Raw genomic sequence first — 123,243 nt, 5'->3', positions numbered from 1 at the left:
TCTCAGTTCCAGTCCATTGAGCTCGGTAGCTGCTGTCTTATATAGAACCACAGTCTTGAATAATGTAGCTTTGTAGCAGATTTTGAAGTTGAGAAGTGTGAGCTCTTCAGCTTCGTTCTCCGTTTTCAAGATTGTTTTGGCTATCCTGGGTCATTTGTATTCCCCTATGAGTTTTAGGATCAGCTTGTCAGTTTCTGTCTCTCCCACACAGCCCCTTCCTCCCAAAAAATCAACTGGGATTTTGATAGACTGCACTGTACCTGCAGAACAGCATGGCAAGTATTGTTACCGTAACAATATTAAGTTTCTCCATTTATGATACAGGATATCTGTTTATTTGGAACTTTAATTTCTCTCAGCAGGACTTTGTAATTTTCAGTGTACAATTCTTGAACTTAAGTTTATTTCTGAATATTTTACTTTTCATGCTGTCGTAGATTAAAGTATTTTCTTAGTTTCATTTCAGATTGTTATTGCTCGTATCTGTCAGTACAGTTGGTTTTTGTACATTGATCTTTTATTCACTGGACGTGTTTAATAGCTGTAGTAGTTGCTTTGTAGATTCCATAGAATTCTCTGCATATAAAATCATGTCCCCAAAGGTAAAGACAGTGTTTCTTCCTCCTTTATAATCTGGATGCCTTATATTTCTTTTTCTTGCCTGATTGCACTGGCTAGATCCTCCATCCAGGATGGTGCTGAATAAGCACTGGTGAGAATAACGTTCTTACGGTTTTGACCTGAAGTGGCAACATTCATTATTTCACTGTCAGGTTATGACACGTGTTAATTGTAGGGTTTTTTGTAAAGGCCCTTTATCTGGTTGAAGATGTTTCCTTCTATTCCTGGTTTATTGAGAGTTCTAATCATGATTAGTTGTTCAATTTTGTCAAATGTTCTTTCTGCACCTCTTGAGGTGATCGTACGGTTTTTGTCCTTTGTAAGTATATAGTGTATTATATCAGTTGATTTTTGGATATTAAACCAATCTTACATGGCTGAGGTAAGTTCTAGGTGATCATTGTTCATAATACTTTCTAAGTATTGCTGTTGCTGTATTTAGTTGTAATGTTTTGTTGAGGACTTTTGCTTCTATATCCATGAGGGATATTTCTGTGGAGTTTTCATTTTTTGTGATGTCTGTCTTTGGTATCAGGGTAATGCTGGCCTCACATAATGAGTCATGAAGTTTTCTTCCTCTTCTCTCAGAGACTATGAAGATTTGGTATTATTTACCAGACTTCCTCTCCTCAGCATATACTCAGCAACGTTTGGTAGAATTCACTAGTGAAACCAGCTGTGCCTGGGTTTCTCTTTGTGGGAATTAATTACTAATTCAACCTCTTTACTTGTTATAGGTTTATTCAGGTTTTCTAGTCTCCTTTAGTCAGTTTTAGTAATTTTTGTCTTTCTAGGAAGCTGTCCATTTTAGCTGAGTGGTCTGATTTGTTGACATGCAGCTGTTGATAGTATCTCTTTATAATACTTTTAAGTTCTGTAAGGTCAGTAGTGATGTCTACTCTTTTATTCCTGATTTTAGTATTTATGTTTTCTTACTCTTTTTCTTGGCTAAAAGTTTATCCCGTTTTGTTGATCTTTTCAAAGAATCAATTCTGATTTCATTAATATTCTCTATTGTTTTTCTGGTGTCCATTTCTTTTTTTTCCCCTCACACTAATCTTTATTATTTCCTTCCTTCACATGCTTTGGGTTTAATTTGCTTTTTTTTTTTTTTTAAGTTTCTTAAGAGAGAAGATGGTGAAGGCAAGAATTATTGTAAAAATAATCTACTAGGCCATATAGTTACAAATAGAGCATATATCTTGAACATATTGTAAAAATAGTTTCTCAATAATGTAAAAGCAGAGGGTAGATTTTCTTTTTTCTTCTAAAATAGCAGCCTCAACAACTGACACTATGTTCTTTAGAATGAAGGCAGCAAACCTTTTGTGTGAAGGACCAGAGACTGACTATTCTTGGCTTTGCAGGCACTAGGACCTTGGCTGCAGCTGTTTAATCTGCTGTTGTGGCATGAAAGCAGCCGTGGGAGCACGTGCGGGAGTGGGTGTGGCTCTGTTCCAATAAAATTTTGTTAACAGAACAAGCAGCAGGTGGGTCTTAGTTTGCTAAACCCTACCCTGGAGCATTAAGCAAAATTAAGAAATGGCATTTTCTTAGGCCAGTAGAACTTACACAAAAGAGTATTATCTCTCAAAGGTAATGTGTAATGCTGCCGTATTCATACGTTTGCATGCTGCTATGAAAAGGTGAGTTATACTCTTACCAGGTCAAAACTGAGGGCCGGTGGCTGTGAGATAACAGGGCTGGCTCTCGTGGGCTCGTTTACACAGAGGTGCTGACAGCAGCTCCAGGAGGGGTTTGAGCTGGCTGCTCCGGAATGCATTTCTTACACATACGGGAGTGTGGGTCTGGCCCTTGAAGCATGCCCTTTTTCCCCTAATAAGCGGGGGATCGCACATTTTCCCAAAATCAGTGACCTTGTTCCTGCTGTCGTGTTGAAGCAGGTAACTCCCTTCTTAGTTGCTGTGTCTAAAGTCACTGCCTTGCAAATCACTGATTTAATGGTGCGATGGAGACCGCCATGCGGCTTGGGACGCCTGTCAGCTTCACCCTCCCCGCAGCCCAGCAGCCCCACATCCCCAGCCGCATCCTGATTGAACATCAGAAGGGTCCCCTGTCTCCCACCCTGGGGTGGGTCCTCTAGGCACATGCTCCAGCGGTCTGCCATTTCGTCACATCACTTTTTCTTTTCTTGAGTCAACTAATATAAGTTCTAGAAGCACAGTTCTTTTCACATATCGTGAGGTGACTTTTTTCTCAGTCCATTCAAATCATTCCTGCTTGAGAGTGACTTCTTCCAAACACGTGTGCAGCTTCCGTGGTTTCCTGCCACCATCCAGAGGAAGTAATATTATCCAGCAACCCTAACTTCATATTCGTATCACTTACCTCCTTAAAATTCAAAAGCACCCAGATGCCAGAAATTTCAGAACTCTCTAGTCAGTCCAGTGTGTGAAATAAGGTTGTGTTTAAAAAAATATTAAAGGTAAAAACTGAGTCTTGCTCAATGAAAGGCTTCACTAACACAGCCCTAAGAGAGGTTTCCTAGATACTCAAAAAGATCTGAGTGGGCGCTTACTACTTTTTAATGAATTCACCGCCTTAATATCAGAATATCAGAATATCAGAATAGGACAGCCTGTGGGCACCGAGGAACGCCGAGCTTGGGTCCGCTCATCCTTTACTAGAGGAAAACTTGGCTTTTTTCACTGGTAACTCTGAAATTCAAAGTTTTGACTGATTTTATTATGGACTCATTGGGCTTGAGAAAGGTTTGTATTTTCACTTTAATCAAAAGACAACTGAAATTCAGCTATTAAAACCTCTAAACTGGGGTCCCTTCATTCAGTCTGTCCCGGCTGCGTGTGCACCATGACAGTGCCAGAGGTGGTCCAGGTGCCCATCCCTGCCCCCCAAGAGGGAACACTCTTAAGGAGACACACACTAGCTGTTGAGGTGAAGTTCTGAATTCTGCTGTTCCTGACCAGAATAATGGTAATTTCAAACAGTTGAATCTCATAAACAGATACCAGTTGGTGTCAAATGTGAATGGTCTGGAACGTCACAGATCAAGAGAACAGGAGGAGGATGTGCTTAGTCCTCTCCCCTCCTCCCGAGTTTATGCCCCGTTCTCTGCGATGCCACTGCCGCAGGACAGGAAGCCTCAGGGCATCTGAGGTGCTTGGTTCTCTTTTACATTCTTGGAAGCTCTGGAAACACTCAAACTCAGGCCAGGGATGCAGGAATGTGATTTGCTGTAGGCGAGCCTCAGAGCTTGCCTTTAGTGGATGGTCCGTGCTCGGGTAACTTGGCGAGGACTGAGCCCCCAGGCCTTCTGTGCCCGGTGGTTTCAGGAGGCGGAAGGACTGGCCCTGGGAAGACTGCTTCCTTTACCCTTTTGCCCAGTGTGTTCATCAAGGTTATTTCAGCCTCATTCATTCTGGTGAAAAAAAAATTTTTTTTTTAAACGCTTTTCGATGAAATCTCTGAAGATCATTTTAGGAAATCACCCTGCCAGGACGCACCCAGTTCCTTATTGACCCACCGTATCTTTATAGAGATGGGGAAGCATACAGAAAAGGGAGTGTTAGCAGCTGAACTGAGGTCCCTGATGATTCCTTGGCAAAGGCAGACAGACTCCCAGTGAGGGGCTGCATAACATCCAGTGTGTCCAACCCAGACTCTGTCTCAGAGTCACTGACTAGCTTCCCGTCTCACGAAGGCAGCAGTTAACCGTCAACGGGGCGGCCGAGTGGAAGGACACGGTCGTGTCGCAGCGCTGAATGTAGAGGCCAGCCAGCTCCCCCCACAGCTAGAGAGATGTTCCCAGCGGAGGTGGTCCTTGTCTCATTCCAGTGGTGGCTTCAGGACTCTCTGAGGAGGACCAGCTGCCGCTGCGGACCTGGCAGCCCAGCTCCCTTCCGCGCTCTGTAGGAGGAGGCGGTGCCGGCACATCGGTGAGCCCGTGTCTTCAGCTGCTTCACTTTGTGATCCAGAAACCGCGCATGGGAACCGCTGCAGTTAAGGCGTCGGAAACAGTTGCTGAAGGAGGTCGCACCAGCGGGGCCCTTCCTGGAAGCGCTGGGGAAGGCGGGACGGTGCCGCCCACCGCGGGCCGGGGCAGGGGAACTGCGGCGCATCCAGCCTCCCTGGTCTGGGCAGGGCACGTGGCAGGAGCGCAGGCGACAGCCCTCCTGCAGGCACTCAGACCAGCTGCGCGCAGGTTTGTTCCTCCCACTCCAGCCCGGCAGCTGTATGCTGTCTGGCACTTCAGGGAAAGCTGGGTGCAACCTCTTGTTTTGAGCAGGAAACAGGTCCCCTGGAGAATTTCTGCTAACACCTTCCCACTTCTGTCTGTATTTGTGGAAAGTTCTTAAAGCCTCAAAAGCCTCATCTGTTTGGCTGGCGTTCCCACTTCCCCCAGAGAGAAACCAGAAGCTCCCGGGGCCCCTTTCTGGCTCCGTCACATCAGCTGTTTCTATGTTTTGGCTGAGTGGTTTTTGGATTTTATATCTAAATCGCTGTCTTTCAGATCCAATTATGGATATATTAGAAAAACACTAACTTTTTTAATCTTTAAACATCAGTAGCCACTTTTACAAGGTCTTATTTAGAGACTACAGCAGTCAAGAGAGATTCCAGTACCCTCTGTGATCCTGTGGAAAAGGCTGTGTTCTCTCTACAGAAGATAAAACAGGTGGCCGACTAAGTCCAAAAGCACAGTAGTTCTTCCTCCGCAATTAGTCATGTTCCTCGTCACAGAATCCGTCCACTTTCCTTAAACTTGTTTCAGACGGTTGCCTTTTTTAGTAAAGAAAGTCACTTTGTGGGCTTGGTTTCCTAGAAATGTGTTAAACTCCCTGCCTCAGAGTTAGGATATGGCCCTTAATATCTGGGAGGACCCTGCACTGATCTCCAGTTTGCAGGAAACTTTGCATTTTTCTCTTCCAAGTTGGATCCCAGAGCAGGCTCTGAGCAGGGCTGACCTGAGCTGCCATGAGTTGGAGATGTCAGACAGACAGACAGACAGGGCGTGACGCTCGTACTCCATCACGCACTGTGCAGGGCCAGAGAGGTGGCCTCAGCCCTGTGGGTTTTTAATTCTTAGAAAAATAACCTGGAGCCAGAACCACTGTCTGCTGAAGAGATGGTGGTGTTTGTGAGGCCTGAACACGGGTAAAGGGGCTCGGGGAGGAGTGATGAGTCTTTCTGGGAGCCGTGCTCATCTCTGCCGTTACGGTAACGGGGCAGGAGGACAACCAGGTCCCCGTCCCGCGAAACTGTTCCCACGGAAGCTGCCAGGACCTCCCCCCAGCACCCCGCATTCCCTTGTTTCCTGCGGCAATTTTAATAAGAGGACCTGTAAGTTCTTTCCCAGGAGAGTATTGGCCTGCCTTCCTCTGGCCTGGACCCTTGTCTGCACGTGTGAGCAGCCTTGTCTGTCTGCTCGTTATGTTTCATGTTTGGTCCCAGAGCCGATTCAGGAGAAAACCAAGTGTGTCTGGGTCCCTTTTACGTTCCAGGCAGAAGGAGTGGGTGTATGTTATTAGATTACTACTATTGAAAGGGTAAGACACTGAGAAAAATGACATTTTTAGACACTCCCAGGGAAGTTCTGAGCATTTTTGACTTAACCACATGGAGGCACCTTTCTTCCACCCCTTACCTGTGTAGTGCTTAAAAGACCCTTACAGTGTGTTCATATATACTGCCTCATCTCACCCTGGAAACAACCCCATTTTACAGGTGGGAAAACGGAAGTAAAATGGCTCTCCCAAGGCCTTACAGCGAATTAGCTGCAGTTACGTGAGGGTGGCCTGTGCAGCTCGGAGCACAGCCAACACGTCTGACTCTCTGCTCTGTTTCCCACGGAGCTAGGAAACCCCAAGTGTAGAACAGCCCGATCCAGGTGTGGGCCGACCCCCAGGAACAGTGTGCGCCCCTGAGGTGCTCGGCCCTGGGCTAATGCCTACAATCTCTGCTCTGGTCGAGAGGCTGCATTTGGAACCTGCATGTGGCAATTTTGCAGGGCAGGAGAGGCACGGGGCCTTCAACCCTGTCCTCAGGGACACCAGCCAGAGTCAACTCAGGCCCCGGCCTCACTAACACTCTCTTCCCACAACTAAGCCAGAAAGTTCCCCTTTTCACTTCTGCAGATTTGCATCAATGATCCGTTGTTGTCCCTTAAGCAGAGAGCTTCTCTTAAACTCTGATAACTAAACTGGTGCTTGGTAAACACTTAGTGACCAAGAGCAAGCATGACATGATTCTTAATGGAATAAGCCTTTAAATAACACGGCCAACTTTTCTATGAAACAGTTCATCCCTTCTTCTGTAACCACAGCAAAACAGGAGGTAAGCACTGGGCGACAGGGAGCCGTGCAGGGAGAAAGGCTTCGCCTGTCCGGCGCGCGCATACCCGTCAGGCCAAGCACCGTGGCACCTCGGCCTGAGATCACGTGGCATCCAGGATCTAATTGTTCTCCAGAAATATAACTGGTTTTCTCTGTTCTTGTTTTGCACCTGGCGTCTGTTGACAGGCAGAAGTTTGCCAAAGTCCTGCACGTGAACTGTTACCTTAAAAGCTGCCCTAGGTGCCAAAGAGCACAACTCTTCCGCGTCGTGGGAGTCTGGGCTTCCAGAAGGAAAGCGGAAGCCCAGGGGATCCTCAGACCCCAGGGTGTGCTCAGTCTGACCCTGCTCAGAGGAGAACCTTGGCTCCTGTGTGGTCCTCTTTTAAAGTGAGCCTGCATTTGTTTTAGGGACCCAATTTCTGCTTGCCACTGAGATGAAGAGAGGATGTAAAGTCATCTCTCAAATCTCTGCAGAACGTCAAATGGCTGTGATGTTCAAGATCAGTTTCTTTGGGGAGTTGGAAGGAGACTCCATTGCAGGGGACTGGGAAACCAAAGCTGCCTGACAGAAGGCCCTGTCACTGTGTCAGAGGTGCTCAGCTAGTCGCCTGCATCTGCCATCTTTCATAATGAACACTCACAGGCTCCGGCACCTGCGTCTGCTGCTGGCGGCGGTGGTCGGGTGGCACACCCACCCTCTAGCCAGCCAGCACCTGGGCCCTCCTCCCTCGTAGCGCCCTCCAGATCACTGTGGGCCAGGACTCCAAAATGTAAGGCAGGGGCCAAATGGAAGGAGGGAGCGGTCTGTGTGAACACACCAGAGGAGCCAAACACTTTAATATTTTTTTTTGGTTGGGGGGAGGCAAAATTTAGTCATTTTACCTAAAGTGCCTTTTACTCTGCCTCTGGCAATCCAGGGTTACAGAAAACTCAGCACCAAAGGATCAAAGTGAACACTCCACCGTGTTCCCCATTTCTACTCTCCCCCTGCACCTCACATACCCTCTGAATGGTCACACTCACCCACACATCATTCTCACTCGTATGTGTTCTTTCTCTTACGCACACGCACACACACACACAAACTCGCGGGGAAAGAAAGGACCGAAGCCCACTGAAGCACGTGGGGGAAAAGGTTTAAGCTCATCTTCCCATCTGGCGCTGAGACCGAACCCCCTGCCTCCCCAGCAGGGGCTCACCCAGCTTTCGCTGGGTCCCACCAAGGACGATGGCAGCATCTGCCAGTCCCCCAAGGTCCCCTTTGGATGGTGACGCGTCCTGGGTCAGTCGCTGTGTTTCTGCTTGTTGTCCATGTTGCCGTAGGCGGAGCCCTTGTCAATTTCTGTGACGCCGATCATCCATCGGACCCCCATGGAAGCTGCAGGGACAGGAAGGGCAGCGAGTTAGGAGAAACTTGTAGGAACTCTGGTGAGATTTCCAAAGAAGGCAGCTGTCTGCATCTCCAGCATCAGCTACAAGCCGGCTGACCTGGGGCACATTTCATACTTCCTGCCTCACAGCTACCCTTGAGCTTGGGCATCAGGGCCTAATTGCACCAAGTGACAGACAAGAGCAGGTCTTCTGATGGCGGGTTTTAATCCTTCGACGGTGGACACCCTACCCTGCAAGTGAACAGAATTTAGTAAGCCGTACCCCGCTTTGCCTGGGGGCTTACAGAATTCCTCTGCTTCCTGTGCCGATCCCTAAGGCAAAGAGGATTCTGTGGTGAATTCAGTGCAGTCACAGGCATCCTTCAGCAAAGCTCAGGGAAGGACACACCAGGACCTGGAGAATGCAGCGCCCCACGTCCCAACACTGCTTTTGGTGTGAATATTAGAGCAGCAGACGAGCAAAGTCCTTGCCTCCACGGAAAGCCTCTTCTCCAACAGCGGGGTTTGGCCCAAATAGAGAAAGTGCAGGACGCACCTGAGAGCCTGGTTTAACCACTAGGAAGCTGGCAGACCGGGTCTAGAACTCAGAGGCAGCAGTCAAAGCGCTCCCTCTGGAGAGGACAAACTCGGTGAGCTCCCTGGGTGTGGGGACCACGTCTTAATCGCCTTGACGAGCTGAGCACTGAACACAGGGCCCGGCAGCACAGTCCGTTTACGGTGTGTGTAAGTGTGGACAGATGGTAGTGGTTGAACCCCTCCCCCGGTCGTGACGTGCACATCTGCAGTGTGAGCATCGAGTCTGTGAAACATCAGACACGAAGCCAGCGAGTCCACCCAGGGTACAAGACACACACAGACCCTGGGTCAGTTACAAACGGGTCACTTGCAGCCTGGGGCCAACTCCAAACAGGCCGGGGCATGAGCCCTCGTCCCCGCGTTAGAACTTCTGTGCAGCGAGGCTGATGATACTGTGGAGAGTGAACCACAGACGCCAGTGCCGGAAGGCTTTGTGGGAGGAACAAGACAGAGCAATCCAGGGCAAAGTGTAGCAAGGCTGGGCTCACGGTGGCAAAGCCCTGGGGAGACAGAGCAGTGGGCTCCTCCAAAGCTGGAGACACCCCATGTCTCTTGGTGACAGTGCTGGGCCCTCTGCTCACCACACATCCGGGCAGCCCTTTCTCAGCCTTTATCTGAAGGAGCCCAGCTTCCTCCAGAGCCTGAGTGTTTACTTTTCTGTTACTCCTACAAGCAGAAAGGCTGGGTCCATCCCCATCCCACCTGGGGTCTGGCAAGCGCAGGTCCCCGCACACCTGGCCAGCGCTGCCGCAGGCCGGCTGTGTGCAGTGGCACCCGGTGGCCCCACTTCAAGAACAAGTGCAGGCAAGCTTGGGGCTAGGAAGAAATGGCAGTCACCTGAAACCACATATTGGTCAAATAAAGCCCATGTGGATGAGTGAAAACACTGAGTTACCCAGCACCTCCATTCGATGTCCCTACACGTGGCAACCAAGGAGAGGCACCTACGCTGCCCCCAAAGGGGCGCTTTGAATGGCAGAGCCTTTGTCAGTTCCTTTTGGACCCCAGGAAGTGGTCTTCCCCGAGCCCAGGGAAGCGGGAGCCTGTCCCGGGAGGGGCGCCCGCAGCACCGCTGGGCCCCGGGGGCGAGGAGCCCCGCCCGGGCAGAGGATTCCCGGCGGACCTGGCTTCTCCCCGCCTGTCGAGCTGCAGGATCTGCGCAGGCGCAGGCCCCCTCCCTCCCACCCCCCCCACCGGCCTCGGGGCTCCCGCGCGGCCCGGCCGGACTCACCCACGAAGAAGAGCAGGATGACGCCGGCCAGCGTCAGCGAGGAGCCGCTGCTGACCATGTTGACCAGGAAGCGGAAGAACGGGTAGAGCAGCAGCGAGGCCCAGAAGAGCCAGTTGACGAGCGTCCAGGGCCTGCGCGGGGGCACCATGGGCGTCTCGGGGAAGGTGCCGGTGCGGGCGTACTCCTCCTGGAAGGCGTCCTGCGGGCAGAGAGGCCGCCTGACGCCCGGCCGTCCCCTCCCCGCCGAGCCCGCGCCCGGCCCGCTCTGACCGCGTCCCCGACCGCGTCCCCGGGGACCCGCGGCTGTGACCGGGGGCGGCCCCGCGGGACCGGGAGCTTCTGAGACCGGTCAGACCAGGGCGGCCTCCCCGCCTTTTCCCCGTCCTGGGCCAGCGCCGCGCACGCCCAGCAAAGCGGGCCCGTCCTCCCCGCTGTGGCCCAGCGCTCCCACATACCAGAAACTTCTAGCTCAGGTGCTTCATTTCCCCTTTCAACAACTTGACATAGACATGTATCAAGTAGATCATACTTTTCTTCTCTCCCAATCAGGATGTACTGAATAATAACAATCAGGATGTGCTGAATAAAAAACGCTTTTTTGACCCTCGGGGTCGTGATTGTAAGTCCGCAAATGGGCCATTTTGGGAGGAGAACCTCTGGCCCTTCCCGGGGTTCAGGGGCTCTCCCCTGCGGCGCCCCCAGTCCAGCTCCACTTCTCTCCTTCCACTCTGCCTCCAGTCTGGGGGCACCGGGTGAAGCTCTGCCCCGCCTTCCATTGCATGAGACACAGCAGCCTGGACGAGGCGGACCAGAACCTGAAAGGGCTGGCACCCGCATCTCGGACTCCTGACCATCAGGCTCCAGAACCACAAGAAACACATTTGTTGTTTGTAAGCCACCCAGCCTGTGGCATTTGTTGTAGAACCCTGCTTGGACTGAGACAGGAGATGATACTTAAGTGCCTTAAAAAAAAAAAAAAGTGCCTTATTGGGGTGTCATTTACATATCATAAAATTCGCCCGTTTAAAATATGGGCAAGTTTTCTTCTTCTGAATTCTTTTCCTCAGTAGCCTTGATGGTGGTTCTCTATTGTCAGGTTACAGTGGGGCGCTGATGGTGCTGCTTCTGTCTCGTTTCCCAGGAAGACACAGACTAAGGCAAGATCTTTAATCTGTACCTCTCACAAGGGGAAAAGCACTCGCTTTTCTAAGAGTCAGCAGGATTCAGAATTTTGTATTCACTCCAGTCTTCTTTTTCTCTGGTTTGTTTAGAAAACTAAACCTCACCAAGACCTCCACCGCTCCGCAGTGACAGGGCGGCCACCGGGGCTCTTGCTGGCCTCCCGGGCTTCGTCCCTGGGACTCCGTGACTTGGCTGGGTGGGACACAGATGCCTGGCTCAGGGCCAGATGTCAGCTCCCGCTGCAGAATGTTTGTGGACTCTCTGGGCTGTGTTATTTCTTAATAAAGTCCACCCCTACTGGGAGGACCTGTTAATGGTGCTTCCATTTTTGGTCTCCACGTGTTGTCATCCTGTGGCACTGGAACCAGGCACTGTATTTCATGAAAAGAGACTTGATTTGTTCCTAGAATGAAACATCAACCCAAAGTCTACAGGAGCAGGAGATCTTGTTGACAGAGACAAGAGTCCAGAGCCCACATTATGTGCAGGAGGACACCCAGGCTGGGTGACCCATGTACAGCTGGATTGGCTGGGCTTGCCCAGCGTTCGACCCAGCAAAATAAAATTTCTCTTATGGGTAGAAAGGGAAGAAAAGGAGAGGAAAGAGAAAGGGGGGTAGACAGAGAGAAAGAGCTGGTGCCTCTTTGTAAGCAAGTGCAGGCGGGGAGAGATGGCCTCTGGGAATAGCGCTCCAAGGGCTCAGCCTGACACACAGGCAGTATGCTTGGGGCTGTGTCCTTCACAAAGGACTATGCCTCGGGGCCAAGCCCACCACCCTTCCAAAGAGTGATGTCCTCAGTATAAGCAAAAAAACCATCACCAGCTTGAAAACCCCTTCATTCTGATCCCTGAAGGCCAATGCTTGGACGGGTAGCACTTCCTGCCGGCGTCCGGGCACACCCCCAACTCTGCATCCCACGCAGAGTGACTCTGGCCTCGGGGACCCTGGGTACACCCACAGGACAGCTCAGAAGATTGCTTCTTTCACTCACATCTTAATTTACACCACGAATGGCTAATTGTTAATCCCTTCAGCAACTTCAAACGATAACCCAGGGAAGTACTTGAAGTTAGAATTTGTCCAGACCACACAGTTGAGAAAACTTGATGGCTCTGGGGGGAGGAGGGTCTGGGATCATACGTCATCCTGAGATGGAGGTCATCTGGGAGCTGTGCGTCCAGACAGAGCACAAGGGGCTGACGCCACACCCGAGAGCCGGCGGGGTCCCAAATGCTGGCATATAATATACACTGTGTGTTTCCTAAGTGCTAGATTTGTCCCACTGAAAGGATGGCCCTGTTCTCACGGCGAAAAAGATGCAGTGTCCGCCAGTCTGTCTTTGTGGAACTGGGTGGAAGGACACCCAAAGCCTACGTATGGGATGTGTTTGCTTCCAGGTGGCGAGCTGGTTTGGGTTTAAAATGTACGATGGATCAGAATCAGGAGGTTCTTCCTGGTCAGTGAGACCTGCTCCTAAACGTGCCTTCGTCACCAGGGAGAAGCTCAACTTTTCTCCTTCGTAAGATCAAGCAGTTTGAGCTATGATTAGGCTCCCTCTGCCCTGCACGTCTTTGAGGAGAGAAGCCACTGAAAGACGGGGCCCTCAGAAGAAGGAGAGAGAGTGTGGGGGGTGGGGGCTGGGGTGGGGGCTGGACGGCGGACAGGGGTCGGCGGGGCGGGACAGGTGGGCGACACTGCAGAGCTGACCAGCCAAGGTGAGGCGCACCCCTGTGCGCCTTCGTCCTGCTTATGCTGGTGACGTTTGACGACCAGACAGGCAACCGAATTGTGGACCCGGAAGCCACCACTGGTAAAGACACCCCCACACCACAGGAATGTCTTGCCTTCAGACCAGCGGCGGGAAGACAGATCAGGGCCTTTTTTTCATCTTTGGCCCACTCACCCATACGCTACTCCATTCTTTCTGTGAGGCCCCCTTTAAAAATATTTTGCGACATTCTTTTCCCTCTTGCCCAGCAGAGCATCGGCTCTGGGTTGTACCCTCCGGTTGGAGCTGTCACCCAGTGGGAAGGGTCTTGCCTCCGCTATCAACCCCCGAGGCCCCAGGGCACCCACGGCTGCGGCCGGGAGCGGGGCCGGGGGTGCCGCCCGCCGCCCACTGCACTGACCTTCTCCTGGTAGAGTTTGTGCAGCCAGGCTGAGCACTCGGCCTCATCCTCCGGGACTTCTTCTAAAGGGATGCGCCTGCAAAGCAGAGGGCAGCTGGCAAGGAGGAGCCCCCACCAGGTGCCCCAAACACGCCTCCCAGCACAACACTTGCCGTCCTAGGTCGCCCAGATGGCGGGGGAGTGAAGAGGGTGCTCTAACTGATGAAGAGGGCAGGTGGGGGGATCCTCATCTGTATCAGGGGAACGCAGGCCCGACTGCAGTCACGGCCCACGAGGGAGCGTTACCATCACCCGAGGAACAGCCTCGCGGAGGTAAAATGATCTTACACACACAGCTCAGGGCCTCCCCAGGCCCCTCGGGCCCAGCTGGCTGCTGCGTGGAGCCCCTGTCGGGTGTCACAGGAGCTGAGGGGACAGAACCTCCCTTTACTTCTAGGAGAGGGCTTCTGGGAAGGCGGGTGGTCTCCGGCCTTCTGAGTGAGGACCAAGGCCGCTGTCGACCGCACGGTAAGAGAAGAAAACAGGAATGGAGATGGTTCTTTCCTATTCTCAGGGGGAGCCAGCTTTGTTTCCAGGTCATAAGCTATTTAATTGAGGCTGTCAGTCCCCCAGTACATCTCTCCGAGAGGTTCAAGCTTTAATCTTCATTGTGCTGCGTGGTAATTTAACATCTGTGACGTCTTTTAAAAAATACAGGCAGACGCAGAGATATTGTGGGTTCGGCTGCAGACCACCACAGTAAAGCGAGTCACACTGTTTTGGGTTTCCCATAAAATTTATGTTGATGCTACACTGTGGTCTAGTAAGTGTACAAATAGCATTATGTCTAAAAAACAATGTACATACCTCAGCTAGAAACACTTTATTGCTAAAAAATGCTGACCATCATCTGCACTTCAGTGAGTCATAATCTTTTTTGCAATAGTGACATCAAAGATCACAGATATAATAATAATGAAAAAGGTTAAAATAGGGTGAGAATTACCAAAACGTGTCACAGAGACATGAAGTGAGCAAATGCTGTTGGAAAAATGGTGTGGACAGATCTGCCCAAGGCAGGGTTGCCACAGACATTCAATTGGTGAAAAAAAAAAATGCGGTATCTGCAGAGTGCAATAAAATGAGGTCTGCCTGGAGTCAGAACATTCTAGAATCTCAGCTCGTCTCCAGTAAGGGGCACTTCAGGTCATCCTGGTCAGGCTTCAGGGAGACAGTCTGCCCCGTGGGAAGCCAGCGCCTTCCCCAAGCTTCCAGGTCGGGTTTCAGTGCGTGAATGACCATTGTTCCCCCCTCTGCAGGGCCTCCCAGCTGTTTCTCCCTGACCTCGATGACCTTGCAGAAGACTAGGGTCAGACCCATTGATAAGTTGATCAAGTTTGCCTAATAGCTTGTGAAATGTTTTCAGTAAAATAACAGCTTGGAATATAACACGTGAAATGCTAAAATGTTCTCCACTGGCTTCCAGGCCTCTCTATAAACTGTAAACACAGGCTTTTCTCTGTGTATATTTCTGGGGAGTAAACACGTCCTCCAAGAAAAGGGGTCGATAAAATCAATTCTCACACTCAATTCAAAAATGACTATAAAATACTGTCTTTTTGTTTGTCGGACCTGAGCTCTTTGATGAGAATGAGTCTGTGGGAGACTCAGGAAGTGGCCGGGCAGACCAGAGGCTTCACCGAATGAGTTACAACGGCGCACGGGTCTCTCTTAACATAAAACACGACTGTGGACACGTTTGAGTTGGCACAGACTGCCGACTGGAACATATTCATAGCTTTCCCCACAAGAAGGGCTGCGGGTCGTTTGTGACGTATTTGGGACGGGCACGCTATTTTCTGGAAAGGAGATGGAGCCAACTTACCTAACGTATAAATCTGCGTGGTATTTCTTTCCATTGAGGACTCCCAGCAGTGTTGGATTTTCATTATTTCTGAAATTGAGTGTACAGTCATATACAGCTGAAACTATAAAAAATAAAACAAATACAAGGCAGTATAGAGGGTGCGAACCCAGTTTCATTTTGCAGATACACACACTGGAAAACAATCATCACATTGCTAGCTGATTATCCTGGGATGAAGGGGCTACTGGTTTACTCTTCATGCTTTTTCTACACCGTCGAAATGTTCTGCATTGAGCACACACCACATCCTGTCACCAGAAAAGCGCACTGTAACTTAGTAACGGAAAACAGAATTATCACGGAGGTCAGATCAGTTTAAAGTGATACTGCAGTGTCCCATCCAGAAGCCTACAACAGGTGCCAATATTTAAACAAGGATCACTGGTAAGATAAATCAACACAAAGAATACTATCTAAGGATGTGTCTGAGTTAGGGCAACATAACCATCCCATGCACTTTCTTTCCCTAAAAACTAAGATAGTTATCAAAACTTGAATAAGATAACTGGAAAACTCCCGAGGAACTGAACGATAGTCAGTTGAAACATGGAGGAGAAATAAGCAAGAATCTGTGACTTTAATCCATCCATCAAATGGTGAGCGACCCTGTCAGCGTATGGAAAGTACGTCAAACTTCACTGCTGTAGCCCCAGGACCTGGCCAGGCTTGATGAATGCTTCCTGGACGGCAGGACAGGAGGATGCGTGAAGGAATGAGGACGGAGGAGCAGGGCAGACATGGGAGTGGGACAGCGTCAGGAAGACGGGGCTGGACAGAAAGAACCGGAGTTTGGGAGTCAGTCCGGGTGCGGATCCCAAGGCCACTGTTTCCCAGCTGTGGGATCTCCTCTCGGACAACCCACCAGCCTCCTGGAGCCTGGTTCTTCCGGAGAAGGGGACTCCTGGTGACATCAGCACTGCCCAAAGGACCTGGCACAGGGCTTGTGCTCCTGAGACTTTACCGAGAGCTTCGCAGACCTGCTGTTGCTGCCCACAGCGCGAGCGCGGTGGCGGAGGATGGAGAGCCATCTGGTCTGGCTGGGAAGAGGGGGAAGACTCACGATTCAGGATTCAAAAGCCACCATCCATTTTCTTCTACCTGCTGCCTGACCACCACGTGGGCTCTCCAGAGGCTGTTCTAGCAGCTCAAGCGTCTCAGCCAAGGGGAGAGGGTCCCATTGATGGGCAGGAGAGCCAGCCCGTAGCTCCCACCCCGTCGCCCCAGGGACCCGAGCCCGCTTTCCTGTCTTCCAGCTGGTGGAGAATAACCTTCAAGGTGATACACCGTCCAGCCTTGTGGAGCATAAGGTGACACAAAGTGAAAGGTGTCCAGGCCGTGTGGGGTTCGGCTGTGGGGTCGCAGGTTTGGGAGCAGGAGGGGGCAGAGCTCGAGTCTTCAGCGGGTCTCACTGGCCATTCTTACATGGGAGCCTAACGCTTGCAACAGCGGCGGGGGTGACTTCAATGAATCAAGGATGAGGGACAGCCCCAGGGGCACCCGGGCAAACAGCCTGAATTTGCACAGTTGCCTCCTTTTCCAGAAAAACCCCAAGGTCTTGAAGTGATAGGAGTGGGCCAGGCACCGGAGCCATGTTCCTGCAGAGCCCGAGAGGGACAGAAGCCCCCCACCAGCCCGCAGCCCGGATGGGACCCCAGCCTGCCGCGTGCTAGCGGAGTCCCCGGGAAGAGGTTCCTCATCGCCCAGCCCCAACTTCCTCATCTCTAAATTGGAAGTAAAAAGAAAAGTTTCCTTCGGTGCTTCTGGTGGGCACGCGCTCAGGCTGGGCTATCTGTGAGGTGCATTCACCGCCGGGCGCGTCAGAAGTGCCCTGCTGTTATAACTATGATTATGATTATGATTCGGGGGGCTGGGACAGTCTGCAGAGCTGGGCAGCCTTGCCCCTTCGGCCCGTAGGCAAAGCTCAGTCAGGGAGTCTCACTGGTCAAACCCAGACGGGGAAACCAGAACTGGACGCTGGCCACCCTCACCTGGAAGAGAAGGTGAGGGGCACAGGGTCAGGAGGCGACCCCTGACCACAGCCCACCGTGTGATCAGGTGTTCACTGTGTGCCGCGCCTGGCGCTGAGTCTGTCCCGGAGTTCTCACTGAAGCCTGCTTGCGACCCTAAGAGGTTTTACAGAAAAGCAGACTTAGGATCCATCCGAGAGGGGAGGTGACTTGCCCCGGGTAGCGCAGCTGGTGAGCGGAGGAGCCAGGCCCGCCACCAGGCCTCCTGAGCACCTGGCTCCGCTGGGGGGTGCGGCCGCTCACAGCTTGTGTCTCGGAGGTTGGAGGAGCAGCAGGTGGGCATCCTTGTCCTGGTTGTTGGGGTCAGGTGTGGGGCGGCAGGGAGCTCACTGACAGGCGGGTTCTAGTCTTTGGGGTGGATCCAGAGACAGACAGGCCTGCAGACAGACAGCTGGTGGCCCTCTGTGGCCGGTTCCTTTGGGAGGCCTGGGCAGGGCAGACGGAGCATGGAGGCGGCCACGCCTGGCAGGACCTTGGTTCTGCAGGCTCCTGGGTCTCCGGGACCCTCTGACCCTTCCTCTCCCCCAGGTGCTGTGAGGATTAGAGGTGGTGATGCAGGCAGCACGATGACAGTAAGGAGCAGCCCGGGGACGGAGGGGCAGGAAGGAAGCAGAGGAAGAATCTGCATGGAGAGAAATCAGAGTCGCCTGGAGCAGTCACGGGCCTGCAGGGTCTGCACCTGTTAAAGTCAGACTCCATCCGCAGGATCCGGGGTGGCCAGGTCTGCGTGTTCACAAAGCTCCCGTTGGTCCTTCCGCCCCCAGGCGTGCTGACAGCACCGCAGACAGGGTGCCGTCCACGCCCGCATCACCCCACCCAAATCCCCAACACAGGCAGGCAGAGGGTGGAGCTGGGGGCCCAGAGACCACGTTTGGCAGCCTGGACTCTCCCTGCAGGATGTCAGCCTCGGCTGGCGCACAGCCAGCACCGGGGACATGTATGAGGCCCGTGGGCCCTGAGCTCCACCCACCCCACCGCCCTGGAGACGAGGGACAAGGGCAGTGGGCTTCAGGCCGCTGCAGGGCCGGAGAGTGAAGAGCACAGCGTTTCCAAACTGAAGAGACGAAGACAAAATACTGGAAGCAAGTTGTTTTTGTTGCTACTTGCTTCTCATTCTCACCTATGGTAACTTAGGGCTTCAGATTCAGGGCCAGCCGGACAGACAACAAGGTCACAGAGCTCATCGGCTGGAGGCAGCTTGGGCCAAGAGATGGGCAAGAAGTGTCAAACAAAGCAAAACAACAGAAACCTGGGCTAACCACAGCCCTGCAGTACCTGCGCCGAGCAGCAGAGGGCAGTGTTGGCTCAGCATGCATGTCAGCGTGTGTTTGTGGTGTCTGCGTGTACATGGTGTGTGTGCGCTCGTGCAGGCAGGGGCCACTCCTCCGATGCCGGGCGCCCAGACCCTGGCCAACTGGGTGTGACGTGCCAGCCTGTGTCCCTGGCTTCCCTCCAGCCTACTCGCCATGGTCAGCTGGGGGACCTGCCAGGGGAAAGGCTATTCCTGTGGGTCCTGGGGCTTGGCTTCCCTCCCCGCAGGGAGGGGGACACGGGGTCGTCCTTACCTACATTTCTCAAACTCCTCACGGTGACGGCGAAGCCCTTGGTGCGAGGCAGCAGGTGGTGCTTCAGGCTGGGCAGCCCCTTGGCCTGGGCCACCTGCATGCTGATCTGGTGCTTCTTCTCTGTGAACCGGGTGCCCTCACAGTGGATCAGGAACTGGAAGGGACAAGTGGCCGTCACACACGTCCCCATGGTCACTCAACACACCGAGGTCACTCACACATCCCTGAGATCACACACACAGCCCTGAGGTCACTCACACATCCCAAGGCCACACACACATCCCGAGCTCACACACGCTGTCTCCTGTCATACACCGCAGTCACACACGGTCCCACAGAAGCCTTAGGAACTGAAAAAGAGCAGGATGTCCTGACAGTTGCATCCGCCCCTGGCTCTGGGCAGGACCTCCGGCTGCCCCACATCTACTGTGTTTAAGAGTCTATGAGCTCCGGAGAGAAAGGGTTCACATCTGAGGAGGCTTGGGAAGCAGAGGGGTGTGTGTGTGTGTGTGTGTGAGAGAGAGAGACAGGGACCTCTGCACCCATGGCTGGGAGGGAAGGCTGGGGCAGGGGCGCCCGGGGGCACCGGGCTGTGCAGGTGGGAGGCCAGGCCCGGATGGGGCCACACTTACGAAGTACTTCTCAGGGTAATCCCGCAGGTGCAGCAGGCTCTTGGAGACAGTCTTGCGGTCTTGCTCCCACTTGCGCGTGCAGAAGACCATCTCGGTGAAGTACCACATCCAGCCGATGATGGGGACGTAGGCCAGCTCCTTCTTGGCCAGGACTTTGGAGCCCTGAAACAGAGGGGGACCCGGGGCATCCGTGAGCGGGGCAGGGGCCTTTCCCCGTGGCTGCCGGAGATCTCACTAGAAGGAGTGAACACACTCTCTAGGCCCAAGCAGGCAGTCCCCGGACTCAGGGGTCAGGGAGCCACTGACCTGGAGCTGCCACACTGGTCAGGTTGTGCCAACTCTGCTCCACAGGAGGGGGAGCCAGGGGGCTGGCTCTCCATGGGGAAGGCGGGTGTCCAGGCAGGCACCGGGAGCAGGTGGGACAGCCGAGGGTGGCGGGGAGGCTGTGTCATCCCCTATCAGCTCACACGGGCGCCCAGTGCATTTGCTCAGCCCATCATGCTATCACTGACCTCACTCAGCCCTCAGCCAACCTGCTGGCTCTGCAGGCGGGTGGACCAGACGCTACCCTCCTTAAAGACTGTAAGTGTGGCCCAGAGGATGGCCGGGAAGTGGCAAAGCGGAGAGGTAAACTCAGATCAGCAGATGTGCTGGGACCGCTCCACCCATCCCCTGGCCAGCTCGTCCCCACGGCTGCAAGCGGCTCAGGGCCCTGCCGGGCTGGGGAAGACCGGGAACCCAGGGGGCACAGGGGGCAGGGGACACACAGGAACAGCTTTTGATCTCCTGGATTGAGTCCTATTTTTCACCCCTAATTTTGGAACTGGCCAAGATGCTCCTTGAAATAGCTGTCATCCATCAATGGCACAGAGGACGGTGGCAGTGACGTGGACAGGCGGGGGCCTTAGCTGTGTTCCTGGTGACAAGTGTCTGGTTACGCCTTTGCACCCACAAGGCCCGGAAGCGAGAAGAGAGACACTTCAGCCAGGCCCTGACTCGTCTCTCCCCTGTCACTCCCGCGACACCCAAGAAGCCACACCCCCCACCCACCCACAAAGACCAGAGGAAGGCGTGAACAGCCGCTGGCTCCCTTTACCCGAAGATCACAACAAGCATCTTCCCCATGGGGAGAAGAAAAAGCATAGACAACCATTCAGGTGCAGCCTCTCCACGTTTTGATGGGTTTGGGTTTTGTTTCTCCCACGTGCAAATTCCCTCAAAGAAAACCAAGCCATCAGTCTGGGGACCTGCCCTAGAGGACCCAGAGGCGAGACCCTGGAGGTCAGGGCGAGGTGAGCCCAGACCCCTGGGTGAGGGATGAGGCAGTCCCCAGACTCAGGGAGCCACTGACCTGGAGCTGCCACACTGGTCAGCAAGCGGTCAAGGTTGTGCCAGCTCTGCTCCGCAGGAGGGGGAGCCGTGTGCCAGGCACAGGGACACTACACAAATTCTATTGAATTTTCAACCAGTAAGAATAGGTACACCCATTTTACAGACGATCAAACCGAGGCTCAGAGATGTTAAGGAACTCACCCAGAATCACAGACCAACCGCTAGGGAAACTGAGAATTCAGGCCGGGTTGTTTGTTCAGAGGCTGAAGTCCAGGGTAAATGTTGGTGGACATATAAATGTTCATGAGCGTGTGGCCTGGGCTGGACATGGAGGGTCACCTGACCCATCAGCCATTGGCTCCTCTTCTTTCATTTACAGACTCGCTGTTTAGTTCCAAAGGCAACGTGTCCAGGCTCCGGGAGTGACCATGAGTGATGCTGGCCCAGCCCGGCTGCCCGCTGGACGCCTTAGCTGAGTGTGGACACATGACCCAGCTCTGGCCAAGGTGACTCAGAGGTCTGCTGTGGGCTGCTTATGTTCTGAGGATCCTGGGGAGATTTTGCTCCCTGAGGAAAAGGGAGACAGGCCGGAGGCCCCACTGGTTTCTGCCATCAGCACGGTTGCTGGGTGTGTCACGGTTTTGACTATTATGTTGCCACCGAGACCCCAGCCTAGAAATACTGAGGCCACCAGGGCTACTGTGCCACCTGGAGGAAGGCGTGTAGCCTGTGGAATCAGGGTTTCTGTTTTTTTTTTTTTAATTTACTTATTATTATTTTTTAATGGAAGTACTGGGGTTTAAAACAAGCACGCGCTCTACCACTGAGCTCTGCCCTCCCCCGCTGGAACCAGGGTTTCTGCACATCTCGAGCTCACGGGGGCCTCAAGAAATGCTGTGACAGTCAGTCATGTGACTGTGAATGCCTTTCCTATGCTCAGCTTTTCTTTTTCAACGTAGGGTTCAAGTCCTTAAAGGGTGGACTGATTCTTCTGACTCCTGCTTCTCATGCCATAAATGAGAAGGAAATGCCTGTCACTCAAAAGCACAAAAACAAACTGCCTTCGGATCACCACTCCCCCCAACAGGAGCCATTTAAAAGCCCACCCACTGTGCCCACGGGTGGCTTTCAGTCCGCGAGAGGCCCCTTGACCTCTCCTCGGCCCTCCTCCTCCATCAGCAGGGATGTTCTCATGTTCCCTCATGCCTGCGTCTCAGCCGCCTCCGTTCTCGCAGCCTTTAAGATGAAAATAAAACAGAAAATCTTCACCAAGGAACTGAACTTACTTTCTCGTTAGGCTAGGACTATTAAAAAAATTACATACTCCTGAACTCATTCCAAAAATAATTGGTGGCAATTTGAAGGAGTTATAAACGATCTGCTCGATAGACAAGAGTAGGCGCACACACTCCGAAGTCGGGCCCTTGGGTCCGGAAGGTGAGTGGTCCCGTGCAGGCGGCGTGGCTGTCTGCTGGGGAGAAGCCCTCTCGGGGGTATTTCCTATTCATGGGTCCATCCCATGGGACCCAAGCGGGTCTCAGTGGTTGGCCTTTGATGACCTGCTGTTAAAAAGAAATGGCAGTTTGGACAGTGCTGTGGGATGTAGGAGCAGGCGAAGGAGGTGACCCTAAGAGTCTATTGTCCATCACTGTCTCCTGGTCTTAGAGCACTGAAAGCCATTTCAGTGTCCCCCAGTGGAAGAGTTCTATGATTTACAGTGTATCCCATACATTGTACAAAGTATAGCCTGGGGCCAAATCTGCTTTGCCACCTGTTTTTATAAATAAAGCTTTATTGGAACACAGCAACTCTCTTTCGCATACACATTGCCCCCAGCTGCTTTCATGCTCCAACAGCTGCGCTGAAAAGCTGTCACCGAGGTTATATGGTCCATGAAGCCAAAAATATTTACTACCTGGACAATCACATCCAAAGTCTGTCAGCCTTTGATTTGGAGCCAGTAAAATTTGTTTTCTATGAATAGTTAATGGCTGGGGAAATGCTTTATATAATATTAATTTTTTTTTAAATGTGGTATCAAAGCTGAGTTTATAGTCTAATTCTGACTACACGGAAAACGGTAAAACAGAGGAAAGTAATGGTAGCTACAGCTGCGCAGTGAGAGTAGAAGTGCTTTTCAAGTTTTATTAGATTTTCCTATTTTTCTTTTGTTTTGCTTTTTTGAAATTTCCACCTCTGGGGAGTGATGGAAGTGTGAGCTATCTTGATTGTGGTGGTGGTTTCATTGGTGTGCACATCTGTCAGAATTCACCCCACTGTACATCTGAAGTGTGTGTAGTTTGCTGTGCAGGAATTGTGCCACAATAAAGGCGTTAAAAACCACGGAAATATTTTGCAGTGTCCTCTAACAGTGCCATCTTTAAGAAGCAATTGACATCAGCACATTTTCAACCATTTGCTTCTGGAACATGAGGTTCTGTATCAAAAACAGCCAATTTGTTTTTGATGAGCAAGAGGAGCACAGGGGGCATTTCTGCTTTGATGCTGAATTCACACGTCGTTCAGCCTTCAAATTCTGGATGTCACTGTCAGGCCTAGGCCTTCAGGTCGGCTGTGTTTCCCCGACGAGCCTCAGCAATCGTGGCTGTATGTGAGGAACGGTGTACTTACCTGCAAGTGTTGCTGTAAAGCTCTAGTAACAGATGGAAACAGATACAAGAGCTCCCAGAGGAGGACAGGGCACACAGGTGTACGATGACGTGGAGCCGCTGTTTTCACCACAGAGCAGGCACAGTGGCTGAACGTGCCGTTTAATTCACCCCGTGCTGCAGGATGCAGTAGTGACAAGAGCTGTGCTCCTGACAGCGTCCCCTGACAGGCACTGTGCTGGATTTACAGGAGTCACACATTTATGGCCACGAGACCAGAAACTTACTACTCAAATATGCTTACAGGAAGCTTAATATGCTGTCAACGTCATGACTCCCCCAGGCCAGGCAACGCGCTCCATGGTGGATGGTTATGCCTTTAAGAGACAATGTATGAGAAAACATACCAGTTTCATTGATTCTAGATTTATTTTGAAGGTACCTCTGAGGGGATTTACTGATGAGTTAGATTTATCAGCAGAGCCATCTAGGTACAAGCGTATCTAGAAAATAAAAAATGTTCCCAGGCAGCGCGGAGTGATCAATCCGCAACTGCAAGGGGCTGAAATGTGCTACCCGGCCACCTCCTAGTGGCCGCAGGGAGTCACTGTCAGCACATCACACCCTGCAGTTACAGCTTATGCGTGTGCGTGTGTGTGTATGTGCGTGTGAGAGAGGGAGGGAGGCACACTGAGAATTCTTACCATAGCTGCCCAGTCAATCTAATTAAGCAGCCCATAATCACAGTCAGCACCACCCAGTTGCTCAGGGAAGCAGACAGCCCCACTGAATCCCAAAGTCAGCGCCTCCAGCAACTGGTCAGCCCCGCCTGGGCAGAGACAACATGGTGCTAGAAAGACCTGCTTTAGGGACGCGCTAAGACCCAGTGCCTTCCAACCTGAGATTATGTGGCTTTTGCCTCATTTCTCTTAGCTCCACAGCCTCTGTGGTTAAAAAAAAAAAAAAAAAGAGCCAAATGAGCAGTATCAAGACTTTCTAATTCAGGTTTTTCTCCAACCTGGCCACCTGCCAATCGGTAAGATGAAAATGTTAAGTGTTGATGCTGGCTTCGTGGGATGATTGGAACCAGGGGGGCATCCTGTTCAGTCACTTTTCCATGATGCCCCTCCTCCTCTAACCACTCCATGGAGACCAGCGGAGAACACAGTTAGGGGCTGGGACGAGTCAGCAGGATGGTCCCCGGTCAAGGTGTCGTTTGCTTCTCTTCCTGGCTTCCTTCCTGCAGGTCTGCTGTCCTGATTACCAGCTAGTCACCTGTGTTTACTCAAGGTCATTTATTTCTACTAAATGCATAAAACACTTGAACGGGATATCTCAAGTGGAGCTCTGAAACAGGTAAGGAGGCTTCAATAGTAAACAGGCGAGCACATCCACACTCTAACCCTCTGAACTTTTCCCTGAATCTGAGCTAAAGACACGGTCCTAAATGTTCAAGATTTGTGGAGAGCAGCCAAGCTGTCCTGCCCATCACCACGCAGGAGCCAGTCAACCAACAGCTCAGCCTCTATCACGATGGTGACATGGGAGCTTTAACCTCAAAAACGGTCTGGCCGTCCAAAACCTCCTGGGTGCCAGGACTCTGCGGGTGCTGGGAACACAAAGACAGCTGTCATTGCCTGTGGCCTTAAGGTGCTCAGAGCCTAGTGGGGAGAGAGGAACAGAAGTCTAGCAATTTCAGTGTTATTTCTCTGCAAATAAGTTGTTGAACAGACATGCTCCCCGGGAAAAGAAATGGGTGCAGGAAAGGAGATGAGACTAGAATATGTCTCTGAAATATAAGCCCCAGATCATAGTAAAATGCAGAGGATAAGACGAGCTCAAAGCAGTGACTTGTGTATGTGTGTGTGTGAGAGAGAGAGAGAGAGAAAAGATGAGAGACTCATCTGTGCAAACGAGGGTAACACTTATGTGGCCTAATTCAGCTTACACTGTATTCCTTTCCCCTGACTTCTCCCTTCTCTGATGCTAAGGAGGAAAACGCTGGGGACGCTAGACTACCAGAAAAATCTCAAAAGAGTCCTGTAGTGAAATGAACACTGTCCCACAATTAGTCACAGTTACAGGGGAAACGCATAAAACAAACGGGAACAAAAGCAGCCTGGGAGTTCACCTCCTGGAGACGGAAACAAACGTGTGTCTTTGGCCAAAGTCGAGCTCACAGCTCTTTGACTCTTCATAACATCTATCCCCCACTGACCCCAGGCCACGTGTCGCCTCTTACCAAGTCCCAAACTGCTCTTGGTTTGACGGGAGTGCAGACGTGGAGTGGGGAAGGAGAGATGTCCAGGGACAAACTAAGGGTTCTTAGGTGTAGACTAAGTCACACCGGACTCTGGTCCATGGGATCATTGTTCCAGGTAAAAGTGATGAGAGAGGAATTCCTGGCAGGATGCCCTGTCCCCCTTCCTGGGCACAGATCCTCACGGCCCTGCCTGGCCTCTGTTCTGAATAGCCAGCCTGAGAGTCCTTCCGGGTGGCCCTGGGACTGGGAGACAGAGCAGAAGGCCTTCCAGGAGTGGGCAGAAGATGACGGGGCTATTTCCTCATGCCCAGTACCTTCTAGCCAGTGGGTGGTGAGGGAACAGCAGAAGAATGTGCAGGAACACGGGGGCACGGAGGGCCCTGAGCAGGTAGCAGAGGGCGTGACAGAGGCAGCAGTTAATGGGCGGGGCGATGGATGCCAGCTGGTTCCCGAGGGTTGTCTGAAGGGGAGGGAGGAAGCCAGCAGCGTCACTGTCCTGAGCACTCCTGACTGACAGCCCGTTAGTGTGATCCCACGCTGGCTTGTTAAAGACAAGCCAGAGGGTCTGTTCAGTAAAAAAGAGGACCTTGGGGCGTCTAACTTGGGCTACACTCTGAAAAGTGAAGTGCTCCTAACATGCCCGGGAATACACTCAGTTATGAACTCAAGGAGCATTTGCACTTCAGTGAGCCACCGACTCCTTTCCTTGCCAGTGGTTCTCCCAGCTACTGGGCCTCTAAGGGAGTCACCTTGTCCCCACCCTCCCGGGGTCCTTATCTGGGTCAGGCCAGATCCCAGCCCGCTTGGCCCAACTGGCGGACACTCAGAGGCAAACAGCTGCGGCCCCGCCCGCTCCCAGTGCCCCGCCGGTGCCTGGAGAGGAAGGTGGACAAGGCTGTGGATTAACTGTTAGCCGATGAATGCGGGGAGCATGGGGAGGGGCAGACGAGTCTCCCCCAGACCTAGGGTGCTGGAACCCACCCACGCAGGGCTGACAAGACCCCGGCTGCAGGTGCAGCTGCTGGGAAGGAAAGCAACACAGCTCCACATGTAGAAACGTCTAATCTCTCTGGAGCCAAAGAGAGCCTGGCAGGTGCGTGTGAAGAAACCAGGATGAAGGCGGAGGCCACCCTACCTGTATTTCATAAAGGAGGTGGGAGATTTCAGCTGCATGGGATCTGACACCAGAAAAGGTGGGTAAATCCCACTCAGAGAACATTCCATCTCACCTCCACTCTCCACACCTTACCCTACTTTTCACAAGAAAACGTTCAATGAAGGGAAACGAATGAGGGTCAAGGAACTGGTATTATCGCACGCCTACTTTGTCTTGGGCACTTGACGGAGTATTTTACTTAAATTCATTAAACCCTCAAACAGCATGAAATGAGAAAGGTTAACCCAGGTTCAGAAAAGTCGGATAAGATCACAGAGCTGGGAAATACAGGAGCCGGGAGGCTGCAGGTCCACATGTGGTGGTTTTTGTCTCCACATCTCTCTGTCTCCTGCCACCTTCGTCAGAGAACCATTCTGGGGTACGTTGAGGGAAAACGAATACCTGTTCCGGACACCTGAGCACAAACGGCACAGATTCATCTTCCAGGACACCCGCTTTTTTGCTTAGTTTTACATGTCTGAAGACAAAGCACAGGAAAGCTACAGTTTTGGGGAACGTGACAACTGACGGAGGTTTATAGTAAATAACGTTCGTGTAGCTTTTCTCAACAAATCGGCACTGGCGTTCTTCCTTCAGAAGACTGAGTTAGAAAGGTGCTTCTTTTGTAAGCAAACTTTAAGAAATGTTGGTTTTGGGGTCTTGCACAGAAAGAACCATGTGTAGTGTTACTGACCAGCAGTGTCCTGGAGAAATTAAATCGGAACATTGACAGTTTGAGTTTAGTTCTTGTTTCAGCTCCAAATGATTTTCTTGGGTTTTATGACATCTTCTTTCTGATTTGGGTTAGTAAGTAAGTCCAAAATCACCCCAGTGAAATTGAGGGGGCAGCTGGTGAGAGAGGCTGTGTGGACCGGCTGATGATTGGCCGAGGCCAAACGGGAAAGAATTGGTCTGCAGAGCCCAGGGCCACGGAACTGGCTGCATCTTCACTGAGTGATCACCTCACTCACAATCTCCCTTCAGGCACCTCTGTCTTTCACCTCATAATGATCCCTTCCCCTGTATCTCTCATCTCCTAAATCCATCTCCGCTCTTCAAAGGCCTCAGCCCAGTGTCATTCATCAGCTTCTGGGGAATTTCTGTCCCTGGGGCAGCAGTCAGTGTGCTGGCAGCATCAAAATGTTACCATACCAGCTGTTAAAATACCAAAATCCTGCCCCACAGGGTTGCAAACAGAGCTGCCCCAAATGCTCAGAGTCGCCTCTGTACCTCTCACCTTCATCGGGGCCCCAGCTCCTCCCCTGGACCTCCGGGGATTCTCCAGGGGCCCCCTGACAGAGGAGCCTCAAAGACCATCACCAGAGCCCTTGGCACCTGGCCCGGGCCAGGCAGCGCCAGCTCCAAGGAAACCAGGGCCTTGAGAACAGGCCCCCGACGACCACATGAGGCAAAAGCTTATAAAAGATTGAAATCCCCTCCTTTTTTCCTTTTTAAATGAATCCCATCACTTTCTCCTCAAATGCGATTTCACATTTAATAATCCTATCCTCAAGAATTTCTCGGGGGGGAGGGTATACGCAGCTCAGTGGTAGGGCACGTGCTTAGCAAGCATGAGGTGCTGGGCTCAGCTCCCCAGCACCTCCGTTAAGAAACAAGTACATTAGATAAATGAATCTAATTACCCCCCTCCAAAAAGTTGAAATAAAATGTCAAAAAAAAAAAAAAGAATTTCTGCAAATTTCACTTGCTTCAATTTTAACTCGCTTTCTCTTGGGCTGTTACGAGCAAAGACGAAAAAAATGCCCGGAAAAGAACCTTCCTTGTATCCTTTCTCTAAAAGTAACCTCCTCAGACTCCAGAAGGCTCTCAACACCAATGTGTTACTTAAAGAAAGACATAAATCATGTGAGTTTTTTTTTGAAGGTCAATGAAGACAAAAGGTACTGCTGAACATTTCATGTAACAAGAGGCTGTTTTGTCCCTTTCAAGGGTGGCAGGAATGAATGGGCCACTTTGGAAAGGGGCCAGGCATCTCATCCAGCGTCACGCCCTCCAGGCGGACCCCAGCTGCTCCAGGAGACACACGTGGATGGTAAGCTGCTCCTGCTGTGTAGGGAGAACACCGCTCCCCACCCCGGAGGACACAGTCTGGTGCTCCCACCTGAGCTGGGCCCCAGGCTCCTGCCAGGTCACACGTGCTTCCACATTCTGAGCACGAGCACGCCCGAGCCACCCGCGAGGCCCGGAAAATCAGCGGCCGCCCCCACGCTACAGCTGAAGAGCCGGTGATCCAGGAAGCCGAGCCCGAAGGCAGCAGCGTGCGCTCTGGTCAGCACGCAAGGACCCCGCGTACCCTTTCTCCTGCAGCAGAGGGAGGATCGGATCACCCACCATCCGTGCCCACCATGGGGATCGGATGATGAGACTTTTCTCGCCTCTCAGAGGGAACAAAGCCCCAGAAGTGAGGCTAAGATCGCTGCCCAAGGCCTCTACAACACAGAAAGGTAGACCCTAGAATTTTTGGTTTTGTTCCTTAAAATATATTTGAACACACACACAGGTGCTCGCACAGGCATCATGTCAGTACTGGAAGAGGAGGTAGGAAGACAGAGGAGAAAACTGTTGGCAGGAGGGCCTGTCCATTCCTAGAAACCTTGTCAGCATGTCCGCCCCCAGACAATCCAGTTTTCTAGACGTCTTACGGTAGCAACAGTGATTTAACACAGTTCCCATCTCTGGAAAAGCTGCTAAAGACCTTAGTTGCCTTTTGGCAGTTTAACTGCGTAACAACGATCATTTGTCCTAAAGACATTATTGGAATGTGTTTCTAAGCATGCTTCCTTCTCTCTCCTTTTGCTCCAAGTTAAAAAAAAAAAAAAGTTTAAAAAAGGCAAATACAAAATGCACCCCAAGGCTACGTAGTCCCTCTTGGCCGAGGGTCCTCCCCAGGCGGTGACCAACAGGACCCACAGTTCAGCTGCGACTCCCAGACCTCATAGGTACACCTGGGACTGGACACACTGAGTCACCCCCTGCACAGGGCGTCTGCCCCCACACTCTTGTCCAAGCTGCTCTCCACGGTCTGCAAACTTATACCTTCTACACACTATGACTTTTGTCTACATGGGCCACCAAAAATAAGTGTGATGCACACACAGGGGGCTGTTCCGAGTGCAAAGCAGGATCCCCAAGTTGAGGTGGGGGTGGTCTCCGCCTTCCCCAGCCCGGGCCAGCGCAGTGTGACTCCCGTTGGGATACCTGCGCCCAAGTGTCCGGGCACTTGCTACTGGCTCAACCATCAGCCCCCTCAACATGGTAAACTTGACAAAAGCCCACTGGGGAGACTCGGTCACAATGGGGCACGAGAGGTCACACTAACTGGGGCTTCATATTTATTCTGAATTCTGCACGTCTGTCTCTCTCACTAAGGCATTTGGACCTATGAAGGTGAACACTCAGAGGCTAATTCTGCCCGTGAGCCCGCGAAGCAGCAGAGCACAGAGATTTAAGACTACAAAGAGGCAGCAGGCTGGACGAGTTCAAATCCAAATCTACTTAAAAGCTGTGTGATTCTGAGCAGGGCATGGAAACATAGCTTTTAAAAGAGGGCAGGTGTATATTCCTGGCTCCCAAATGTTTCTGTAAGGATTAAATAAACCAATTGTACATAAAATGCCCAGCACATCGTAATGGCTGAATAAATATTATCCTGGCTTTAAGCAGATGTTCATCTTGAGTCCGAGCAAGAAGGAAAAGCAGTTGGTTAAGAACATTTCAACAAGTCTGCAAATGCTTCTAGAAATTCTGAAGGTCCGAGAGCGAAAAGGCAACTTATGGTGTTGAACCAGAGAGATGCATGAGGCAGTCCACGCGCGTCCGACTTACCCCTAAGACCCCGAAGCGTTCGGCCAGGCTCCAACCACAGAGAAAGTCGATCTCAAACTTGTGGTTCAGAACAACGATGGCGTTCTCCTTCCCGTACTTAGGGTAAGCCTGGGGGTCCGTGTAGATGACGCACTCCGTGCCCGACCACCACTCCAGCAGCAACACCAGCTCTGCAAACAACCACAGCGACAGACACAAGTTCATTCCACGGACCCTCGGTGGCCAGGGTCTGGTCCGCCAGGCCGGGCGGCCACAAGGCTCAGCCCTCCTGGCTGGGGCAAAAAGCAACTTCTAGGCATCAAGTTCCGGGTCACTTTTGGCCCAGACCCCAGTCCTTGAAAGGATTTCAAAGCAGAAGGAAAATGGAAAAGCTTGAAGAAGGCAAATGATTTGCATTCCTTGATTAAGTACTTCAGGGAGAAATAAATCAGAAGGCCTGAATCCTTCGAGCATTCAAGCCCGTGTGTTTACAGAGCGCTGAGAGGCAGCGCGTGGCTCTGTATAGAATTCTCAGCCTCCGGGGACATGACTCATTGGGGCACTTATAAACTCCATCAAAGGACACTAAGCACCCCATTTTTCTCTCCCTTTCACACACGTGGATGCACCAGGAATGAGGGAGCCCTGGGGCGAAACACCAGCACTTGGAGGAGGGGAAAATGTGGGCCCACCCTGCGGGCCTCCGGGAAACTTAAAACGTTCTTGTAGGAGCCTGGAAAAATAGAAAAGTCCTTTTCAGGCAATAATGACCAACTCGTCTTTAGTCTTCCGTGATGCCAGTAATCCGGGTCACCAATTCCCAAACTGGTGGCTTCGGGACAAGCCTGTACAGTAGAAATTGTCCAGGAAAACAGCTGATTAGATTAGAACTCCAGCCGGAGAGAAGCACTGAAATGGAATTTTAAAGCTAAGCATGTTCAGCTGGTGGATGGGTGAGCCCTCTGCCAAGGCCAGACCCCCTTTTTTTATCACCACTTAGTGGGGTGCACACGAGGCAGAGGACACATGCATCACCTGCCCCCTGCACGCACACAGACACACACACGCACACACACACACACACACACACAGCCCAGTAGGCGTGGTCCCAAGTGTTCGTGTTGGAAGGGCCTGAGTGGCTGCCCTTGGTAAGCTCTCTCCTCGAGGCTGGAGACTGTGCTCATGAACTGGGGTGCCAGAACTTTCTAGGAGGCATTACAGTCACGTTTCTAAACACTGTAGGACTTCGGACGGGTGAACGGCAAGGCACCTCAGGGTCCTAATCTCTGAAGGGGCTGCCTCGTCGGGGTTTGTGAGAAGTGAAGGGCACACCACACAGCAAGGGCTCCGGGCAGAGCACGTGCTGAACTCCCCACAAATCCAGCCTTCCGCATCCACCAGCATCGCTGGAAACAAACCAAAACACACCCCTTACTTGACAATGAAAGAGTCTGCTTATTCGTAGGAGTCGAGAAAATGCCGAGCCCCCAGGCAGCTGTCCCCCAGGCAGCAATGCTGGTGGGACCTAGAAGTGGTGGCCAGGGAGCAAAGGTAACTGTTTAGGGAGGGGAGTGGCACCTCCTGGGCCCTGGCAGGGCAGCCCTGTCCGTGGGAGAAAGTTATCATTGGAAAGAAAAATGCTTCTTTGCTGCGCTGATTTCTCCTAAGAGGTAGGTGGGCAGGACCAGCCTAGTTGATTCTGGCTGCGGAGCCCGAGAAGCCCAAAGCAGAGCTGCGTAGAGTCAGGAGGTAAAGCTGAGCAGTTCCCTGCGCTCGCCGCTGTCATTCACAAACACCTACTACATGGCTCTCGGTGCACTTCCGCCCACCATGTGGTGACCTGACATGTGCACACGTGATGGGAGGGACTGGAGGTGTAGTGGCAAACACACGGCTGCTCCTGGGTCCCCTCCTGGAGCCTGCTGCTCCGAGGAACAGATGGTCGCCCACTCACGAGGTGGCGTGACCAGGAGAGCAGAGGCTGTTCACAGGATGGACCCTGCTGAATACGGTGCTCATGGATTTGGGGGCCAGACACAGCCACACTCCAGTCCTGGGGTGCCACTCACTGGTCATGAGACTTTTTGCCTGTTTCTCAATGTCCCTTAAGTTTCAGCACCCTTGTCTGTAAATAAAGACAGGGATAAAGAGTCTAGGGATATTGTGGGCACCACATCAGGCTACGCAGGGATGTTGCACGTAGCAGGGGGTCAGCGAACTCTCATTACTGCTTCTCATTACTGCTGTATGCACGGGAATTTGATAGCACGCAAGGCTCTGTGGTGAGGGAAGGGACGGAGAGAGAGACGAGGCAGACAGAGTGTGACAGTGTCTTCTGCACCAGATTAGTAAGCAGCTAAGATTTATGATTTCATAACAGAGGCAGTGAGAAGTCACTGGGGCATTTTTAAAGAGGCACACAGCAGCACCTGATCTGCATTTTGAAAAGATCACTGGGCTGAAGTGGGAACAGGTCAGAAGCAGGGAGGCCAGCCTGGGGGTGGGGACGGACCTGCAGCGGCGCAGTGAGAGGTGGTGGTGGCAGGACTAGGCGCTGACAGTGGGGAGCGGCTGGGTTTCTCACCCGTCTCCACAGGCTGTCAGCTACACAACTGAAGACGAAATCTCACTGGGTAGAAGAGTTTTCTTTCCTTTTTTTTTTTTCCACCAAAGGGTTTCAGGGCTTTTTTGTTTTTTAATTCACAAGAAGTACATTTGTAGAGTCACAATGTAAAAGGATTCAAACAATCCAGAAGTCTATAGAAGAAAATGTGTCAATCCCCTCGATGGCTTTGCAGCATGTCCATCAGAATCCCCCTTCTTGTTTGCTTGCAGGCAAGGGGCCACAAGGAGGAGGTCCGGCAGGTGGAGGGGAGGCAGTACCACTCCGGTTACGGGCCCTGTGGCTGATGTGCTGATTCACCTCCTCCGTGCGAAGCAGCAGCCGGGCCTGCAACTGCTCCTCCGTCTCCGCCCCCTCCAGCTCCTCTGGTGCTTGGTCTGGCTATGCCTGCTCCTGGGGGGCCCAGCTTCTGCAGGCCCCCACACCATCCAGGTGCATTAGGAACCCACATGGGTTTCAGTCTGTCCTCCGGGGAGCTGCAGATCGGGCTTGTGGGTCCTGACTGCCTACATCCATCACCCCTTCCTGACTGCTGGCTCTGGGACTTCAACTCTGGCATGGGCCGCAGAGACAACAGCCCCCCTGAGCTGGCTGGACCAGCTCACATGGAGGATGAGGGGCTGCTCCCTTTATAGGTGTGTGTCTGCCTGCCAGCAACTCTGCTTGACCCCGAGGGGCACCCCCTACCTCCCCACCCCCAATCCCACTCCTTCCTCCAGGATTCACCACTAGGAACAGCTCAGAGGGTGACATTCTAGTCCTGTGTGTTTACACAGACTCTCACACACAACCACATGCACACACATGCACACTCACACGTTTTCCCCCCACAAATGAGTTCATACTTTATGAACCCTTGTAAACACATACATATAGTTATTTTCTCCAATTGGTGTATTTTGGGCTCTTTCCACGTTAATACAGATACATAGAGGTATCAGCAAATATTTACCAGGCTCTGGCCGTGTGCTGGGCACTGGTCCAAGGCCACGCGGCATTGCACCAAATCCTCACGTTAACCCTGTGAGACTGGGAGACATGATTATTGTCCCCATTTTAGAGACAACAAAACAAAAGCCCAGGGATGTCTCTCATTCTTGGTTCGATATATGGAATTGCCATATTTTTGGTTAAAAAGAGGCAGAATGACGATTTCATGAAGGGTAACCAGCTGCACGGCAGCTCCTGCCCCGGATATACCGTGACTTACTCAGCCATTCTGCCAACAATTAGCATTTTTCCCGTTTTTTTTTTGTTTGTTCGGCTGGTTTTATTATTTATTTATTTATTTTTAATTGAAGTACACTCAGTTTACTATGCTGCACCAGTTTCCGGTGTACAGCACCATGCTTCAGGTCATTTAGGAACATACACGTATTTGTTTTCATATTCTTTTTCATCGTAAGTTACTACAAGATATTGAATATACTTCCCTGTGCTACACAGGATGAACCTGTTTATCTATTTTATGTATATTGGTATCTGCAAATCTTGAACTCCCAATTTTTTTTTTACTGTTACAAATACTGTAGTAAACATCCTTGAAAACACATGTTTTAAAAAAAAATTGTGACACTATTTCTCCAACATTGGTAAACCAAAAAGCGAATTATGGATTGAAGAGTATGCATACTTTAAATTCTATGTATGTTTCCAAATCATCTTCCAAAAGGATCCTACCGATCCATGCTTGAATCAACAGGGTGGGAGATGGTCTCTTTGCTGCTGCCTGGACTAACACTGCAAGCTCCTTGAAGGCTAGGACAGAGTGTGTCCTTCAACACCAGCTCCTAGAGGCTGGAGTAATTCATCAATTACTTTGTGACCAGGCAGCACCCACGTCTCATTCATCTTTGTGTCTCCCATATCCTTGCCCCAATATCCAACACATGGAAGGTACTCGGAAAGTTTTAGTTGAGTGACTTACTGGCTGATGTTCTACTGGACGCTCCTGTATAAATATTGGCACGTAGCTTACAACTATCTCCATGACCTGAGGCTTCATTTACCCTCCTGTGTGGTTGTGTCAATGCTGTGGGTCAGGACCTGGGTCAGGACCTGTCTCAGGCCTTCTCTCAACAGCTTCCCAGAGATGGCCAGACAGCCCCACCTTTCCTACTGACCAGCATCTGCCTTACGGGGCTGGGGTGGGGGGCATCTGTTATTCAGATGAGATGCACTCTGGACCATCACATGTCGAAAGCCAGGGCATCCGTGAGGTCTGTCACACCGACACGTTTCCGTCTGTCCTGCCCACTCCCACCATCTGCTCAGGGTGATGACAGATGATGGAATTGCTCAGCCCCTCTCCCTCCATGGAAATGGTACTGCTCTTTCCTTCCAAAGGACACAGTCCCTGGAAGCTCCAGTTTAACTGAGATGTTACCCAGGGCGGCTGAGCCAGTGATCCAGGCCAGAAACCCTGGGCAGGTGAGGGGACAAAGGGGGCCTGCGAGAAGGCTGTTTATTCAGGGGACATCACTTGTCGAGAGTTTCAGATCCCGGTCCCATCAGCCGGCACCATGATGCCAGCAGCCAATGGTGAACACCGCCAGGGCGAGCACACGGGGTGGAGGCGAGGTCTGGGCCCCCAGAGCATTTCCTTCTTGTTGTGTGTCTAAAGCAACGCACATTCTGCAACCAGAAAAACTCAGGCTTTTTATCTAATGAGCACTGGAGCCCAGAGCTGAGTAGTTAATTGAAAAGTAAAACCTAGCCATTAAAACAATGCGTCAAATCAAAATGGAAGGCGGAAGAGGCAGGGGCTCCTGATACCCCCAGAGCAGGGCCCTGAGGCTGCTGTTCTGTGGGCCCCCCACCCCCATCCGCAGAATAAATCTAACTGGGAACATCAGCATTTGTTCGAAGCAGAAGCTGGAGGAGATGCAGGGACACAGGAGACAAGGGAGGGGCTGCCCCGTCCCGGATGTGAAATCCTGTTTCAAGAGGGAGGACGTTGGGTCCCACAGGTTCCACCTGGGTCCCCAGGACCTCACCACCTCATCACCGAAACTGACTCCTCTCATCACCCCCCCCCCCCCGCTCCCCAGGAGAACTGGTACCTAATACCATTTTCCCTCTGCCCCCTGCAGCTGCAACCCACACATTAACTCCAGGGCCTCAAAGGAGCCAGGGACACCCTATTCACCCCATTCTCATCACAGGGGTGGACGGAGCCAGCAGGGCCCTGGGGGGCTGTCAGGCAGGGGCGGGGGCACAGGAAGTGACCTTTGCTGTAAACTTCCAACTGCTGCCTCAGATTTCAGGGGCTGACTGGTGGGAGGCCCAAACCCAGTGGGCTGTGAGGGCACGTGACCTGAAGGGCAGGCTTGTTTCTGTTCTATCGCTGTCGTGCTCGACCCCAGACAGGGAAAAAGAGTAGATGGACAAAAGGGAAGTTAGAGGCACTGGTTCATGTTTGCAGAGGAGGAAAATGATAACAACTAACATTCAGTAAGTCAGCTCCCACGTCATTGTCCCCATTTTACAGCCAAGGACCTGGAAACACTGAGGCCAGGCAGCTGGTCCAGCTCCCAGTGCTAGGAAGCAGGTGTGCTGGGCCCTGAACCCAGGGAGATTTAGAGAGGCCACGACGACACTAGAAGCCAAGATTACACAGGGGAGGGGAGAGAAAGAGCATTTAGGCGGGAAGGGGCTCAGAGGAAGGTCGGAGTCGAAGGATCACAACTTTGACCTCGGGCAGCCCTTCCCTGTAGGATGAAGAAGATGCCCAGCTCAAAGGCTGCTGGGAAGTTTAAATGTAAAAGTGATTAAAGCCTTTAGCGCTCACTGCCACAGCCAGCGCCCTCCTTCTCCTGCGTACCACCACCAGCAAGGGTAGGACGGCAGTGAGGACAGGGGACCATGAAGGGACTGAGACAAGAGCCAGGAGAGGACTGAGCACAGCGGCGAGTGTCCAGGCAGCCCCTGCCGGCACCCCCAAACCTCCCTGGCCTCAGCCCTGACGTTTCTCTGGTCATCTCAGTCCAGATGCTGAGCAGCTGTAAGACTGGGCTCCTTCTGGGCTGGACCCCCTGCGTCCACATGGGCCCTAGAACCCCAACGATCCTCCGAACCCCCCACTGAATCCTTCCGCAGCCCTGGCGGATGGAGGTGTTAGGCCCTCTCCTTCCCCAAAACCTCCAGGGTCCTGCTTGTACCTGCCATGAATGACATTTCTCTCCTCTCTGCTGCCCTTTCTGGAGACATGCCGAGAATTCTAATAAGACAGGGAGGCAAGGTTCCTGCAGAAAAGACCTTGAAATCCAGACTGTTGATCAGGGTTCATTGTTCAAACATATGTCAAAGGCCAGAATCTCCTGCATCAGAGAGATGGGGGAGATGGCATAGCAAATGGTAGTTTTATAATTAACTTTATCTAATTTTAATAATTATATAATCACATGTGTAATTACATGTAATCTATAAACCACATATATATAATAATGTACTTATAATAGTTTTTATAATTTAACTGATAATAATTTAGGTCAAAAATGAAACCTCCCATCCTCAACAGCTTCCAAAATGTAAAAAAACAAAGCTGAGAAGTTTCTGGGCTTGGACGAGGGACCACCCCCTCCCGCACCCCCTGCGGTGGAATGTGCCCCACGCTGGCCTTCGTTTCCTGCTCTTGGGGTCTGGCCGTGGTCAAAAGTTGGAATAAAAACAAGAGCTTGAACAGTTAGTGGGAGCGGAATAGTCAGGAAGGTTTGGGGCCAGCCTCACTCCCGCTGGCCTCCCGGCCCCAGGCCCCAGCGAGCTCATGGAGGTGCTTAAAAAGGGATGGAGTGTAATAAACAAACACACTTCCACGTGACAGCACCTGATGCAGAACCGGGGATTTCTGATCCAAGACCAGCCACTGACTGTTCTGCATCCACCTCTAGGGTCCACAGTGGGGCCGCCCCGTGCTGCCCTCCCACTCACAGCCCCATCACCAGCCCCAAACTCAGTTGAAGTCAGGGTCCTCCTGACCCAGCTACGCCCCTCAGACCCTGCTCACCACTTCTATCCCTTGGCTGACCTCTGTCTTCCCCATCACGCCCTCCCCATCCTTCCAGGCTTAATGCACATCCTATTTCCATGAAACCTCAGGTCTGAGGCCACCTGGACACGGATCTTCCTAACTTCCGGCCACTGCCTGTGCTCCGTGCATTTGGGCACGTGTTTGTTTGTTTGCTTTATTTATTTCTAGTTAATTCACCAGCATGTGCCTTTTTGCCATAACCAGATTTCAGTACTTTCTTTCCATGACACCAAACTAGGAGCCCAGCTGTACCCGCAGCATTTCAGCCCACCTCCCAGTCGTCCAAGCACCTGCTTTCCCCACTTAGGTGCCTGGGTCACTGAATGATGCTGAGGCAAGAAGCCCATAAATAGACGCAGGTACATGTGTGCTACCAGCACGTCATGGGACGATCAGAAAAACAACGTCCGCCAAGGCTCCGCAGAGTGAAGGGAAGTCCGGGAAGCCCTGCGGGACACCTCTGATGCACTGATCTGCCACGAGCTGGCAACACGCAAAGCCGACTGCCCTGGACCACGCAGCACCTCCATCACGTCCTCCCCGCTCTGGGGAGGTGCCGGCTCTATGCTGTGCCCTTCACGGGGCACGGAAGGAACGGTCTTGACCTGCTATATTCTTGGAGCTCAAATCTTAAAGTGCTAACACTGCCACACTATGACCTTCCTCCTGCAGCCATGGGACAGCAGGTCAGGGCGGTGAGGCCGTGACAGCACCTGCCTGAAAGGCGTGACGCGCTGCGCCTCCCCCACGCGCATCCTGCAGCGGCGGGGAGGGGACTGGCACCCGGTGCTGAGGCCCGCTGGACTGAGAGCAGGCGGTGCGAACGCTGCAGGCGTTCACAGGCTGAGCGTGGAGCGAGCGGTGTTAGGCACGGAAAAGCAGCTTTCCACCGAGTGCACTCACCGCTCTGCTTCAAGTATGGGGCAGACTTTCATGAACAGGCAAAACATCAAGAAGTAGACTGTCTTTTGCATGTTGACGTTCCGTGCTTCCCGGCCTCAGTCAAAACCTTCAGGTGGGAGCAGAGAGGAAGGAAGGGCGTTGAATCTGCCCCCCACCCCCGACTCAGGTGCCCCGACACTGTGGCTTCTCGAAACTCCCTTCCAAGAAAGCAGCACAGAAACCACTGAGCCCTGAGGCCCGTGCCACCTGCCCACCCAGTCCTGAGCAGGTCAGTGCCCTCGTTCACCCAGTGAGCGAATACTGGCACAAGGACCACGCGATGCCCAGCCCTGGTGCCGGCGCCTGGACACGGCAGGGCGCGAACAAACGCTAGCCGGGGAGACAGGCAGCAAAGAAGCAAACAGCACGTCGACGCAGAACGCGGTGGATGGGCGGCTGTGAGTGCCGTGAGAGCGAAAGGAAGGGGAAGGGCTGCGGACAGGGTCGGGGAGGATGGGGGTTGCCCGGCCGCAGTCGGCCCCGAGAAGGCCTTCCAGAAGTCTCGGAAGTGTAGCGCGAAGCTGCTGTGTTAACCGAGACATGACCTGCTAGCAGGGAACTTTCTCAGACACGAGGCTCACCTTGCTCACGGGTGTACTTCCCGTGCCGTGCCATCGAGGACTGGGGGCTCACTGGGAGCGGCATGGCTGCTGTGGAGGGAACCAAGTCAGCAGGCCAGGCGGAGGCCAGCTACAGGGAGTGGGCGACCGCGATCAGCCACGGGAGGGGCCCATGAGCTGGGAGGCATCCCGTGGAAGAGGGGTCGGGCTCGGGGTGATGGCAGGACTGGCTGCTGGGCTGAACGTGGTAGGAGAGAAGGCTGAGGTAGGGTTCTAAGATGTTGCCCTGAAAGGCTGGGGGTGGGCGTGCTGCAGGCGAGCGGGGAAGCCCTGGGAGGGAGGGGCAGGTGGTGGAGGAACCAGGCTTGGGTTGGGCCACGCGAGCCTAGCGTGGGGACCCACATCCAGGCTCAGGAGTCGTAACGGTGGTGGTTCTATCTGCCCTGGCCTCGCTCTGCCCCGGCCTCTGACCGCCCCCCCGTCACTGCTCACCTCGACTCTCTCCCCACTCCCCGTCTCTGCAGCCACCTCTACTTCTCTCCCAAAGCCTGCCCATCATTCTCCTCAAAACTCTTTCCCACTCACTCATCACCAGTGAGAGCTGCTGGGCAGGGGACTTGGCAGGATGAGAAACCGGACGTCACTGGGCCTGGAGGCAGTCATAGCTCGGGAGTAGCAAGCACTGTTGGCACCCACAGTTTCTTCCCTAAAATCCACTTCCCCATGTTTCTTGTCAGAGGCACACCACCCACTGTGAGGCTAAGCAGCAGCAGCACCATGAATCATTCTTGTGGACCAGTCCGAACCTGGATCCACCCAGCACTGATGTCTGAGTTCTAGCGTAGGGTCCAGGAGGGAGAAGCAGGTTAAACTCCGCTCCAGTGAGCACTCACACCTGCCCAGAGGTGGGACACTCTATGGGGTGGGGGGGCAATAGGTGCAGGGGAGGTGCTGTTCTAAGTTAACACAGACTTAAAAGACATAACAACCAAATGCAATGTCTGGACCCTATTTTAATCTGAATTTAAACACCCAAATGTGTTTAAAAAAAGGTTTGGAAACAATTGGAGAAATCTGAATATAGACAGTAATAAATGATGCTGAAAAAAAGGTCTAACTTTGACAGTTGTAATAACAATCCTGTGGTTGTGTTTTTAAGGTACGCTTATTCTCTATAAAACACACTTCGTGGTAATTTGGGGCATACAAGTGTCCGGGATTCACTTTATAAATTTTCAGCAATCGATCAATTAATGGTAACTCAATAACTGCCAGTAGGACCAAATACTTCAGGTATTTAAATCCAGATGCTGTGAATACGGAGAATCCTTGTGCTGTTCTCCTTACTCTTACACGTGTTTAAATGCCTCATAACAAAAAAGTGGAAGGAAGCAAGTTCCCTGTTACGCAGAAGAGTTAGGTCCCGGGTCGTGGGCGGTGCCCAGATGCCCAGTCCTGCCCCCGGCCCTCGCTGCCAGTTCTCTGCATGGGAGAGACAAGGACAGAACCTTGACAACACATCCATGTGTCAAACGTGGACCAAGTCCGCACGGGGATTTCTGGGTTTGTTAATTTCTGAGAAAAGGAAGATTACGGTATCAATTTAAGAGTGCTTTACATTTCAGTGCCACTCTGTTAAGCAGTTAAAAGGTCTCAAGTCCCGGAGTGTGAAAGTGTTCATTCTCTGCTCTCCTCTGCTCACTGTGTGGAGTGGCAAGATATTCTCAAAAGCCTGCACTGTTCCACTGTCCCCACTGTCACCAGGCAAAGCTCCCGGGCCTTGGTCCAGGCCACAGACGACTCAGGCTGCCGGGCTGGACCCTGAGCCCAGCCCTTCTCCCACAGTGACCTTGGGGACAGCATCTCCGCCGGCCTCAGCGTCCTGACATCTGAGGGGGCCACAGTGCCCACCACGCAGGCTGTGGTGAGGCTCAGATGTCAGTGCCCGACTGCGGTGAAGAAAAGCCAGGTGACCTCTCCTTAACAGTCACTGCCTTTGGGCGATGTCTCTGACCTTAATCAAAGGAGCAAGGACTTGCTAAGCACGTTCTCTGCCAGGTCTGGGCATCGTCCGGGAGAGACGGCGGAGGTGTAAGCTGCCAGATTCTGAGATCAGTAACATCCACGTGACGTGGGAATTTATCAACACATCGCAAAGGGTGACAGCAGACCCTCCATAGCAAGGGACCCCCACCCCTCTCCTCCCTCCAACCTTCCACACATCAACACTGCTCCTGTTTATCTGGTCCAAATCCCAGTGCCCCTCAAGACACAGGTCCAATGCCCCTCCTTTGGAAAGTGACCCCGGGCCCCAGATTCTGCCATGCTCCCGCCTTCTGAGCTGGTCTTGCCTGAGCCTTGTACCCCGAGGGGGCAGGGAGATGCCTCCGGACTCATTTGCACTCTTCGGCGGTGACTGAAATGTGGTGGTATTCCAACTCCCGGAAGTTCCTGGAAGCTTAGATGTCTGCTACCCCCCTTCCCCATAAGGTCCCAGGCAGAATGGTCCTCCCAGGATTACTTGCGAAGTTGTTTTAAGGAAAGAAGGATTTCTTGAAGCCCAGAAGTACAAAGGCCATGGGCGTATCCAGTGGTGCTTCCCTTCTCACGTGTGCAAGGATGTCACGCCCTTGTTAAGCTCAGGTCTGAATGTCCCACTTGAAGAGGGAAGGCCTTTCCCTACATCTTTGAGTGGAAGTTACCCCTCTGAGGCCAGGGGTGCGTATCTTGTGTTGGGGGCACAAGCTCAACCCTGAGTTTCCAGTAAAGAAAGCTGGGAATAGGGAACAAGACGGTTTTCTTAAAGTAAAATGGTAAAAACAAGCCCCAAGGCAAGGACCACCTGAGAGACAACACGGGGTCTCCAGGCCAGGCTCAGACACAGGCTCCAGTTAGAGAAACGGGCACGTTGTACAGAGAACGAATCAGCCAGAAGGCGCGCCGGTCCTTCGGGAGGAAAGGCCATGCTCATCTCCGGGGGCGAAGCCCGTCCGACACGCCTCCCTCGCCGAGAGCTCTGGCCCTGGGCAGGCCAAGCCCCGCATCTGCCCAACGCAGAAGTACGCGTCCACCTCCACAAGGTGATCTGAACTCACGTGTAGATCAGCCTTCGGGGCGAAAATGTGTTGATCAGCAAATATGAGCATTCACTCCATCTTATTTTCTCCCCTGAGAAATAGGCTATTAATTACATTCTAATTTTTAGACAGAAGTGTTTCATAAGATTGCTGAACATGAGTTCATCAGAACCTGATTTAAAAAATTATGGAGCAAATGTCCTAGGCTCAAACACAGGGGTCAGACTCTGGAATGTGGTAACTCTTCAAGGTACAACCGGCCTCTGGGACTCCGTCCACCTCCCAGGTACGGCTGAGAGCCCCCTGCAAACAGCCGTGTCACACGTTGCCAAGAATTTTCATTTACAGCAAACTCCCGGGTCTCCCACCCACACCACTAGCCCCCTCTGCCAGGCACTGCCCGTTACCCCGGTCCTGTCCTGCCTCCTCCGCGTCTCGCGCCATCACCCCTTTCCATCTTCAGGGTTGCCCTCGTCATCCCTTGATGACCTTCTCTCTGGTTTCTCTGCCTCCAGTGTCACCTGCTCCTCTCATCCAGTCTGTGCCCGACACCAGCTTCACCTCGTCACCACCCTCACGGGTCCTCACCATCCACTGAGGAGGTGAGACGCCTCATCTGGCCCTCCTGTGGGGCCCACCCTCTCTCTTCCACGTACCTTGAGTCAAGGTCAAGTTGAACTACATGCTATTTCTGCAACTACCTAGAACTCCCTGTACCTGCCCTCGGCCGGAGAGGCCCTTCCTGTCCATAGGCTGTCCAGATCTTATCCGTCTTCCAAGTTTCAGCTCCAGTGAGCTCGTGTCCGGGACGCTTCTCCCCCACAACCTCCGTTAGAAGTAACATGTCTCTCTTCTAAGTCCCCCTGCGGGGACACTGTGTCCTCAGCACTCTGCTGGCAGACAGACCTGATCTGAGTTCCCGCTCCGTCATTAGCCTGCTCTGTGACATGGGCATGCCACTTAACCTCCCTGGCCTGCAGTTTTGTCTGTGCAAAAGGAAAATGCCACTCACAAAACTGTCACGCACACTGAATAATAAGACTAATGTTTGACTGCTGTTTGCAAAAGAACTGCAGGCAGCAGCCGTGACCGGCAGTCCCTTTCCTCCCCTCAGTCTCCTGCTTTCTCACTCTCCGGTTAGAGGCATGTTCAGCTCGGCTTGGGGCAGTTCGGTTTGGGACCACACAGTCTCTCGGGGAGGGTTTCATCCTGTCCTCTATCTAAGAAGAACAGGGCTTGCACAGATATCAACCAGTACTTGTCATTTCACAACCTGGTGATGGCATGAACTGCAGCCAAGAGAACATTTTTTGAAGATCCAGGTCATGTCAAAAACCCGATGGCAGAGTCCCTGGGGCCACTGAAACACTTTTTTTTTTTTTTTTAATTTTTAAAAATAACGTCAAGAAATCACTGATTTACTAAATTACTAATCTCTTTAGTGACATTTAAAGCAAAGTTTAAAATCTACCTTTAAGATCAATACTCTAAATTTTCATCCATTTAATGTCTTCTCTCACCTTCCCCTCATCAAAATGCAATGAGGCTTATGCTCAACATTCAGATTCATGACTCAGAGAAATGCATACACTGTGATTTTGTAAAGGATGAAAAAATTAAGATGCTGGAACGTACACGATTCCCAAGATAATTTTTAGGGCCGGAAATGGGAAGGAGAAACTAGGCTGGAACTGTTTTTTAAAAAAACTTTTCTCCACATGGGACATGGTTTCCTTCTCATGGAGGCCATGGATGCTCCCGTCTGCCTTCCCTAATGCAGGACAAACTTCTTTACCAGAGCGACTCTTAACTGTTGAGGATAATGTTCAAACTGCTTCCTCTTATCTGACTTGTGATAAAGGACGTCACGAGAGGGTTCTGAATCTCTCCAGACATCAGTTACTTCACAGGAACCTTCTTATTTGTATTTTCATCGAGGTGCTATTCTGTCCCTGTGAAGGTTGCCAGATGGAATTCAAAGCGCCCAGTGAAATCTGAATATCAGATGAACGTCAAATTATTTTTTAGCACAAGTATGTCTCACACTACACTAAACTAAGAGCCGGGCAAAGCTGGAACATCCTCATAATAAAAATTATCCACTGTTTATCAGAAATTCACATTTAACCGGGAGTCCTGAATTTTCATTTGCTAAATCTGGCAGCCTGAGTCCTCGTCAGCCCAGCAGTAGCCATGGCAACAGGCACTGCTGTGGCTCTAGGAACGAGCTGGAAACCACCGGTCAGGGTTGAACGGCCAGCCACAGTCCCACAGGGCTGTCACCACCATCACCTTGGGTCCCCAGATAGGGCAAGATGGGCCTTTACCCCCCCCCCCATTTTGCAGATGACAAAACAGAAGTCACCTGGCTTCCCCAAGGTCACTCAGATTTGGGGAGCAGGACCACTCAGCTCTGCGGCTGCCACCTGGAATTCCTGGCAGCTGATGGCCCCGTGCTCTCACCCTGCTGGCCTCAAGAGTATGCGGAACACGCGGTTCTTAGAATCTTAGCAATCCGTAAGTAATAAACCTGTGCGTCAATCATATCCCAATCTCTCAAAGGTCCCTGAGAAATAATTTTACTGGGGTCTGTCTGCACTTTATCTCATCAAGTTGGGAAGCCAGAGAGTGGGCACAAAAACCCCTAATTGCTTGGCAGCCCTGGGGCCACCAAGGCCAAGAATTCCGAGGCTCTGTCATCTGTGAGCTGCTCTAGGACCTCCCCACCAGCTCTCGTCGTGAAGGCTCTCGAATGCAGCTGAGCCACGGCTGATGCAGAGCCCAGAGCCCAGAGTGCTTGGGAGGCGGTGAGGATGAGGATGAGGTCAGCCAGCCCAGGCTGACTGCAGGGGGAGGACAGTGCGGGACAGAAATGGGATGGAGGGGGAAGGAAGGGGACGGGGGAGCCAAAGATGAGGGAGGCAGGGAGCCACCAGTATTTACTGGGCACGTGCTGTGCGCAGGCAGTGACATCACACACAACTCATCTCCCCAGCCCCAGGGTCTCCTGGCAGGATTAGCGTCACTCCACACAGGTGCAGAGATGCAGGCTCGGAGAGTCAGTAACTTGCCCAGGGTCACACAGAGAGTAAAGATTTCCCTCTGGTCTGTGCACCCCCAGGATCCAGGCCGCCAGGGGCTGGACAGCCGGCAAAGCCTTGCAGTCTGTCCCTCAACTTCATTCTGCTTTACTGTCTCCATCACCTCCCTCCTCACCGACCCCCCCATCTTCTCACTGTCACCCCAGAAGAGGCCAAACAGTTGGTGCAGTTCTAATATTTGTTTTCATCTTAATAAGCACTGCACAGGTGCAGGCCCTGTGCTCCGGGGAACACTTCATCAGTTCTGAGAAGTGCAGTGCTCTGATTTGAAGACGTCTGAAGTCCAGCGCATCTCACTATCCATCGTGTGCCTAGTTTAATTTCCTTTTCTTAGAGACATATGAAATGAGGGTGCATCTTCCAATCAGTGATGTCTTAGAGTCTATGAGATACAGAAATTGAAAAAACAGAGTGACCTTAGCAAACTGATGTCACTTTGATGGGCTGTATCTTGTCTGTATCCATGTGTCTGAAAAGTGCCAGGAGTTGGGGGCTGGAGGGGAAGGATGAACAGGCAGAGCACAGGAGCTTTTTAGGGCAGGAAACTATTCTGTATGACGCTGTCATGGTAGATACTTGATATTCCACATTTATCAAGACCCACAGAATGTAAAGGGGGAGGGTATATATAGCCCAGTGGTAGAGTGCATACCTAGCATGCACAAGGTCCTGGGTTCAAGTCCCAGTACCTCTGTTTAAAAAAAATTAACGGATAAATAAACCTAAAATTACCTTCCCCCCATTAAAAATTTTTTTAAAGAAAAAGAAAGGAAAAAAAATTTTTTAAACCCATAGAATGTATAATACAAAGAGAGAACCTTTTTGTAAACCACGGACTTCAGGAACATCAGTGCATCAACACTGGTTCATTAAATGTAACAAAGCACACTAATGCAAGATGCTAAACCAGGGGGACGCTCTGTGGGGGGGAGGGGCAGGGGCGGGCAGTGTCTGGAAATATCTGTACTTTCCGCACCGATAAAACTGCTTTAAAAAAAAATGAAGTCTATTAATTGTAAGAAAAGGAGTTGATATGAACCAGTGCCTCTCTTCCCCCACCTCCCTAATTTCCCCTTTGTCCATCTACTTTTATATTTCTTCCATAAAAATTGTTACAGAAAAAACACAAAATTTTGCTTTATGTTTCTATCTTTGGCAGATTTTCAGCTGGTTGCAGTTACTTATGACCTCTCAATAGAGAAGTGACAGGAGTTCTGCCCAGAACAAAGCAAATGAAGTGCTATCAGATCCTTGGACCTTAAGAGAGCGATCAAGGGAACAGAATGATTCCGGCCCCACCTCAACCTCTGAACACCCCGACCTCACTCTCCAATCGCGCGGATGGCAAAGGAAGATGGGCAACGCGCCAAGTCCCAAGAGGTCGGAAGGGGAGCGGAACAATTTAAACAAGACCTGTAATACCCATCTCTAGAGCAAAGACAAGCAGAAAGGAATCGACTATTAGAAAAGCCAATGGCTGTGGCTCTTGGGTCACAATTAGGTCCACTTGGCCAAGAGACTATAACCTAAGGTTATAATGACAGTCAAGGTTTGTTCTTTGTTCTAGACAAATATACCCTGAGAACAGTTTCCCAGTGCCGATTTCCCATGAATAGAGGTCGGTTAGACTCACTGTCACCTGGGTGTTCAAATCTCCCCAGCATCACTACATTGGTTTCTGAATCCTTTAAGAATCTAATATTAAGACGGCGAACAAACAGATTCCACACAGAATGACATATTTACTAAGTGCTTACTGCAGGCTCTGCATAGTGACAACGTTAAGATGCCAAGTGGCTGAAAGTAGACCAAACAGCTTAGATAAGAGTGGAGAGATTTTCCACTCCCAGCAGTGCTGATGGGTGGTAAAGCTAGAGCCAGACAAGAATAAAGATGTACACATTTTTTCCCACCTGTCATCGTCCTGGAGACATTGAATAATTAGGGTTAAGAATATAATCAAGGTTAAATTGCAGCCGTTTGACTTTTATGGAATGACATTTAAAATATCAATAACAAAGATTTTTGTCAGAGATTACATGAGGTGAACGATGGCATTTACATCAGTCCAGCTGGTCAAGGCGCAGGTGCAGAAGAGACAGCTAACGTGGATAAACTTAAAACTGCGGGGAGGTTAGTTGCAACTCTGAGGTCAAGACAGACTGGGTTTGATTAATGACTCCACTTTTTCTAGGTGATGACCTTTGACAAGTTGTTTAATTGTTCTGCTTTCAATCTTGAAGACAGAAATGGTGCTCAACTCTGAATTCATGCCCACCCTGCTCCCACCCCAAGCTTTGGACCAGAATGATACAGTGCGTCGGGACAAGACTTGTTGAATTTGTAGTCACTATCTTATTCTGTGCTATTTGTCCCACACTTTCTCTCTTCTCTCTCCCTTCTTGCCCTTTTTTGGAATAAGTACTTTCAATCACTCTCCCCCCTGCTAGTTTAGAATCTATATAGTCTTACTATTCTAACGTGGTTACCCTGAAACTTACAGCTTAAACAAATCAGATTCATCAACCCTTTCATCCTCATCCCAGAAAATACAAGGACCTTAAAATATTATCTCAATTTATCCTCCCTCATGGTTTTTAATGTTATTCTGGTCTGATGTGTTCACTTTATCCTTTTAATTTAAACCCACAAGACTATGATGGTTTTATACTATCAGTGTTCACTTATATTAATTCATATATGTATCACCTTTTTGGTTCTTTTATTCTTGTATCTCATATCATCTATCCAAAATCACTTTTATTTTCCTAAAATTTCATCTTTCTCATTTTCTTTAGCGAAGATCTGATGTGACTAATTCAGGTATTGTTTATCGGAAAATGTATTTATTTTGCCATTACTCTTGGAAACTACTTTTGCTGGGCATAGAATCGTAGACTAGAGCTTGTTTTCCATTTAGCACACATTGAAGGTCTGATTGCATTATCTTCTGGCTTCTGCTCTTGCTAGTGAGAAGCTAGACTCTGCTCCTCTTCAGAAGGTGGCTTCCTTTTTCCCTCTGGCTATCTTCAATAGCTTTTGTAGTCCGGTGATCTGCACCTTTACTATGACATGTCTAAGTGCGACTTTTTTCCTTTCAGATCTTCCACAGCTTCCACGGGGCTTTGGACTTCACAGTCTTTGGATTGGCATCATTCGTCAGTTCTGGAAAATTCGCAGCTAGCGTTCTCTTCAAATCCTGTCTCTTTTCCCCTCTCTTCTTCGGGAAAGACGTCTTTAATCTCTTTGTCATGTTTCTTTGATATTTTCCATCTCTGTATCTCTGCTGCATTCTGGGTATTTCCATCTGATGTCTTTTCCAGTTCACTAATATTCAGTTCAGCTGTGTTAAAGCTGACATTAACACTATATACAGACAGAAAGAGAAACTTTTTTAATTCAGTAGATTTTTATTTCTACAGATTTTTATTTCTTTAATTTGTTTCAAAACTTCCTTGGTTACTTTTTATAAGCTTCTTGTTCCTCATAGGGGCCACATGTCTAGTCTGAGACTATTTTAAACTGACTGAATGGTTGCAGGTATTCTAGAGCAGCCAGATGATGTGAACACGGACGGCAAATCTTCAAGCAGGCTGCTCTGTGGGTACAACTTTTCAGGAATTTTTATCACCTTCGGCTTAACTCAGAACCAAAACAAACGTCCTTGTTGGCCGCTGGGCATGTGGGTCGGGTTTACTTTTGGTTGATCCTTATGTCGAGGGAATAGCCTTCTGGGGTTCCAGTTTTATGGGGGAAGAATCTTCTAGACGGGCTCCAGGTTTTGATTTTGTGTTACGCGCTGCTGTGAAACCTGATGCTCAGATTTCCTGGTTCAGAAAACATCCTCAAGGGCACTTTTGGTGCCTCTGATGAACTGTCTAGGCTCCTACCTCCCCTTCTGTTTTGCCTGTATGTCCTTACTATCTTGATCACTCTTTGATACTCTCAAGAAGACGTGAAGGAACGTTCTATCCAGTGGTTTTAGTTGCTTACAGAAGAAGAGTTGGGCCAAGTAACCTAAGCTTCCATGTTATGGGAAAGGGGTCAGTTCTGCTTCAAGGTAGTTAATTTTTCTAAGTCTCCATTTCCCATACGTTACATGGGGTTAGTAATCAGTGTCGGGGCTGTCTGCTATGGTGGCTTCTAGCCACATGTGTATATAGAGCATTTAAAATGCAGCTGGAGCAAACTGAGATCCACTGTAGGTGTGAAATAAAAGTAGGCTTCAAAGACAGCAAAAAAGGGAATGCAATATACCTCCTTAATAGTTTTTTATAATGGTTACATTTTGAATGATCATTTGAATGTATTTTGTTAATAAGATATATTATTAAAGTTAGTTTCACTGGTTTCTTTTATTTTTGCAATGTGACTACCAGAAAATTAAAAATCACATACATGGCTCTCATTATATTTCTAACAGACGGCGCTGATCTAAAAGATTAGGTCTAAAAGTTACAGCTTCTTAGCATATTGTAAAGACCTTTGATGAGCTCTTTTCATGTCCTTTAACAGCCTCATTGTCAAACTTGGTTACCATTCCTCTGTGTTTGTGTGTGTGTGTGTGTATGTATGTGTATAGGGGTGTGTGTGTGTGTATGTGTGTCTATAGGGGTGTTTGTGTGTGTATGTGTGTACGTATGTGTGTGTATGGGTGTGTGTGTGTGTGTATAGGGGTGTTTGTGTGTGTGTGTGTGTGTGTGTGTGTGTGTACAGGGGTGTTTGTGTGTGTGTAACTTCCATAAGACTATTCCTCGAGGGAAGAAACATTTTGTTCACCTTAACGTTATCAGACTTGGTGCCTATTACACAGTAGAAACTCTGGACATTTCAGTAGCAGAATGAATGAAATACTTTCCACGGATGGTCTGATACTCTGACCTTTCAGCTGGGAGCCTCTCTCTGCACTTCCGGTTTCATGAGGAGGGATCTTTCTCTTGGGAGATGCCCGCCCTCCCAGCACCCCGCTACTCACGCGCCCCTGGAGGTGGAGGGGTTGATGTGACTGGTGAGTCTGGGAAGGTTAAGCGGACATTCTCAGCTTGGCTCTGCATCTCCCCCCTGGGTGTGTGTTCTGCCCTCTCCCCGGGATGTGCCCTCCTTGACATCAGGAGGCTGCCCTGGGCCAGAAGTGTCTGGGCTGCTTCAGTCCATCTGCCCAGTTCTGGGGTCCGGTCAGCAGGCCCACTTGGCTCTCACACAAAGCTGTAACTTCCAGATAGGCACCATCAGTGATAAAGAAAATACTTTGGTCACCATCTTCCACGCTTTTGCTTCATTTCTCAAATTATTCAGAAAAATAACTGAGACGAGTACTATTTATTGGAGCCCTCTTAGAGAGCTCAATATTGCCTATGTCCAAAATCACTCTCCAAAATTCCACATACTGTTTTCTCAAAAGCAAAATATACAATTGAATTTAACCACTTCAGAAACATAACCTAGCCCCTGAAGCTGACGTCCCATTTAACTCAAAATCAAGTTGAAGGGTAACTCAAGACACGAAATTGGCTACGAGTATCAGGGTGAGAACCAGTTTTCTCTTTCCAGCGACAGTCTTCCCAAATAAAGGGAAGAAAGCAATTATTCAGAGAAAGTAAGCACTGTTGGATAACACTGCCCTGGAATACAAAGTGGACTCTAAACATTTCTAAAGCAAAAGTTGATTGTGTGGCATGTCCTGCAACGAATAGAGTCACTTGAAGCTTAAAGCCATTGGGAGATTCTATGATCCTTAGAATTAGCAACTTATGCAGTAGCCAGTCATCTTTAAAAGCCCAAAGAAGTTTCCTAGAGTGCACTTAATGGAACAGTTCACTCAGCATGTCCACGGGGTCTGCAGTAAAAGCATACTTGTAGAACTTCATTGAGTAGTCAACTGCACAGGCGGAGAAAAGAAAGCTTGAGTACCGATCCTGGAAAGCTGCCCCCACTCTTGCCCAGTGACCCTGGCATCTCCCTCTTAGAGGGTTCATGATGCAAATGTTGCTACATGTCTTGATATTCAAGAACTCTTAAAGATGTCAGAATTTTAGAAGTAACATTACTTGATGGACCGTAAGGATGCCACAATCACAAAACAGAGATAATGCTGACCTTTCTTGAATGATTGGGTTCCTCATCTTAGAGCGCCCTCTTGCTGGGTGACTAGGAAATGCAGCATATGGGAAGATGGTAAGTTTCACATCACACACTGAATGTTGAACTTTTATCAACATTTAAAGCAAAGGGAAGAAAAATCCAGGAGCTGGAGAGTCTGGGAGGCTGAAGGGAAATCAGGAGAAAGGGTCTTGGAACTAGGCAAAGAGAATGTTTCAGAAAGAAGGAGGTGGTCAGTGCCAAATGCAACAGAGAAATCGCATCAAGCAACGTGGTGATAAGGCTAACATAACACAGTGAGAGTCAGACTGGGTGCGGGTCTGAAGCAACAGAGTTAGGGTGAAGGCTCGACTTAAAGGTCATAGTTCAATTTACTGTGTTTAATCCTAGAAGCAAGGAGAAGACGACGTGGAAGAATGAGCAGCAATACGAAGGCTGGGAGAGTTATGTCAGGGCAGAGTCACTGAGCAAACACTCAGGGAGCACGTGCTGGGTGGCCGGCACTGTTCCAGGCACTGGAAATTCAGTGAACAAGGGAAACGAATGGAGGAAACCAGGACAGGAAAGCCGGGAGCGGTGTGCTCTTTATGGGAAGGGGGAATGGCAAATGAGTCTGCGCAGATCTTTAAATGGGAGAGGAACACGCCAGAGCCAGGAGGGGCGGTCTGCAGGAGCAACGGTTTCCCGCAATCCAGGCACCCACAGGCCCATTTCACCAGCCTCCTCCAAGAAAGTTAATCAGCGCTGGTTAAACACACGCAGCCTTCACCTCCATCCACAAAACCACCTTCCCAAACTCTGTCCCATGGAACCCCGATTCAGTAACAAACTCTTAAGTGATGTTCACAAGTGTTTTGGGAGATTGGTCATTTGGAAAAAATGAGACAAAACCATCTTCCCCTCTGGACTTCTCAGACCACAGACTGTGCTGAGACTTTTCAGAGGGGCCCCAGCACGGAGCTCCCGACCCGACACCCAGGGAGGTTAAGGGACTATTGCTCCATGAAACAGTCAGACTCCCGAGGGGGTCAGTTCACCTGCTTCTCTTTATTCTTAACATTTTATTCCATGTAATCTTGGTAAAAATCCTCCAAGTCTAAGGCTAGTCGGTCCTGCCACTGGAAACAAACTCTCAGGGCACCTAGGCTCTGAGCCGGGCACCCAGCACCAGGCTGGCTCCCCCACCCCAGCCTCAGGGACTGACTGACTCTCCAATTATTTCGTGTACATATGTTTTTATCTCCCAAACCAAGTCTGAAACTTCCCCACTGCTCCTAACCCAGAGTGGACATCTTCTGGAAGCTCCTGGAAGGATGGGGAGGCTGGAAGGAGAGGGAAGGAGACCTGGAGATCCCGCCCCCTCCTCGCAGTTGAGGTCACCGCAGCCAGGACGGTTAAGTACCTGCGGGCATTCGAGTTTTGAGAATAAAATTACCTACCTGGGCTTTAGAGGAAAAGTCACAATAAATATTCACTGTTGACTGACTGAAGCATGGTCTCGGCCTCACCACCCACAGAGATGAAAAACCACGCAGAGCTTACCCAGACTTGTCAGGGCCAGCAGCTTGTTCGTTCGATCTTCATGTGTCCTGGTTTTGGTGTGTACCTAATGCTCACTTCTGTTTTTACTTCCCCTCTTCCTCAATCTCCCACCTACCTTTCTTCCCCAACTCTTCCTTTACTTTATATCTTAAAATCTTTCCCTCAACTCTTCTATAATAAAGAACGAGAGTATACTTTCATTGTACTTACTGATACACTTAGGGGAAAGTTCTGTGTTCCTTATTCTTAATTTTTAAAGTGGAAAAGTACAATAATTATATATATTCATTCCAAAATATAATACAAACCTCTAACTCTCACAGCTCACCTTGTACCTAAATGTAGTCTTCAAGTAATTTTTCCCTCCGTGGCCACGGTTCTCAGCTGAGCGCAGTTCTGCGCCTCCCTCTCCCCCACCCCTGGGACACCTGTCTATGTCCTGAGACATCTGTGGTCGTTACAACTTGGGGGAGGGCTGCCTCTCACCAGGGGGTCGGGGCCAGGGATGTGACTAAACATCCTATAACGCACAGAACAGTCTCCGAGACAAAGAACCACCCAGCCCCAAATGTCACTGCCGCGGAGGTCGAGAACCTTGCTTTGTGGCCACCATCACTGGGAAAGATAAAGGCAAACCAGGTCTGCACGGGTGTAGGGCTGGATTTAGATGCAGACCCGCTCGGTCTGGGTTGTCTCCTGGCTCTGTCCTTCCTGGCTGTGAGACTTTGGCCCAGTTACTTGGCTTCACCGTGCCTGGTTTTCCTCATCTGTGCTGGCTGTTGTGAGTTTTAAATAAGCGAACACAGGACTAGCGCCTAGGGTGGGGCTGGGAACGTCTGGCGCGTCATCGCTCCTCCTCCCTTTCCTCTGGCTGAGTGTGAGTGTCGTTAGCAGAGGAACTGACCCAGATCTTGTGTTTTCAAATGAGTGCAACAGCACGTAGCCCGCTGAGGGAAAAATCCCTGGTCCGTGTTTTCCAAGGTTCTGTATTTTAAACTCTAGAAAATCCTCAAACCAATATACACCAGAATTACTGCTAATCCTGCTTCATTCTCAGAAGTCGCAGGGCTTGGTTTCGAAATCCATGATGCGATAAGCCTTTGTAACAGACTGTCTACATCCTAAACATTTTCACTGGTCTGGTACAGAACATCTGGATCTGACACGCCCAACAATGCAGAGTTAAAGGATTCTAGCTGGGTAATTATAGAGAAAGTACAAAAACCATTCATTGGCCTCTGGACCTCTTTTGCATAAAAAAAAAAAGGCGCTACAATACTGTGCGTCAGACTGGCAGAAACTGATAAAACCTTTCTACAGGACTGAAGGCATTTTAGGCGGGCATCGGGGCACCATTCTCTCCATGCTCCTTCTGGTCATTCCTGCCTCTCCTACATCTCTTTCACTATTCAAAGCTCGGGGCTAATGAGGCCAAAGTTAAGGGCTCCAACCACAGGTGGGCACCTTGGCTTCGTTCTAGCCATGGTTGGGGGATGTCTAATTTTATGTATGAACTTGGTCAGGTGACAGCACCCAGTTATTTCATCAAATACTAACCGAGGGGCTGCCATGAAGGTGCTTTGAAGATGAGGCTACAGGTATCAATACAGATCCATATACTGCTCCTCTGGAGAACCCGATGGACTCAGCTGGCCTGCTGGCCCCTTGATGACATTGACTGGCCAAGAGCAGAGAACTGGTGGCCACATGCACCACCATAGCCGGGGACATCTCCTGGGGTTATGCCCCACTGGACAATGTGAGTTCTCACATCAAGAATATATACCTTTTGGCCTCCAAGAACACCAGCTGGCCCTTCACAATCGCTCCGAGCCACAGATGCTTTTGAGCACTACCAGGGTGACATGGAGATGGAAATGGAAAGGAAAAGGTACTAGAGAGTGTTTCTGGGGAACCTAACTTTGAACTGCGATGAATCAGAGCAGAAAGGGGAAGAAAGGAAAGAAGAAAACACTTAAATTCTGAACTAGTCCTTCCACTGGAATCCAGTGAGGGAAATGCAAAATTATGCATCACTTCTAAGGAAAACAGTCACAATAGCATAATGCTTGTGATAGTGAACATTTGAATATTTACTACTCACCCAGAAGGCGTTCAGTATTAATATTTTAAATTAAGGTCTATGTGCCAAGCACTATAGTAAAGGATTTACAGGCCAGTGCATAACAGTGGGGGCTGTCTGAGTTCAGAGAGCTTGGTCTTAAAAACATCCACCATCTGATCCCCTAAGAACTGGAGTAGAATCCTCCAGGTGGGGACACTTGGGCTCCCGTCCTCTCTGTCTGTCTCTGCCCAGTGTCCCATCACAGCTGGGCTGGACAAGGAGCAGAACAACGTGTTACGGTGTCGCATTTTTGATTGCTTTTAAAAAATTTTTCTGAGCCCTTTTTTTGATTGCTTGGGAACACTTTGGAGGGAATTATCTGTGCCTCTTGTCCCCTTTGATAATCACATCCATTATGCTGACTGGGTACATCAAGGGTCCCTCCTTCCCCTCCATAAAGAATCTAGTGGCACCTTTGCATTCAATTGCAGCTCCATCTGTCCCTGGGCCATTCTGCGTGTCGCCATCACATGGCTCTAGTCTGAGAAGCCTATTCTAGGTGGCCCCACTTTCTCATCTACCCACACTGGTGAACAGAGAGGTCCTCTGCCACCTGGTTTCAGGATAACTGGTCCCTGTCACAGTTTGGGTTACTGCTGTAATTGAAATGACACGTTTCAGTCTTGGGGGCTGATCCGAGCGAGGCTGAGCCAGCCAGTCGCCCCTTCCTAGGAGCAGGAGCAGAGCTGCAGCCTCCTGCAGACGCATCCTGCCCTGGAGCCTGCTGCCCAGGTAACCGCTGAGCCCAGGAAGTCATCATCCACCCAGCGGTGTTACAAAGAAACTCTGTTCCCATTGATCAACTCAGCTTCCTCTGCAATATTGATCTTCCAGGTCCTTCCTGGAGAAAATGAGCTGGCAGGGAAGTGGGGACTGGAGGCTTTTCAGGGAAGACTTAATTTTGCACATAGTCAGATAAGGCGAAGGTTAAGAAGTCATTAATGAAAAAGGACAATTTTCCTTGGGATGAGATTAATGAGTGCCACGGTCCCAAGGGAGACGTCAAAGTACCAGAAGAAATTATAGGAACTAATTTACTTTTTTTTTAAGTCTTATTTTTATTCAAAGAGTACTTTAGGTTAAAAATAGAACCCAGCAGTAAGAAAGTCATTTGTAATGACCAGGGGAGATAGACCTCTGTTTCTTGTATTAGTCACTCTGGTTTTCAAGGCTGTCATCTAAATTCCTCACCACGACCTCTGTCTACCTATGAGGTGCAGGGAATTGCACAGCAGACACCCAGCCGCTGGCCTCCGGGGCAGAGCTCCTCAAACTCCAACAGGCATTGGCCCTGTGTAGCGATGACGGTGTTACCATGCAGACTCTCAGGCGTGAGGGGCCTGGATCTGCCTGTCTACCTGCTCCAGGCCGATGCTGAGGCTGACTAGGGGGGTGGGGGGGTGAATTACGGTGCCCCAACTAAACTGGTCCTGTTCTCAGCTCTGTAAATACATTTGCTTTATTCAGTCTCTGAACAGTCTAAGGGAAGTCCCCATTTTACAGATAATCAGTTAGACTCTGGTCACTATTCACCCATAATTCTTTCCTATTTCCAATGTTCTTATATGGCATATCTAAGTTCACGTGCCTCAGTCTGTCATTCCCTGTCTGAAGGAGACAGGTGTCTCCTCCTCCAGGAAGCCTTCCTGGCCTGACAAGCCTGGACAAGGTGGCTTTCTTATATATGCCCAACACACACCCCTATATACCTACACTAGGTGCACGGTTATCTATCTCTTGTAACAAGTACCGCAAAACTGAATGCCTCAGAGCAGCAATCAACATGCGTTATCTCTGATGGTTTCTGGGGTCAGGAATCCAGGGCTGATATAACTGAGTGGTTCTGGCTTGGAGTCTCCTGGGAGTTGTGGCCAAGATGTCAGCTGGGGTGTGACTGGGGTGGAGGGTCTGCCCCCAAGGTGGCCACTCACAAGGCTGGTCAGCTGGTACCGCTGCTGGCTGCAGACCACCATTCCTCCTCTCAGGACAGCTCAAATGTCCTCACGATTTTGTGGCTGGCTGCCCCCAGCACAGGATGGGACAGGGGCGGGTGGAGGGAGGCGGAGCGGGGGAGGGGGAGAGTGAGCAATAGCACACTGCCAGGCAGGTGCTGTCCTTTCCATGGTCTTGCCTCCGAAGTCACACAGAATCCTCTCTGTGCTCAGTTTACGAGGAGAGCCACTAAGTCCAGTCCACGTCCAAGAGTTAGAGGTGTGAGGTTCTGTTTTTCGCAGGGAGGACTGTTAAAGACGCATTTAAAAATGACCATCCTGCAGCAGATTGTGTTTTCCAAAAACAGCTGTACCCGCCCCGACCCCATCTTCCTGTAGAATGAAACCACTGCCCCCTCACGCAGCAGAACTGAATTCCCCTCCTCTTGATTCTGGGAGGGCCACTAACTCACTTGTAACCAACCAGATGTGGTGGGAGTAACGTTTGGCTTTTGAGGCCAGGGGGTCACAGGCAGGGCACCATTCGCCCACTTTGGGAGCCCAGAGTTACCAGCTAAGAACTCCTGCTACCCTGAGGCTGCCACACCGTGAGGAAGCCCAGGCCCCGAGGAGAGAGTGTTTAGTGAGCAACCTCAGCTGCCATCCCAGCCAACAGCCAACCAGACGTGTGAGTCACGACGCCCTGTGGCTCCCCACAGTGGATCCCAGTCCCCAGCTCTGGAATCCTCCCACTGAGGACCAGACACCCTGGAGCAGAGTCTAGCCATTCCCACTGGGCTCCGTTCAGATTCCTGACTTACAGAATCCACAGGCATAATGAAATGGTGGTTACAAGCCACTACATTTTGGGGTAATTTGTTACATGGCAATTAATAACTGGAACACATGTTGCATTGTAAGTGTCTAATTTATTCTCTCTCCCCTTAGATTGTTAGACTGTCAGCTCTTCTAGGGCACAGGGCTGTGTCTCACTCCTTCTTATAAAGCCAGCACCCAGTATAGAGCCTGGCATGTAATATGTGTTTTACAAACGTTTGTCAGGTGAACAGGAATGAAGACGAGCTCGTGGACTTTTGCCGGGCCAGCTCTCTCTGGCTGGAATTCGTGAGAACCACGGCTGGGGGTTCTAGGGTCGAGTCTCTGCCCGTCCAGCTGGGATACCCAGCTCCCTGCCCCTTGTAGAGCTGTCTGCTGCATTTTTATCCTGCTCTTCCTGTGACTTTCGAAATTCACCCTGAAAGCATTTAATCAGAGACTCTCTCTGCTGCTCTGCAAAGATGCATACCATTAACATAAATAAACAGAAATGATTATAAAAGTGGTTGTAACCGCACAGCCAAAAGATATTTGTTTGATTTTGATTCGAGGTTCTTAAATGTTTGGAAAACAATTTCAAATTCTTGAGCTGATTTTACCTTCTCAGTTTTAGATATCCAGATTTTACAGGCTAGAAGTGTTTAAAAAACTAGAATTTTTCTCAGTTGCTTTCAGGAGCCGAATGCATTTACTCTTCGTTAATAAAGTGTATATAAAGGAGAGTGTGTGTTTATTAACATCTTGTGTATCTTTCTATGTAAGTACAGAATATATTTTAGACATGTCTGAAATTTGAGAAAATGGTCTCTCAGTTTCTTTGGATGGAAGTTTCACTTTCAAGATGTGAAAGACATTGGTTGGTCCAGTGCCTTTTTCATTATTTTATTGGATTTATTGACAGTGAATACTTCCAACTTCACATTTATATAACCGATTTTTACAACCAGCTCCAGCCCTGAAGGTAAACACCCCAGTTACTGCTAATCCCCCACCAAGCCTCCTTTTCCTTCCGTATTTGCCCTGCAGGCGCAACCACCTAGAAGCAGCACTCAGCCCTCATTACCTCATTACCTCATGATGAAATTTAACTCCCACAAATTTTATAAATGCTAATTCAATCTAAAAAGCAAACAAAATGTCAATCAAAACTGATCTACAGTTGTTTGTCATCAGCAGCTGTTTAAAAAAAATGTTTTCTCAAATTCAAAAAACGTACTTGCTTTGGTGTCAAGCATGGTAGACAGAGGCTTGTAATGTGGCTGACAAAAGGGGCAGGGAGGCTTCTTCCCCAGAATTAAATGCATATTTGCAGTGGAGTGAACCTTTGAGTGATTTTTCATTCCTTCCCCTGTGTTGTGCTGCCTTGTAACTATTACAGAGTCGGCTACAGGAATAATTTCAGTTGTAGTTAAAAAAAAAAGAAAAGAAAACAGGATCACCCCCAAATATGAAAGATTGTCACGTTTAAAAATGCACCCGGTGTGAACGCCCATACGACCCCGTTGATGAAAAAGCACTGAGGAGAAAGCAAAGATGGTGCGGGTCTCAGCCTCACTCCACCTGTAAAACAGTGCTGACTTGCCCAGGGTCAGGCAGATAAACGACTCACTGGCATGACTGATCCTAAATCACACACCTTCCACGCCTAGTCCACCCCACCTCCCTCCGGAGGGCTGTGTACGTCCCACTGAGCTTGGCATCCTTTGCAGGCTGCTCCCCAGGGATGGCCAGGGAAACTGAGGCTGTGGAGCCCAAAGGCCAGAACCAGCCCAGAGTGTCTTCACCTCTATCTCCCGATGCTGAGGCTCGAGCATTCTTTTCCTCCATCAACTATGGGCAATAACTCAGGCAATATCAAGGATGACCCAGAGGGACGCTTAAAGGAAAGAGCATCACTCCCCAGCCAGAGAGGGCAGAGGCACTGAAGTGCGCCTCAATTAAAACTGAATCCAGTTTATTGCTACTCAAGACGTCCCCTACTTGCATGGAAGTTCAACTAAATAAATAAAATACCTGGTTTTTAAAGCAAGAAGCAAAAGTTGTTTCAGAGCTGGAAAAAAAAAAAAGAAAAGAAAAAGAAAGAAGAAGAAGAAAGAAAAAGAAGAAAAAAGACAGCATGAAACTTGCTGTTGGGAGATCACACACAAAAAACCCAAAACATCAAGTTGAAGGTAAACCAATTCTGACTTATATAGATTATAGGAAAAAAGCCTTTGTAAGAGTTGAAATTACAATAACAACAAACACGCTAACAGAAAATCTTCTCTTCTTTTTTGGTCTCCTTTTCAAAGTTGTTGCTTCTAACATAGGACATTAAATAGTCCTCCAGTCTTTCAGTTTTGGGGCGAGATGGAGAAGATACGCTTCTTATTCTGCTAACTACAGGGCATTATATGCAGAAAGAACATACGAAAACTCTAAAAGGTGGGGAGAAGGCAGGACCGACTCAGGATCTGAGGAAAGACATGGTGGTGATTTCCCTGGTGCTCACATGTATTTCTTCATATATCTCATGCCGGGTGCTGTTGATGCTGGCAACCTGGAAATGCCAATGGGGTGGCGGGGTGGGGGGCAGACAAAAAAAGCTCCAAGAAAAGCCTGCTCTCAATGGAAGAGCATAGCTCAGTGGTAAAGCATGTGTTAGCATGTACGAGCATGTACGTGCTTAGCATGTTCAATCCCCAGTACCTCCATTAAAAATAAAATTTAAAGAGTGGGGTTTGCTCAGTGGCAGAGTGCATGCTTGTTGTGCATGAGGTCCTGGGTTCAATCCCCAGTGCCTCTATTAAGGGAAGAAGACAGAAATTTTTTAAAGAAAAACACCTGTCCAAAAAATAGTTAACTGTATTAAGTCAATTCAAACACAGTAATTAATTTGCCCAAACAACCAGCCAACTCAATAAAATCTGTTTTTAAAAAAATAAAAAATAAAAATTTAAAAATAAATAAATAAACCTAATATCCCCCCATTTTTTTTTTCCATATTAAAAAAAAAAGAAAAGCTGCTCTCTCTACCTAAAGGATGAGGGACAAGGCAGGAGAGAGAACTGTTAGCCGTTCTCTACCCTACTACTACAAAACACCATGTGAAGCAACTGTAGCCCCACCCTGATCCCCGGCAGCAAAGGCCCAAGTTGGGGAACCATCTTCAGGCTTTCATGAGGCAACCCCCCAACTCCTCTGCCTGCTGGGTGGTGTCAGAGAAGACCCACTGGGCAGCTGGCACTTCCACCATCCTCCAGTGGCAACAAGCTCCCCCGGCCTCAGACATGACAGAGCATCTCCCCACCCCCTCAGGGTGCTGTCAGCGGAGGCCCGGGGGGGAGTCCAGACGCCCACTGTGCCCAGCAGCGACGAGGTGTGTTGCTTCCCCCATTCAGGGCGTCCGCGGAGGCTCAGTGGGGAGCCTGGGCTTCCATCCCTGCCAGGCTGCCCCCCTTCTCCCCACTGATGCGCTGTCAGAGGACGCCTCCTAAAACAGATTTAAGTAAGATCCAGAGTCTCAAAGCATCGTGTTCAAAACAGCCAGGATACAAGTGACCAAGAACCAGAAGGCTCAACTCTGATAAGAAAAGACAGTTGACACCTCCCGGCACTGTGACAACCCAGACGGTGGCAGTATCTCACAAGAACCCTAGAGGGGCCACCGTAAAAATGATTCAGCAGCAATTATGAACACACTCGACATAAATGAAGCGTAGAAAGTCTTGCCAAATAAAGAGAAGCTACAGAGAAGAACCCAATGGAAATTTAGGAACTGAGAAAGCAATGACCAAAACGGGAAACACAAGGGATGGGCTCCACAGAGGAAGGGAGCATCCAGAGGAGGGAACCGGTGAGCTCCAAGACGGAACGGTAGGAATCAGCCAATAAATCTAAACAGAGAGGAAAGGGGCTGAAAGATAGGCTAAGCCAGTCCTTCCAACCCTGCAATGGAATACGCCAAGGAGCCTGAGGATTCCAAGAAAGTATAAAGCTATTACCCAGGCATTATGTCTAAAGCGAATGTGAATATAAGAGTCGTATGTTTCCTAAAATCTTTATAGGAAGAGCTGAACTCTCCTGCAGAATACAGTGGACAAACATCAGTGATTCTAGAAATCCTCTAGAAGTAAAATTGCTGTGACGTCTTTGGCTTCTTTACGAGTAGCAATGGAGTCAGTCACTGAAGAGGTAGGAGCCCCTCTGGCCCCCACGGCACTGCTTTGTGCCCACCTGGGGTTTGCTGAGTGCCAGGACCCCCTCTCCCCACAACACTGAGGCAGGTCAGAGGGAAAACAGAGCTCCCAGGTCACGTGATTAGTGTCTCGGCCTTTTTTGCTACTAACTGTCATCCAGGGCACCGGGCTATGCTAAGACGATGCTATAAAGCTGAGTAAACATTAGATAAGACAAGTATATTGCAGTGAATTCATTCTTTCAACAAACATTTATCAGTGCTACTGGGTGCACAGCACTGCTGTACACAGTTGGGATGCAGATATGACCGTGGGACAGAGGTCTCTGAAATAAGCTCGAATTGCAGTGAAGTGGGGGCCAGCGAGGGGTGGAGAGAGATGATGATAAACAACTAATATGAGAAAATGAGTGAGTATATTAGAAAGTGACAGTCCTCTGGTGAAAAAAAAAAAAAAGAAATGGTAGAATAGGGGAAGGAGGCTGGGGATGGAGTGGAGGTTAGCTATGGGGCAAGGGAGAGGGAAAGTCACTGGGAGCAAAAAGTGGTGACCCACTGGCAGAGCAGGGAAAGTCTGAGAAGCAGTTCAGGGGGCCGGGGTGACTGTGGGCACCACGTTGAATATGTAGTGTCCCCGCCAGGAGTGGAGAAACGCAGCCCAGCCCGTGGCTCCCGTGGGCCCGTGGCTCCCGTGGGTGCTCACGACTAAGGCAGACGGATTTAGAAACACCCCCAGGATGCCCTGAGGACTCACGTTCTTGAAGAGCACTGCATTCTTAGAAGAGGTAGGATCATGAGAAGGGAAGGCGAGATCGTGCCCCCAGTCTCATATCCTGCTAGTCTTATTCAAAACAAGGCTGGCTTGAGTTCCAATTCCGATGAGAAAGAAACTGTCAGTTTAAAAATCAGAGTTTTCTGAAAACCAAGTATACATTTTACATTTCAGTGTTTTTTTAAAATATGCAATGAGCTACCAAGAAAAACCCTGCAGTACTAAAAAGTAAGCTACCCGCTATTCAGCAAGTCTCTCAAGGTGCTTCTCTGAGCAGCTGCCCTCCCAGCTTTTGTAGGGCCATCAGCTGCGGTTCCGGCACGCTGCCTTTCTATTCCCACCTTAAAGTCCTTTGTACTTAACAGCTCAGCACACCACGCACATACACACTCCTGTGTACAAGTGCGCGCACACACACACACACACACACAAGCCAGACAGTACTAGTATCTACAGATCTGAGTGTTATTTCCTCCCTACAAGACTCAAAATTTAAGACAAAATCCAATAAGGAATATAACATCTCCTCTGCCTAGAGGTCAAACCTGAGTTCACTCAAAACAACACTAACAAAAAAATGCCTGCAATGGGCAACTTGATTGAAAAAATGAGTATCAGTCATCAGACTGATTTCAAGATTCATAGCTACAGGGAAAAAAATTAGAAGTCACAGAAAATAATGAGATGTGCTCAAAAGAAAACTACTGAGAGCCGAGGGATTGAAATAAAGAATTCTTTCCTGAGTTTTTCCAAAAGGCACAAAAATACTTGATTTGAATTCCATCAATGTATAATTTGTAACAATTCAAACAGAAGCCTGGAGGCAATGCTGAGCTGCCTAACAGGGAAGTATTGTTAATAATCAGATGACGCAGTATAATCAGAACCACCACCGGGAGCACTAGCAAAGCCGGCGACCACATGCTGGAAGGAATCCCTGCAAATATCACCACGACCTTGGGTGTCAATTCTTGGGAAAACGCATCACATCCAGCAAGAGGAGGCTGGCTTTGTCAAGGAAACAGAAATGCAAACCCAATGGGAAAAGCTGGGTTGCCCCATAAATCAGCTTGAGACCTGGTGATACGGGGTCAGCGTGGTGACCACATCACAGCGGAAACCTGATTTGTGCAATGGAGATGCCTCCCTCCGGGGGACAGCTGAGCACAACGGCGCCGTCAGAAATCCCAGAGCCTGGCTCAGAGGCGACCGGCTGCTTCTCCCTCTACTGCTAGAATTAATCTGTGAGCTCACACCAATTTCTCCAACAGCCTGAGACACAGGATGAGATGTGGGCTGGATAAAAGGGTTTAACTACCACTCACTTATGGGGAAAGTGTTGCCAAGCCACTGGAAAAAAGTTTTCGTAAATTTAAATTTAGGTTTTGCCTAAATGTAGGTTTCTGAGCACACGTCCTGTGGAGGCAGAAACCAGTCCCCGCCCGGCCAGCCTGCAGCTGCCTGAGCTGAGCTGAATGTGGGGGAAATCTCTCTTTCTGTTTCCCTATTCACGCACTGGAAGAAGTCCGTCAGCAACGTTTCTGGCTGACGGTGCCTTCGAGGAGCTGCCAACGGCTCATCTAATCCCCAGGCCAGCAGTGATGTGCCTGGTGCCCGCACTCAGCCGTCAGAATCCCTCCTGGGACAGTGCCTGCGAAAGGGCAGCGTTTCAAACTGTATTGTATTATGTTCCAAGTCGGAGTCTCAAAAGTATGCCTCTGTCGGCTCCCAAACCTCCTCTGCTGACTTCCTCACAGAGGACCGCAGTATCGGCTATGGGCCACTGCTGTTTTGAGAAACAGCTCACATCCAGCTTGATGCTAGTAAGTGTTTCTTTGCTGTGGCTGTAATTGTGCTCTTTATATTAAATACTGATTTAAATCCCCCAACGGGAAAGTATTCTCATTTCTGCAGACCTGAGTAACAGCTGTAACGCTCACCCTTAACTGAGTCCTGTCCTTAAATCCAGTCTCAGTCTAGTGGGAGAGAGATGTGCCACAGCGGACATGAGCCGCGCGGTGGGAGCACGGGTCACGCAGGTGTGGGCGGCGCTGACTGGGCCCTGATGGCGGGGGCTGGTCCAAGTGGGCCAGCGCAGCCCCTGGCCAGACAGCAGCCTAGAGGGGCTGGAAGGGAGGTTTCTGGCTGGACTCTCACCCTGTCCCAGGGCTGTGAGTCATTTCTCACTAGAGCGCTTCCTTCAGGTGCTGACTGAGTAGCTGGCCCTCCCAGTCAGGCACTTTCCCAGGATGATAAGGATGCTCGTAAACACGTGATTATTCACGTACAGTTTATCTCCCACAACCAACTCCTTCAAGCAGAAAGGAACAGATTATATTCCCATTTCTCCAGCTAGAGGCAGTATTAGTGTGAGACAAGGCAGGGAGGAAATCCGGCCCCTTCACACTGGGCCAGCATATGCATGGCTGGACCCTCGTGTAGATGCAGGGAAAGGCTCCTGTCCTGGGCTTGGATGTGGTTTGGAATGTGGCAATGAGCTTTTCATAGGTCTCCACCTCGGCTCCTCCCCAGTGCATCCTGCACCCGACACCCATTACATTTTTAAAAACACACTCAAATGATGAAATGCCCTTTAATTCAATTCAGCAAACATTTATTGAGCACTTCCTAGGCATTGTGATCTCGGGGCTGGGCACACAGGGATGATGGGGCCCAGCTTCTGACCTCAGGTACCTCGCGATCTCCCCCCACCCTGTATCTCTCCTCAGCGGCACATCCCACCCTCATCGCTGTGCCTTGGCTTCTGGGTGGAAGGACCACGTTCCCCTCGGGGACTCACTCCTGGGCTCTCACATCGCCTGACTTGTGCCTACACTGCTCTCTCTCCCTGTCCTCTCTGCTCACCCTTCTTCCTTCCTTTCTTTTTTTATTTTCCTGTTTTATACTCTGCCCATTTTTCGTGGCAGACATGCTATGAGTCGGGCCACAGCCATGAGATCCTCAGAAGGAAACTAACCAAGACCTTACGACAGGAAAGCCTGCAGGTGAAGGACAGCACAGCTTGAGAACAGCGTGTTTGGCAGCTGGTGGGGAGGATCCCAACCCCGTGCAGCAGGAAAGCCCCCACTGGACAGTCAGGGAGGACGTGAAGGCTCAGGGAGGACCCATTGAGGAGCATGACCTTCAAAGAGAGTTGAGGCACCAGGCGGTGCATTTTTGGGGCATTCACAAGTGCAGCACAGGGAGCGGAGGAGCCCGTGAAAACCACTTCGCTGGACCGATGAGACTGGGCCTGAGGATCCAGGAAGACCCTGCCGAGCTGTCTGCGCGAGCTGTCTGCCTCAGGGCAGAAGAGGCTGGGGACGCCTGGCCTCTCCTCCAGGAGCCCCGACAGCATTGCCCCCAGCTCCCAGCCCCCGATCATTTATTCCCAGCCCAGCCCGCCCACCAACATGCGGACAGAACCCTGTCTCAGACAGGCAGCACCAGTGTGTCTCTGGGTCCAAGCACGTCCCAGTCTCCTCTGTCGGCTACAAAGGAGCCCTGTCACAGCTGGGGGGCAGCGAGCCCTCAGCAGCCTCAAGAATTTGACTTCTGATAATGTCATTTTTTGCAAGTTTTCTGTAATCCCTGTCAACAGGCCATGGAGCAAGTGTGTCTGAACCAGAACACAGAACAGCCTTCCTTCTCTGGGGGCAAAGAAAGGTGGACAGCCCTCCAGGGAAGATGCACGTAGAAAAGTCTCACCTGCAGACGTAGATTAACTCGCTTTGTCTACTCCATCCAATTTGAGGTGCATATTGAGTGGCGATGCTGTATTAATAATAAAGGAGTGAGCACAGACATCTAGACAGGAGATGTGACAGTGGACTGGTGACTGGATTGGGACTTTTCCAGTTTGAGCCACCAGTAAGAACCTTGGGAACATACGCCTGCTGAAGAAATGAGTGCAGTGATGGAAAATGTTTAACAGCCTGCTCCCTGGGGGGACGCCTGGTCCTGATTTACAGCTTTGCCTATTTCCATGGTGTAAATATTCCCACCAGGTCGACGTCAAGCTGCCGATTTGCAACAACCAGCTGTGAGGCCACGTAGCATTTCCACTGCGCACAAACAGCTAGGTGACCTCAAGAGCAGAGAGAACTGTGAAATGCAGTAAGCTAACTAGTGGGAGGGAAACACCAGTGCTGAGTATCTACCGTCTTTGTTTTACAAGGTAATTGATTCTAAGTTTATGACGGTGTTTCGTAACTGACCCGGAGAATTCCAGACATTCTAGCAGCTGGTTCTGGTGACACTACTGTCACAGTGATGGCATCGTGACTCCGATGATGGAAACTGGAGCTGCGGGGAGCCCCCGTCCTGCTTGCTGGCAGCCGTGCTTTGCGCAGAAAACCCGCCAGCACAGAGAGGCTCAGTGGTGGCCAGAGTGTCCACAGCACGGAGTGGACACTGGAGCTCGTCAGCCTCCCCGTGGCCAGAGCTGTGAGCTAGTTAAGTTCTGATCTGTGAACACGTGAGTCCTGGACAACATCTTCCCCACCTGCTCTCCACATGCAAGGGCTGCCTGTGCTCTGAGGTCGGGCTGACGACAGTCCCTTCCTGAAGCCCCCCTGGCTAGTCCAGTCTCTGTAAACTCTTCTTTCCCTTGGAAACCCTGCTGTCGGTGGGTCTCTACTGTATTACTGAGGGATGAGCCAGTCTTATGTTTCCTTTCCAAGTGATACACGTGGCCTCATGGCTGAATCTAGGCAAGTGCTCAGTAAACAGATTTAGGCTCGTGACTTAATTATGAAGCAGAAAAATGCAGTAAGTCCATCTGGGATTTCCAATAACCCCATCCTGCGGGGCCCATAGACTTATCTTCAGGGTCAAGATGGAGAGTCCTCGTGGTACGGGGCTCACGCCAGGCCCTGAGCATCACTCACTTGTCACAGATGGGGCCCCTGTTCTGTGTGTGGGCAGTGTGGGCAGCTGGTTCCCTGGGGCTGACCTCTATTCCTGCCTCACTCCTTCCAGCAAGGAGAGAGGAGCCTGGGAGCACAGGGAGGGAGGATTCACCTTCCCTGGGTTGTGGTGGGGAGGAGCAGGCAGGGGCTCTGTGATGGTGAAGGCCGTCTTGTGATGGGATTGGATGGGGAGTCACCACCTCAGACCTCAGGTCCTTCAGCAAAGTACCAACTGGTGGTCTGGACGATGCACCTGCCGGGAGCCCTCTGTGGAAGACATCGCTTTGTTCCCTCAATATGGTACCCCCCTCCTTTAATTCCAAGAAAGTAATCAGAAGCATCACACACATAATTTTGATGCAAACGACATGAAAGAGGCCCTCCCCTCACGGGTCCAGTCCGGTCAGGACTTGGCCGGAACAAGAGTGGGAACCACAGAACGCGACCTCCAAATGCGTGGTCAGCAGACATGCGAGCCCTCTAGACAAAACCTCACTTCTTTCTTATCGTTGCTGTTGAACTGACACAGCTCCTTCCTCCCTTGAGAAAGGATACAAGCTGAAGCAACGCACACGAGGGCCGTCTTTACAAAACCCAGGACGAACGGCTGTGGTGTTTGTTCGCTGAGAACATTCCAACTAAATGTCCCATTAGAATGTCTGTCAAAAAAACGCTCCTTTGGAAACAAGAAGTGGTGAATTCTTAGGATAAAAGGAAGGTTAAGTACAAAACTAATGCCTGGGAGCGGACATCACTATAATCCGCGTTGCCCACAAGGAGAAGGACACGAACATTAGCTGCTTTCCTAGTTCTGGGGATGACTTAGGCCGGGGCACCTGCCCCACTCGGACCACTAAGGTGCCCCACCTGTCAGTCTGCCTGGGGCAGTCCCGATTTTAAGGCTGGAAATCCCATATCCTGGGAACCCCATCAGCTGGAGGCAAACTGGGAAGACTGGTCACCCCAAGACCCTCTGGGGCCAACAGGAGCCACACAGGAGGAAGAGGCAGCGGGGGGAGGGCTCCACCAGTGTGCTGAGCCCCCCAACTCCCGAGCCCCTCCCCCCACCCTAAGAACCAGTGTCAGGTTACGTGGTCGCCAAAGCGGGCCTCCTTTCTAACTCGTGCTCCCAACCTTCTGGGCAGTGCAAAACATCCACGCGGAACATAACCTGGAAGCTCTGAGGTGTCCTCTCTGCACCCTAGTGGCTCGCCCTGCTTCCTTCCTGGGTAACACCCAGCCCACTCTGCACAGCACGCACAATCATCTTACAAAGTTACAAGACACCCAAGTCAAACTTGTAACCTAATTTGAAAGCTGTAACTTAAGTCACAAGTGAAATTCAATGCTGGCAAAAACAAATGGGTACCTTAGCTGAGAATTAATTTATTTATAAACCATGTCAACAGCTCAGACGCCTTGCTCTAAGGCAAGCATCTGTTCCTACAACTCAGCATCACATCTGTATTCCTAAATTTGCTGTGTCTTTAATGCATCTATTTGAAATTGTGAGCGGTTAAGCTCTCTAAAATATAAGGTCACTTTTTACAGAAAGGATCAGACACATATCCTCTACTATGAGTATGTATTTATATGTATACACACACTTAGATTTAAGATACAAAGATGGATTGTTACTCAAGATAAACGAGGCATGCATAGTTCTAGCCCACTTTTTTTAAACTTAAAAAAAATCCGCTGTCCTCACCTACCACTCTCCTTTCACTGAATCAGCTGCATAAAATGAGACCATTTATATATTTAATATGCTTCCAATCGCCAGGCGTATCAACCACAGAGCTGTTTATTGATGATCTGAGCTGATAACACACTAATGTAATCATCAGATCTCAACGCCAACATTTTTTCCCCTAAATAAATAAAAAGCTGTTGATACAAAAGGCTAACTTTATAACAAGATTTGTGTGGAAAAGGTCAGTTGAGTAAATGGCCAATTCTCAACAAAATCGTTACATTAGGTACTAGGTTGGGATGGAACACTGACTGGGTGATTGCGAAGAGGAGATGTTGGATCTGAGTGGAGCTGGGAAGACATCTTCCTGGATCCTTCAGAATGAAAGAGGCAGGCGGGTGTGGACGGACAGACAGACTGCCTTAATGAGATGAGTTCAGTCCTGTTACTTCTCTGCAAAGCGAGGAGAGGAAGAAAAGATTTGTTGCCCCCTTTATGGCCAGAGAGGCTGTTACAAAGACAGACCCAAGTGCAGCATGACCAGCGGGCAATTCTATCACCCGATTCACTCCCAGGCTCCCTTTCCACATCACCTCGGGGAACTTCCTTCAGGTCTGAAGGACAGTTTAACCCTGTTTCCTAGGCAGACTGCTTTTGTGATTAGCCACAGCGGTTCTGGACTTGGGGAGTATACTGAAAGAGAGAAAAACAGGTGTCAGTTGAAAATACAAGGGAAACGGGATGAAAGAACTGTACAAGCCTTTGTCTGCGTTCATCAACAGACCCGCCCCGCTGGCCAGTCACCGGCGGGGCCGAGGGGGACCGCTGCCTCCAGGTGCGGCCTCTACGCTTTGCCACCTTCTGCCACATCCAGCGTCACCGGCCCCACCTCACTCATCGGGCTTCCCTGACTTCAAGGAGAACCAGAGGAATTCCGTGGCCCGGTCCATGAATGAAAGCAAAGCCTTCTGTCTGTATAAGCTCTCACTTCCTGAACTGCCAGTAAAATAACGGGGGAGGAGGGAGCAGAAGCCAGGCGAGGGGGGAGGAGGGAGAGATAAACACAGCATCACCCGGGTCAGTGCCAGGGACCGGGCTTCACTTAGCACCTCATGGACACATGGGAGAAAAAGACTTGGAAGGCAGAGCACATCGGTTTTCGGGGCTGCTGTGATGAAGTACCACACGTCAGGGGCTTAAAAAACGGAAATACCGCCTCAGGGTTCTGGAGGCCAGAAGCCAAGATCAAGGCGTGGGCAGGGCTGGTTCCCGCTGAGGCTGTGAGGGAGAATCTGCTCTGGCCTCTCTCCCAGCTTCTGGTGTCCTGTCTTCACATGGCCTTCCTCTGTGTCCAAGTCCTGTCCTGTCCCCCCAACCCCGTATATAAGGATGCAGTCACATTGGATGGCGGCCCACCTGCACAACCTCATCCTAATTTGATGATGTTCAGCCAAGCCTCTGTTTCTAAATAAAGCCCTGTCACAGGCCTGGGGCTAGGGCTTCACCATCTTCTGGGGAGGGGGGAACTCTGGAACCCCAAGGATGCGGCTCTAGGTCACTCTCCTCTCACTTCCTGTGTCCTGAATCCCCGCAGGGGATCTGTGATGAGAGTTGGATGCGCTCTATGCAGGTCCTGGGCGGCCAGGCCTGAGCATCTCATCACCCCAGGCCTCCAGGATGATGTCCACTCCCCCTAAAACACACACGCGCGTGCGCACACACACAGTGCACAGAGGGCCCACTTCATATTTCCCTTTTCTATTTCCTTCCTTATTTAAGTCCAATTGTTGGTGTTAATTCTTTGGGGTTTTATTTTGTTTGGAGTTTATTTTTTCAGTTTGTAAAATACATGCTTATCAGGTGAAATATAAGACTGTCAGAAATAGAATCAGAAAATATGAAAGCAATTAAAAATGCAGTTTGGTGCAGCCACTGTGGAAAACAGCATGGAGATTCCTCAAAAGACTAGGAATAGACTTACCATATGACCCAGGAATCCCGCTCCTGGGCATATATCCAGAAGTAACCCTACTTCAAAAAGACACCTGCACCCCAATGTTCATAGCAGCACTATTTACAATAGCCAAGACATGGAGACAGCCTAAATGTCCATCAACAGATGACTGGATAAAGAAGATGTGGTATATTTATACAATGGAATACTATTCAGCCATAAAAATGACAACGTAATGCCATTTGCAGCAACATGGATGTCCCTGGAGAATGTCATTCTAAGTGAGGCCAGCCAGAAAGAGAAAGAAAAATATCATATGAGATCGCTCATATGTGGAATCTTAAAAAAAAAAAAAAAAAAGAACAGAAATACAAAACAGAAACAGACTCATAGACATAGAATACAAACTTGTGGTTGCCAAGGGGGACAGGAGTGGGAAGGAACAGACTGGGAGTTCAAAATTTGTAGATACTGACAGGCATACGTAGAACAGATAAACAAGATTATACTGTATAGCGCAGGGAAATACATACAAAATCTTGTGGTAGCTCACAGTGAAAAAAAAGGTGACAATGAATATATGTGTGTTCATGTATAACTGAAAAATTGTGCTCTACACTGGAATTTGACACAACATTGTAAAATTATAACTCAATAAAAAATGTTAAAAAAAAGAAAATATAAAAGCAATTAAAAATTATCTCAATTATAATTCCTAAAAGTAGCACTCTGATAAATGTACTTCTAGTCTGTATGTATAAAATTGGTATTCTATTGTACAGTTTTACATCATGCTATTTTTCCTTAATATTATACTTAGGGTGGAACACGGTTCAAGAAAATAATGACCCAGTTGGGTGTCTTCCTATAAAAGATTATGTGTGAACAGATCTTTAAAAAAAAAAACAAATTAACAATTTCTTGAGGCATGTTTCAAACAGTGCTGCTCGGGGCAAGACAGAAATAAACCTTGAAGTAAATGACGGTTACAGGGCTTGGAATTCCCGAGGAAGAACACACGGAGTCCACCCACTGAGGGCGCCCGTGGCTGCGAGCTGTGCCGGGCTCCCCTGCACACCGCTGTCCCCCCTTCTCCAGGCCTGGCGTGGAGGACATCCGGGCTCCAGCCTCCTGACTCAGCAAGGTCATGGTGACACGTGGTAGGTCCCTCTCCTTTCGGTACCTGGCTGCCTGAATATACCAGTTCAGCCCTCGGGTGATGCTGGAATATGCTTCTTCCTCAGACTGGACCACCTTTCCCCGTCTTGCCAGCAGAACTCAACCCCTCCTCATTCTGTAACGCTCAGCGTGACGCTGCTTCAGTGGAACAAAGTCCCAGCCCTCCCTGGGACGCACTGTCTGTATGCCCTGTGCACCTCCACCCTGACTCCAGCCCGCTGCTCTGCAGTGGTTTGTGCCCCATGCGTTCCCCACTAGACTCGGCCCCTCCGAAGGCAGCTGTGCTCCCCTCACCCCTGAGCTCCAAGTGCTGGCCCAGTGTCCATCCCCCAGAACGAACTCGAATGCACGTTTGTTAAAGACCGTGTTCAACAGTGACAGGCCTCCTGCAGTGAATTAACGTGCTCAGGGCTGACCCTTGCAGATGTCTGCTTAGCATCGGCCATGAGTGTGAAAACAGAACCTCTTACAGCCTACGCTTTTGTTTGTTTCAACATGTGGTGGGAAAATGGATGCTATGATCTCAGCTCTCCTACCGACGGTGTGACCTTAGACAAGTCACCCGACCTCTCTGAGCCTCCGGTAACTGATCCACAAAATGGGGGCCCGCCTGTTCAGAGTGGTTATGTGCTTCAACGAGGTCAGGCTATAAAAGGTTTAGCGTGATGCCTAATACATCATGAACACCACAAACTGCACTGATTACAATGATCAGAATCGAAAATAGTTGCCTACTGTAATAACTCGTCTCCTTTCCTGTCTCTGCAGCCCTGTGGAATGTCACCGACTACAGCTGCCAGTGGACATGCAGCCTCAGCTCAGGAACCTGGCTCCTCAACCTCAAGGCCATGCTGGGCGGTGCTGCAGAGAGGCCCTGCACTCGGATGGCCTGGCCTTAGACAGCTCCTCTGCTTCCTGTGTGACCCTGGGTAAGTCACTTGACCTCTCTGTGCCCAACACGCAAAACAGTGTCTGCAATGGTACACGCTCACTAAGTATTAGCTGACTGAACGTCTACGGAATAAAGGGGCAGAGGTGAGACCTCTGACCCTTCTTAGCCCTGTACACACTATGATCCTCTGCTTTTTCTCCTGCCTCTCATTCTGGTATTATTTAAATTAAATTCAGACACGCACATTCTTTGACTCTATGACAAATCTGGGTTTGCATTTAATAGGGGGACACCCAGTCATGGCCCTCACCTGACGACACACAGCTATGTTCATAATCCCTGCTTTTCCTGGTCCTGCTCAGAAACAAAGCTCAGGAGGGCTGAGCCTCATGGCCCTTCGATACCGCCCTCCGCCCCCTCAGGACCCACCAGCTGTGCACGTCCTCTGGGTAAACAGGTAGGATCGCGTCCCCAGGGCCTGCTCTCAGGGGAGCTGCGTGCCTCTGAGAAATCTCCTGCCAAATAGATCAGTAACGACTTCCGTTTGGAAGGCAGCCCAAGGAGGAAGCGGGGAGAAGAGTCTAGAGGAAATCCAGCAACAGACCTTAGGGGCCTCCTAGTACTGTCTGCTCATCGGGCGTTCCCTCCTCCCTCCCCCGTGGGGGACCCCCTTCCATCTCCACCTCCATCTAAGCTGCTCCAGTGCTGTCCCCCCATGCAGGGGCACCGACTGGGGTCCAGGGACCAACTCTGGGTGAGTAGGGGTGGTGGGCTCCACTGCAGATGCTCTGCCCCCTACCCTGCCAGGTATTAATCACCAAGCCCCCAACTCTGCACCTCCCACAGGGAGGGAGGAGGTCAGCTGGGCAGCGTCAGAGAGCTAGTGAAGCGGTGTGAATGGTGACACTGGACCTGCAGGCCACATGGTCCCGCCGCACCAGGGACAGCAGAATGAAGGCACCTGCCTCTCACCCACACACCATTCGGGTCCTGCTTCCTGACACAAGCCTGGGGGAGGGGCCATCAGACAGGACTTGAGATTATTGTTTTTAAAAAAAAAAAAAGGAAGAGAAGGGGAGGTCTGTTTTGTTTTACAATTAACTGCATTGATCTGAAATTGTGGAAGGGGGCCTTGGGCAAAAGAAAAAGGAAATTCAAGTTCAGGTCCTGGCAGCCATCCCTGGAGACATCGTCTGCCAGCGGCTGCAAAGCAAACCCATGTGCAGTTTCAGGGATCAGAAGAGCTCACACAGGAAGGCATGTAAGACCAGACCAGGAGCTGCGACACCCCTAACAGTGCGGATTCAGAGGCCCCGGTGCTAGCAACAACCCACTGTCCGAGCCACGCGCCGAAGGTGCTTCTGTTCCACCGCGTTCATCCTGTTAGGTCTTCAGACCAACCCGGCGACGCCTGGGTCATGAAGAGCAAGAACGTGAGCCGATTCGTGCTGGAAGGACCTGCGCCCCCGCCCAGAGGAGGGGACAAAACACCCCGGCCGGCCCTCAGCTGGAGGAAGACCGGCAGCTCTCAAAATGCCAGCGAACGCTGTGGCTGGGTGAAGAGTCGTTCTGTCTCGGGAGAACAGAGCTGCCTCCCTCTCTGTGGTTTTCAGCCTCAGACAGGAGCTGGGAATTAAACACCTCGGATGGTCACTTTCTTAGGCGTCAGTGCGTGCGCCCCGCTGCCTGCACACCCCTGCTGAGGCTGTACTGACAAGTCACCGGCCTGGTCCTCCCCTCCAGAGGGGACCACAGACTGACTTCTGCCTGGCTCTCCGGGCTGCTGGCCCTGCCCTCAGGTCACAACTTGGAAGTGACTTATGCATCCCGGGGTCCATCGCACATGTGTATTATTGTTACAGCAGGAAAACTGACAGCTGTTTCAAGGTAGAACATGTGAGCAGTTTTGTAGGTGAAACAGAGCCTGCTTCTGTCTTCACATCGACCACCACCTACTACAAATGAAGTGGCCAAGAACCTTCAGGTCAGGGGGAGCGGAGGGGAGGAGCCGAAAAGGAAGCAAACAGCTTCCCAAGTACACAAACAAACAAACAAAAATTGGAATTGTGGTCAATTCCACCCCATCACCTTCACTCAAATGTAGTTCATTTTTTGAAGTTACCTAACCAAGTAGTTAACGTCCATAATGAGAAGAGAGAAGATACCCCTGCCTGCCCGCCGCCCCTCCACACGCCTTTCCTCCATAGACGCAGGCTCCAGTTTTCATCCTAAATTTGATGTACTTTCAACAATTTATGGAGCACTTTTGTACACAGCACCTCATTCTGTTTTTTTGACTGGCCATAGTGATTGGTCCTGCCACTCTATGCTGAACTAGAGGGCCTGTGTGGCTCACCCAAGGTGACAGCCTGAAGCAGGAGGCAGGATGTCCTGCACTGTCTCAGCACTCCAAATTGTGACCCCTCCCTTGCCTGTTAGAGGCACCTTGTGGACCTGTGCATCCGACACTGAATCTTAGAGCATCACGGTCCAGAAAAAGTAAGTGGCAGACTCAGCGCACACAGCAGGTTAGCCACAGCGTGGAATGTGGAAGCAGAGCCCCGGGCTGGTGGTGGGGAGTGGTGCCTCCACGTTGTCCTGCGTCACCGGTCCTTTACAGAACACTAAGGTCAGCTGTAGTCCTCCCTGCCCCCTTCCCTTTTTAAAATCTCTGCTGTTGATAGGTTTCTCCTAATTCTTCTCTGCTTTTTTTAAACCCACGGTGTCAGAGGGGAAGGAAAACAAGCCAGCCGGTCTTGGCCACCTTTCCCTAGAGACGCAGGGGCACATCCTGCACAAGGAAGGGTAATACATTCTACTCCGCAGCTGTGCCTCGTAACTCTTCCTCCTCCTCACCTTGCAGAAGCTCGCTCCATCCCTCCTCCTCATTCAGTGTGCTAGGCCAGCCTGTCTCAGCCTCCCGGGATTACAAATCTAGGCAAAAATGAGATAAAACCACCCTCCCAAAGCCGGCCATCTAGATTAAATAAACTCTCAAACTGTTCTTCCTGGCGCTGGTCCTGAGCATCAGACTAAGATTCTCCGCTGCGTGCGCCGTGCCAGTAATCGCGCCATCTCCATGCCTTTTACATCACTGTGGACTTTTACCTGCCCGGGCTGCTGACTACTTCGGACTCACCTGGTGCAACAACAAGCCCTTGACAAACATTAAAAAAAAAAAAAAAAAAAAAAGGTGGGGTGATGATGACACAGCTCTGTTAGTACAAATTGAACGGGGGATGGAGGGGGATCTGAATCTCTAGGAAACCATTCACTCTGCCCTTTTTTCTTAAATCAGAGCTGAATGACTGCTGCTGATTTTCTAAGCTTTAGGGTGATTCATTAAACCCCAGGAAGAGATTTTATCTTAACTCAGAGGGAAGAGGAGGAGAGTGAAAGCAAACAGAAAGGGCCTGACCATCTTTTACCCCAAGGGTACCCTTGACGATCAAAGATTCCCAAGCAGTCTGCCTCTTACAGGTCTTTGGTGGTGGTTGTGAAACACTCAGCGCACAAGGAAATCTATCAGCTGCAGAGATCAAGTTCAAAGACAGAAAGAAGGAGCACAGCCTGGCTCTAACACACGCAGGGGTACCAGGAAGGGAGAAGCTGGGAAAGGTGCGGGTGAGCTCCGCTCTCGCTACAGTGAGTGCCGGAGCCAAGCCCCTTCCACCACCTTCTCCTTTCCCAGGAGCTAGAACTGCTTCTCCGGAGAGAAGCCCTTCCTTCCCTCTACAGGCAGTGTGACATTTCTCTGCTTCCTTAGAAACCTTCCCCCGGGGCAGTAGGCACAGAGCACTGTGGGATGTGCCCAGCTGGGATGTACCTGGATGCAAGTGCTTCCGAGCCTTCTGTAAAATCAGGCTGCCTGCCCTGCCCTGCCCTGGGCGGGGACATGCCAGTGGTCTTGGATGCTTACCTTTCGTCTGGCATCATTCTAAATAGTTTAATTAATTTTTGATGTTTAAAAATCCTCTTTGCCAACAAGCTCATGAAAAGATGCTCAAAATTGCTAATTATCAGAGAAATGCAAATCAAAACTACAGTGAGGTATCACCTCACACCAGTTAGAACGTCCATCATTAAAAAGTCCACAAACAATAACTGCTGGAGAGGGTGTGGAGAAAAGGGAGCCCTCCTACACTGTTGGTAGGAATGTAGTTTGGTGCAGCCATTATGGAGAACAGTATGGAGATTCCTCAAAAAACTAAAAATAGACTTACCATATGATCCAGCAATACCACTCCTGGGCATATATCCAGAGAAAACCATAATTTGAAAAGATACATGCACCCCAATGTTCATGGCAGCACTATTTACAACAGCCAAGACATGGAAACAGCCTAAATGTCCATCGACAGATAACTGAATAGAGAAGATGTGGTATATTTACACAATGGAATATTATTCAGCCATGAAAAGAATGAAATAATGCCATTTGCAGCAACATTGATAGACTAGAGATTGTCATATTAAGTGAAGTAAGTCAGACAGAGAAAGACAGCTATCATATGTTATCACTTATATGTGGAATCTTAAAAAAAATTACACAAGTTCTATTTATAAACCAAAAACAGACTCACAGACATAGAAAATAAACTATGGCTGGTATGGTGGGGAGGGATAAATTAGGAATTTGGGATTAACAGGTACATATTACTATATACAAAATAGGTAAACAATGAGGACCTACTATATAGCACAGGGAACCACACTCAATTTCCTATAATGACATATAATGGAAAAGAATCTGAAAAAAATATATATATGTGTACAACTGAATTGCTTCGCTATAAACCTGAAACTAACATTGTAAATCAACTACACTTCAATAAATAATTTTGAAAAAATCCACCTTGCTTTCTGAATGTGTTACTCACCTTAATTTCTACCAGAAACAAGTTGGCTAAAGCATCCTTAGAAGAAAATTGACACATATGTCTCCACTACCTACCAAAAGCAAAATAGAGTACTCTTAGGGACTCCCAAATCCTATCTCTTATTTCTTGACCCCAAATGAGAAATCCAGTTCTTAACCATCTGTTTGAAATTTAAAAAGGAGTTATGACAATGCAACTAGACATGATTTTGAATTGCAAACTGGGGATCTCCACAGGTGTGCACAAATGATATAAATACAAGTTTCAATTGAAATACAAGTTTCAATGCTAATTGCTTTGTTCAACTTAAGTTTTGTTCAAACAGACACTTAAGCATAAAAAGACATTTAAAATGATAAATCTCAGGCAATTATCTCCACTTGATTATGCAAACTCTTCTCTCTTCAAACAGTTCAAGTTCGGGTCATCTCCTACTGCCTCTGTCCTGTGCTGACAGGTTGCTCCCTTTTCTACCCATGATAGACACCTAAATCCTAGAGACCACGTTAGAGTGAAATGTGTGATAAAGAAATCTGCACCACCTACTACTGCACTGCATGGGGGGCTGCACCCAAGAGCCACAGACATGCATTAAAGATACATTTTTTGCAATTACAACTTTATGATCTTATGAACGTTTTCAAAACATTTATGTAAAACACTCCAATGCAAGACATAGTAGGTCTAGAACACAAACCATATCAGAAATAGTATCAGATGTATTTGTCAGTTCTGAGTCAGTGAAAGAAATAACGAATAAGGATGCCTCCATCATTTTTTTTCTCACAAGACAGTATTTTGAAGTTCAGAAAATAACTCATTGAATCAGTAGCAATACAATCAGATAACTGTGTGCAGCTTGTATGATTTTGATCCAAATTCCAGTTTGATTGCTTCATGTAAGGGGTTTCAAAAAGATATCCAGAACTTTGGCCTCTTGACATAACCTAGGGTAGCTCAGATTTTTAAATTGCTTAATCTGAGAGAGCTCATTTTAAAAAATATATTCACACCCATATATATAATTGGTAATGATGCACTGCATGCTGTAGTGTTGAGAATGGGTATAGATTTCTGGTCAGTCAACACTGAACTCATCTCTACACACCCCAATACTCAGATTCACCTTTTTTCATTTTTATTTTTGATATTCAGGCCAATTGAACTCATCATGTTTAAAATAGTCTAGTAAAATCAAACACACACACACACACACACACAAATGACTATACATAACACTGGAGAAATCTGAACAAGGTTGGTGGATGGTGTCAATGTCAAGTTTCTTGTGGGGACACCATACTGTGGTTAGGCAAGTGGTCACCACTGGGGGAAACTTGGTGAAGGGTATATGGGATCTCTCTATATTACCTCCCATACTTGCATGTGCATCTATAGTTAGCTCAAAAAGTTAAAGGAAAGCAAGAGAACAATATATTATATTGCCATTTAGTTTTTAAAAATGTGTATGTCTTATGTAACTATACGCATCCACAGACTCATCTGTTCACATGTACAAACATAAGAGCCATATACACATGCATTTCCTTATAGAAATAGCATATATATATAATATATATATACACACACACATATATGCAATCTCTGTAGGGATCACTAAGAAATCATTAACACTGCTTGCTTCGGAGAAGAAAAACTAGAGAAACAGACAGAATGTGTATTTACTTTTCACAGGATACCCTTCTGTGCCTGTTGAATTTTGTGCTATTGGCATTACTCAATCAAAAATAATTTGGAGGGGGAGGGATAAATTAGGAGTTTTGGACTAGCAGATACACACTACTATATATAAAATAGATAAACAACAAGGTCCTACTGTACAGCACAGGGAACTACATTCAATACTTGTAATAACCTATAATGAAAAAGAATATGAAAAATATATATTTATGTATAACTGAATCACTATGCTGTACACTAGAAACTAACACAGCATTGTAAATTGACTAGAGAAATCATCATTTTTAAGAGGGTAAAATAGACATTTCAAACCTAAAACAAACAGAAACAAACCAAAACAAAACAACTCAGCATACTCTGAAAGCCCAGCGAACCTGTACATAAAGCCCTAATTCTGACACACACACCAGCCGCGAAGATGCAGAGAGAGAAACGTTAAGTATCTTACGGCTGGAGACGCAGTAAGACAGCCGGCAGTTTATCTTCCTGAAGAGCTGCTTGTTAATCGGCCAGAGGAGGAGCGTGAGGAGCTGAATGGTGTTGACTATTAGCCCCGAGGCGATAAATACGTAACAGAAGACGAGGTGGCACAGGAACTGAGACTTCAGCAACCCCACGAGGTCCATGATGTGCGGTTGCTCTTACCCCCGAAAGATAAACACCCGCAGGACAGCACCTCCAGAGGGGAAGAAGGCCCGGGACTCAGGGATGCGCCTGAAACACAGACCAATGTTCACTGTTAGAAAAAATGCTATGTGCTCTCAAAAACACACTCTTAAAAGGAAAATATACTCTCGAGATGAAACACATTGTGTGTTCATTTATTTCCTTACTTATTTTTGAAGTATACTTGATTTAAAAGTTATGTCAGTCTCTGATGTACAGCACAGTGATTCAGTGATGCACACACATGTATATTCCTTTCCAGAGTCTTTTTCATTGTAGGCAATTCCAAGCTACTGAATATAGTTCCCCGTGCCATACACTAGGGCCTTGTTTATCTATTCTGTACATAGTAGTCTGTATCTGCAAATCCCAAACTCCCAGTTTATTCCCCCCCCCCGCTTCCCCCTTTGGTAACTGTAAGTTTGTTTTCTATGTCTGTGAGTCTGTTTCTGTTTTTGTAAATAAGCTCATTTGTGTCATTTTTAAAGATTCTGCATATATGTGACATCGTCAATTTAGTTTTATTTCACAAACATTTACATAGTGCTTCTTCAGTGTCAGGCACAGTTTCAGCGCTCTGACACTAACACAACGTTGTAAATCAACTACACCTCAATTTTAAAAAATGCAAAAAAAGGAAATAGTCCCTTTAATTGTCCTCACACCTGTGAGGCCGGCACTATGATACAGAGGAGGGCACGGAGGCTGAGCGGCTTGGCCAGGGACCACAGCTCCTGCCTCTGCAGAGAGCCGCTCAGCCAGAGTTCAAATCCCTGGGCCTTTCTTGCTGCCTCCACCAAGCCCCCTCCTCTCCCTCCACTCCTTATCTCCAGACTTCCCTGATGCACCCCTGCCCTGGAGAGATTGGGGGCCACCCCGGGGGTGATGCCTGTTGCCACACAGGACCCTCTGTTGCTACTGGTTCAACTGTTCGCCTTCCTGCGCTGGACTCGCGCTCCTCCGGGAGCACGTGGCTGCCTTGAAGCTCATGGCTGTCTCCCCTGCCCTTGGAACAGTCATTGGCACAGAGGTGGAGCTTAGTTTTCAAATCTATATATTGTGTGAAATGATTTAACGGAGGTAGACAAGGGATGAACTTTGAGATTTCAGTAAACAACAAATAACCAACTAGGAAGGCCAGAGAACCCCCCCAACACTCCTGACCTACACACACCCCCACCCACGCCCACGCGCATGCTTCAGAGCTCTGAAGTCAGAAAGAAACTCAAAACGTGCCCAGCAGCCAGCCTCTCAGTCCTCTCATCAGTCTCCAGCCCCAAAACGGAATAATCGAAGAGCTGTACGTTTGGCAAAGAAAGACTTTGAGGAACAGCCTAAAGGCAGGAGGTTCAAATACTCCGAGGGAGCCGAGAATCAGGCTGGGGGGACGAGGCACCGCAGACCGACTTCTCCTGGGAGCAGGACGTCACTGCAGGACGTCACTGCAGACCACTCAGGAAGAGCTCCATCTGTAGGTGAACTTTCTAACAGGAACAGTCGAGAGGCCTTAGACTTCATTACAGTCTTTATTAATAACATCCCCCCAAATCTGTATGACAGCCTCACATGTATTATCCCATTTTAAGCCTCAGATGAATCCCATGACATGGGCCTTATCATCACCCCAATTTTCAGAGTAAGAAACTGAAAGGGACCGTAGGTTGGGTGACTCACCTAAGGCTGCCACAGTCAGTAACTGATCTTAAAACTCAGTCTTACCTCCCAGCTCTTTCTCCTGCAGTTTTCTGGGCAGTTGGGCACCTGGGGTGTGAGGTGGGCAGTTCTCTTGGACTCAGAACTCCCCTCTGCAGAGCAGCCCAGAAACGACCCCCAGGGCCAAAACCAGGGCAGACTTCAGTGAGCTCTGTCATCCCAAACTCTGCGCAGAGTGGGGAAACGGGGCCGGCTTCTGGGCCTCAGGGGTTCGTTCTGAGGACAGTCTCGGGCACAAGGACAGTCACCAGCTGTGTTCTCCTAAAACATTAGCCTGGCTCAGACTATCCGGAAGGCACGCTGTACTCCTGTATGATTCCTATGTTTCTATGAAGGAAACAGAAAGTGCTTCTGGCCTGATTTCAGCTCAGCTCAGCTGAGACACCCCATGTCTCCAGAAGCCCCAACGCTCTGGCACAAAACCAGGATGCCGTGGGGGCGGAAGGACCCCATCTCTGACCTTTCCCAGACGGCACTGCCCAGATGCATCTCTGGGTTGTCACAGTCCTGATTGAGTTTCACTCAGTCTCTCTTGAAGGAACAGGCAGGAAGCTGGCAGCTCGCCCTCAGCGCACTTGACTTTTAGGAGTTACATGAACAGGGGTGATGGACCTCGGCTACAGTCTGGCAGCAGTAAAAGTCTAATGTTGAACATGCATTACTTTATCCACTGCCCTCGGATCAGCCACTAAAAGCTCCCAGACAGTCTGGCCGGAAAAAGTTTGATACTTCACTAGGTTTCTGGGACCTAGTGCTTGTAACTGATAAATCCTTTGCTTTACTGACTGAACACTAAGAAACGGAAGTCAGCTGACACTGGAAACGCAGGGAGTTAAACGCTGCCTTCCCCAGTTTCCAGGCAGAAGTAGGCCATGATGTGCCATTTGCAGCAACATGGATGGGCCTGGAGATAGTCATGCGGAGTGAAGGGAGCCGGACGGAGAAAGAAAAATACCACAGGGGGTCGCTTCTATGTGGAATCTAAAAAACGACACAAATGAACTTACTCACAGAACAGAAACAGACTCACAGACAGAGGACTCAGATACATAAAACAGATAAAGTCCTACGGTTTAGTAGAGGGAAAGACTATAGTCAGTATCTTGTAATAACCTGTGATGAAAAAGACTATGAAAAGAGATACAGACACATGTATGACTGAATCACTGCGCTGTACACCAGAAACTAACACAACATTGTAAATCACCTACGCTTCAATTTTTAAAAAAAGAAGTAGGGCATTAGGAAGTAAAAGTAAGATTTTTTTCCTTCAAAAGTCCAAGGACCAGCACACCCTTTAGTCAAACCCTCGCTGATACTAGGAGTGTAACACAACACTGTGATGTTTAAGAGGAGTCACAGAGGAAGTCTGGGGGATCACAGACAGGCGGGCCCTGGTGGGCTTGCTTCTGCCCCAGATCCCCTTCCTAGACTGGTGTGGGCTTGGGGGTCAATCGCTTGTTTTACCTCTTTCTGGTCGTGTATCCTCAGATAAATTAGCTTTTCTGAATTTCAGTTTTTGAATAGATTGCAATCAAAATTCCAGGGGCCATTGTTTCTTGTAAAACTTTAGCTGATTCTCAAATTTATATGCAAGAACAAAAAACCCAAGAACAGAGAAGGAATCGCATAATGAAGAATACAATAAGATTGTTACACAATGTAAGTGACTTTAGTTTTAGGGCTGATTATTAAAAGAGAGACAAGGCTAAATTATTTAGGGAGGTGTCTGGTAGGGGAACATGAGTTCTATGTCTTAAGTTTATTCCAGATGGACAGTTGGCGGTGGGGGGACCATCCTACCCATCTTGAACAAAGGCAAGCCTTCTCTCGAAGGTGGTAATTAGCCAGTTTAGTGCCACACTGAGAAAAGATGGTAGAAAGGTCTGATCAGTGATGAAAACGGGGGAGAATGTTGGAAAATTCTTTGCCTGTTTCCCTCATTTCAGGTCGAAGGGTTACGCACGGTGGTTTCTTCCTTCCCCGTGCTTTCTTATTCCTTTCTGTAAGAATGAGATCCTCCCTCTTTCCAGGCACAGAAGTGGACGGACCCATTTCCCAGCCTCCCTGCGGCTGGTGAGATGTGGTCAGAGGGTGGAGCTCATGTGATGAAGGAGATACCTGCGGGCTGTTTGCAATCTTGAAAAGAAAGGACTGCAGGGCTGGTGTGCCCTGTCAAGTGAGCGGAGACGTGAAGATCCAGCCCATCAGCCACAGACAAGAGCAATTCTGGAATGAGAGGGCAACCTGTGGTCACCTTGAATCCAAGCACTGTTGTTCCTGAGGGCGATGGAGGCCAGCTGTTAGAGGACAAGGAATGGCTGAGGGAACGTTTGAATCAGCCAGGGCTGCCTAGAAATCCAGGCTCCGCCACCTTATAGCTTAAGTAACATCTGTTCCTTAACTTCCGTAGCCCATTTTCATTCCCTCATCTGTGAAATCAGAGCAATTCCTTCAACGTGAGGTTGCTGTAAGGCCCAAGTCTAATAAAGCATTTGCAACACTTAGCACAATGCCTGGAACACAGGGAGCATCCAAATCATAGGAGAATTTCTCCATTATTTCAAGAAAAGAAAGAGGCAAGGAGGGAAGAGCTAAGATATATTACTCTGGCATGTCTGGGAAAGCCAGTGAGATCTAAACCGACTTGATTTTCCTTCTCACTATGTATCTAGATTCCGATGTTTTCCTTAATTTACCCTGAAGCGTGTTAAAACATTTCCTCCCCCATCTGTTTTAATTCTAACCTGTACTTTACTGCTGGTGACTCAGAAAGGGGAAGTGATGCATTCACAAACTCACATGGACTGCACCTTCTTAACTAGGTAATAATCTCTGCAAAGCGCAGAGATGAAGCGACTTCAGAATCAGGGAAGATGCAGCCCAGCAGAATGCTTTCCCTGCTCTGTGTTTCCCACGCAGCATTTCAACCATGAAACGGTACCAGCGCCGAGAAGCAGGCGTGCACACGGGACTCCTGCAGGGGCTGGGGTGCGGGGAAGCAGGTGGCACCATATGCCACCCAGCCGCCGTCAGTGGAAACATAAGCAAATAAAAGAAGCTCTGAATCTCCCCATGAGAAAATTCAAGCTGCATCCCTCTCTGAAGATCCACACTGAGTTTCAACATAAAGCATTAAATTAGGCAACGCATAGGCGAACCTGAGTTAATTCTTGCACGTTCTGCTTTGTCAGTATTCTGCAACTAGGGAAACACTCAGGATGAGACTGAACCCGAAGTGGGGTTTTCTCTTTCACCAGCTTGTTTTCAAAGGTTTTGCTTGTTTGTTTTGGACAGTTACATGACAGAACTAAACCAGGTCAGGGTTTTAGAAGAAGCGAAAGCTTTCTTCCAAAGAAATCAATCCAAGTGGAACTGCTGTCTCCCACGGCAATAGAAGTAAAAGCAAAAATAAACAAATGGGATCTAACCAAACTTATAAGCTCTTGCACAGCAAAGGAAACCATAAACAAAACGGAAAGACAACCTACGGACTGGGAGAAAATATTTGCAAATGATGTGACTGACAAGGGCTTAACTTCCAGAATATACAAACAGCGCATACAGCTAAATAACAAAAAACCAAGTAGAATTGCTAAGACAGTGCCCATGACCAATTTAGCATCATTGCTCAAATCTACACAACCCCTTATTTAGGCTGTTTTAACCCCAAACACGTGAACACAGTTCACAAAACAGAAAAGAGATAAAATTGAAATAATACAATTTTTTTACATTCTAAACTAAAAACGATAATACTCCATTTTAAAAGAGACAAGGTAACACAGGACTCATTTGCAGTGTGAGAGCAGCCACTGAGTCTTTTTCGAAAGCGACCTGACACACAAAGACCTAAACACCTTCATGCCACACGGTCCTGTAAACGAACCTCTGACAATCTCTCTCAAGGATAAAGTTAGCGTTTAGAAAATTCTCTCTGCACAAAGATAAGTCAACAAATAATATTTATGAGCACCCAAAATTAGAAACCACTTTGATCTCTGAGATGAGGAAACAACAAAGTGAATTATGGGAAACCAACACAATTGAATGAAGGACTTACCACTCTAATAGGTCTGCAGTAAAATGGATACATTTTCATTGTGTTATTAAGAGATAAAGGTCATGAAATTATATAGAGGGTAATCACAAGAACTCTAAAAACGCAAACGGCAGTTGCACACACGGAGGCAGCCCAGCCAGCCTGGGGTCTGGTTCACCACCTTAACCCTCAGGAAGAAATCGAGCAGGGGAGCTCCAAGACCTTTACACATCGACCGGGTCTCAGGTTCTGACAGAGAAAACCGATACCCTCCCACGGCAGGCTTTCCCGTTCTTTCGCTGGGCTCCCCCTCCGTAGTGACTGCGGAGAACCAGCTTCATCTCTTCCTCAGCCCCCATCTTAACCAGGTGAGGAAAAGGGAAGCAGGACTCTGCGGGGATTGGCGAAGAGCAGCACAGCTAAGGTGGGGCCAGCTGGTGGCCGTTGTTTCTGGCCCAGTCTTTTCGGTCTGAAAGGCAGGGAATGCCCAGTGACAATGGTGCCCCTGCAGAAAGGGACAAGGATGCCGTCCCGGGGAGGGGTGGGGAGGGGGTGGGGGGATCTCGTCCTACAACATCCAGATCTCAAGTTCTACTTTAGGTTGAATAAATTTAGCAAAAATCTCCAAGAGGACAGCAACTAGCTTGTGGAAGCCTGAGGCAGCCACCTAGCACTTAGAAACAACGGATAAATTTAGTTTCTGGATTTCTGGGAGTTACATTGGCCCAAGGCCCAAAACAAAACAGGAGAGAAAGTGTTCTAGACTGAATGTCACTGTCTCTGGGACCATCTCTAACTAAAATATTCCTCAATTAAAAAATTATCATTGTCTAATGGGTTGGCAAGAGCCTACATAAAATTAGCTTATTTTTAAAATTTGATGGATCAGTCCTCTGCCCAATACCCCTGTACAGTACATGAAGTCCATTAAAACAAACCAAACTCCAAAGTCATAAATCATACTCAACTTTTTCATCACGTCCAGTAATAAATAACCCTCAGCCTCTCTTCAAAGTCTAATTTTAGGATGATAAAAACTTAAGTCTATAGAAAATGGAGACTTCTAATTTTATATTTAATAGTTGCTCTGAGCAGCTTATAAGAGAAAAACAAATTCTAAAGAGCATTTAAATCTAATCCAAGGAAACCGAGATTCAGAGGTGAACCCAGATGGATGACTGAGATAACTTTTTCTGTCATGAGAAAAAATAAAGAAGGAAATTAAACTAGGTATTCGCTAAGGCCTTTTGTAGCTCTGACACCTATGATTAAAATGTTGATAGTACCATCAGGTCTTCTGAACCGTAACTGGGGCAGCAGAATAAGTACACGTTATCTCATTAACTATCACCAAAACCTACTCTGGAATATATTGTTATGCCCATTTTATAGATGAAGAAACTGAGGTTTAGTGAGACTAGGTAATGGGAAAAATCAAATAGGGAGTAAATGTCTGAAACCCAAACTCAAGCTCTTCCCCACTGTTAATGCTGCTTTTAAGACAGGAAGCCCAAGGTGGCTAGGCTCCACGTGCACTTGGCCTTCTGTGCCATATGGCAGCTCACAGTCCCCGTCTGACTGCTGGGTTGACCATGAGGTTTTGATCTATTGCCCCACCAGTTGGTCCTGCAGAGACCCCAGTCATGCCCTCCTTCCAGGTAGAACATCTGTCACCTCCAAACCCTAGTCCCGCTTTCCCACAGTCTGCAGGTGTGGAGGGCTGTGACCCCAGGGCGTCCGCGCCGTCGGAGGGAGCCGCCAGCTAGCTGTGTTTCCAATAACCAAGAGTGTGCGAATATTTTTAAATTCCGTTCAATCTCTGGACGTTTCCCCCAAATTTTATGAAGTCCTCATAAAATTCTAATATTATGAAACCCAAAACTGAAATGAAAGGAGGGAAATTAATCTTCTAAATGGGAAGCATCTACATTTCTGCTTTAAATGAGTCTCTTCCAATTACTAATGAAACCTTTTCAAGTGCGGCAGATGGATGGACGTGGAGTGGAGACGGATGTCGTGTGCCTCATCACCGAGACTCCTGCCAGGTGGTGTGGCCATCAATCAGGTCATACACCTGGGAAGGCTGACAAACTGTGGAGGCGGAGGAAGATGAGGAAGGGGCGGCTCTCCCCGCAGCCCCTGGTCCACCAGAGGCGGCAGATGGCCTGCGACCAGCCCTGGGCCTGCAGAAGCAGGCGTGCGGCAGCGGCATCACCAGCTGGCACCAGAAACAAAACAGAGAGCTTCATTCAGTATAGAAGCCACCTCCGACTCTAGATCTACCGTCACCGAGGCAACGCGGCCGGGACCGCGGTCTCACCACACTGCCCACCTCTCTCCTTCCCACCCGGGGCGTGAAATGCCACGTGGCCAAGGCACGTCACACAAGGGGGCCCTCGGCCAGCAGCGGCGGGCGTCCATCCCCGGGTACCTGCTGTGTGACCTTGGGCGGGGAATGTCTCAGCTCTGAGCCTGTTTCTGAGTCTGTTTAATGGAAGGAATAACCCCGTCTCCAGGAATGTTGTGAGGATGAAATGCGGCAGGAAGGCGGTCCTGGGCCCCAGCGCTGCCCACGCCCCCAGGCTGCCTGGGGCATGTCCCCTCCTCCAGCTGCTTTCCCCGCGGCCCCCAAACTGCTACCATCTTTTCTTACTAAACTCTCCTCTTGTGGGTCTCATAATCCCTTTCTTTTGCTTGATTTAATAAGATTTTCCTCATTTGAACATTTATTCTTGGACCTCTGCACAGTCCAGAACGATTCTGAGCTGAAGTGACTTGTAAGACCTCCCAAAGTCCATTCACAAGTCTTAATGAATCGATTACGTCCCCATCCCCATCCTAGAGGAAGGTAGTTCAAAGTCATCAGTTCTGAAAGGGAAAAGGGGTAGGGGGAAGGATAAATTAGGAGTTTGGGATTAACACATCCATATTACTATATACAAAATAGACAAACAACAAGGACGTATTGTACAGCACAGGGGACTAATATATTCAATATCTTGAAATAACCTATAATGAAAAAGGATCTGAAAAAGAATGTATATGTATGCATATGTAGAAATGAATCACTTTGCTGTACACCTGAAACTAATACAACATTGTAAATCAACTATACTTCAATTTTTAAAAAAGGGGGAAAGAAAACCCCAGTCATCGGTTCTGAGGCTCTCTTCATCATGATGGGTAATACCTGTTAGCTCCTGTGTAAACTATAAAGAAATGAGTTGAACATGCAAGGTGAGCCCTGTTCTGACCTTGTGGAAGAAATAAAAACTGATATTGACAAGCCCCAGACCATCATCGCCTTGGTGCCCTGCGAGTGCGCCCACATTCCCATATTCCCCTGGCCTCAGTGTCACACGAGAAGCACTTGAGGACACAGCTCTGGCAGGATGGGATGTGTAAAGGATGAGCAGGTAAAAGGTGTGTCTGCATCACCGAGGAAGCAGGCTGGAGCAGGCAGCCTTCTGAGCAGTCTGAAGCTGGGGTCAGCTTATTTGTGCAGACAGACATGTGCTTGAGTCACTAGCAAATCATAGCACCTAAATTTTTTTCATAAATGCTGATCTTTAATATTTCCAAATAAACTGAAAACAAGTAATAATAAAAAGCCTCTAAAATTAAGACTTATGGGAAAATTCAACACTTTGTTGGAAACTTCCTTAAACTTATAATTTAGTATTTTCCCCGTGGAGTGAAGGGGACAACCCTAACCTTTTTGGTGTTTAGGAGTTCTGACCATTACGTAGGCTCCAGTATGGTCAAACAGCCACACGCACTCGGTGGATGGCCAGGCCAGGAAACGGTGGGGATAGGAACGCAGAGCCAAGGAACAGAGGCAGCCAAGCACACCCTGCGGCTCCGTTTTCCAGCAGAGAAGACAAAATTGCACCCATCCCTTCACTCCTGCTGGCCTGGCCCACCTAGTCTATCTGGGTCACCAGCTCCACTAGGAGTAATAACTCTTCACTGTTACACAGGACAAAACACTGTAGCCATGGGACCAGGGCTTGTAACCAGCAGGGGTCACTGGCCTCAGATAAACGGCCAAACCACCAGTTATGGGGGGGCTCCAAGCATCTGAGATAGGATGTCTCACAAAGCCAAGAAGATGTGAAGTGATAGCAACCACAGCTTGAAGGCCGTGTCACAAAACCACGTGCACGTGGGAAGGTCGTCTGCACAGCAGCTAATCTGGTGCAAATTCAAGCCGGGGACTTTAAAACTGCCTGGGAACTTACTTCGCACTGGCTTGAGTCAACTCGGTTAGGGCCCTCTTTGGGAACCCAGAAATCGTGATTCTACTAGTGGTGGAAGAAATCACCGTAGAAGGGGAAGCAGCAGTCTTGAGGGTATGGGTTTGGGTCTGGGTTTGACTCTTGGCCATCTATCTGTGTGTCCATATCCCTGTGGTCACTCGGCCTCTAGAAATCTCACCTTCCTCATCTGTCAGTAGAAGCTGACAGACACACCGATGCCACAAGGGTGGGGGCAGAGCTCAGTGGGGTGAGGACGTGCAAGGGCACCTGTGACCACTCCCAGTTTTACAAAACGGGGGCCACTCATCCACACGCCCTCAACCACAGTGCTTCTGATTCATGGAAACGAATGTGCCATCAGCGCCCTGGGGAGGTGCTCCAGGGCATCGGGCTCGGAGGAGGCCCCCTGCTGCCTCGGCCATGATCAACTGGGCTCATTGCAGGTGGGGTGGTTCATCGAGGATCTGCTCAGAGCAGCTAGTCTGGGGAAGAAAAGCAAATGGCCTTTCTTCTTCTTTTGCATCACAGACACCGATAACCGAGCTCTCTTCTCTCTGGTAGGTCCCTCTCCTTTGTCCTCACCGCTCATTAATTAAGTGCCCTTGACCCTTCAGTCCTTGGAGACCCTGCTGCTGCCAATCCTTATGTTCTGGTGAGGAGTGTGGGGAAGGTGAGAGATCAGTCAGGCTAGATTTTAAATCTTTCATTTCTTTGATTTTCATAAAGGGATGCCAATGAACCCAGGCAATTTCCCTGACTTGATTCATGCATAATGGACCCGAAGAGAGACTTATTAGAAAACAAATGCACTTAAATGCTTTCCTGACCTGAATCATTCATTGAAGACAGAACTGCTGGCTGTGAGTGCCTAAAATAAGTTGACTTACAGTACCCTTGTTTCGAGATAGCTCTGAAATACGACCACAGAACATTGAAGTACTCAGCTATGAACGATGCTTTTGGGGTCATTATGGACTGGCTGTTCCTTGAAAAGTTTCATTAATAAGAGCAGCGATAAAACATGAAGCGGGGCCCTCTCTCTCCTTTTCTTTTTCAGTTTAGTCACAAGGCTCAGGAACAGAGGATGCTTAGTGAAAACGTGATGTTCTTTCCAATTTCTATTAAGTAGAATCCGGGACAGGTATTCTTGGATTTTTGCAACCGTTCATCAATCCATTGATAACTTTATTCATTCATTAGATTGTCCACCAAGCTACCCATTCACCCATTAAGTCAAAAATTCACTGATTCATAGTTACTGTTATAGCTTTCTGTACACCATTGCATTAGACTTCTGAAAGTAAGCACGGGGGGCTCTTACAGAGCCCCTCCCTGTATTTTACATGGGTCAGTACCACGCCGGATAAACCAAAGCACTTACTGAGTAATTATTTCCAGGCCCAGGATAAGCTCCCCCCACCCCTTCCACTTCTTACAGAATAAATAGATGCTCAGTAAATGTTGATTCAATCTCAATCTCTAGATGACTTAGTATTAACCTCCATACCAACAACCCTGAATTGATTGTCAAAAACAACGTACGAAGGGGTAGCATGAACTGAGAAAGTCCTGGGCTTCTTTCCCGTTACAATAAGCACAGAACAGATGACCCAATAATTTACTCCCCCTACACAAGCCAAGCTAATAAATCCACATGATTGCCATCTAGACCGTTACATCCTGAAACCAAGCATAGAATCCTCTTCTCCCAACACAAATTGTATGAGGCAATCCACGAAACTGACAGGAAAATAACTAAAATGAAGGCAAATTGCCTGCTTACACCCAGTAGGGGAGCTAAGATGTTGGTGGGGAACTGAGCTGACTTTTTTTGTTTTTTAGCAAAGAATCTTCTATTAAAATAAAATCTGGTAAAAGTAAAGGAAATTATTCTTACTGAGGAAGTCATTTTGCGAGCCAAAGTCATAAATTTTTGTAAAGGCTATTTCCTCCATTATAACAATAATTCACACTCATTACAAAAAATGTGTAGAGTTTAAAATGCAGAAATGTTACCACCTACAACAGCCACTGACACTTCGGTTTATTTTCTTCTAGTCTTTGCTGAACGCATTGACTTTTTTTTTTCTTTGTTAGATAAAACCATTGCAGAGGCTCTTTGTTTTTAAATATAGTTGAGATCTTATGTTAAATCAATTTTATATGCCCTTTTCTTAACCTTCAGTGAAGTCATTTTCAATGTCATCACAGTAGAAATACTCTAGTAGCTACATTGAACACATCATATATTTTTTTTATCTTATTGCCTCGTTGTATTATTTAGGCTTCTTTAGTCTTTTTAATAATAAGTAACCCAATAATTAGCAATTCAGGGTATAAAGCTTTTTATCTGAATTTTGGGTAATTTCTTTAGAATAAATTCCCAGATGCAGGATTTCTGGGTTCAAGGAACAAACATTTTAAGGCGTCTAGTGAATTTTACCAAACTGCTTTCCAAAAGGTTTGTAGCTATTTATGTTCTTACCAGCAATTTACAAAAATACCCATTCCATCACGTTTGTTAGCAATAAGAATTCCCATTTAAAAACAACAAAAATTGGATTAACTCTTCATACAATAAAAGTTGTGTCTCAATTTGTTTGAATCTGCATTCTGGGGGTTGCAAGTGAAGTGAATTTTTTTTTAACACTTATTAAACTATACTGCTTTCTCTTTCCTGACTTGTCTATTTTATGTATTGCCCATTTACCCTTGCACATTGACGAGCATGAGCTCTTCATATATTAAGTAGAATACCACCTTACCTATTCCATTTCGAGGGACCAATTTTTCCAGTTTGTTTGCTTTTATTCTTAGCTTATTAGGGCCTTATATTATTATAAAGCAAGAACTGTAATTTCTTCATAAGATTTAAGCTTAGAAAGGTTTTCCTTCTACCCTTACTTCTTGTCCTGCAGAAAACTGGTACCCATTCACTTATTTCTTCTAGTATGTATTTTTAACTCTATGGTCTGACAATGCATTTTTTGGCTGATGCTCCATGAGAATCTACATAGATTTATTTCCAAATATTTAATGAGCTGTATCCAAAGCATTTACTGAAAGATCTTTCCCTCCTCTGTCAATTCATACAACAATTTCATACATTAAATACCAATCAACAGAGAAGAAATGAGCCATAGGGATCAATACCCTACCTGCTCATCTAACAGATGAAGAAGCGGCACCTACAGCCAGTGACCCGCCTCACCCCTCAGACGCAGGGACAGAGCTCAGAGCACCCTTTCTTCCCCCAGCGCACTGTGCTCCTGCCCTCCCACCTGACCCGGTGCCTCTGTGAGAGGCAGTCAGTGTTACCGTGCGGTTCAGACCGGCCTTCCCCAGCCACTGCTGGAAGAGCCACAGGAAATACGGAAGCTGTATCTCAGAACTACACTCATGCCACCGCCACCTGCAAAGGGAATGAGGGAGACCAAGGTGGGTGCAGAGACCAGAGAAGGATTCTCAAGACTCCTAAGGGCATTCCTGGCACTGATGTGGTACCAGTCTACCTAGAGGAGGCTTTCTGCAGGAGGAAAAAGGCAGGCAGGAGAAAGTACTCCAGATCTTCAAAAGGGATTCATTACCAGTTAGTGATTAGGGGATGGAAGCCACAGCAGGGCAGGGAGTTTTAGGTTGTCCTCTGCAATGGTGCATCTCAAGAACCCAAAACAGCAATGTCTGCAGGGACAGAGAGGACGGGAAAGCCTCACGAGGCCCCTGGACCACTTTCTGCTATGAGACAGAAAGCCTAGAACACAGAGAAACCTGAGAGGAGTCCTACGACACAGGGAGACTGAAGGGGGGCCCGGGACACGGGAAGACTCAAGGGAACTGAGCGGCAGACAGTGACTGAGGTCTGGAGGCAGGGATGAGAGCATCTTTTCCAACCCAAATGTTTGTTTAACTGGTATTTTTGGTAAGAGTAACTCTAAGTTCCACATGTGAATTCCCAAACTTTGAGTTGTTTCTAGACTCTCAATGGAGTCTTTGTGTGTTGACTAAACCAGACTTTACTTTTGCCTCTGCTTTTAGGTTATGAGCTCCTACAGTGTCAGAGACCAAATATATCATAAATGAATTAGAAAACATTATGAACAATTGTAAATGAATAAACTGAAAATAATTATAAGATATTAACCAGAAGCCCCAGCATTAACTTGTTTTAAAGATTTCTGAGTAAATAGCTAAATAGGAACAGAAAGCCTTAGGAGGTCCAGGAAGAACAATGAGGAAGTATAGTTAGTGATAAAAGACGTTTACAAAATACAAAGTCAACAAAAACATGCACCGTATGGACCAAAGTTTAAAGACAAAAACAAAACAAAACAAAACAAAACAAAACAACAACCGCAAAAACCCAGTGCATCTCTATGCTTAGGAAACAGTTGGTTATCAAGTCATCAAACTTTTTTTAAACATCAGAAATATTTGAAATATACAAAACGTTTTACCACACTGATATCTAGTCACGTTTACTTCATTGTTTTAAAGAAAATAGATATTGAAGCCACTTCCTCAATTTGAGGTTGAAATTAGTATTTTCTTCACTGTTTTTATTCTTTTACTGTATGTATTTGCATTCACAAACAAAATGTTTTTGTATTGTAAAGATGTACATGAGTAATATTTGAATCCTTTTGTAATTTCCTTTTTATACTCAAGAAATTTTTTACATGTTATGCATCTACTTGAGTCATTTCAATTGTGGAAGAGTATTCTTTTGTATGGCTACCCCAAAAGTTAATCTGTTACCATAATGGTGGAGATTTAGGATATTTCTTTTTTTTCTGTGTTATAGATAATTCATGAATGACCACTGAAATTGGAATTGCTGCATCACGCTGACATGACTTAACAAGATGTGACACCGTCCAGCTTCACTAGATATTAACAAATTTCTTTTCACAATGGTTAGACAATTAACACTCTCAGAGGCTGTTTTGGGTAAGAGGATAACGGGAAATAATATTTTTCTTCCTTATGCTTCTCTGTATGTTCTCATTATTCAACCAAGACTTGGGAAGTATATTTAAGTTAAAAAAAAAAAGAACTCGCTCATACAACTTAATATGGAAAAAACAAACAACCCAGTCCAAAAATGAGCAGAAAACCTAAACAATTAATTCTCCAATGAAGACATACAAATGGCCAATAGGCACATGAAAAAATGCTCCGTATCGCTAATTATCAGAGAGATGCAAATCAAAACTACAGTGAGGTATCACCTCACACCAGTCAGAATGGCCATCATTCAAAAGTCCACAAATGATAAATGCTGAAGAGGCTGTAGAGAAAAGGGAACCCTCCTACACTGTTGGTAGGAATGTAGTTTGACGCAGCCATTATGGAAAACAGTATGGAGATTCCTCAAAAAACTAAAAATAGACTTACCATAGGATCCAGCAATCCCACTCCTAGGCATATATCCAGAAGGAAACTTAATTCAAAAAGACACACACACCCCAATGTTCACAGCAGCACTATTTACAATAGTCAAGACACGGAAGCAACCTAAATGTCCATCAACAGATGACTAGATAAAGAAGTTGTGGTATGTTTATACAATGGAATACTACTCAGCCATAAAAAATAATAAAATGCCATTTGCAGCAACATGGATGAACCTGGAGATCGTGATTCTAAGTGAAGTAGGCCAGAAAGAGAAAGAAAAATACCACTTGATATCACTTATATGTCGAATCTGAAAAAAAAAAAAAAAGATGAACTTATTTACAAAACAGAAACAGACTCACAGACATAAAAATCAAACTTATGGTTACCAGTTGGGGAAGGGGATGGGAAGGGATAAATTGAGAGTTCTAGATTTGCAGATACTAATATACATAAAATAGATAAACAGCAAATTTATACTACATAGCACAGGAAACTATATTCAATATCTTGTAGTAACCTATGGTGAAAAAGAATGTGAAAACGAATATATGTATGTTCCTGTATGACTGAAGTACGGTGCTGTACACCAGACATTGACACAATGTTGTAAACTGACTATACTTCAATTTTAAAAAGAGCTCAAGTTTTACATTGCATTTTTCAGATTACTGAAGTATGCAACATATGTTACTTGATGTTCACAATGCTCTCTGATTTATTAATGTACCCATTTTATAGGTAAGGAAATGGAGGCTCGGGGGAGTTCTGTGACTTGTTTAGTTTGGTCATTTAACTGTTGGTTCCATATTGCTCTGAGCCTCTATTTCCGCTTTCTTATTTCCATCAACCTACCTCACAAAACTCTTGATGGTGAAAAAGAAGACAACTCTCTTGAAATATCCAAAAATATTAAAGTGAAATATAAATATATACAATCCACTGGTTAACTTTTTTTCATGATTATGTTCTTTACAGCTCTGTCACTCCTCTGTACACAGTAAGAAATAACTAAGTATCGGGGAATATGGGGGAACGTACATTCTTACGAGACCTCAGGGACCCTTTCAACTGGTCCTTCCCAAGGAAAGTAGACATTAGCACATGGTTTACTACCGGGAGACTGGCTCCTTCCATCCTTGATCTAAGCTTTATTCTAACAGTCATTTAATTCTTCAAGATGAGTAAATACTGACTCAAATGACAGAACAACAACAACAACACAAACGCATTCAGTACTAAAAGCAAGTGCTTTTTGGTTTCAGATAACGCTCTTCAAAGGACTTCCGACTTTCTCAGAAAGCACATCCTGGCAAGAGTGGAGAGCTCTGGAAATACAACGCCTGGACTCAAAACAGTGAGAGCCCTAAAACTGTCAGGACAAAAGCACAAGCTGCTGCACACACCCAGCAAACCGCGGGCACCAGCTAGCCCCATGGCACTTCCAGCCCCCACACGCTCCAGGCTGGGGGGGACACAGCCCCAGATCCCAGATGAAACCCCGCATAATCGCCACTCCCTGAGTTGAACCAGCCACCCTCCTGGCACCCTCCTTCTTCGTTCCTTTCCTGCGGTATCTCACACATAAAAGTCTCCTACATGGATCCGATGAGGACATTTTGATAGAGGTCTGAACAGTAAAGAGACTTGGATTTGAAAATCTGCAGCATCTATGCAGAGTTCTATGCTCCCTTGGCCTCAGAGGAGCTTGGGGAAGTGATGAAACACCTCGCTCAGGTCTTCAGATGTTAAACAGAGTCACCGAATGACCCAGACATTCCACTGCTAGGCGGCTGCCCAAAAGAAATGAAGACACTAAGTCCACACAAACCCTGTGCATGAGCGTTCATGGCAGCAACATTCACAGTAGCTGAAAGATGGAAACAGCTCTGAGGAAAGAGGGGAGGGATAGATTAGGGGTCTGGGATTAACAGATCCACATTACTATGTATAAGATAGATAAACAAGGACCTACTGTATAGCACGGGAAACTACATTCAGTTTTTTATAATAACATATAATGGGAATGAATCTGAAAAAAACAGATACATGTATGTATGTATATGAGTAACTGAATCACTCTGCACCTGAAACTAACATTGTAAATCAACTATACCTCAATAAAATTTTTAAAAAATTAAAAATAAAAAGATTTTTAAATGATGGAAACAGTCCTAATGTCTATCAGCTGTTATGTGGATAAACAAAACCAAAAAACTGACCCATGGAGAGCCCCATCATGGAATATTATCCAGCCGCAAAAAAGAATGAGCTACTGATACAAGCTACAGCGTGGATGACCCTCAGAAACGTGACACTAAGTGAAAGAAACCAGTCACACATTCCATAGTGTATGATTCTGTTTATTTGAAATGCCCAGAATAGGCAAATCTATAGACAAGTAGCCCGTGCCTGTCCAGGGCTGGAGGGTGGGGGGTGGGGCATGCTCATGGATAAGAGGTGATGAAAATGTTCTAGAAGTCGATAGCGGTGATGGTTGCACCACTGAATACATTACAAGTCACTGAATCATACACTTAAACATGGGTGAACTTTATGACAGGTCAGTTATATCTCCTAGTTGTTTAAAAAACAAAACAAAACAAACTCCTGACCCTACAGAAGACAAACCACAAGAACAGTCAGCCCTCAGTCCATGTGTGATGTAACCCCTTGTCCCGGCGTTGTTGGAGTGAAGGCATGAACGGGGCGGGGAGCAGTTCCAGCCTGTAGGAAAAAGGTGCTCCCCTCTCCCAAGGAAGAGAGCAAGACCTGGGTGCCCAGGTCTGCCGGTGTCAGGGTGGAGCCAGCCAGGGCGCTGTAGGGGTGCAGAGTGGGTCCTCCTGAACTGGCGTGATCTGTGAGGCGGGGCCTCAAATGGAGGTAGGATGGGACCTCACTGTTGATCCTGAGTACAGCCTGAGGGCAAAGGCGGTAAGGATGTCAGTCTTCCCTCAGTTTTCCAGGCAGTGTCAAGGACCAAGGGAACTCCACTCGCCCCTCCCTACCACCGCCACACTCAGACCAACAGCGCTGTAGCCACATTCCAGGCGTTGACTTAAGAAGAGGAAATCTTTAACAGATCAAAGATTTTTTCCCCCTTAATGTAAGGCTGCTTTGAATACCCGAGATTGAGTATTCTATTTCTGTTCATTACTATCACTGCTACTCCCAAAGTCCGGATAGACTGTATTTGCTAAGGCCAACGCCCTGCAATTAAATTCGGGTGAAATTTCAGGGCTCAAGTACGTGAAAGAAATGCACGAGAGCTGCAGAATCTGCTGCCCTTTACCGGCCATCCAGAGCGGATGCTCCCAAAGCCCCCCGGGGCAGGGCTCCGTGAGGCCGGCGTGGTGGCTGGGGGCTCCCCGTGTCCCCGAGAGCCAGCGTGGGGCCCGCACACAGCAGACAGTACAGAGAGAGCTCGTGAATGAAATCTGGAGAATCGCCAAAAGCGTCATTTAGTTAATGAAATCAGTGGGGAGATAAGTAATTGAAGGAAAAGAAATGGGGTCATCAGTCTGGCAACACCGAAAACTTCACCTTTTCTGGGTGGACGGCAAACGAACCATCGAGACGGAAATCAAGAACTAATGCACCTGGTTCCCCAGTTTCAGCTCTGAGAATCCGTACTTTAGATCAGAAATAAAAGTAGTAAATTCAGCATTAGATGCGGGGAGGGTATAGCTCAGTGGTACAGTGCAGTGCTTAGCATGGGCAGGGTCCTGGGTTCAATCCCCAGTACCGTCATTAAAAAATGATAAATAAATAAACATAATAACTGCCCCCAAAAAGTACTAAAAAAAAATTAAAATTAGATGAAAGCTGAAAAACATCCAAACGTCCACTACCAGGTGAGCAAATAAACCAGACGTGGTTTATCCCTATGATGGAACACCACTCCGCAAAACCAAGGAACAGGCAACTGACTCGTGGGACGGACCTCAAAGCCCACGCCTTGTGGGTGGCAGGCACTCCCACCGTGGTGTCCGTTTCTCTTAGCCCCTTTCCGAGAGGATGCTTTTCACTCCTAGAACAAATATTTATTCAGGCACAATCCTGGGGGTTGGAGACACCAAGTGACCTCAGGCACTGTCTATGCTATAGGCAAGAACAACTGAAAAAAGTAAATGATAAAATTGAAGGCTAACAGCTACTCTCCTGAAATGCACGGTATTTTCAGAGTAAAAAGCGGGATGAGGGTCCACCAGGCAGGGTGGTCCCAGCTCTTGGAATTTTCTGAACAGCGTTCGCGTTCACGCTTCTGAGACCTGCATCTTGTCCCATCTGCCGATGCCCCCCACCCCCAGCATTGCTGACTTGCCAAATGTGTGTGCATCCTTCAAAGCGCTGCCCTCACCTGTACCACCCAGCTGCCTCCCCACAAGCATCTGTCTCTGTCTCCTCACGATCTCTGCTACACCGACTGTTAGGCTCAGCACTGTAGGACTTAACCACGGTGCAGTGAAGCTGACAACATGTGAGTAAATGATGTAAAAAATTCCGTGCGAACCCAGGCCACGTGGCATCAGGAAACGTGGTTTCCCTTCCTGTGTACGTCTGCCTTCCCACAAATCTGAATTCCATAGGCGCCCAAGGGTTTTTCGTTTGGTATCCAGAGTCCAGCATGGACCTGGCCACCACGGGTGGTTAATACATATCCATAATACAAACGACTCGAACCACACCCACCACACCGCTACGGGGGAACGCCTGCCTTCTGGCGCGTTAGTAACACGACCACAGTGTCAGCGGGACAGGGCTGCTGCGCTGCAGCCAGATCAGGGCATCCTCGTGAACAAAGCCCACGGGCAGGCGGAGACAGTTTAGCTCCCCTAACTCCAGCTCCTAAGGCACTGTTACCAGCCATCCTGAATGCGGAAACGCCAGCGATTTAACTCTGCTTCTCTTCTAGAAATAGTTGGTCAGAGATAACAGAAGCTTCCAGATTCTTTCTAGCATAACTTTCCTCCACACCATTAAAGTAAAATCCAAGAGAAAAATAAAACAAAATCAGACATAAGGGAAGTCCCTGCCGCTGGCTTCATCCTCTTTGCGCCCTTTGTCTTTAGTTCTGAGGGAGGCCTGGGGCTCCGGCTCTGCTCTCACTACACGGAATTTGAATACTGAGCATCTGAAGAGGCTCCGCCGTGCACAGGCAGCACCAAGAGCCAGGAGCTGGTTTGCCTTCAGGGGCTCTACAACCTTCAGCGGCTCTACAACCTTCAGCAAGTTACTTAACCTCAGTCTTCTCATCTGTAAAATGGAGACAGTAATGGTTCCTACTTCATGGGGCTGTGGGGAGGGCTTGCTGTTTCTAGCACCCTGTCTGGTACATTTTCATATTAAATGTGGCTGCCATCATCATCGTCATCATTGTGGCCACCATCACCGCCACCTTTGTCCTGCCTCTGGCTTTCTTTTTGTCCCGTCACTTTCCTGCTAGTCACCCTCCTTCCAGCATGTGGTCCCAGTTCTCCCAGTTCTCCCAGCTTGTCCCCTAGGAAACTTAAACAAAAGCAAGGAACCAGAGACTCGATCAGCTGGTCCGAGGCGAGTGATGCCAACAGACAGGCCAGGTCGAGACCACAGCTGAGACGCTGCCACTGAGATGGGAATTCAGGGACAGAGAGGTGGTCCTGCCCCAGGCGGCCGTGTCCTCCCTTCACAGGACCCGTGGCTGTGTTTCCCAACTCCACATCGAAGGCTGAGCACCTGTGCCAATCACCAGGGCCTCCTCTGCCGGCTCCTGCCCGCTCACTCTTCCAGCCTTGGATTAACCTCCCCACTCTCTCCCTTTCAGTGTAGAGAGCTGACTCCACCTCATGCTTGGAAGATCAGCTCAGAGCACAGCTTCTGGAAGGACGGCCAGGCTGGGGGCAGGCTGCAGGCCCCGTGACCCTAGCACAGCATCTCCTTCCTCACCTGTGACAGCCAGAGGACGCGTTCTGAATCAAAGAATTTTCTGGAAAGCTAAAAGGTAAAGCTTAAGTTGCCAAAAGAGAAAGCTGCCTGAACTCGTGTTTGGAGTGACAATCTTCCTAGCGTCACCCAGACTCTCCTGCCTCCATAAATGAAGCACTTTGGCCACAGCACAACACGGACGGCTCAGGGCGACGGTTCTGCTGTTCATCAGTGACGGTCCCCACCAGTAGTAATATTTTTAGCTCGCTCGCTGTTCTTTCTTTTCCTACCTTCCTCTCCATCATTGCTTTCCCACCACTGACCCAGGAAGACGGACAACCAAGCTCGTTAAGCCGGTGATTTCAGCGTTCTGCGTGCTAAGTAGGTTCCGGATAAATCAGATTAAGTCTAATGTACAGAGGCTTTGACAATCATGTTTCTCGCTTTCTACCTCCGATCTGGAGCTGTGTTCCACATGGCTGACTGTCCCCGACTGGATGCTTCACCATCTCTTAAAGGGGATCTGTTTTAGCAGACTTGCCGGTTTAACCTGAATTAGACAAACGCCCTGCGGTCAGAGTACCTTTTCTCTACTCTGACCCCAGAGTGCCAATCTCAACTCCTGAGTCACACAAATATTCTGGATGAATTTCTGAGGAATTGGTGGCAGTACTTATGCACAGACCCCAAAGCACTTTGATAATTTGACAGCATTATTTAATTTTTAATTGAAGTGTAGTTAATTTACCAGCACTATTTCCATTTCAAGTGACTACTGAGAAATGTTGGGTCTAGTGACACTTGAATCCCAGGCTTAATAACATGGTTTTAAAAAAAGCGTGTACACGCACGCACACACACGCACGCACGTACACACACGCACGTACGCACGCACATACACATGCACGCACACATGCACGCACGTACACACACGCACGGAAGAGGCCGACTCTTCCTCCTCATTCTCTAATCCATCCAAAAAGAAAAATGACAATGGTTTGCTTGTCCCTGGGCAAAGTCCACGGCTCAGATTTTTTCTCCTCCATCAGCTTATTGTAAAGGAAAAATGCAGTGGTTTGCTGGGGTCATTACGTACTGGGCTCTCTTTCCATCTCTTACTGAGAACACTGAGACGCCTCCTGCAAGACGCCTGGGGGAGGTTATCCTTCAGGCTCCCTAGGGAGTGTGAGACCCTTAAAGTGACAGCCACCTTCCCATAGCTTGTTAGTGTCTGAACTGGCAAATTCCACGTGCTCAACAGTTTTGTTCAGATTTCAAAATATAAACCCAGGAAAGAAGGCTACGTGAGAACAGAAGGATAATTAACCACAAAAACGGTGATAAGATAACAGGTATGAACAAGCAGTAAGAGTTGATTCCTTACCCAAGAGATGGTTAAGATAGTCCAGAGGGAGCGGAAGAGAGGTCAGAAAGAAAACAAGAGCTGGGCTCCTCAAGAGAAGAGATTCCTCCAGACAAGGAGGGGAGGCTCCAAAGGGTGGGTGACCAGACAGACAAAAAAGGAGAGGGCCAAGCAGCCCTCCCTCGATGAGACCACCAGGAAGAGACAGACGCAGAAGAGAAAACAGTGCAGGCAGGCAAACTCTCCGTGATGACTCCAGTCCTGCCCACCCCACCCCATTCCCAGACTCAGCTTTGGAGAGTGGGAAAGGGGGTTGCGGGGCAGGACTATACATCTACCGTGCCTTCCCACAGTCATTTGGAGATCAGCTCAGTCGTATTCTCAAAAATGTCCACAGGAACACCTGCTTCAGCAGAGAAAACAGACTGAAGGTTCTGGAGCTGTGGCCGTAAGCCACCCAAACTACCCAGTGTGAAAAGTCTTCAGTTTTGTCTTAATAGTTCACGTCAACTTTGTGTTAGATCATGGCATGTCCGTGTCGCTTTTCTTTTTAAAAATCCTTTTCCCTTGGAGCTTTTGGCAAAACTGAAGCTTGAGTGAGCTGGGCCCAGGTCCCCCCACAGCTCGGCACACCCGCAGGCACTCTGCCAACACGGCCCCAGGATGGGGTGTTTGAAGAAGTTTGCATCTGTCCTGGACTCCTCTCAGATGGGATCAGGAAACTAAGGACCCCGGATGTGGCAGGCCACTTCCTGGTAGACAGTCCCTGGTCTCAAGGAGCCCGAGGTCCCATGGCTGGGGCCAACCCAGGCTGTGACCCAGCCCCGCTCGCCTCTACTGGGTGCTGCTCCCCTCAGTCCTCAGGGGCCCCCAAGTCTACCTGGCCCAGCAGAGAGGGTCTACAGAAGGACACCAGGAGGTTTCCAGCTTATCGATGAGACGTTCCTGTGGCCTTTGACCAGAGCAGGACACCCTGAGTACCAGGCCTTCTCCCCGCCCAAAGAGGCAGGCAGGGTTTTTTTCCTCTGATGCCACCATTATTAGTAAATTGCAGTTCAGGGCCTGCCCAGCACCCACAGGACACAGTTTGACCCCAGTCTCACAAAGCCCATGTTCAGGAGTCAAGCCAGAGAGACAGTTTTGAAACCGAACTGTCTCAAAGACGAATCACCGCTGAGCCGTTGAAAAGACAGAAGGAGTGGGAGGAAGGGGGAAGGAAGTGCCAATCTGGCTAAAATTGGAACCAATATAAATAATTAAAATCATCAGGCACATTTAAAGTATCTCTGTGGTCCTCTCTCCCTGGTTCCCCTTAACGTTGTATTCTGCTAGAAATGGAGGTCAAATGAGGTGGTGACATCACAAAACTTTCATTATATAGTTTGGTCTTAGGTAACTTCCACATGATTTGGGAGGTTACGATGAATTTCTGCACATTTTGAAGTGATGGAAATCCTTTCACCCTAAGAGATGATCTGGGGAAATTGTGGGAAAGAATACACTGTACAAGTAAATGTGATAATTTTATCATTCTTTATAGATCAAAAGTCACAGTCTTTGCTCCGCAAACAAGTATTCCTGTTTCTGTGACTTAGGAAAGTACAAGCTGACCAATCTGGGCCTCGGTTTCAAGTCAGACTAGAGGAAAATATTCGTACCTCCCCAAGGCTGGAGTGAGGACGAGAAGGGGCAGGCAGAGCACACAACATGGCAGTAAATGCTGAGTAAAGAAGGTTATCATTAAAGTGCATGAATGACTACGTTACAAAGCGTCACAGAAGTGACCCTTCGTGAAGACTATCACAGGAAAGGCTGCTTCTGTCCCACACCGTCAGACAGGCCAGCACAACCAGTTACAGAGTCCCGCGGCTCCTTCCTCTGCATCCTCCTTCCAGGACCGGCCAGGGCCCTCCACCTCAGTCTCCCAGACCATGGCACCAGCCTGACTGGGCTCTCCCTGCCTCCTGCCGCCACAGCCCAGATCAGGTCTCCAGACTGGCCCAGGGACGCGGTCACCACACCTAGCCGTCCCCGCTGTCCAGTGAACCACATGGCACGACCTCCCAGCTCTGATCACTTCTGGATTCCCATCCTGCCCTCCAGGAAATGAGCACCCCAGACCTGCCGGAGGGGTGATACGCTTTTCCAGGAAGCATTTCTGAAGCCCCAGCCTGGGTGGGGCGTCGGGGGTTCCCCTTTCCGTGCTTCCCCAGAGCATGGCGCTCTCCTCCCAGTGTATTCAAATGATAGCCTTAGGTTTCTGTCTTGTCTCTGGACGGTGACCCTGTCTGGGTCACGTGTGTCCCCTCAGTGCCCAGCCAATAGGAGGGTGGGTGCAAGGATTCAGAAATGCTGTCAGAGGATTCTGGAATTGCGGGGGCAGTGTGAATAACAGACTTGCCCTCTCACCCCCATCTTTCAGGCCCGGAGCGGGGAAGGGAGGGGACCAACAAAAGGAAGGGACATAGCAGTGATCCAGCACCCAGTAACCCCAGGCCCCGGGCGGGGGGAGCAGGTCTTACCCAAAGCAGGGGCAGGTCCAGGTGAGCTGGGCGGGAAGTGCAGGAGACCAGACGGGAGGGAGGGAGACGCTGGGAACATGCACAGAGACTGGGGGTCGGGGCTCAGAGGCAATGAGTTACTGGTGAGACCTGGGTGTGAGGCATGTGGTTCCCAGTGAAGCCCCAGGAAGCCAGGGAAAATCAGCAAATCCCAGCAGGTCAGATCTGCTGAGCCCAATTCCTTCTTTACATATGTTAACCAATCCCACCTGAGGGGTTCTTTCCACCCTGAGTTGAGGCCACCAGGGCTAAGCCAGAGCCCAGGGCAGGATCTCCTTAAAGAGAGTTCAGAGAAGCCCACCCAGCCCCACCCAGCTCCCTCCTGCAGCCTTGGGTGACAAGGTGACTCTCCATGCAGGTTTGCCAGAGAAAGGACACTTAACCTTTGAATACCCTCCAGTTAGTAGTCTGCCCTTCACTTATTTAACTGTTACGTTACCACTCCGCTCTCTTTATTAATTTCGGTGAATGAAAGGCCCCTCTGGTTGGGACTCATCTTTGTAAACTTGGAGGGATGGGCTTGCTCGGCTCAGGCAGCCGACCCCGCAGGCTCCGATGTGGGAATTCCCTAAAGCCCTGGTTCCCAATTGCAGGCCATGTTACCCCTGCAGGGGACATTGGGCAATGTCTGGGACATTTCTGGCTGTCACTGGTGGGGTGGCGGTGGCATCTAGAGGATGGAAGCCAGGAATGCTGCTAAACAGCCTACAATGCACAGGATGGCCCCACAACAAAGAGCTATCTGACCCCAAAAGTCAACAGTGCAGCGATGAAGAACTTGCCGTAAAGGAACGTCAGTCCGGGGAGGTCCCAGGCTGGAAGGCCCTCCGATTAGGCAAACAGGACCTCGGATCTCTTGTGCCCCCCTTTCCCTAGGCTCGAACACCCAATCAGTGCCAGGCATTCCCCTCAGCTCTGGAAACTTTGATGAGAAGCCCTCAGGGCAGTGATAGGATCGCACTGTAAGGAATTGTCATATAACGTGATCGCATCTGGGAAGAGTGACTTTTATGAACAGGTTTGAGCAAGAATGTCAGGAGAACAGAGGCCAAAGATTTAGGAAATAAGCCCAAAGGGTTATACACATCTGGGGAAGGAAGCTGCTCCCGTATCTCCTTTCAACCTCCGCTCCCCCATGGCAGGGGGAAGGAGCCAGAATTACTTACACCAGGACCCAGCAGGAAGTTTCAGGTGCTTGCACTGATTGTGTGTTGATGGCTGCAGCATCCTGGGAAGTGCTCGAACAGACTCTTTAAAATTTCATCAGCCTGGGTTAACCTCTGCCCCCAGAGAGGTGACAGCTCACAGGGAAAAAGACCAAACTCACTCCTGGGTCAATTCATTCCTCCCATTTTCCTCTCAAAGTTTGTCTGAGATAAGCACTAAGATAAGTATTATCTTTTCAGATAATACTCTGCTTTAAACTCGCTAATAGATTTGCTGACAATTGACAGCAGAAAAGAAAGTCTGACTCCATGTACCCACGGCCTGGGGAGCAGGCAGCCAAAGCAGGCATCCTGAAGGGCAACTTCTCGGCAAAGTTCAGTCCTTGGTCAAAAACTGGTCTTGAGGACAATCTGTATTTAACTCGATGTATGACCTCTATTGTCACCTGAATATTTTAATCACAGAGCCCTTTCCCTTCCCCCACCACATCACCTCGCTGGCTAAACCACAACAAAACAACAAAGTTCCCTGAAAACTATTAGAGTAGCCTGTCTTACAAGTCCTACTATTCATTTTCCCCCAAGTTCTAAAATATTTCTCTCTCTTCCAGTATTTCTGAAGCTCCTGAAAACTAGGATGAAAGGCACGGAGAGGTCCACACGGCAGTGAGCCGTTCACTGCTGCAGAAATACCTGCTGAACGTCTGCTCTGTCTGAGGCACCGGGCCGGCCCTGGGCACCGATGGACAAATCCAACACCAGTGAGATGGGGGTTGGGGGGGGGTTCTTGGGTCAAATCTCAGCTCTGTTACTTATTATGATACTAGGTGAGTAACTTATTCTCTCTAATCTTTACTTTCTCTATCTGCAAAATGGAAAGTGGTAACAGTTTTTACCTGCTTAGTTGGTTATGCGGATAAAGGCAACTGACAGATGTGAAGTCTGTGTAACAGGCTGGCACAGAGGATGCCCCCAGCACAGGTGGGCTGCTGTCCACGCTCACATATATCCTACAGGTTGGCCGGTCACCCCAGCATCCCTGATGGCGTCTGTCACCCCCAGACTGGGGAATAATCCCCTGCAGTAGTTTTAGTGTCCAGTTTCAAACTCCCACTAAGTACAAAATATGCCTCTTCTCTCGTAGGATCCTACATAGAAATGACCATGAATCGGCTATTGTGCACAACCCGGGGTCTGAGGGGAGAGATCTGTGCCGACCAGAGACATCTGGAACAACTTCCAGCAGAAGGGAGGAGCTGATCTCATCTGAAATCAAAATAGCAAAGAAGAAGGGGGATTTGCTAAACGTTTTCTCTGAAGGTCAGGCGAGCTCTGGAGAGTGGTATTCCAGATGAACTTGACTGTGTCGCCAGCATAATTTCTGTGCTGAAGGTAGAAATTACATGGGATAAAACAATTCTGCCGAGAGGAGCTCCAGTACAGCATGAGGTGCTGCAACAAGGCTTTGATGTTATTTATTCGGGGTGTGTAGGTTTAAAGTGTTGAAACTCACCTGGTTTTGTCATAGACCTTTCAACACGTACTTGCATCATCTTATGTGAAATCTAGTAATAGAGGTTATCTAAGAAAACAATGGGCATATAAAATTTTGATGTGGTGAGAGTTTCTCTTTTAAAAACACTGTACTTTGAGTCCACCTGGAGGGACCTATAGTCCCGTGGAAGTCTACAAGGAACTCTCAGTCAGTTTAGACTTTTCAGAAAGAGAATGGACAAGCCTTCTGAACTCTGTGCCTCTGTGTCTCAAGGGTGGAAAGCTCACTTCTCTTATTTAGTTAATCAGCACGTTTACTAACATCAGGCATAAGCTCCACCAATGAGGAAAATTATGGAATAAACAGTCCACCACTAAGCACTTTCTCCCTCGCTGCCCAGAACGATCTCTGTATAAAATTATTCAATGAAAGAAGTACCTAATGCCATTGAAACTGAGTGGGACTCTGTGGGGCCCTCCAGGGCACAAGAGCCTTTCCGCGTCCCCCGTTTCTTACTTGCAGGATAAAGGCTTCAGCCTCCTAGACTTCCCTGAGTTCCAAAGAGCAGACTGGAACAGTTGCTAATCAGGGAAGGCAGGGAAGGCAGAAACGAAGGAGGAGCAATCAAGAAATGACAGTGCAGCTATTGAAGCAGGATCTTGGCTCCTAGTCAAGGGACACACATAACAGTATCTTCAAATTCTTCTGCGGGAACTAAGGCCCCCCACCCTGGTGGAGAATGGCAACTTCAGGCTAAGCACAAGACACTGGCACACCCCAAATTTTGCCTGTGAAAACTCCCCCTCCCCGCTGAAAACCACTGGGGAGTTCCGGTTTTTTGAGCATATAACAACAGATAAACAACAAGGATTTACTGTACAGCACATGGAACTATATTCAATATCTTGTAAAAACCTATAATGGAAAAGAATCTGAAGCTGTACACTTGCAACTAACACAATACTGTAAATCAACTGTAGTTTAATAAATTAAAAAAAAAAACCAGAAAAATAAAAAAAAAATACCCTCTGGCTTAAGGAGCTGTTTCTACAGCTGTCTTCCTGCTCGTTTCTGAGCGTCCTCAGGGGAGAAATAGTTTCTTACTTCTTGCTAGATCCATAATATTACACAGTGCCTGACACATGATACCAAATCTCATTTGTTGAGCGAACGAATAACTGGATGTATGAATGAATGAATAAATGGTGACTGAAAGGTGGGACTCTGGGTCAAAGGAAGAAGGAAAGCAAACCAGATTGGAGTAACGAAAACGAACACGGGTAGGAAATCTTTGTGCAGCATGAGTGTGTTTTGAAAAATAAAGGAAGACAGGTCAGATAGATTGTTCCATGATGACGGTCACCAAAAATTGCTCTTATTTGAAGACATTTCCTCTTAGTCATTAGGAGAAAATGGAGATCAGCTGGTCAAGGTCTCTCCCTTAAAAACCCTTCAGATGTTTGAAAACTGTAGCTACTTACACAATATATGTCTTACTCCCAGTGGTGTCCCCAGCACTTGGCACATAATAAGTGCACAATGAATACTGCTAAAAGAACAAGTCCATGATGTAAGCATCCTCTTTCTCACAGCCTTAGCAGTGATCCTCCCTGGTCCATATGTGAAGCTAAATTTCAGATTTCCAAAACTTCCTTTCCAAATAGACTCTGTCCTGAACACAGATGATTGAATTAGAATTGCTCAGGCTCTGGGTCACGTTAGATGGTTATTAAGTCAGGCTTGATTACATATGAACCTTTAGGTGCACAAACCATTCAGAACTGTGAATGGAGTGTCTCCCATGCCCATTATATCTCCTTTCCAGAATACAGCACGAAACATAGTCAGTCTGCCAAACGCTCATCTGAGCATCCCACAATTTAAAGCAATGGCAATGGTCAGTATTATTAGCATGACGTTGTGGGTGTGTGTGGAGTTCCCTGTCCCAAATTTCTGACTTGTTTAAAGTCTGATTTAAGTCTGGCCTTCACTTCTTGAGCTTCAACTCAAAAATAATCGGATTAGGGAGGATTCTGCCTCCTACTCACATAATCTTTCTTTTCTACCGGTCCTGATCTGATTTAAAGGAAATTCTGTCCCTGAATCGCTACTAGTTCTTTCCACCAGCACAGAGAGCTCCTGCCTGGTTTCCACACTAAAGTCAGACGGACTTCTCCCTGCTTGAGACAAGGACCTTGAGCCACAACCCATCCCTGGGACCTGGACACCTCTGCCTCTTCCCCTTGAATTGTCTGTCTCCTCCCTTCAAACCTTCAAGGCCTTCATCCCTGTGATAGTCTTCTCAGACTAACCGCATCCCAATTCTAATCTCCCTCTTGCCTTGCCTCCTTCTCTCCAGCTGTGTGCCCTTCGACACTTGCCGTCACCCTGTTTGGTGGATTTCAAACTTGAGAGCACAGACTACAACTTCTATTTTCTTCACAGACTTCACAGCACCCAGGTCAGAGCCATGAAATCCCAATACAGTGCCGACTGACTCCGACTTCAGAGGTGATTTCCTCCACATCACCCCCATCCAGCCCCTTTTATCAGACCTTGAATTTGCTTTGCATCTATTGCTCCATTGACTTTCCCCAGGTCAACTCTGGTAATTATATTTTCAACTTCTATTCAGGGTCCAATTATAGGACAGTGATTTTTTATTCATTTTTATTTTGGGCTGAACTTCCAAACAATCCTTGCTACTTGTCCTTTGAACTCCATCCCACAAGGCTTTCTGTTGTGAAACTCCTAGGTTTGGAAACTCAAGAGTGCCCACATTGTAGACTTTGACTTACACCCTGTCCATCTGCTCCACCAGGTCACATGGTAAACCTACATCCTTGAGGACCCTCTTCAGGCTGGAAACACAGTAACTTAGCATGACTGCTTTCCACACTCTGCACACATTGAAAATCTACAAGCCAACTGTTTATCTGTCCTAACACATGCTTTTCCAAATGAGAGTCCTATTTTTTAATGACACTTTTCTGTGCTTCATGCTTTTTTGACTAGTTTTCTTGTCTTTAGCTTTATTTAGTTCTTGTTAGTTTTGTGCCATGCCCCGTTTTTAGATAACTTTTGTATCTGAAATACTTAAGGCCTCTTGCACTATACTAAGTTGTACAAGTTATAGACAACCATGTGTTTAGATAAGGATCTCGGCAAACAGAAAGAACCTCATGAAACCACCCCATCTTCCTGCTTCCCCTCAGAGGGGTTACTCTGCGGTTTCTAAGTCATGCTTTTGGCTTCATAGCAGGAAGGCACTGGGAGGGCCAAGCCACCTTCACAAATCTTTACCTAAAACTACAGATAAATTTAAGAATCAAGGATGAGATTACTATTGATCTGTCTTATAAATGCTAATCTGGTAATTCAGGATATCCATTAAAAGAATCACGCCTGTTTTCAAACAGTTCCTCAGAGGTAGTGGATAAAAGCATCAATTTGACTCCTACCTGTTAATAAGCCCATTTGGACTATGACTTTTCAACAGATGTGTCACTTGATTTAATCACATTTAACTTTGCTTATTACTCGGTAGATGATGCTTTTCCATAGAGGATATTAAGGAGATTCAGTAGTTTTAACTTGGGGCTCGACTTGTCCCTTTTGTCCCTGCCCAACTGCATACACACACATCACACCGCGCACATCAAACACGTAACACATTCACACACGCGCGCACGCACACTTTCTCCCTTATCCCATGATTTTTTTTTTTTTTTTTTTTTTTTTACTAAATGAGGATGCTTGTCTAACAATCACAGATGGGTTCAGCCTTTCCCAATTTTGAAAAAGAGGTCTACAGACCCTCACTTTAAGGAGAGTGGACAGCGTGACCGGTATAAGGATGATGCCCAAAAAACAGAATCTTGCTGGTAGTTACCATTTGTTACTCACTTATACTTGGTGAACTTAGATTTTGTACTAAATAAACTCAGACTAGAGCAAAGCCCCCTCTTTTAAACATTTAGACTTTTGGTCAAACCTGGGCAGAAAGTAACATATCTGTCAGCACTGATTCTCAAACACCCTCTCAAACTTTTTTTCAAGGATCTCACCTCCTGTAAAGAAGTAAGTACTCTCACCCCTTCTTAGTTTGATCACAACATTAAGATCACATCTTGAGAACAGTTTAGGTTTCCAAAAAAATACCAATAATGGAAGATTTACATAAATATCAAATCATTCTTTTTTCTAATTCCTAGATCTGATGAAGAAACTCCTGGGCTGAAAAGTAAGTAAATAAAGAGGTAATTACAAATGCCTGTTTCCTTGACAACTCCCCTCCCCCAGCCCGCCTGTGATAGGGAAAAACCAAAAAGGGGGTGAGGAGGGGGTAGCCACGAAGCCAGGCTGCCTCTGAGCAGCCCCGGCCATAACCGGCGCGGAAAGCAACAAACGCGGAGCAAATACAAATAAAGCGATTTATATCGGGGCTGCATTGGGTGTAGTATTTTTGTGGTTGCCATAGAAACGCCAGAGACGGAAGAACATGTTGCATGACACAAAAGGGACCGAGCTGTAACAGGAACCTTCTCCCCGGCTTCATCTATGGCAGATGAAAATTCTTCCACCCGAGGGAGGGTGGGGGGTGGGCAGGGGGAAATTAAACCCAGCACAGCAGCTCGCAATCCCAACAGAGACAGGTACGCTCACCCAGCTGAGCACAAAGAAATGGTCCTTTTGCGGCAGCCAAGCCGGCTCTGCCTTCCAGGGCGGCCCCTCCACGTTCCCACTGTCCCCAGATTTCCTTCTCCTCCGCCTTCCTCGCCTCCTCTTTCTTACCTACCCCTTCCAGAGGCTTTAATGAAATCCAGCCAAGGAGAGGATAACAGTGAGAGCGAGAGGGATACACACATCCGCCACGCCCAGAGGTGAAGTCGCCTGGAAATCGCACGCACCGCACATACCTCCTTTCTGGCCGCCCTGGACACATGGACTTAGAAACCACAAACTGAAAGGGAGCAGGCTGGGGTGCAGAAATTGCCACTAGTTTATAGGAGCTGTAAGTCAGCCAACACTGGAAAGAAAAAGCGAGACTCCACCCATGGGGTGGACCCTTCGGGAAAAAAAAAAAAAAGTGGTCCTCAGCTGACGTCTCTCCCCACCCCATGTCACTTCCTTTTAAAGCTACAATTTAGCGGTTACGGGGAGGGAGATACGGGCTGGTGTAATATGAGTCACTCCCCTCCCCTTCCAATTATTGTGAAGAAGTGCTTCGATTGGCTTCACGTTTGAAATCTCTGGCTCGAGAACCTGCCAGAATCGGAAACAAAGCCCGCTAGGTGGCCTTTCTTTTTCGGCCGCGCCTCCCAAATCCTGTTGCATCCCTGTGCCGACATGGCTCCTCCAGCCTCAGCGCGGGCGGACTCCAGCCCCGTCGGCGTGGCGACCTGGAAATTGCCCTAAACGGGCTCATCTTTACGGCAGCAAGCACACGCTCGATTTGTTTTGTGAAATACCCACACTCTGAAAACCCCTGCACCTCTCACTGCTGCGCTGTGCGGGACGGAGATTGCATTCCGCTCAGAAGAGCCCCAGAGCACCTTCGACAAAATAATACTGCAAACTCAGGAGATCGGAGATGTTAGGAAATGGGGAGCGGGGAAGAGGGGGTGGGGGAGAAGCTTGCAGGGCGCCGTATTTTCTCCCCGCAAAGCGGCCACCGCGGTTGATTAGCAGTGCGCGCGCGCACACGCGAGCCCGTGCACGTGGCATTCACACGCAGCGTTAGAGAGGGTCTGGGGAGACCTTTATATAAAGACAGTAGTGTCATCGTAACTTTAAAAGCGGGCGGGCCGTTGAATCTCCAGAAATGCTAGCTCTCCAACATGCCTAAAAAAACTACTTTAACCTCCAAACGGTAAAGATGTACGCCCTTCAAATGTTCTCTATTAGAACCATTATCGCAAATAATATTTGAGTATTAACATATGACTGCCGTGTTCACCCCTGTTCTTTAGAGGTTTACAATCCACAGGAAAAAAATAAAATGTTCACAGATAACTAGACCATATTGCAGAATTACTAAGAGCTATGAAAGTGCTAAAAACAGTGTGTCACGAACACAGAGGGGGTGGAAAGAACTCTTTTGGGTTATGATGGGGGAAAGAAGGGCATTCATAATCCTGCGAATGTGGTTTGGGCTGGGTGGTACATGGTGTGCGGCATTTTGATAGTCTGTGATGGAGAGGGGGAAAAGCCTGAATGGGGATGAGGGGGGATGAAGGGCACCTAAGGCATGAAAAACGATCAGAACAGAAAACTCATGTGTGGTAATGGTTTATTTTGATGTTCATGTGAAAATAAATTTGACCATTTAGAAATATTTATAAAAGATGTTTATAAGAAGTTTCTTGCAGCCAAAGCAATTTTTAAGCGTTCTCATAACTTTTCAGATTATGTTTTAAAATCCATTTGTTTCTAGTTTTTCAGAGCACTTCTCAAGCAGAGTTAGATGGACTGTTTTTCATATTTGAATTTTTAGTGGGGATCTATTTCAGAATCTACAGATTGTGTACATTTGTGCTGTATTTACTACAAGTACAGCCAATGATTTCAGTAGAAACAATATGAAAATATTTGACAATTGCAAGTTTTATTCTGGTCATAATCCTTTACTATGTGTTTATTACATTATGATTACAATTATTATGCTTTTTTTTTTCGCTACAGTAACACTTTGCCTATTTAGATGATTTTGCTAACAGCCTGTTACCTTAGAAATATAGCTGAGAAATACAGGAGGATAAAAGGCTACTTCTAAAAATTTAAAGTGGAAATACAACATTTGAAGATGAAATCCTGTGCATTTTATTCAAACCCATTTACAGACCCTCTTTATTTTAGATCTCCTGATTTAGCTATTTCCATCTAAATAAATTGCGAGAATTTCCAGGTCACAATCTAACAATTCAGTCCAACAAATATTTATTGAGTCTCCATGCTAGTTGCTGAAGATGCAAAAACACAAGGACAACATGGACATTGACCCAAGGGAGTCAGAATCTTTGGAAAGAAAGAAGCCTGTAAGATAAGATACGAGGAGCTACATTAAGATATGATGTAACAAAGACAATAATTGAAGTCTGTACAAGGTTCAGAGATGGTCTAAAGAACGGGGAAAGGAAGCAGGGGAGTGTGTCTGCATAGTTTCCTAATCAGAGCAAACTGTAAAGGGGTGAGAATGACCAGTAGATTCATGAGTGAGACTGTAAGAACTAAATGCTGACAGTCGGAGAGAGTTAAAATGAGGTAAGAGGCCTAAACTGGTAGCTCATAAAAAGGTGACACAAACAGCCATTAAACAACAACAACAGAAAGGATGCAGCCTCACATAAAAATAAAAATAGAAAGGAAGAGATGTCATTTCTTTGCCTGTCAAACCTTCAACAAACTTTAGTGTACTATATGAATAGGATGCTGTCAATGGGCTTGCTCCCGTCTTCCTGGTGGCAGTAAATTGGACCTTCTTTCTGGAATTTGATTAAACAAGATGTCTCATGAGCCTTTAAAATGCTCATACTCTCTGGGGGATGAGGGTGTAGCTCAGTAAGAGAGTATGTGCTTAGCATGCACGAGATCTTGGGTTCAATCCCCAATACCTCCATTATAAAAAGTTATAATAAATATATAAATAAACCTAATTATCTGCTCCCCTTAAAAATGATAAATAAACAAAGTGGTTAAAAAAAAGTTCATACTCTTTATCCAATAATTCAGCTACAAGAATTTATACCAAGGAAATAGGCAAAGATAACCTCAAAGGTTTAGGCATACCAGAGTCGTTCACAATAGTGAAGACTGGAAACCATCTCAGTGTCAGAAGCAGGAGATTAGTTATGTTGATAGTGTGTTATTCAAATGACAGAACACTCTACAAAAATTAAAAAATTAAAATAAATATGGAACTAAACTATCTATAAAACAGGAACCTTTTGTTATGATTATATGCTATATATTATATTAGGTGTGTAGTGGGTTGAATAGTGTTCCTCCTAAAATCCATGTCCATACAGAACCTGAGAATGTGACCTTATTTGTAAACAGGATCTTTGCAGATGCAATTAGTTAAGATGTGGTCGTGCTGGATCAGGATGGGCCCTAAATCCAGTGACTGGAGGTCCTTATAAGAGAGGACAGAGAGAGACACACACAGGGCAGGAGGCCACATGGTGATGGAGGCTGAGCCTGGAGTGATGCCGGCCGGGGAACACCGAGGCTTGCGTTCCACAACCACAGGAACCAACCCTGCTGATGAAAGGGTAGGAACCTGACAGAATGGCTTCCCTGATGCTGGGGCTGTTTGCTGATTCATTCTGACTTAAAATTCCTGCACCTTGTTTTTCTCTTTTCTCTGACAAGCCCCCATCTCTGCTTCACTTGCTCAAATGCGTTTGTGCTAAACAGCCCCCAGCCATTCCAAGACACTCTCCATTCCTTGTACATTCTTTACCCAGAATAGCTTATCCTTTAGCCTAGAAGCTGTTTTCCAGAAAGGTGGTCCCAAGCTGATAGCGTCAGAAGAATGAACAGACCTTCTGGAGTTTCTTCGTGACGCCTGCTGGATTCATCAAGATTAAGAAGAACACAGCACCTGGAAACGCCCTGATTGTTGTCACCTTTCTGTTCCACCTGGTTTTTCTATAAAACCTCAGGACACCAACCCCACGAGGGGTTCCCAGCCTGCTGTGACCCCCCTTTGCCTGGCCAAGCAATAAAGCTGTTCTTCCCTAATTTTCCCAGAACTCTGCCTCCAAGGCTCAGTTTAGCTATCGAGGGACACAAGCTGGTTTTTCAGCAACACTGACAGCTTAATTGCAGACTCTCAGCCTCCTGAACTCTGAGAGAATCCATCTCTGGTTTTCAAGCCCCTCAGTGTGTGCAGTCTGTCACAGCAGCCCCGGGAAGCTCACACATTGTGTGCAAAAGTCCCTGCACTGCTCGAGATTATTTCTGGACTGTGAGATTGAGGATGCTTTTTTACTTGCTTCTTTATATTTTATTGCATTTGGAAAATTTTTCTATCGTAAGTATTTATAACTTTTATAAAAGAAAATGGTCATGATGTAAACACAGAAGACTCAAGGTTTCTAATGTCTTAAGTGTTGTAGGATGATTTAGGACAGAAGCAAAGACTAATTGGTGATGATTACATGTTCAATCCCAAAGATTAAAGTATTTTCAGAAACTTCTGTTAAAGGTAGAATGCTGCATGTTTCAAGAAAGGTTTTTTTAAGCAAAATGTTGGCACTTAAACGATGAATATCATTTATCTAAAATGTTAGCTCACGTACCATATATTTAACTGCTGTGCTGGATGGTTGAGCTATTCATGACAGTACTTCAAACAGCCTCTTCTCTTAACCCATCATTAGCTGCATACTGATAATACTTTCACTTTCTTTTCATTTGGCTTATTGTGAACATGAATATAGATACATCCACATAAACCTATATATACGGTTTGAAAATTTCCTCAAGTTGTAAAATATAAACAGGTCATAGAATTGTGATTTTAACGATCTCACTGTATGCAAATTAGGAATTGTTACTCCTTTGAGGAGACAAAGAAAGAAGTGTACATAATAAAGTCAGTTTGATATTTGGAATGCATCATCTTATATTTAATAGTTGTATATGTCAGCCATTTCTAATTGAGCCTTACAAGTGTGTCATGTATATGTTTTTAATGACCAGCAATCTCTTACGGCTATATTGTTATTACTGCAATTATTTTAAATATACTCAGACAGCTTTAACGTTACCTGTCACTGAGGAAAGTACAGAGGACCTAGACGAGATTCCTCCTTGATCAATGATGATTATGACCCAAGTCATTCCTCAAACATTAATGTCCATTGATCAGCTCTCAACGCATGTTAACTTAGAATTTTTCTTTAAACCTCTGACAAATTGTTCTCAGTGTTCACTTAGCTCCTTTCTCTTCTAGATTGCTCCAGGTCCATTCAGCCTGGCGGGGGTGGCCCTGGAAAGTCATTCATTCCCTCCTCCTGCATCCAGACAGTGAGCAACTGGGAATCATATGTTGTAGGAACAAGTCTACCGCAACAGGAGGAACTGAATTCAAATCCATTAATGCCCAACTGATTGGCAACAAATAGAGAAAGTTCCCAGCTTCACAATCTGATTTTAAAAGACAAGGTCACACAAAAGAATACTGAGATTTAGCACTTGCATTCTTTATAACCAAGTGAAAAAAAAAAAGGACACCGCTTTGAGTGGCATTTCACTCTGGATGATTTTCAGCCCTTGTACTTTATGTATTGTGTGATTTTAAAAAATTTTTTGCTAAGCATGGATTACCTTTATAAACAGAAAGCTGGATTTTTTTTAAAAATAAATATTTGTTATCAAATGTTGACATAATGCTTTTCTCTATTTGGCAAGCTTATAGCTTAGCGGCACCTTGGAGGGTAATCTAATCAGTGTGGTCGTGGACCGTTAAGGTGGGAGCTTGTTAGAGGTGTGGAATCTCGGGCCCCACCCCAGACCTACTGAATCAGAAACTGTATTTTCACAACATCCCCAGGAGATTCACACGCCCATGAAAGTTTGAGAAGTACCTGTTAGAGTCCAAATCTCTCATTTCACAGAGGATGCTTCCAGGTCCAGGAAGGCTGAATCTGCTTGTCCTGAGTTACACAACAGACAGGGAATGGAGCTGAAGCAAAACCGCAGTTTTTAGTGATTCCTACCTCAGAATTCTTTCCACTGTGTCCCGTAGGCTTTCAGACGAAAACTAAGTCTGAAAGAAAATCTATTGGCATAAAAAGTTAAAAGAGAATTTCTACTTAAACTCATGTGCATTATTCTACATGTAGTTATTAAAAGTCCATCTGTACTTCGGGCATTTGCATTTATACATAGTCAGATTTACCCAAAGGAAATTAATCTCGGAATTTGGCAACTATCAGACCAAAGTTGGCAAAAAGCATGTGACATCTTTTCTCCATGATCACTCATTTTATCTTGGTTTCAAGCCAAAACCACGTCTAGTTGAATAAAATGTAGCCTCATGACTGATTCACAAGAGGCGACAACAAGGAAAAATGGGCTCCCCGTGCCTCCTTGCTTCTGCTCCTGCCACTGTCCTGTCTGCTTGGTCTTCGCCAGGCAGCCTTTGTGAAAGGGAGTTTTGCAAAATAAAAAACAAGAGAGAAGGTGATTCTCCCCTCTCTCTGCTCTGTCCTTGGGTACATGAGAGTCCCTGTATCCTTACAGTAAATGAACCATCAAGCTAGCTTTGTTACTTGCAACAGAACCCTAATTCTTTTTTTTTTTTTTTTTAACATGGTTCATTTGCATCTTCTGGCTACTTATCTATAAACTGTCACTCCAGTAGTGAGAAGCCCGGCTCTCGCCATCCTCCATCCATTCATTTATTTGTTTAAACTCAGTATACATATATTTTTTAATTGAAGTACAGTCAGTTTACAATGTTGTGTCAATTTATGGTGCACAGCATGATGTTTCAGTCATACATATACATACATATATTCATTTTCATATTCTTTTTCATTGTAGTTACTACAAGATATTGAATATAATTCCTTGTACTATACAGAAGAAACCTGTTGTTTAACTATTTTATATACAGCAGTTAGTATCTGCAAATGTCGAACTCCCAATTTATCTCTTCCCACTTCCTTCCCCCCTACCCTCTGGAACTATAAGTGTGTTTTGTATGTCTGTGAGTCTGTTTTGTAAGTAAGTTTGTGTCTTTTTTTAAAGATTTCACATATCAGTGATACCATTTGGTATTTTTCTTTCTCTTTCTGGCTTTCTTCACTTAGAATGATGGTCTTCAGTTCCCTCCATGTTGCTGCAAATGGCATTATTTTATCCTTTTTTATGGCTGAGTAGTAGTCCATTGTATAAATATAACAGCAGTATAGGAGGGTTCCTATTCTTATGCCTTGACTATTTGTGCTTTGGTCTTGGTATGTATCATTGGCATGTACATTTTAATTTGTCAGTCTCTTTCTTCTATGATCTCAACTGCTTCAACACTCAATTTTATTTTCCACTCACTGTCCTGTCATTCCATATTAACTGCTTATTTTGAATTCATTTATTGTGTATGGTGTAAGGTGTTTAAGCTGATTATCCAACTGCCATTTTCTTGTATCGTGTATTAAATAAATCGCCTGTTGTTTTGAGTGTGCTGGCTCTGGAAGTGTGGGCTTTTGGAGAAAACAGATTTGGGTTGGGACCCTGGCTGAGGAGATCAATCCTATTGTGGTCGGGTGTGGCCTTTCCCAAGAAGGAGAGCACACCCTCTCCTCTGTTCCACCTGCCAGGCTCAGCAAGACGCTGAGGACGAGGAAGCACCATCTACCTGACCCCCAGACCCACCCGCATCCCACACCAGGGGTTCCCCGTCTGGATGACTTGAGTCATCCTCCAAGTTGAAGCTGCAGGACACTAAGGACCTGGTGGCCCAGGACAATGGACATTACCAGTGGCCAGAAGCAGAGCTGGAGCAGTTGGCTGAGCAGGGACCTTTGCCGGAGGAGAAGGGCAAGCCGGTGACCACTGACTCTGCCCAAGCAGAAGAGAAACGGATGTGCCTGAAGGAAGAGAGATGCGGGTGTGGGGCTGACCCCCGTGCAAGTCTATCAGGTGGTTCCTGGCCTCGCTCAGCGTCTAGTTGAGCAACGTTCATCGCCTGAGGTTTGCTGTGAGTCACCCAAGTTCCCCCGCCACGCTGTGGCCAACACCCACCCTTAAATTTGCTGTCACTGCTTCTCTTCTTGGTAGTCCTGGCTTCGCTCCCACCAGGTATGTTTTCCCTGGCCTCTCTGCTGAGAAGCAGACCTTTGGGACGTTTTCTCCAGCTGCTGTGTTTCACCCTGGCGTTCTCCAAGTCCTACTCAGAAGGTGGTTCTATTGAATCAGGGCGCATGGTTCCTGGCTTTTCCCCTCGTTCGGCATCCCGCACTGCCTGCATCTGCCCTGGGCGCCCGCCTCGCGGTCACTGGAGTTCTTGGACTGACTTGGTGAGGCGGTATCCCCCGCACTAAGCCATCATAGAACTTGGCCTTTGCCCTCGGCAGACCAGGTGTCGCCTTTGGCTGGCGTATGAGACATTGAGAGCTGGTGTTTACATGCTCCTATCCCTGCGCGTGTCCTTCCTGAAATATGTGGTCTGTGTTTTACTCACATCGTATTTTCCGTGAACTGGTGTTCAGTCACCTCTGTGCGTTTCTCCTGGATGGGTCTTGGGACTTCAAGTGCTCGCTCCCTAGGAAATGGCTCTTCCCATGACTCCACACTGAGCTGGAGGGGGAGTTTCCCAAGGGCTTTCCAGATCAGTGTTTTGCTGAGATGAAAAGAAGGATCTGAGTTATTTATTTCTAAGAGAAACCTCTTAGTGGATGTTTTAACCAAGGTTTGGCTAAATTGTGAAATAAATTTTTTCAAAGCAATTGTACAGTTTTGAGCATAAAAAAAAAAAAAGAGGAATCAAAGTCTTAAAAAATGCTATTTAGGAAGAAAGTGTATCCTGCCCTGCCCCTGCCCCATCACTGCCCTGTGAGTGGAAGGAGAGCAAACTCAACAGCATAATAGAATCACTGATGGGACAATGAAGAAACCAATTACTGAACAAGAAGTGAAAAGTGTAAAGACTGAAAAAGGAGAAATAAAATTGCCATACAGTCAGCCCTTGGTGCTTGTGGGTTCCGCATTCTGGGATTCTGGAGGGTGGGCTGTACTTCACCATTTCATGTAAGAGACTGGAGCATCTGTGGAGTTTGGTGTCCTCAGGGGTCCAGGAACCAACCCCCCATGGATACCAAGAAACAACACTTACAAATAAAACTCCAAAAGGATCTGCAGATAACGTATTAGAATAAGTGAGCT

At 48.2% G+C, this 123,243-nt stretch overlaps 1 protein-coding gene across 6 annotated transcripts; it reads right to left on the bottom strand.

Annotated features, from left to right (window-relative positions):
• Positions 1–8,055: 8,055 nt before the first annotated feature.
• Positions 8,056–114,425, bottom strand: AGPAT4 (1-acylglycerol-3-phosphate O-acyltransferase 4). 6 transcript variants are annotated; one of them, XM_074368044.1, is made up of 11 exons: positions 114,267–114,403; positions 94,783–94,876; positions 81,233–81,498; positions 30,782–30,951; positions 19,576–19,737; positions 18,944–19,097; positions 17,340–17,474; positions 15,310–15,412; positions 13,446–13,521; positions 10,134–10,332; positions 8,056–8,313 (listed from the first exon to the last, which is right to left on the bottom strand). In XM_074368044.1, the coding sequence occupies exons 3-11, from the start codon at positions 81,408–81,410 to the stop codon at positions 8,219–8,221; spliced, it is 1,272 nt and encodes a 423-aa protein (XP_074224145.1). In that variant the 5' UTR covers positions 81,411–81,498; positions 94,783–94,876; positions 114,267–114,403; the 3' UTR covers positions 8,056–8,218. The 6 variants fall into 6 exon arrangements, with proteins under 6 accessions (XP_074224145.1, XP_074224143.1, XP_074224144.1 ...); XM_074368042.1 differs by lacking the exon at positions 94,783–94,876 and having other exon boundaries at positions 114,267–114,425; XM_074368043.1 differs by lacking the exon at positions 94,783–94,876 and having other exon boundaries at positions 114,146–114,285.
• Positions 114,426–123,243: the final 8,818 nt, after the last annotated feature.

The sequence above is a fragment of the Camelus bactrianus genome, chromosome 8, assembly GCF_048773025.1.
Source record: "Camelus bactrianus isolate YW-2024 breed Bactrian camel chromosome 8, ASM4877302v1, whole genome shotgun sequence".
Taxonomy (NCBI): domain Eukaryota; kingdom Metazoa; phylum Chordata; class Mammalia; order Artiodactyla; family Camelidae; genus Camelus; species Camelus bactrianus.
This window is presented reverse-complemented; position numbering and strand designations above follow the sequence as displayed.

What these genes read in the sequence shown, in the direction of transcription:
- AGPAT4 (XM_074368042.1), bottom strand. Translation starts at nt 81,410, where the DNA reads ATGGACCTCGTGGGGTTGCTGAAGTCTCAGTTCCTGTGCCACCTCGTC. An exon ending in ACAAACTCTACCAGGAGAAG is followed by an intron (nt 10,333 to 13,445) that starts GTCAGTGCAGTG and finishes CTCTGCCCGCAG; the next exon opens with GACGCCTTCCAGGAGGAGTA. An exon ending in CATCCTGCTCTTCTTCGTGG is followed by an intron (nt 8,314 to 10,133) that starts GTGAGTCCGGCC and finishes CTGTCCCTGCAG; the next exon opens with CTTCCATGGGGGTCCGATGG.